The sequence below is a fragment of the Saccostrea echinata genome, unplaced genomic scaffold, assembly GCF_033153115.1.
Source record: "Saccostrea echinata isolate AGI-Se365-2 ecotype Australia unplaced genomic scaffold, CSIRO_AGI_Sech_v1 ptg000015l, whole genome shotgun sequence".
NCBI lineage: Eukaryota > Metazoa > Mollusca > Bivalvia > Ostreida > Ostreidae > Saccostrea > Saccostrea echinata.
In genome coordinates, this window is record NW_026889764.1 from 1603505 (window position 1) to 1736227 (window position 132723).

The window sequence follows — 132723 nt, forward strand, 5'->3', positions numbered from 1 at the left end:
TAAAGCTACTTCAGGTAGGTAAATAAAGCTATGTAGGTAATTTAAGCTACATAGCTAAATCTAGTGATTGTACCAGACCTGTTCAACCTTAATTTCATATGACATTTATTGTTGAACTTCGAAAATATGTATCGATAAACAACAGTTTGTTATTGAAGCCAGATACATAAATAAATGTTATTGATTAAAGCGTTAATAGATCTAGTATATTTTCTGCAAGGTTTGCAGTGTTTGCAACTATAACAAAAAATCACATACAGTGAAAAAGTTCAAATAGCAACTGGATTATATGTTTAATGAGTTTTTAATAGAATGCTAAATTTAGGAAAGATGAGGCAAAATAAACAACTGAATTTGTTAAATTTCTTTGTAAACAAAATAATTTACAAAAGGAGTAGGCTCTGCAGGTCTGTAGCACACTAGGTTTCTGTTCAGCTTGTAAGCTGACCGACTCCAAACCCCCATCCATCAACTCGTAACCAAAAGGCAAATTGCAATTTGTAACCAAGACGCTGGTTTCTAGTTGACTTTGCTCTTTGGTAAGTTGTCGTGTGGTTCGAGTTGACGTGGTTAAGAGTCAGTCAGATTGTGAGATGACTTGATACTGCCCACGTGTCTAAAAAACTGACCAGCAAGCTTGAGATCCAGCTATTGATAAATTGTATTTGTAATTGTGCACAAAATATGTGCAAGGTTTGTGAGATATCTTCATGATCTTTGTATTTTAAGCAACCATCTCAAAATGTTAGTGTGTGATCCTAACTTAAATAATTTAAATGTGCCAGGGAAAAATTTGCTTGCCAATAACATTTAGAGATGACAGCTTAAAAGTATGGAAGAATAACTTTTGAATTGTGCACATTTTTTGTGCACAAATATGTAGTTACTTTGCATAATACATAAATTTGTAGCTCTTGTCCAGTCAGTGAGCTACAGATCTGCAGCTTAGTGTTCATGTTCTAGATATTGTATGGTAAATTTAAAGTAAGTATAAAATTTGATTTAAGATTTTAAGTTTAATTTTAAATTTAAGATTTAATATTTAGCAATCATTTTATTTTAGTAGATTAACTGTACATGAATTTATTCTAAATTGATTTTAGCTAGATAGGAGGAAATAAATAATTCTGAAATTCTTTTTTTGCAGAACCGGATTTATTATGGGTTTGAGGAAAATAATGCTGAGGTAGACAAGTTCCACTATCACTCTTCATGGATTTTTTGGTTTGTTTGCCCTCTAGCTCTTGGTATTGCTGTTTTCAACTTTGCTTTAAATGATGCAGGGTAGGTACATGTAAAATGCTCACTTTCTGTATAATGCCCTCTCTATTTATCAACTTCATAAAATGAAATGGTTGCATGCCTAAATGAGAAGGATTTGTCATTGTTAAACACTTATTAAATTAAATTGTTATTATATGTATACATATTCAAACTTCTTAATATGAATTATCCTTGAGTAATTCATCAGAAGTCAAGTGATTGCTTGCTATATTTTCACTCAGACTGCACCGGAAATTCTGACAAAGCTGCCATGACTTTGTACTGGTTTAGGGTACTGTAAATGTATATACCGGTATATATATCTATTTATATCTTATAAATTTATATATATATATATATATATATATATATATATATATATATATATATATATATATATATATATATATATATATATATATATATATATATATTATGTAGATATTTATGTGTGAATCCCAAACAAAGTTATGTCTGGACACTAACACCTTTGGGTTAAAAGAAAAAAATTAAAAAATGTCTATCTGACCTTTTTAGCTCACCTCGACGAAGTCGAGATGAGCTTTTGCTATACCCCCGGCGTCGGTGTCGGCATTAGCGTCAGCGTCCCAGGTTAAAGTTTTAGGAGCAAGTCCTATTCCCAAGTAACTATAAGCCTTACCTGGACCAAACTTGCATGGATGATGCATCTAGGGATGGACACTACAAAACTTGCTTCGGATGCTGGAACAGACCTAGATTTTCCAGATGAGTGACCAGGTTAAAGTTTTAGGAGCAGGTCCATTCCCAAGTAACTATAAGCCCTACCTTGGCCAAACTTGCATGGATGAGGCATCTAGGGATGGACACTACAAAACTTGCTTTGGATGCTGGATCTGACCTAGATTTTCCAGATGAGTGACCAGGTTAAAGTTTTAGGAGCAGGTCCATTCCCAAGTAACTATAAGCCCTACCTTGACCAAACTTGCATGGATGAGGCATTTAGGGATGGACATGACCACACTTGCTTCGGATGCTGGATCTGACCTAGATTTTCCGGATGAGTGACTAGGTTAAAGTTTTAGGAGCAGGTCCATTCCCAAGTAACTATAAGCCCTACCTGGACCAAACTTGCATGGATGATGCATCCAGGGATGGACACTACCACACTTGCTTCGGATGCTGGATCTGACCTAGATTTTCCACATGTGAGACCAGGTTTAGATTTAGGAGTAGTCTCGTTCCCAAGTAACTATAAGCCCTACCTGGACCAAACTTTCATGGATGATTCATCTAAGGATGTACACTAATCAACCTGCTTCGAATGCTGGATCTGACCTAGATTTTCCACATGAGTGAATTTTAGCCATATTTTAACCAAATTAGCATGGATGTTGTATCTAAGGATGGACACTTCCAGACTTGCTTTGGATTCTGAATCTGACATACATTTTCCAGATGAGTGACCAGGGTAATTTTTTTTGAGTAGCTATATAATGTTATGGCCTTTTATGATTAAACTTGCATAGATGGTGCATCTAAGGATGAAAACTTCCAGACTTGCTTTGGATGTTGGAACTGACCAAAATTTTCTTGATTACTAAACAGGTCAAAAGTTTTTTGAGCAGGTCTATAATTAAATCAAACCTGCATGGATATTGATCTTGGGATGTACCCTAACTAGATAAAAAATATGATGTGAAATTTGCCTTACATGTAGATAACATTCATCGAGGTGAGCTTCGTAATCTTTGATTACCTATGTTTTTGATATATGTTTATTTTTTTAATATGTTTATTTATATTGTGGAATTATTTATGGCAAATTTAAAAATCAAAAGCATCTTCTCTGAACCCCCCCCCCCCCCCCAATAAAATTCATATAAAATAATTTAGGAGTTTATATATGAATCTTTCCATTAATAAATCATATTTCAAAGTAAATTTCTTAAAGATCCATTAAATAAAATTTTAGTGAAGCATTCCTCCTTACAAATTAAAAAAAATTATTTGAGGTGGGGTAGTATGGGATAGGGGTGGGTGGGGTATTTTGCAGAAACTTTCTTATTATTATCTTCAGTCCTTTACTTCTAAATCTCCATGTTTATGATTGTGTTGCAAGAAATATTAATGGAGAATGGGTGAACATTTGTAACAGTTACCAACAATAAGGCTTAAGTGATTTAAAATACACTCTGAACCCTTCATGAATCTCTTAAGAAGAAAAATTGTCTTGTATATGTTAAAGAGACAAAAAGCATAACAGCAGAGAGGGAAAAGTTTAATAATTATTTGTATATCACATAATTTAAAGATGGCCAAAATCCAGATTATACATTGTGGAAAAACTTTATATTGCATATACCAGGTGATTGTCAAGGTCAAAAAACTTCTTGTTAACAAAATATTTAGCAGTGTTATTCAGTCCATTTGACAACTTATTGAATGTTATTTGACACCTTCTACTTGCAGTTTACAGAGCTGGTATGTGAGGGAAGCTAGGTTGTTGATTGAGGAAAGGGAGAGTAAAGGATTACCTCATATTGACAAGAACTTTATTGATCCCAGTAAAATAGTCCTGCCATCAGAGGAGGAGATTGAGGCACTGGACATTGACATCGTGGTCTAAAAGCTGATCCTCCTCCAGGACTCAAAAAATAAAATTCATGTTTTGTTTTGTATAGATAAATTTATATGTATTTTTAAAAGTGTGAAGTACAAATCCCCTCACTGTATTTGAGATGTGTATTGTTACAAAATTTAAAAAATGATAACAAGAGTTTTTGTCATTCATGTTTACTTAAGGTTTTTTAAAGGTCTGGTACAATTTTTGCTATGATTAATTAGATGATTGCACTGTAAAATGTTTGTAAAAATGAATTTTTCATACTGATATTAGTGCTCCAAGGCATTAACTTTTCAGTCCAGTTTTTCCCATATGCAGTACTTATTCTCTTGAGGATGTACATGTATATATGAAGTTTGTAAATGATTAAAAGTCACCCAAGTCATTCCATTATATGACCATCTATGGGTTCTTACTCTTCCACCATATTTTATATGGTTTTGAATAAATTTTAAGATTGCTTAAACATTAAAGTTACATCATTTCCAAGCCATTTTAAACTCTCTGGAGTGAAGTGATCAGGTGAGCTTTTCTGATAGAAATTTGTCTGTTATCCGTCGTTAATATTTTATCGAACCACTGGACCAATTACAACCAAACTTGGCATAGATCGAGTAACCTTGGTTCAAGGGGATTCAAAGAAAGAGGGTGCAAAAGGCGAGGACAATACCCCACTCTGAGACAATATATTTCTTAATTTCCAAAGTTCCAGAAAAATATGTTGTCAGTAATGTCATCTTCAACATATTTGATTCATTTAATTTATTACATGACTTATTAATTAATAATTGTTTTTGAAGATGACAGTTATGCATATTTAGTGGAAAATGGGTTTATTGGTGCTATAAAAAATGATTTTTTAATATGAATGGGACAAGTCTCCATTCTACCGGTACATCAGTGTTTAAATGATGGAAAAGTAAATGTAAAATTTGCCTTACTTTTCAAAACGTATTGAAGTATTTTGAAGTATTGCAGGAAACTGAATATTTCATTCAATACAAAAATTGAACATTTCTGAAAAAAATATTTGTTTCCATAAATTCGTTTATTTAAAGCACACTGACACACATCAATGACAAGAAGACCTCGTAGCGTATTGGTTAACGCGTTCAGTTTAATGCTGAAATATGCATCTCTAAATATGAGCTTTTCCTGTGGGTTTTTTTTTTTCTTTTCACATACCTTAAACCATAAGTGAAAATAAAATTATTTATCAATGTTATTAAATAAAATAAAGAAAGCAAGTATGTAAAAGATGATACTGACAATACGATTTTTGAAAAAAATATCTTTTCATGGAAATCTTAGAATTGAAAAAATTTCCTTTCTCAGAGTGGGGGATTGCCCTCTCCTTGGATGCCTCCATTCTTTGTTCAAATGAGGGGCGAGGGCATTTTGAAAGGGAAGATAATCAAAGAAAGGCATAGATGGGGTAGGTGTCATAAAAATCTCAAGAACGACTGGGTCAAAAGGATTAAACTACATCTAGTGTGAAAGCTTCCTGACATAGCGTAAATTTAAGTACTTTCAAATGCCTGGCTTACTCTGGGAAACAAAAGGGGATCAAAGTTTCACATTGGAATATTTGGGAAATTTTTGATATGCAAGCCCCCTCAGGTAGAGCAAATTGAAGTTCAAATCATGGCCTTAGGGGTAGGTTGAGACCTCATAGGGGATCAATGTTTTATAGGGAATATAAGGGAATATGTTTTAAACTCTTCTCATTGGCAAGTTCAGCAGGACCATGATCAGTGATATATTAATATGCATATTAATATGCAAGCATCCTCAGGTAATGCAGATTCTAATTTATATAAAACACAGACCCTGGGGGATTGGATGGGATAAAAAGATGAAGGTCAAAATATGGGATCCAGGATGTTAGCCAGCCCTTAGAACTATGTACTCTTATAACTGTATTATACGGGTTTTTCCCAATTTTGACCGGGCTGGCTAAATAGCTTACCGCCCTTGTAACCTCAATTCCTTTTGACAATCAAGGGGTCCCTCCCAGACCCTTCTCCCGTAAAAAGATGAAGGTCAAAATATGGGATCCAGAATGTTAGCCAGCCTCTGACACAAGGTTAACCCATTAATTGTATTATATCCATTGTCATCATTTTGGTCAGGCTAGCTACACTGGTTTGGGGTCCTGTCTCTTCTTTTTTAAGTAAAGTCTTTGATTCGCTTCTTTAACGTGTATTATAATGAGTTATTCAAGTTTTTTTGAATAAAAATTATTAGGACACTTCTTGTATTTTGAATAGGGAACCGGCCACAGCATGCGGTTCGCCATTTGAATAGTTAATAGGGAATAGGGAATAACCTTCTTACTTCTGGTTGCCTCACAATAATCTATCAAAGATTTGCATGGGAATATATAAGAAAAAAATCATACAAAATGTTCCTTTTTTGGGACAGGTTTAGTGAAATTAAATTGCAAACATGATCATGGTCAGGACTTGTTCATAGGTACAAGGTTTTGACCCCTGGGGTTTGGATGAGGCCACAATAGAGAATTAAAGAAAATAAAATTTAAACAAAAAACTTCTTGTAAAGAATACCATGGTCATGATTTTTCATATTTATGTTCAAGCATTCTCAGAGTAGATTCAAGTTTGAATACCCTGGGGGTATGGTGGGGCCGATGTTCTAAAGAAAAGCAGGGCCTAGGTGACCCAGTTGAGCGTTGTTTGCGCATGGGCCTCTTGTTTTTCCGACTGGATAAAATTTGATTGTTTACTCTTTCGAAATTTAGGCAATTGCTGTCAAGCAGGCGACGGAGTCGAGTTTTTCCAGAGATTATCCGAGTGTGATCTCTAAACTAATTCCAAATATGTATTACATCATTACGTTATTGACAGCAAGCACCGAAAAATCACGAATAATGATGGATCCCTTTCTGAAGTTATCTTAAATCTCCATAGACTATAAATTTGCTGCTGTGTCTATATACTACATGTAGTTGATTATGAGGGCTCCTTCAAAATCAAAGTTAAAAAAAATATGATCTGTACTGATCGAACCTAGTTTGAAAGCCAAGATATTTAAGTATTTTGAAATATAATACAGAAAGTGATGACGTTGGTAAAGGACAGACTCTAGTGTTGTTGCCACTTCCTCATTGCAACTTTAGACCCTTCCTTGAATTTCTCGCAGTAAGAGTATATAAAGATTTATATCATTTTTTCTCTGAGAGGATAGTGCATTAGTGTTTTATGTGCATCATGATTATTTTGCCCCCGCCTTTAAATTTCTGGGCACATAGTATTACTCCTTTCTGTCATTCATTCCCAAATTCTGTAAATTCCAGACTTCTTTTTTTAAGCTCATCTGAACCAAATGTTCAAGTGAGATTTTCTGATCACCTTTCATCTATCCGTCTGTCCATCTGTTAGACTTGACATTTTCAACTTCTTCTCCATCCAGAACCACTGGACCAATCAACCAAGCCTATCAAAAAATATTTTCGAGAAAAGGGAATTCAAGTTCGTTCATATAAAGGGCCACAGCCTCTTTAAGGGGGGAATAATCAAGAAAAGTCAAATTGGATGGATCCCCTAGGAAATCTGTTCCAGAAAAGATAAAACATATATGTGAAGGTGTAGATTCAAATTTGTTTCTGTTAAAGAAGCATGCCTAAGTTATGGTTGATTCAGATTAAGGATTATTGTAACTTATACCGAAAATTAGGCACATTCTATTATTGCAAAGAAACCAAGAATAAACAATGAAAATTGTAAAGCTAACGAACAGTGATCAGATCTTGAGAAATCTTATATTAATTTTGAACGGGGCAAAAACAAAAACACTAGAGGTGGGATAATATGTGTAAGAGGAGTAATCCTCCCCTGTTGACCGGTGATTCCTCTGTATAGATCAGGTAAAAAGGAGTAATCCTCCCCTGTTGACCGGTGATCCCTCTGTATTGATCAGGTAAAAAGGAGTAATCCTCCCCTGTTGACCGGTGATCCCTCTGTATAGATCAGGTAAAAAGGAGTTATCCTCCCCTGTTGACTGGTGATCCCTCTGTATAGATCAGGTAAAAAGGAGTAATCCTCCCCTGTTGACTGGTGATCCCTCTGTATAGATCAGGTAAAAAGGAGTAATCCTCCCCTGTTGACCGGTGATCCCTCTGTATTGATCAGGTAAAAAGGAGAAATCCTCCCCTGTTGACCGGTGAGTCCTCTGTATAGATCAGGTAAAAAGGAGCAATCCTCCCCTGTTGACCGGTGATCCCTCTGTATAGATCAGGTAAAAAGGATTAATCCTCCCCTGTTGACCGGTGAGTCCTCTGTATAGATCAGGTAAAAAGGAGTTATCCTCCCCTGTTGACCGGTGATCCCTCTGCATAGATCAGGTAAAAAGGAGTAATCCTCCCCTGTTGACCGGTGATCCCTCTGTATAGATCAGGTAAAAAGGAGTTATCCTCCCCTGTTGACCGGTGATCCCTCTGTATAGATCAGGAAAAAAGTGCTGTGAACACGATGAAATCTTTAAAAAAATTGTTTATTTCTGCAGTTGAGCAGGGAAAAGAAATTCAGCACGCAGTCTTATGAAGTTGATTTTGGTACAATGTAATAAATACTAGTAGTATGATCTGTCTTTTTCCCTAGCATAATTCATAAACTACAAACAGTTTTGAAAATATTCATAAATTAAGCTTTGAATGTTAACTTAATTATGCCCTTGCAATATTGAATTTAATAGATGACGTCATGTTTAATTAAACCACGTGCATGCCACATCACGTGACTTGTCTAAATGAAATGTGAAGCTAATGAACATTGATCATGCTCAGAAGTCCACTTAAACAATACAAATTGTGAAAAGAGCCAATGCAGACCTCTGAAAACCAAGTGGGATCAGGTGCCATAGAGGAAAAAGCAAACCCTGTCGACTGGTCACACCCGGCGTACGGTCTGCTACGTAGTACATTCGAGCTTGTTTTTCCGCCACCTCAGCTGCATTGCATTAACTGTTAGATAGTAACCTGTCTCCGCTTAAAAATTGATTGTACTCAGAACATGCTCTTGCTTACAAAATCATTTGGGAGAAATGAACACCATATGTAGTTGACAGTGTAATCAGTTGGGAGACATGAAAACCATATGTAGCTGATAATGGAATATTATTGCATAAATAGATGAAGTTGATGATGGAAAAATTGAAGTCATCCCCTACATAGTTTAGTGAATAGTTGGCATTTAACCTCTAAAGTCATTAAATCATCCAAGTATAGAACAGATGTAGCAGATTCTTAATTTTGATGTTTTTTTATTTTTATGATATATCGATCCACTATGAATGGAAAAAAAGATAAAACGTCGTGTAGAATTGAAGGTCACTACGAGAGTTTTCATGGAGAAGGTTCGGCTAATACTAGTAAAGGAACACAATCAGTGCCAGTCAAAATTCCAACATCTCAAGATTGTTTGAAGACCTGGCTCCGGGGCCATAAAACTGAGACGAGCTTACTTTTGATCTCAGTCTCACTTTTCCACTATATATTCCTTTTGCAAAAGAGAATAAGATCAAAAGTAAGCGTCTCAGTTTTATGGCCCCGGAGCCTGGTCTCCCAAGACTAAATAGACACTGTAAATGAGGAATTCCAGCTTCTTTTTAATATCCACTTCAGAGTATTTATGTGCAGAATTAGGATTATTATTTAGCAAAGTAAGTTTGTAGATGAACAATTACAAGATCTGAAAAGTTTCGAGTTCCGTTTTTACTGAAGAAGCAGTTGTCTGATATCAAAAGTGCGGGTCATTCATTCATCGTGAAGAACGATGATATAAAGTGTAGAAAAGTCGTATGTCATGATTATATAAATTTTGGATACAAATGTGATTTTAAATATTTAAGTTCTTTAGGATTTTGAGAATCAAAATTTTGTTTAAATGCGGTCTTGAAAATGTTGTAGTCAATACGCTTGCAGTCTCTCCCTCATAGCAGTTGATATATTAGGGGCTTGGTAGAAATATTCCTAGATATTCTGTTTATCTTTGTAAGGGTTACTAAGAAATGATGGAATTCAGTATACGTATGGCAAATCTATGGCAAATCTAATTCACCTCTCTTTACTGGAATATTAGTATTTAAAAATGAAATGTGATATTGCAGAATCTAAATCTGTGGGTATAAGATGGATTACCAGATATGGAATTAAAGCTAAGATCTTCTAAAATACAATTGTAATAATGAGCATTACAAACGAAGACAACATTGTTACAAACTTTTTTCAGCTGGAATCATAATATACAGTATAGTATTTCCGATTCTTTAATCATTTCCAGTCTACTTAAAACGGTAGGATAGTTGGAGCATTTGCGTTTGCATTTGCCTTTTTTATTGTCTATTAATTCTTTAACTTACTTTAAAACTTTTCATCCATTATGACAAAGGGTCGAAGTATTACCCTTTATATTTAGAATATGAATTGATATATTACACTGATAATCTAAGTGTCTGTTACCCTTTTCACAAAAAATCTTACTACTAAGATGAAAATTTTTACCCAATCATGACAAGGAGCACAGGGCGGGTGTGACCGGTCGGCAGGGGATGCTCACTCCTCTATGGCACCTGATCCCACCTCTAAATGTTGAGGTCCGTGTCTGTTCTGCTCCAAAATTTGTATCGTTTCATTGGACTTTCGAGATTGAATACTGTTCGTTATCTTCATATTTCACTCAAGACAGAGGGCGCTTAAAGTTAGAATATTTATTCGAGCTTCATTTTTGTGAATCTTGAGTCTTATATACCGGTATATATATATATATAGATATAGATATAGATATATTAAACACAATGTTTGACTTCGTCTATCGCTGCACGGCAGGAATGGTTCCGACGTCGTTATGACGTTTCTTTTCAGCACTCATTTTTCAGTTTAATCGCTTATCTTTTTAACTTCTCACATGCTTTTTTTTAAAGTTTGAGATGCAGTACTAAAAGTATTTGAACTTTGTCCAAATATTTCGAAATTCATTCCTTCTTGCGTAAATCTTAAGAATCATCAGATTCAAAACGATATATATATATATATCTGTTTGTGTGTTGTATAAAGATTAACCAGCAGGACAAAGTTCTAAGGAAAGCAACATTTTTGAATTTAAAAAAGTAATGTACATGTAGATTAAAACAAAAGAAGTATACCAGTCTGCGAGTATATCTGTCACGTCAGCTGTTGTTAATTCTTTATCACGCAGCAAATGCTTTAACATCAAACATGACAAGAGGCTACCATACTGCAATGTATTCAGAAAATATATAAGCTTATTATGACAGGGCGTATAAATACGCATAGCTAATTAAGTATCCTGCCATGGATTTATTTTTGTATTGAATTAAGTACTGATTGGGTTTCTGATCTGATTACTATATGAGTGATTCATACTGAATATATACGCCTTTTCATTAGAAAACCCAAAAGTAATTATACTCAGTAGTCTCACTACTTTCCAAGAGGAAAAAATAAGTATTCTACCTTACTTTTTTTTTCTATAATCAAAGTATATGGTTTCATATTTTCAGGGAAAGGTGGGTGGGGTGGGTACTAAAAACATGAAAAAAGTGTCCAAGAAAAAGACATGCAGGCTTCCACATTATGAAAAATCTCGACCAGAGGGTTATTACGCATATGCCTCATCCACGATCTACACGACATAACGGGCTGTATTTGAGTGAAAAGAAAGGACAAATCTGAGCAAAAGTTAAATGTAATTAACAAGCATCCTGAAATTCATTATGAAATACAAATTAAGTACATTCACTTGATACCTAGTTAGAAAAAAAAATGTGTAAAAAAACTACCGAAAAAGTGGAGGATGTAAAATTCACAAAAACTCAAATAAAGTAGACATGCATTAATTTTATTTTGAGCTCTTTGAGATATTGAGTTTGCATTTCTATTTCTAATCATTCCTATCAGAAAAAAGAGGCTTAATTCGTACCATTATATCAAATCCGCATCAGAAACTGTCAAGTCTTCGTTGCAGATACCGAGGAATGCATGATAACTATGTCTCGAGGCGTGCTTTTTTAATGATCTGATTTTGAGATGAAGTATTTAAGTCCAAGATATCTAAGAGTCTTTTTCACGTCGTCTCTGACCCCGAAGCAAACATGTCGTCTTCAGGCGTTGATACAATGGTCGTTTCTCAGTTTGTTGAAAGCAAAGTCAGAAAATGGTTTCAACTAAATAACCTCAAGCGCAATGGATTCATAAGTAAACAGGACTATTCAGACATGACGGCTACATTCATCAAAGAGTTTGATTTAGACGAGAAAAAGGCACAAGCCATTCGAAACTGGTTAGAAAACGGTTGGGAAATTTTGATTAAGAAAGGAGAAGATATCACAGCGCAAGGTGGCTCGGGTGGAGTGTCACCAGAAAGTGCGCCCAAACTTCTAGAAGTAGGAAGGAAGATGCGAGAAAATGGCAACATTTCTGAAAACGAGTACATTGCAGCTTTTAAAGAACTTGTTGGCTTCAATAAGAATTTGTTTGTCGAAACCTTTGCAGGTATGGTAGGGAGCTTTTTTGACGCCTTCGATGTGAACAACACTGGTTATTTAATCAGCGAAAATTTTCAAAAGGGTATGAAGTGTTTTGGAATGACTAATTCAGAGGCAGTAGACACGATGTTTAAAGCCATGGATACAAAGAAGGAAGGAAAGATCGATAAAGAAACATACGTCGGTCACTGGATCGAATTCATGACGGGGGATAACAAGGAAGGGGTGATTGCACAGTTTTTATGCAGAATGTAAAAACTTTCATTCTACAAGTCCTACATGAACTCAAGTTTATCTTTGGCACTTAGAATCCTTGTCAGCTGAATGAATGATAAATGTTTAAACTGTATGTTGTGACCGTGTAAATTTATTCTCATTGAAAATGTAATGTTTTGTTACACTTTTCAAAACAGAATGCTAAGTATATATACCCTCAGTCATTGTATGTATTTTAGACTTTTAAATGGAGAAATATGATGTTAATTACATGTGGAAAAACGAACATTCTACTTTTTGACTCGTTATTTCTTTATTTTCCTGGGAGGGGGATACTGTAAAAATACAGGCAGCATTAGTACATATACAGGTATTTAAAAAATCGAGAACTGCGCCGTGAGATGAAACTCGTTCATACAAATCATAATCAAATCTCTCTCTCTCTCTCTCTCTTCTCTCTATTTATATACTGTAAAAGTGGAATATATTGCGATGGTTTTAATTTCACTATGTTCGCGATCAAAGATTTTCGTAAACATTGAGCCATCGTGAATATTATCGACATATCAAAGTAGTATTCATATATAAAATGAAAATACTTTCCATATACCTTAAAAACTATAATATTTTATACGAGTAAAAGAGTAAACCATTGATAATCATTTGAAACTTCCAGAGGTTGTAAGTTTCTTAAAATATAATATATACTCCACAACAACATTCTTTGCTTTAAAGGATTTTTTTTCTTTCAAAATTACAAATAGAGTTTATGAAGAAAAAATTAATATCCGCGAAATTAAACCACCGTGAAATGTACCAGTAAAGAAAACCGTGAAATATTGCACACGTGGAATTAAAGATGTTTACAGTATATAGCTAATGAAAGGCTGCGCAAAATAATTCATGCTCAACATTTATTCACCGAAACAAAATACAAATACCCTTTGTTTTAACCATTGCCTCCTGATCACACGGACAAATTATTTGGGATTCACTCTCATAGTACAGAAGGATGCTACAATTAATAAGTGAACTTCAAGCTGGAAGTCGTTCACGGTAGGAATGAATAGTGTATTGTAAATATTCTCGTGTTTAATGCTTTTTAACAAAGTTTTGAGAAGACGAGATATCAATTTACAGTCTTGATCTTCTTGCTTTTACTTTGACAATGAATGTCAATCTTGTATGTATTTCATAAGAAGAATTGTCTGTTTGCGAATTTTTTACACTTCATATCTTGAAATTAATTGTCTAAGCAAACTTACATATTCATATGCTCCATAATCGTGGGTTTACATTAATAATCATGGGTGTACATAAGTAATAGTGGGTGTACATTTATAAGTAATATTTTCATGTCATACCTTCGCAATTCCTTTGAATATTTACCATATTAAATAAAACACTTTTCTTTTTTTTATACGTTGTTTATTTCAGAACCATTCGAACGCTAATTTAAAAAAATATTCTTTTGACTGTGCTATACATACATGTATGATATCGACAGCAATATTATTCTACAATGAGATAACCTGGAATTTATATTTAAATGTACGTTTCATGTTCCTATATCAGGATGCTCAGAAGGTGCAGAATTTAACCCCCTCAATAAATAAATAAATCAAACAAAAAAAAAAAAAAAAAAAAAAAAAACTGAACAATAATAATAAATAAATAAAATGATTTTTGCATATTAGCGGATCGAAGAAACCATATTATTACACGAATATTTAATTGACGAATGTATAAAGCTTATAAAAGCAAAACACTTTAAGTAAATAATGTAGTAAAACCACATCTTTAGCACTAGAATACTACAATTGGGAACGGATTTACAGAAACATAATTTTACATTATATGCATATAGCCTTAAACAAATAAAACCAAAATGTAGGTATCTGGCGATGATTTAAATGAAAATATTCGTATGTGTTAATGTGGAAAATGTATGAAGGAAAAAAAATCATTGACTTTCCTTATCTAGTCTGGAGATTTTTGCACAGTATTGAAAAAATTCAAATCTCTTTTATCAATCAGTACTTATTGCGTATATTAATAGTTAAATTTTGCCAGGCTGTTTTGGAGAACAAAACTTTTGATGATATCTCATGATTTGTGACTTGTGTCTCCTTTGTAACACGTGATCGTTTTTAAGACACGTTGATTCTCTCAGGTGAATCAATTGATCAGGATTTCTTGCATAGATGGAAATAAATCGTTCTCTTGGGAATAATCCGGATAATTCCTTGTGCAGTTCTTCACAATACGAATTTTCCCACACGTTTCAAATCCCCACACGTTCTATCAATAGCTCTTTACATTCGATGCTTACATTAACGAATCTCAAATTTTATTACATGGATTTTTTAGAGAAAAAAAATTCAGATCAGTTAACAATAAAGCTTCTCTTCCTCTTTTATGGCTAAACATTGGTATCATCACCTTCCTCAATGTTAGATATGAAATACATGGGGTTCTCTTTTGTGACCCCAGAGTTCTGATCAAACGCTTCATCCATTGTCAGATATTCATCTTTAATGTTAGATTCCTTTATGTGACGAGCATTACTTCTCCTACAATAGGAACACAGACTCAATTAATAGATCGAGGGCTGTGAATAATTGCAGATTGCTCTTCTTCGAGAAAAGGCTTTATAATTCTTCCAGTATCTCCTTGAATCAAAAATGCAAGCAAATCTGCCAATAAGGAAATACTTATATATAGACAATTAAAAACGTTACAGATGACATGCCACATTTATTATGCCAAGTGTTGTAACATTTTATCTAAAAGGTTTTGAAGACAAACAATAGAATCATTTTATTACCTTGGGACCAATTTTCATGAATTGTTCAAACTTTATCAGTAAGAAGAGACGCAATTCAAGAGCAAAGATTTCGTTATGAAAGGTATTGCTTGTATGTTGACATTTGTCGGGGCTGGTGATGGTTATACATGAAATCCATGAAAATTAAAATCCTTCCGAAATATTTTGATTGTACGACATGTGTTCTTTCAGACCTGTATTATACTTACTTTAATTTTACCACGACAATAATGATGATGACGAGTAAGAGGAAGCCACCTCCTGCCCCGGCTAGTAGGGGAATATTCTGTTTTATCCAACTCTAAAAGTTTAAATATGTTAAAGGTATGAAAGCCTCTTTACTTCAAGAAATAATAGAAAACACCGGAGTAAAATTCTTAGTTGAAAACATTTATAAAATTATTCAGAAAACTGGGTTCTATCAGACAATTATGATATGAATTATAAGTAATTACTTTAGTTTTGCTCATATACATTCAATTTGATTGGCTGATACAGACAGAGACACGTTTTGTTTTTAATATAATATATATACTCAAGATATATTACTAAAGTCAGGTACTCTTCAAACAATAGCTCTGAAAAAATATAGTTCCATTCATAACCAAGAGATACAACATTCCATTCATAACCAAGACATACAACATTACAACAAATGTAAAGAATAATGATATGTATGTAACATGTGAAAGAAAACAAAATAAACGTTAAAAGTTTTTTCACCAGAAATGCAAATTAAAAGTGTTCATATTCCTACACTAGCTGCCTCTTCAGTCTTTTTCACGGAAATATATAGGTCAATCTTCGATTGATAATGATAAATCTTTTCACCAATTATATTACTTTCATGATTATTGTTTGTTAATTGTCGTACATTTACCTCTAAGAGAGAATGTAATGAAATAAATGGAGATAACGAACAGTATTCATGCTCAAAAGTCCATTAAACATTACAAAATAGGTGCATAGCAAACACGGACCTCCAAAACATCAGAGGTGGGATCACGTACCATGGAGGAGTGAGCATCCCCTGCCGGCCGGTCACACCCGCCGTGTGCTCCTTGTCATGATCGGGAAATAACGGAAAAATCCGTCGACAATTCAGTGTGTAAATAATGGCCTAACAATTAATACGAAGAACGTCAGTCAGCATTTGACTCAATGATAAATTGTATTTGCTGACAAGGTCATTGTATCGACCAAAGAACTTACGAAATGATGACTTTAAACGAGACAGTTGATATTCTTGTTTCATCAACTTGTTTGTCAATAATTTACCTCGTTTTAGAAATTGTACATACGTAGAACATGCTCTTGCGTATCGAATCAACTGAGAGATATAAACTCCGTAGGTGATGAAGGTATTTTGCTGCATAAGTAAGGGAAGTTGACGATCGAAAAGTTAAAGTCATCACGTTTATCATAAAGCTTGGTTGTTAGATTACCATTAACATCTTTTTCAAGTAAAATATCCAAATATGAAACAGATGTGTCAGACTCTCTGGTATCTTTTAAATCATTAATAATTGTATGTGGTTTTTTAACTTTTTTTTTTTTTTATTAAATAACGAAATTTTATTATACAACAATCGTAACTTCGCGGCAAAAAAAAGGGTGTTTTTCCGAGCTCGCCGGAAAGGTCTGCAAAGATGCGATTGACAATCTCATCGCACGTGTGTAGACCTAGGCTATTTGGTCTTGCAAGCACAGGTGTGTGCACTGTTTGCTAGTGGCGCTTAGATTGGCGACAGTATTTGCTACATGTATGGACATGAAGAACTATACAACAGTGCAGTTTCAGAAATCATCTGATCACAGTGAAAATTCGAGTAAATAAAAAGTCGAATATCTTGGATATGGGTTGTGGCGGTCAGACAGATTCTATCACCGGTGGTGTCAGATAGCTCAGTTGGTAGAGCACCTGACTGGAGATTCAGGGGGCCCGGGTTCGAATCCCGGTCTGGTCTGCTGCATTTTTCTCCCCTCCCGTTACAGGGGTAACCCATATCTATTCTTGTTTACAATAACTTGTACTTGTATATGGGGACACGAGCGCAAAAGTTTGTGCTAGTTTTTAAATGGTAATACACGTATTACCAACGTAGAATAAAGCACGTAAAGTAAAATTTAAGCCCCGTTTCTGGATGTCTCTTTAAACAATGTGACAGTTTACATGCAAATACGCCGGCATATTTCATGAAGCGCGTTAACGCTTCATGATAAATATGCCAGCCTGCAGCGTTTTAGTTCATGTACCTCATGAATTTTCAAAAATTAAATTCATTTCTTATATTTACATTATTTTTCTGATGATTTGCCACAAATAACGCCATTCAACTGTCATTTTTAAAGCAAAACAGTTTGTACTATAGTTTTGACGTCAAGTAAGGTATTATGACGTTACAATGGAGATATTGATGTCCATTCATGGAAGTTCATGAGAAAATTAACTGTATTCTATTTTGTAAAGAATCATGTGGGAAATTTATTGTAAATGTAAATATATATATATATACCTTTTTATTTGCATTATCTTTGGTTTTAAATCTTGCAAGCTCAAAAGGAAAAGCTGTTCTCAATTGCTCCGTTGACATCTCTTTCAATTTCATCTCTAGGCGGTCACGTGACAGGGGTTTTCCATCACAAATGACTGGAACTTGAAAGTCTGTATTTCCATTGCTAATTGAAAAGAAACATTTATAAAGTTTAAGGAATATGTGCATTCATCAAATTTAATGAAAGTTTATACAATTAAAACAAGGTCTTTCATAACGGTTATAAGTTAGCGTTTTCTGAATGTGTTAGACATAAATACTATATACCGGGTTATTTTCGCCCTTTCACACCGGCAATCAATTTGGCCCCATTTTGAATTCGCCAAAATTCAGATCTTTTAAGAGATAATGTTGTTTTCTTTGGATTCGTCCGTTTTAAATTCGCCAAATTGCGACGAGGGCGAAGGGGGCGAAATAAAACGTGGACGAAAATTTCCCAGTATACAGTATATATACTACATAAGCTATTTAGCCTTAGGCGCTAAATAGATTACATAGCTTATAGATTACATATTATATTACAAATGTTATATGTTTACAGCATTTTATTTTAATATTTAGAATAGCAATATTCTTCGAACAGAACAGTGTATAATCGACAATTTTTTTATTCATAATGATGCATATACACATGTATATTAAAAACAACAAATTACGAGAACGTATTGCTTTTTACGATCTTTTAAACATGGAGAATATGCTGCATACCAATATGCTGCATTATACCTGTATGATAAGGCATGATCTTTTGACAGTATGCTGACGTCATGACACAAAGAGGTACATATAATCCGTAAGGAGTTTTCTATTTTGTTAAGATCTTTATCTGAGATATGTCCAGTAAACTCCAGATTGACCTTCTCCACTCCGATTAATCCTAAAATAATAACAATATACATGTATCTACATATTATATTATAGTACTTTTGAATTTTTCAGTTTCAGTTATTTTTAAAGTTATATAATAATATATTGTCGGAGTTGTGTTATATTGGATATTACAGCGCTTTAGTAATTTTTTTTTTTCTGCAATGATAACAACTTCTAAACCCCGAATAACACAACAAAGAAAGATAGTTTATTGTTTATATTTATGAAACATGTTCTTTCTTCATATAAATATTTCCAAGAACGTTGTAGTATTTCTTTGCAAATGATTGATCCTCCCCCCCCCTTTTTTTTAACCCTACCCCGTTCTCGAATTGGAGGGGGATCGAATAATTTTGAAAGAACGTAGAAACATGACGACTTTTGTTACCGATTGAAAAGAAAATAAAGTTCAATATAAACTTTGAACTCTTTCTTATGCCTCCATCATTGTTCTTGGGGTCCATAATTTGAATAAACGTGATAGTGGCAAAAATATGAGGATGCCTGTGTATGTAATTTGTCCATATGAGCACATGGTATTCGAGCAGATCTGAAAGATTTCTTTCTGGATTATGGAACAGTTAAATTTTCACAACATTTAAGATATTTGCATTGAAAATTGAAACAAATGCGGCTTAGCATCTCTTAAGAAGATTTTGAATTTTCCTCCCTCTAATTGATTTCTCTAGATGAAACTTTGAACTCTCTTCTTAAACAATCCAGAAGAAGTTTAAGATATCATGTGTTACTTTTAAATGTTTGACAATTGTAGAAAGAAAAATATTTGACTAAATATTAGGAAGAAATTTTAAATATTGATTTTTTAGTGTAATAATTCACACGACCTGTTAATGCAACCTTCCATAATGCACTAACATTGGACAAGGTAAAGCAGCTTTCAAATATACCTATTCAACTTAACTTCGTAAACTATTGAATAAAAATAAATAGGATGCATGCCTACTGTGGGTTTTCCATTCAATATTTCACAAGTTCTGCCTGAATGTCCTTCCCGGCAATTACATGTAAATGACCCCTCAGTGTTGACGCATATTCCGAATCCGGAGCATTTTTGTTGTTCGCATTCATCTATATCCTCATCGCATTCAACGCTTTTCCATCCATCTAAACATTCACATTGGAATGATCCCTGCAAATTCCGACAGGATTTCATATGTTTACACCGGTTTTCCTCACATTCGTTTACGTCATCATTACATTGTCGTCCTCTCCATCCATGTAGACAGCTACAGTTATATCCACCAGCAAAATTACGACACGTCGATCCGTGGAAACAAACATCGTTGTTGCATTCATCAACGTCATTCTCACAACGTTTACCTGTCCAAGAGGAAGGACAATTACAGTGAGCACTACCACGGGTATCAATGCAAGTTCCACCATGTTCACAGGAGAGAATATTGTTTTCGCATTCCTTTATATCTTCTGTACACGCTGTGCCACCCCAACCTGGTTTGCAGTGGCAAGAATAACTACCATCAGTATTAGTGCAGTTATAACTATTTATTGTCGAACAAAAGCTAGAAAACTCACACTCGTTAAGGTCTCTATCGCATGCTTCACCAACCCAACCTTTCTGACAAGTGCAACTGAATGACCCTGGAGAGTTAATGCATTGAGAGGCATGTTTGCAGTCTCCTGTTGAGCATTCATTTACGTCTTCCTCACATGAAGGACCTGTCCAATATGGAGGACAGATACAATTATAGCTACCGATATTATCTACGCATGTTCCTCCATTACTACAGACTTCAATTTTACACTCATCAACATTTATGTCGCATTCCATACCAGTCCATCCAGGAAAACATTCACACTGAAATCCTCCAACAATATTTGTACAGTTTCCTTTATTATTGCATATATTTTGTAAACATTCATTCACATCATGTGCACATGTAGTACCTGTCCAGTTTGGGGGACATATACAGGAGAAGGAACCGAGAGTATTTTGACAAGTACCGCCATTGAGGCAGGCGTCATTGCGAAGGCATTCATTAACATCCGCCTGACACCGATCTCCTTGATACCCAGAATTACACACGCATTGGAAGCTTCCGGCCGAATTTGAACAGTTACCATTATCATTGCAAATGTTTGGCTTCAAACATTCATTGACATCTTCTTGACAGTTTTGACCAGTCCAGTTTGAAGCACAAAGACAAGTATAAGATCCCATGTTATTCTGACAAGACCCTCCATGTTGGCAGGGACTGTGCACTGTACATTCGTCTATATCTACGTTGCAGTTAGTACCGTTCCATCCAGTATAACAGGAGCATGAAAAAGCACCAGGGATATTTGAACAGTTTCCATGACCATTGCATGCATTCTGAAGGCATTCATTCACATCATCTGTGCAGTTTTTACCTTTCCAGTTTTTGGGACACGTACATTCATAACCGCCTTTGACATTATTACACGAACCTTTATTTTTGCAAGGCTGATAATCTGAGCATTCGTCAATATCTGCATCACAATTTTCACCGAACCATCCGCCTGCACAACTGCACTGGTACGTTCCATTAAGATTAGTGCACGTTCCATTGTTTTTGCAAACATTCAGAAGGCACTCGTTAACGTCTTCTTGGCATCGTTTCCCCTCCCACCCCCGAGTACAACTACAGTTGTATGCATTATCTGCCAAGTCCATACACGTGCCTCCGTGTTCACATGGTGCTTTCATGCATTCGGGAATCTTGCTTTCACATCCTTGTCCAGTATATCCTATGAAGTATTTTATGTATTATATCCGCATTTAAAATAAACAAAATTAATCTTAGACACTTTAAGGATCACATACCCTCTAACTAATTTAATTTTTATTTGTTCATATTTAAACTATGTAGCATATATTTTAACATCATCTACTTTTTCAATGTTTTAAATGAAAAAAAAATCACCGTTTTTACGTACCATCCTGACATTGTAAATATCCATCAATGGAACAGTTTCCATGGCTAGTATCAACACATTGTCTGGAACACTCATTGCCAAAGAAGTGGGTGTTACAGATTAATTGTCCATAATCATTACAAGTTCCATTGTTCTTGTCAATACAAAATATATTACATTTTGGCCCGAAATAGTGGTCATCACAGATCATTGTACCCGTCATATTACATCGTCCTTGGCTCCCGGAGACGTGGGATGAACACTTGCGGGAACAGTCTGCTCCATAGAATTCCACATCACACTGAACAGAAATAATCATGCTTACCCTGAAGATGGAAGGAACAACATTCCTATCTTAATTTAATTTCATCAACAATACATATGTACTTTAATATCATGCCTTTAGAAGGTTGAACCGGTTCGTGTAGTGAAAAGAATAATTGAAAATTTAACCATTTTAATCAGCGAGATTGTTTTCTGTAAGACTACGTTCCCTCTATCATGATTGAACGATTGAAATAATTAAAACCATTGCCTTATTTGTGCAATAATCATGATGATCCTACTAAATCTTTTCTGATCTTGAGGCCAGTCTTTCAAATCGTGTTGCATTAGAAAGTTTTTTGACATGTTAATTTTTTTTCCTATGATTAACACGATTATTTAATCGTGATTTTCGCATCAGATTGCATTTCATCGTAACAAAGAGAAACATGTCGTATCTACATGTAATCGTACTTTAAAATAATGATGATCGGCATCTATCTTAGACAATGCAAACACCATTTCTGTTCAGATATGTTGGATTATCCAAATTAACATAGAAATTGATGACCTACTATTTTTTGAAAACTTGGTTCCAAAGGAAAGAAAAGTTATCTTATTCAGATGAATTTTTTTTTCAAATATAATTAATTATTTTCATCTGCTTTAAAATTTCAGTTCAATTTTGTATTTTTGAATGACCTTTATTACAGTAAAAGAGTAGATCACTGATCTACTTATTTCTTCTTTGTTTTAATCACCACATTTGTTCAAGATTTTTTCCCCACATTGGTAAATTTTTTATTCTCATCGGTGGAAATAATGCAGTCCATGGTCAGTATGGATGCATATATACCCGTCGGAGTCCAATTTAACTCAAATCGTAATCACTCTCGATTCTGATCGTGAAAGAAATATTCTATCGCAACCTAGTTCATGGGTTCGTCATTAACATATTTTAAAGTAATATGCAAACGTATCTAAACGTGAAAATTTGGATACCGGGATCGTTTGATCGTGTCTAATCAAGATCCAATCGTGGTCTCAATCTGAACAATCCTATTGGGACCTATGTGATCATATCTGACAATCATGACGGTGTCACATCAAAGAGCAACAAACATAAGAGAACGTATCGACATCAGTTCGTACTCAAACCAGAAATTCTATGGAAGTTCTACGAGAAGTCACGAATGGTTAATCGTGAGGATCGTAACAGATTGCGAGACAGTGGGAACCGAGTATAAAGGAGCAATACATTGGTGAAACGATTGAAGATTATATATATATATATATATATATATATATATATATATATATATATATATATATATATATATATGTATATATATATATATATATATATATAGGTTTTATGCATTTGCATATATACTTAGCTTATACCTTGTAAGATAATTGTAGAGTACCGTGACATTCTGGTTCAAAACATTGGTGTATGCTATCTGGAAGAAATCCTGTATCATAATACGACTTTTGTTGCCCCCGTCATAGATTAAAAATTCCACAAATGTGTTATTCTGCAATAATAAAAGAAATCATAATTTTCAAATGTACATATGACAAACTCTTTAATTAACGAATCAGACTCCTCAAGCCTGCTCACATCATATCCTTGTACGTATATTGGCGTAGTTAATGTGAATTTGAATTCATTTTTTGTAAACAGCATTGAAAACGTCCATCAAAATTGAAGTCTGAAAAGATTAAATCGAGGCAAGATTTCAACATTTCTTCTGCCAAGGTCTTGAATTTAGGGGCATGATCTGGAATGAAAATTAAGGATCTTAATCCTGGTGTTACCTAGTAAATAAAGCCAGGACAAATTTGTGATCAGATTCAAATATTTCATACTGACGTTCTAGGAGGTTTGACATTTAGGCAAGCCCACGGCACACTTTTCGTCAAGATTACAACATATATTTGGTTTACGTAAAAAGAAAAACCATTTAACAAAGGGAGACAACCATAGCAAATTAATACATTCCCAATACTGTTTGTAAGACATATTTACCTAAGTGGATTCTATGTTGAATCTTAACCTCTTCAAGTACTTATTTACAATGATTTGTATACAATTACTTACATTCCATTTTGCGATCTCTACTTTCAGCGGGTTTTTCAGAGTACCAATCGTTGTCATATTTCTGAACTCGATATGTCCAGTTTTTCCAAGCATTCCGCTCATTAGCGTATTAAAGATTTGCCCATTTCTTCCAAGCCTGTAAATATTGCAACAAGAAGAGCGCCTACATGTATAAATCAAACAAGTAACCTTTTTTGATACATGTCGACTACTTTACAAGTTGCAAGTACTTTACAAGTTAGGATATCTACATTTACAAATGGATAAAGTACAGATCTAATACTTTAAGCAATCTTTAGAAACACACCAACTGAATATATTAGTAAACCGATGCCAAAAAGTTCATTTGGCGCAGAGTTTCTCAATTGTCATCTTCCAAGAATTTTGATACAAAAATTTAGAGAATGTTTAATCACTCTTATTACACTTTTATTTAATAAAACTGTTTAAATCGAATTGAATCATATTATAAACATTTTATAATCTAAATATAAAGTTGTGTGGATACTTAAAGTCAAAACCAAGAAAGCTTCTCTCAGCTGTTGTACAATATGTTGAAATGAATATTTTTGTCTATAAGTGTAAAGGTTGAGGATAACGATGTGATCAATCTCATTATTCTATTCAGAATACAAATCACGAACGGGGGAAAACACACGAATCCCTGGAAACACCCGGAGTGGGATTAGATGCCTAGAAGTAATCATTCTCTGTCGACTGGTCACACCCTTCATGACCCTATGTATTGATCAGGTAGACATAGTAATCCTTAGTCAAATTTAGTATAAAAACAATTACTAGTACATGTACCTACCACTTGGTATGAAACATGTCAAACATAAAAAACCCCAATGATAGGTTGTTTTTGCAAACAAAGTCATTATAACGACCATAGAATTTGCGAAATGCAGACGAGGTTGTTGAAATCCTTCTAACATCAACTTACATTTTAAGGTTTAAAAATTGATCGGACTCAGAGCACGCTCCTGGGTATCGAATCATTTTGGAGACAAAAAAGAAGCACAGTTAGTGTACATCGTAATTCCAACAGTTTGGCATGGTAGACATGGTATCCAAAGACTATACAGGTATTGTCAAATAGGAACTCTAACATGGTTTTATATCAACTTCAGAGCACTTGTGTGTAGAATCAGAATGATTTTAAACTATGTAATTTTGTAGATGAATTTTCAAATTTACCGCGTTTTCCTAGAGATTTTAAAATTGCACAGTTTTTGGCCGTACACTGTTATCAAAGGCTTGGAATTAATAAGCACAAAAACACATTATCTTTACGCATCATATTCATTTTGACAAATCACGAATTTTAACGATTTAGTATGCAGCAATATACTCTTATCACCTGCATATGGGGTGTATATCTTTCAGTTGATTCGATACGCAAGAGCATGCTCTACGCATGAACAATTTCTAAAACGAGGTAAGTTATTGACAAACAAGTTGATGAAACAAGAATATCAACAGTCTCGTTCAAACTCATCATTATGTAAGTTCTATGTTCAATATATACTGACTAACGTTTTCCATACCAATTGTTAGGCTATTATTTACACACTGAATTGTCTACGGTTTTTCCGTTATTTCCCGATCATGATAAGGAGCACACGGCGGGTGTGACCGGTCGAAAGGGGATGCCAACTCCTTCATGGCAACTGATCCCAACTCTGATGTTTTTGGAGGTCCGTGTTTGCTTTGCTCCCGATTTGTATTGTTTTAATGGACTTTGAGCTTTAATACTGTTCTTATCTCCATATTTCATTTCATACAAAAAAGGCACAAATATAATTTGAGAAAACTGACCTGACGTTGACTTCTATAGAGGGATTACAAGGATCAACACATTTCTGGTTACTAGCCAGCGTGTTTGTTCCACAGCAATAGTGTATTGTATCGTTGTCTTGGTACTCATATTGGTTTACGTTGTTTGAATAAGTCAGTAGATTTAGAGTGACTACTACATTTCCTTGTACCTGTAGTGTTATAAAGACTGTCAGAGGAAAGAAAAACAAGATACCATAAACATGATCTAAACGTAATCTCATTTAAGCTTTATTTGTTTGTTTCTTCGGCTTTTGTTCCTCTGTCTATGTGTGTTTGTGTGTGGATATGAAGTACACATGAGAAACAAGTTATATATTATTTCAATCATGTTCTGTGGAAGAATGCAGTTTTGTCCTATATACTCAATGTCAAGGCAAATGGCCAAAAGATATTATAGGAGAAAGATTGTCAAGGAATTAAAAAAAAAAATATAGAAATACTGGTGCATAGGAATTATCTGCGTGCAAATCTCGGCTTAACATAAAAATGTATCTTGGTTTGCTTTCTTAACTTCTTTGCTGTATTTAATAATAAGTGACAATATTGATATTCATCTGTTGCTTTCTATGATGTTGATCCTCTAAAATATTGAATGTCTTTAAAAATTTGAGATAATATTATACAAAATATTATTAGAGGCTGAGAGAGGAATCTCTTAATAAGTAAAGCACCCTTCAGGCAAAGGAACATACTATGCCTTTCCCTATCGCAATGTTTTTTGAATGCGAATTTGCATAATGTTTTGGCTTTGAAAAAATAAAGAACTGGAATTAAATGAACTGAATTAAAAATGTTGAAAGATATCTGTTCCTGATTCATAATTTTTCAATTATATCATGATCGAGCTGTGTAGCTAAAACATAGTGATTTCATTACCAACTTTTTTATTTAGTATATTTATCTTTCTGTTAAAGCTTTTTCAAGATTTATACGAAATACACGCAATAATTGTCTGTAGTTGATAATGAATTACGTCAATTTTCCTGATTATTTTGTATTTCAATAATTATATGCAGTTTATTAAATAACCAGGTAAATTATCGAAAACACACAACTTCCTGCAATGTGCATCGCATAATTAACAACATAAAACTAAGTGGGGTTTTCACAAGGGACCTGATATAGAAAAAGTACATATGTCATACTGCAAGAGAATTTTAAATGTTAGAAAAAGTACTTGTAATGATATGATTTATTGTGAAACTTGGAAGAGTCCCACTTGAAATCTATAGAAAAAAGAAAATGTTATATTACTGGTTAAAATTACAAAATAGTGACAATTGTATACTAAAGTCATGCTTACAGGTTAGGGTAGAAAATGGTGATATGTGGATTACAAACATAATAACAAGCATTCTGAGAGTATTGCATTAGCAATACTAGTCCCCTACCGGCAAGTGTAATCTGGTTCCCGTTAAGAATTAAAAATGCCATAATTCCGTCAGAAATTAATAAAGCGGGACGAAATGCAAACTTGATCTATAACTAATCAAGGTAAAGCTACATACCAAAAATCAGCTCAATATCTACAAGCGTTTAGAAGAAAATTGCGGAAAACCCTTAAAAATTGAAAAGGCCGTAATTCCGTCAAAAATCAATGAAGCGGAACGAAATGCAAACTTGATCTGTAGCTCATCAAGATACACTCACATACCAAAAATCAGCTCAATATCTGCAAGCGTTTAGGAAAAAAATGCGGAAAACCAAGTGGGACAGACTGACAGACAGACAGAGGGACAGACAGACAGACAGACAGACAGACGGACAGACAGACAGACAGACAGACGGACGGACAGATGGACGGACAGACTCAGAGGAAACCTATAGTCCCCTCCGGTTTCACCGGTAGGGGACTAAAAAAGGAAATCAATGTAAATGGTATATCAGATCTGTATAACAACAGTCATGTAGATTCACACTCTGTTAAGATATTGCATGAAAGAATTGGGGATATTTTCACACAAAAAACATTGTCAAAAAATATTCATGCCTCGTCCAAAGGATTTTTATACCGACATTTGGTGGATAATTTTACTTTACAATCGTACCTTTGTAAACCTGTACACACAAAATATAGAACATGTGTTTTCCGAACAAGATTATGTGCTCACGATTTAAAAATTGAAAGAGGAAGATACATGTATAATGATACACCGAGGAATTTTAGAAAATGTGATCTTTGTTCTACGGGTGATTTAGGAGATGAATTTCATTTTATACTTAAATGAAAATCTGAGTAAAAAGTACATCAAAAACTATTATGCCTGTCGCCCAAGTTTTTATAAGCTAATACAATTGTTGACCAGCTCAAATACAAAGGAAATGTGTAACCTTGGAAAATATATATGTTTTGCAAACAGATTAAGAAATGAACTGTTGGATTTATAAATGCTTTATTTATTTATACTTAATATTATACTTTATATCTTGCTCATATATGAAATGTTTAATGGTGTACTATATGTATAATTTATTTATACCTATGAGATGTATGCCTCTTGGTTTTAATAAAATCTGAAATCTGATATAAAAAAAAAATCCTCGAAATATTTTGAAAATATATTCCTTGTGTAACTAATAAGATAATGATGCTAAATTCCATGCTTTCGTGAAATGTTCAACAGATTGGACCTAAACGAAAAGTATCAGATATTACACTAATTTTAAGGGTTTTAGATTTTTTTGGTCTTTTATAATGTTCTCATTTGTAAACTAAATGCACATAGATTGCGGATAATTTATGTAGATATTTTGTAACTATGTTTCATAGCTTATTTATAAAAAAAAAATCTTTATAAGTAATATAAGAACTGGGTGGATTTTTTTTTTCACATACATGAAATACTTACAATTAACGTTTCCACCATAAAAAGTATGCCAACATATAAAAATTGTCTCGTGAATGCAGCCATGATAAATATGTTAATCAACAATTAGGACGACAGATGTTCGGGTATTTTCTGATTTAATTGTTAGAACAATAGATATTCGGATATTTTCTGATTTAATTGTTATCCACTTTCATCTTGATAACAAAACAATGGGCGAACGTTTACCTTTGTGTTGATAAAGTATTAACAATAACTTCATACGACAATAGGTGGTATAGAGTTAACTTGCATACAAACATTGCGTTATTATTATTTTTAAACATATACCAAGTTTACACAGTAAGCAAAAATCGTAAAGAAAAAACAACTGTTTTATGGTATGTATGCATTCCACACCAAATTTGACAACACGGTGAATCTTAAGAAATATATTCGAAAATACTGAAGTTTTTGTGATAACTGTTTCGATCTTAACAATATCAAACCTTCTACGAAATACAGTTACTTCTTTATATATGGTTTGATCAATTCAAAAAAAAAAAAAAAAAAAAAAAAAAAAAAAAAAAAAAGTTTAAAACATAATATTTTTCATATCATGCTTCTGACAATATATGTATGTGGCGTTTTCAAAAGTATTAATATTGTCAGTGAATTTATCATTATGAAAGGGAAATAAACCTAGCCATTTTATCAGTGAATAAATATCAAAATTCCCAAAGACATCTGGGGACAAACCCAACGCTGATTGACCTTCTTGTAAAAATGTCGGTTTGTAAATTTGAATTCAAACTTTAATTACTTTATTATACGACTAGCCAAGGACAGAGCAGGCTAAACCAAATAACGACAACATTTCATTGAACAGCCTTTTTTTCAAGTAAAACACGCATTTTCCACAAATAAAAGTATAGATTAAAATTTCGCGCGAAGAGATAATCAAATAGTATGTAAAGGCACAATAAGATAACAACCAGGAAACATGGGGGTTTATAAACTGCTAGTAAAAGGTGCAAGGCAAATTGTCACCATACGTAATGACAGCAATATTAGTGTGCTTCGAGGGAAGGAGATGGGGCATGTGGATGTTATAGAGGCAAATGACGGAGATGGAGCTTGTATTCTTGTGAACAGGTGAGAATTGTACGCTTATGTACACAGGTAACACAATGTCTACAGGACTGTCACCACGTATAACGTAAACACACAAACTTATCAATGCAGCTATATATAGGGCGATTGATAATGATTTATTTACAATAGAATATTGCTGGCAAATGCTAAAAGTACCCGTCGAAAAAAAAATATGCCTTCTCTCTTAAACTGTATAAAATTGCAATCACTATGCATAAATATTTTAAATGTCAACAATTAAACAATCCGTACATCCAGCTATGCCATGAATCGAGTACATTTTTCAGTTTGTATATAAAGTGTTGGGCGTTTTCTTATTTCCCTTTAGTGATGGAAGAGTAGAATTTATTGGTTTAGACTCAGAACGAGTATCAAGATATCCAACCAGTGATGAAGAAGTGGATCACGTGATTGAGGCTGACGGGAAATGTATCCTCCCTGGTCTTGTAGATGCTCACACACATCCGGTGTGGGTTGGAGACCGAGTCCATGAGTTTGCTATGAAGGTTCTTTGTTTTCATCTTACAAATTGCACATAAATGATAACTCAAAAGTATCATGCGTACACATGTATATGCTGCATACCAAAAATAATAATACTTAATAAAACATACATTACAAGAGGCCCAAGGGCCTTAACGGTCACCTGAGTATAATACAACAATTTAGAAGTTAAATACACTGATAGTTGAAGCTTTGATACCCTAAAGCAAGAGAAGTAGGAAGATCAGGATCAACAAAATAATTAGTCTAGTATTCAGTATCAACTCATAAATTAAGTTCTAATCTGTCCCCCACTTAACACTATGCAGACTATTAACAAACTATTAGTGCTTCTGTACTATTTTTAAACCCATATTAATACCTCTAGCATTGACCTCTCTTATGGTCTTTGAAGAACTTTTAATAATATAAGTTATTTTTGTCTCATTTTTATTCATCTATTACTTACAGGTCTACCTGTTTATTAAAACTAAGAAAGTACTTTTTAATTATACGATAAACATTCTTGCATAATCATCTTATTCTATTAACCTTTCAAATACATTATTTACAGTGATTAATTATCAAAGGTGAATGGAAAAGGGGAATAACTTCTCTCAGTAGAATACAAATTAATAGAGCCCTGCCCAGGACCAGAATGCTTAGACCAATGGTCCAGATGTTTAAAAATCTGGTAGAAATACGCTTACTCATATCATTTAAATTTTTACTCAGTTTGCTTCCAATATGCCCAGAAGCAGAGAAGAATTTCACAGGTACAATGCATTTTCACTACAGATTCAACAAAGCCTTACCCTAACACCAGAACCCAAGACCAAGGGTCAAGAAATTTACAAAATTGGAAGAGTTACCCTCATCATCATAACTATGGACTTCATAGAATTAACACTTTTCCACTATATTATCAAAAGCCCCCCCCCCCCCCCCCTCGTTATGCCAGAACCCCTGACCCTAGGACCACAAGATTTAAAAATTCTGTTCGAAGCTCCCATTTTCATCATAGCTAAGCAATTTATTTATCAGCTCAACACTAAGGAGCAGACAGGGTTAATTAATGATTAATAGAATTAATGCTTTTTCACTATATAATCAATAGAGCCCCCCCCCTCCTCAAGAACCCCAAAAACTGAGGCCATATATTTAAAAATTTTGGAAGAGGCATCCTTGTCTATCATAATCATGCACTTAGTTTGTTTATATAATCTCCAGTAGCAAAGAAGAAGATTTTCATAGAATCAATGCATTTTCACTATATAATCTATAGAGCCCCGCCCTAACACCAGAACCCCTGACCCTGGGGCCATGAAATTCACAATTTTTGAAAAGGCATCCTTATGCATCATAACCATGCACTTTGTTTGTTTAAATAATCTCAAGTAGCAGAGAAGAAGATTTTCAAAGAATCAATGCATTTTCACTATATAATCAATAGAGCCCCGCCCTAACACCAGAACCCCTGTCCCAGGGGCCATGGCTTTCACAATTCTTGAAGAGGCCCACCTCCTCATCATAACTATGTACTTAGTTTATCACCTTAATGCCCAGGAGCAGAGGAGAAGATTTTCGAAGAATTAATGCATTTTCACCATATAGTCGATAGAGCCCCGCCCTAACACCAGAACCCCTCACCCTGGGGCCATGAAATTCACAATTTTGGAAGAGGTACTCTTGCTCATCATAACTATGTACTTAGTTACTTTACTTAATATCCAGAAGCAGAGAAGAAGATTTTCAAAGAATTAATGCATTTTCACTATATAATCTATAGAGCCCCGCCCTAACACCAGAACCCCTGACCCTGGGGCCATGAAATTCACAATTTTTTTAAAGGCACTTTTGCTCATCATAACTATGTACTTAGTTACTTTATTTAATACCCAGGAGCAAAGAAGAAGATTTTCAAAGAATCAATGCTTTTTCACTATATAATCTATAGAGCCCCGCCCTAACACCAGAACCCCTGACCCTGGGGCCATGAATTTCACAATTTTGGAAGAGGCACTATTGCTCATCATAACTATGTACTTAGTTTCTTTATTTGATACCCCGGAGCAGAGAAGAAGATTTTCAAAGAAATAATGCATTTTCACTATAAAATCAATAGAGCCCCGCCCTAACACCAGAACCCCTGACCCTGGGGCCATGAATTTCACAATTTCGGAAGAGGCACTCTTGCTCATCATAACTATGTACTTAGTAATTTTATTTAATACCCAGGAGCAGAGAAGAAGATTTTCAAAGAAATAATGCACTTTCACTATATGATCTATATAGCCCCACCCTGGGGCCAGAACCCCTGACCCTGGGGCCATGAATTTCACAATTTTGGTAGAGGGCTCCATGCTTATTACAATGATGCCAAAAGTTTGACTGCTTGATGTCAGGAGTAAAGAAGAAGATTTTTAAAGATTGCATTATTTTTGGTGGTTTTAGCCCCACCCCTCAGGCCCCAGGGGGGCAGGGACCATGAAATTCACAAATTTTGTTCCCCTTCACCCATAGATGCTATATACCAAATTTGGTTGAAATTGTTTGAGCGGTTCTAGAGAAGAAGTTAAAAATGTTCAAAAGTTAACGCACGACGGACGACGCACGACGACGGACGAAAACAGATAGCAATAGGTCACCTGAGTGACTCAGGTGACCTAAAAATACAGAGAGTAACACTGTTCTATACTTTTATACGCCTTTTCAAAAAATGACATCATCAGCTGATCTTATACTATTGCAATTATTGCAAGAGCCACTAATGCCATTTACTTGTTTGATATTTCAGACAAAAAAATATTATACAGTGCATCCGTATTTTTGTAGCTAGCTGGTGCGTCGTACATGGAGGTCCATGAAGCAGGTGGAGGCATTCATTTCACCGTGGAAAAGACAAGAAATGCATCCCAAGATGAATTGTATGTCAGCTTTAGCAAACGCCTTTATGATATGTTATCTACCGGAACCACGTGCGTTGAGTGTAAGAGTGGATACGGACTCGATACAGAAAGTGAAATAAAAATGCTGGAAGTGATTGAAACTGCCAAACGAGAACATCCACTGACGATATCATCTACTTTCTGTGGCGCTCATGCTATTCCAAAGTATGGTTGTAACTCTATATCTTTCTTTTGTAAAGGGAATCTTAAAAAAGTAGATAATGCAAAGAAATTTTAAAAAGAATTTGGCTTTCTAATGCTCTCTAATTTATGTTTTTAAACAAGTTCAATATTCTAGAGGGTCCACTGCGGAAAAAGCAACAGATGACGTCATAAATAAACAACTTCCTGCCATAACCAATCTCATGAAAGATGGGAAACTTCATGTCGATAATATAGACGTCTTTTGTGAGAAGGGAGTGTTCGATTTAGAACAGTCGCGAGCTATATTGAAGGCAGGAAAAGAGGCGGGTTTGAACATCAATTTTCATGGTGATGAGTTACATCCACTAGGTGGTGCTGAGGTAATGATTTGGCTGTAAATAAGATACTTACAGATTAGTATTCCATAGTGATCTTCTTTAGTCCGGATTAATTAGGTACTAATTTTACCTTCCTTTTTCAATACGTGAACATTGAATTATTTATAAATAATAGAGTCTGATCACTATTACGCTTTGTAATAGGATCATTAGCCATATTTAGAATAGCACTTAATTAAAGATCTTTCTTACATGTTAAAACAGATGTTTTAAGGAATATGATGCTGTGTAATTTACTAGTATGCAATACCATAATGTTTACTCGTATGCAGTACCATAGTGGAGTGAAATAAACTGAGATCATATGTTTCAATATGCTATACATGAACTTTTAGATGGGGGCAGAACTAGGTGCCCTCGCAATCAGTCATTTGGAGGAGATATCGGACAAGGGGATCGCCACCATGGCCAAATCTGGGTCAGTGGGCGTGGTCCTCCCCACGACAGCCTATATCCTGAGACTGAAACCTCCACCTGTCATGAAAATGATCGAAGCCGGAATGGCGGTAGCGCTAGGTTCAGATTTCAACCCAAATGCTTTCTGTATGGCAATGGTAAAATTCTTTCAAAATTTTACTCTATAAAATGATAAACTTGCCCTGAAGGGAACAAAAGAAATATGTATGAAATTAAGAAAACAAATCAAGTGTACATGTTTTTTAGGGCAAGAATTATTTAACTACATGTACATGTAACTATTTTTTGGAATTTGATCTATACCGATGTTTAGAACTATCTTTGACTAAATACTCTACAAATGGGTGAGTGGGGGACATTATGTAAATTTGAATTGAATTTCTTTTAAGTACAGCTGTACATGCGTTAATATTACCGAATAATTAACGTCCATTCTAAATTTATAATTGGTACATTTTAACATTTACAATTAATTTCTGATAACTTAAAGTGAATACATACATCAATATCTTGTGCTAATTTGTTATTTTATGACCACATTAACTTGCGGACATTCTATACAGTGCTGAAAACGTGACGATCCTTTGATACGGAATGAAACTTAGCTCGCTTTTCTTTAGAACTTGGTAGATTAATTTGTCTTTCGCGTTCATTTTATTCTTCAGCCGACAGTAATGCATCTTGCTTGCGTGCTATTGCGGATGACGATGTCAGAAGCTTTAATTGCCGCCACCCTTAATGCAGCATCCGCTGTTGGCTTATCTAAAGATTATGGATCACTGTCACCAGGAAAATACGCTGATATGGTCATTATTGATGCGCAAAGGTTAGAAATATTATATTTATTAATCAATGGGAATACGAATGAAATTTACAGAAGCAGCTTTGCTATCATCAGAATCTGGGTTGATATGTTTTGCATTGTAAATGATTGTAACAAGACATTATAGCATACTTAAGATTGAATGTGAAGATAAAAACAAGCTCCGAAATCCAGTGAAACAATACAGATTTGGAGCAGAGCAAACACGGATCTCTGAAAACATCAGAGGTGGGATCAGGTGCCATAGAGGAGTAAACATCCCAACATCCCCTGTCAACCACTTATACCCGCCGTGTGCCCTTTGTCATGATCAGACAAACGAAGAAGTATGAAAATAATAAAAGACGTCAGTCAATACTCGACCTAACGGCAGATTGTATTTGCAAATAGTCATATTGTGTCGACCTTAGAATTTGCTAAATGTTGCCTTTAACATGAGAAGAAAACATTTCCTGTTCAATATATCGACGAGGTATTATCAATTAACAATTGTTACTTCCATCCACTTGTCGATTCAATATATATCCAAGTGAACTCGAAATGAAAGACACCACAGAGTCTGTCACATCTGTTTCATCATATTTTGATATTTTACTGATTATAGACGTTAAGGGCCAATTAACAACTAAACTGTATGACAAACGAGATGACTTCAGCTTTTTCATCGTCAACTTTCCATATTTATATCCAACATCATCTGCATATGGAGTTTATCTCTCCCAACTGATTCGATACTCAAAAGCATGCTCTAGGTATGATCAAATTTTAAACCGGTGCAGGTTTCTGACAGATAAGTTACAGGGATTTCAACAACCTTGTTTAAAGTCAGCATTTCGTAAATTCTATGGTCGTTATAATCACCGTGTAGCAAATATAACCTATCATGGAGTCGTATTTTGACTGACTGATATATTAGGTCTTAGTTTTTATATGAAACTTTGCTAAGGAATATTCAGACTACCAGATAAATACATAGGGCTCACGGCGGGTGTGACCGATCGGCAGGACCTAGGCACCTGATCTCACCTCTGGAACTTCTAGGTGTCCGTGTTTTATGCCCCGTTCACAGATTTGTATTGTTCGTAGCATTTTTTCTCTTTTAGGTCGATCACGGTTCGTTATCTTCATCATTTTCACTTGAAACAAGATTGGTTTTTTTTAGGTGGGAGCATTTGATCTACCAGTTTGGAAATCACGATAAAATCATAGAATACGTCATCAAGGAGGGAGACATCCTTCACACAAAATATGAATGTTGTGGATAGAGATGTATAGGATTCACCAATCATATCCACTGTCTCTTTCTACTGACAAGTTTGCAATTAATCATACTCCAATGCACGTAATAAACGCATTAAAAAAATTAGATGTCTACTTTTTTTTCATTATATATAATTATATATATATATATATATATATATATATATAGAGAGAGAGAGAGAGAGAGAGAGAGAGAGAGAGAGAGAGATTTACTATATATAAATACAATGTATATTCATGTATTGGGGATGGCAATCGAATACAGAATATTGCCAATCGGTTAACCGAAAGACGTTCCTACCGATTAATCTGCTAATCGTATCGAATTTTTTTGACATATTTCATCATTGTAAGCTCTATTCAAACAAACAGGATGACTATAAAAGTGTTATATTATGTTTAGATTTTATCAGAACACTGTATATATTTTATTTCAATATATTTACATTTCCAAGGTCTTTGTCCGAGATAAAATTTCAAATAGTAAAAATACTCTATTTCTACATAAATCTACTGGTTCATCGATAGGCATGGTGAAAAAAAATCACGTGCGGGGCGGGACAAATAGAGACAGAAGCGGGGCTTGTAGCACGTGAATTTGCAGAATCAAGAGCATATGAATATAGGGAATAACTGTCAGATTTTTTGGTTTCATGACAATGATCAATCGATTGGCTTGCGTGATAATTTTATGCATAAACGCCTTCGGCGTTTATGCAAATTATCACGCGAGCCAATCGATTGATCACATCATGAAACCAAAAAATTAGACAGTTATTCCTTAATTCAATAGGGAAATTTTTTTAGAAACCCTTGAAACAGGCCTGAAGTATCGGCTACATTAAAGAATTTTCAGACCAGATGTCACGCAAGTTCTTTCTGCATTGTCACCATAATCAGAGCTAACAAAATGTGAACTATCGCTTAATTTACAGTGTTTGATTTACATGTTTAATAATATAATTTGATAGATAACTGCAAAGGATAGAAGAGGTAAAAACATTATAACCAGTTAATGGTACTCAATGACCATTTAACAGAAATCATTAAAGAAACACAGGAGAGACTGAATTACGACAATTAATTGTTTAAACAGCAATTAACATCTTCAAAACTGACCAATTATCACTACGGTATCAATCAGTAGAGCATTAATCATCTCCAAATCAGCTCAAATAGATAGAAATTAAATACTAACATTTCAGAAATTTTTATTAGTTTTCTTTTGTTGAATTTTCGGGAAATTACGTTCAAATTTACATACGTTTTTATTTTTCCGACTATCCGACTACAGATTTTCTAACCAATTACCGTCATTTCAACCGAATAACAGGTTAAACAGTTACAAATTGAAATCCCTAATATATATGGAATTTAGCCTATTAATTGACTGATAGAATAAAAAAAATCCTCCCAAACATTGTCAGCAATGGTCAATAAAATTTAAATCAATAAATTAAATGACAAAAGCAGTCTAGCCTCAATTGTTTTCATAAATAAAACTCTAATTCCATAGATGATATTGTTTTATTGTTACATTGTATAAGTTGTCAGTGCTTTTGATTGATTCCAAAGCATGTTCAGTGATTGAATACCCTGACAATTTGTTCACGTTCTCATGAAATGCTGTCACCAATACGGCAAGGTAGAGATTTCTATCAAATCTGCATGACCAAGATAAAGTTTTCTCTTAGTATTGGAAGAAATAAGCTAGCTCTTCCTCCTCTCTAGATGCTTGATCCGCCCCATCATCCTCCCGTTTCTTGTGTCGCGGGGGCTCTGATCGGAACACAAGTTTTCGGCCCGTCTGTAAAGAATGGTCAATGTAAATTAATAAATATTTATGTAATTGATATTCACAGTATACCCTTTGTCCATATCATTTCAAGGCATGAAATCACTAAGTTTAAAAGGAACTCCGCCTAAAAATATTTATCCATTTCAGGCATACATGTATTTATCAACTACATTGGCCAACATCTAGGGCAGATTTAATCCAGTGTATTTAATCTTTCACGATCTAATAAAACATTCTGTTTAAGGTTTACAGACCTGTTTCTTTGGCTCTGCTTTTGCTCGTTCCAGTGCTTTGCGTACTCTCTCCTCCTGGTGTAACCTTTGCTGTTCTATCTTTTCCTCCCGGAGTTTTAACCTCCTCTCTTTATCTTTAGCCTTTATGTCAAAGATTCATATACAATCAAAATATAACTGCATGCATATTTTTTTTATTATCCGAACAGAAGATAAAGAAATATAATTAGACATCCTTCTACTTTAACACTTTCTTATCCAATGCTTCCATTTCTTGAATATCCATCCTCAAACACTCATTTTGATTTTAAAGATCAATAAAAGAAAAAAGAATATTTTCCTATAACAGGGAAGATCTCACTTTAGGAAAAACAAAAACGAGAAACACCGTTATTTTTGGCGTGATTTGACGTACCTTTTCGGCCGCTTCTACTTTATCTTGTGGCATTGTTTCTATCATTTCAAATAATTCTTCTAACCTGTTTTCTATATTAGTTAACATCTGTAATGTGCTACAATATATATTGAGAAAATAAATGCAGTCACTGTTGTACAGGCATCATATGTTGCAAAACTACATGCTCTGTATAGATCTGTAAAACAAATTACAAGTCTATAAAACTCCTTACAAAACTACGATGGAGGGACCTTGAAATTCACATCTTTTGTTTCTCTTTGCCTGATAGTTTTATACAGTGAACTAAAATTGGTTGAAATTGTTGCAGAAAATATTTACTATATTATCTACTTTTAATAAATAAAATTAAAGAACTGTAGGGTGACAGTTTTTCATCTTTACTTATAATTGTTTTATGACATTTTCCCTCCATATTCCAGTTTAAAGATATGAATAAATTGTTAGGTTTTTAATCACAATACATATTTCCCATTCACTAAAAAACTATATTAAAAAAAAACTTTTTATAGCCATTTATTGGTAGCAATACACTTTGTTTCATTCAGAAAAAATCGGCTACACCTGACTAGGAAATGTATATTCCACCTTTGTGTTAAATTCACCTTTTCAACCTTCACCATGCTAGCAAAAAAGTAGTATGAGGAAAATATTACGTGGTGATTTTTTCTCCCACCTTGATATATTTTTTTTAACCTGCACCGTGTTTTCAAAAATAAAGGAACTGTGTTACCTTCTCCCTTTGATTTAGAGTAAAATAATATGTGTCAAGAAAGCACAACACAGTAGGATACTGACGGTCTGTTTAGGCAACCTTCCCCAGATCTGAGATTATAGAGGCATACTGTCCAGATATGTAAGAGTTATCTCCCTTTTTCAAAATAAACTAGCGCTATTAATTTCAGCTATTAGTAAATTAAAGCACACATATCTAGTACATGTATTATAAGATGTTTTAGTTTATATGAGTAGACATCTACTATAAACACATGTTGATATATCAAATGAAAACATTTTTTTTCAGCAGTAATTAAACATCTGAAGAGAGATAACTCACTGTTACGCAAAAGCAGTAGCAGAGCTTATAGAAAAGTAAGCAAATGTATGACAATCATGTAATGAATAATTGACTACATTGTAATGTCTATAATTTTTAGTAAAACACAACATTGAGACATGGTTTTCTATTATGAATGATCTGATAGAAAATTTAATAAAAATGATAAGGGTTTCTCTCAGAGAAAAGTGCAAAGGCAACCGCTAGCACTAAAAAAATGTACATTGTATAAATGAATCAATATCTATGGATAGTGTATGAAGTTGATGATAAGAATGTATTTAGCAAAATTATAGATTTATTTAAAGAAATGAATCTGTCATAAAATGAATACGCCATTAGTCATACATTTACAAGTCTGGACAAAAGAAGCACCGAATGGCTCCAACACCCTGCCACTCAGAGACCTACACAGAAGGTTGCCATAGTTACAGACAGTGCACTAACCTAATGTTTGCCTCATTGTCACCAATGCATGACCGATACACTTCCTCCACCCGAGAGTTCAGAGAATCTAACATCTTCTGTTGGTCCTCTGCTTTGAATTCACCATAGGAAAATAATCTGGATAAAAAGAAAATGCAAGCTTAAGAACTAACAAATAAATTCATGGTAAATTAATTCTTTTACATTGTAATTGTGTTTTAACAAAAGTAAACATGAAGATGAAAGAAGGATAATGTTCATTTATTACTGATTTAAGTAGAAAACTTGTCAAAAAATTTCATACAGCAAGATTCATACATATAAGACCACATAGTACAATATTTGGATGTATATGTGGCCACTATTTCTCCTTTCTTGAGAGAGTGAGAGAGAGAGATGGAGATGGGGCAATTATATTTATCTACAAGAAACAACATATGGTATTGTACAGGTAAGGTTTATGGTGTATATTATGGTTTGATACTGGGTCCTTTGGCATATATGTGGCAATAAATGAATATACATGTATGTCAAGAGATCATGCTTGAAATTTACTATTGTGGTGCATATGAGGTTTTCCAAAGCATGCATTAATGCATGGAAGAACTGAGTACAAACCCCAATATCCCTACTGTCTTAAGCATTTCACTGAACAAAATAATATAATCAATTTATATACAGAAATTATGTTCACAGAAAAGCTTAGGGCAAATTAGAGCTGACATAGTTAACAAAAATACTGTACATCTTAATCTTTTTTTTTCAACAAAAGTGAAGAGAAAAATAAATGTCATTGTAAAGAAAAAATTCAAAGATGTTTCATGTATAACAATGTTGTATATGCAGTCTTCTTTGGACATAACAGTTAAAGAAGTGAATAACAATAATTTAAAGAATAACCATAGTTAGTTAATGCATGGAAAATTCTATACAATGATTACCTAGCTTTGATCTTTAAATCTGCTGCCTTGGACTCTTCTCGCGATATCTGTGAATTTAATTTGTCTATTTGTTCTTTTAATATTGAAGTTTCTTTTTCCCTGAAACAAATTGAGAAATACATTAACTAACATTTTAAGAGCAATGGTGAATAAAAAGGATTAGAAATGCCATTCTAAATTCACAGCACTTGATTTCAATTAACTGTAAAATATCTCTAGATCTAAATAAATCAACCCATTTGAAACCTGACAAGATTTTAAATATATGCCAGGAAAAATCTGCAATATGTGCCAATATATAGAATAATGCTAAATGTTGTTGCTCTTAATCTGCATAAATTGAATATTTTGATATAAGACAGACATACTCCAGCGATAAGGTTTTATTGCTATTGCCCCAAACCCAGTTTTTATGGTTTGTTTCATGGTGTTACATGTATCTTAACTTTTTGTATGTTTTAGGTTTGTTTCATGGTGTGACACATATTTTATTTTTTTTCTGTTTTAGGTTTGTTTCATGGTGTTACACACATTTTAACTTTTATCTGTTTTAGGTTTGTTTCATAGTGTTACACACATTTTAACTTTTGTCTGTTTTATGGTTTGTTTCATGGTGTTACACACATTTTAACTTTTTGCATGTTTTAGGTTTGTTTTATGGTGTTACAAACATTTTAACTTTTTGTCTGTTTTAGGTTTGTTTCATGGTGTCACACACATTTTAACTTTTATCTGTTTTAGGTTTGTTTCATGGTGTTACACACATTTTAACTTTTGTCTGTTTTTTGGTTTGTTTCATGGTGTTACACACATTTTAACTTTTTGGATGTTTTAGGCTTGTTTTATGGTGTTACAAACATTTTAACTTTTTGTCTGTTTTAGGTTTGTTTCATGGTGTCACACACATTTTAACTTTTATCTGTTTCAGGTTTGTTTCATGGTGTTACACACATTTTAACTTTTGTCTGTTTTAGGTTTGTTTCATGGTGTTGCACACATTTTAACTTTGTATGTTTTAGGTTTGTTTCATGGTGTTACACACATTTTAACTTTTTGTATGTTTTAAGTTTGTTTTATGGTGTTACATACATTTTAACTTTTTGTCTGTTTCATGGTTTGTTTCATGGTGTTACAAACATTTTAACTTTTGTATGCTTTAGGTTTGTTTCATGGTGTTCACACATTTTAACTTTTATCTGTTTTAGGTTTGTTTCATGGTGTTACACACATTTTAACTTTTGTCTGTTTTATGGTCTGTTTCATTTCTTCTAATGCCTCCTCAGTTTCTTGACTGTTCTGAATCAGCGATAAATTCTGTTCTTCCAAATCTGCGAAAATGTCTAGCAGTTCTTGTGGATGTGTGAAAAACAATTCCAAATCCTGAAATAGAATAATAAAAAATAAAACACATAACATAATTGGTGATTAGAAAGTAATAAGTAAATGATAATATGATACTTCAATGAACTGTTGAAAAAAGAGAAAATTTGATCCAGTTTATTCGTAATAACATTTCTTTTATTTTTTAGATAGAATGGAAACTCATCAATCATATATGATTATGGAAAGCCCCCCCTCCCCCCCCCCCACCCCCCCCCAAAAAAGTGGACACAGAGTAAAGTATCAAGAATTTAAAGTCTCTCTGCAATTATTTGATAATCCTCCTCCTATACAATTATTTGATAATTCTCCTATACAATTATTAGATAATTCTTCTCTTATACAATTATAAGATAATTCTCCTCCTATATAATTATAAGATAATTAGATCTCCTCCTATACAATGATTTGATAATCCTCCTCCTATACAATGATTTGATAATCCTCCTCCTATACAATGATTTGATAATCCTCCTCCTATACAATGATTTGATAATACCCCTCCTATACAATGATTTGATAATTCTCTCCTATACAGTTATTTGATAATTCTCCTCCTACACAATTTTAAGATAATTCTCCTCCTATACAATTATAAGATAATTCTCCTCCTATATAATTATAAGATAATTAGATCTCCTCCTATACAATGATTTGATAATCCTCCTCCTATACAATGATTTGATAATTCCCCTCCTATACAATGATTTGATAATTCTCTCCTATACAGTTATTTGATAATTCTCCTCCTACACAATTTTAAGATAATTCTCCTCCTATACAATTATTAGATAATTCTCCTCCTATATAATTATAAGATAATTAGATCTCCTCCTATACAATGATTTGATAATCCTCCTCCTATACAATGATTTGATAATTCTCTCCTATACAGTTATTTGATAATTCTCCTCCTACACAATTTTAAGATAATTCTCCTCCTATACAATTATAAGATAATTCTCCTCCTATATAATTATAAGATAATTAGATCTCCTCCTATACAATGATTTGATAATTCTCCTCCTATACAATGATTTGATAATTCTCTCCTATACAGTTATTTGATAATTCTCCTCCTACACAATTTTAAGATAATTCTCCTCCTATACAATTATTAGATAATTCTCCTCCTATACAATGATTTGATAATTCCCCTCCTATACAATGATTTGATAATCCTCCTCCAATACAATGATTTGATAATTCTCCTCCTATACAATGATTTGATACTTCTCCTCCAATACAATGATTTGATAATTCTCCTCCTACACAATTTTAAGATAATTCTCCTCCTATACAATGATTAGATAATCCTCCTCCAATACAATGATTTGATAATTCTCCTCCTATACAATGATTTGATAATCCTCCTCCTACACAATGATTAGATAATTCTCCTCCTATACAATGATTTGATAATCCTCCTCCTATACAATGATTTGATAATCCTCCTCCTATACAATGATTAGATAATCCTCCTCCTATACAATGATTTGATAATCCTCCTCCTATACAATGATTTGATAATCCTCCTCCTATACAATGATTTGATAATCCTCCTCCTATACAATGATTAGATAATTCTCCTCCTATACAATGATTTGATAATTCTCCTCCTATACAATGATTTGATAATCCTCCTCCTATACAATGATTAGATAATTCTCCTCCTATACAATGATTTGATAATTCTCCTCCTATACAATGATTTGATAATTCTCCTCCTATACAATTATTTGATAATTCTCCTCCTACACAATTTTAAGATAATTCTCCTCCTATACAATGATTAGATAATTCTCCTCCTATACAATGATTAGATAATTCTCCTCCTATACAATGATTTGATAATCCTCCTCCTATACAATAATTTGATAATCCTCCTCATATACAATGATTAGATAATTCTCCTCCTATGCAATTATTAGATAATTCTCCTCCTATACAATTATTAGATAATTCTTCTACTATACAATTATTAAATAATTCTTCTCATATACAATTATTAGATAATTCTCCTCCTATTCAATTATTAGATAATTCTCCTATACAATTATTAGATAATTCTCCTCCTATACAATTATTAGATAATTCTTCTCCTATACAATTATTAGATAATTCTCCCCTATACAATTATTAGATAATTCTCCTCCTATACAATGTATGTATTTACCTCATCACTTTCCTCGTCTTCTTCTTCATCTACCTCCTCTGGTCTAAATGAGAAAATATCAAAGATTCTTACAGCTCCATCTTTAAATATGTCTAATCCCTGCATGATAATTTTTTAAAGATGTTTGAACAGTATTTCATTCGATTAATTGATATCTGATTTCTTTGAATAACTTTTCTATTTTAATGCTTCATTGTAAATCACTGACATCAGATACTTTTTTCGGTTTTTAATAAAAATGACATTTAAGACATGCTACCCAATATGAAACTTGTTGAGGTTGTACTTACTTTTTGGCTGGGGGTTTTGAGACAGGTGGGGGAGGGGGTTTTGGCATCGCTTTCTTTTTGCCCTTGAAATCTTTTGGATCTGATTCTAGAAGACTCTTTTTGTAAGCAATCATCTCTTGTTCTTTTGCTTTCTTCCTCTCCTCTCGTCTCTTCTTTTTCTGCTTCTCTTTTTTGTCACGCCACTCCTGTTTTGATTTAAAGATTATGAAAATTTTCTTAGCGTGAACATGTATGTAAAAATTCTTACGTCTTTAAAATTTGAAGGGAAAAAAATTACAAAAATAATTATCACAGGAGTACATCTGCTTTATAGTATATAATAAAAAGGGAAAAAACATTCAAGAGGAGAAAAAAAAAACGATTTGTATGCGTATAAAACAAAACAAAACGAAATAAAATAAAATGCAGAGGAATAGTCCCCTATATACTGGTATTTCTCTCCCTGCAAGCAGAGTTTGTACAAAATAAGCTGTGCCACCATAGCCCACAAACCTGAGGTGTAAGATTGTCCAGGAATTTTCTGTACATTTGATATTCTTTTAATGTGTCTTCATATTTAGAAATCTCGGATTTGATGGCCATCATTGCTGCATTTACTTTCTTTATCTCTGCCACTTTTTCAAGTTTAGCTTTTGTTTCATTCTCAGCCCTGTTTTCATAAATCCAAAAAATTACTAATATGATTATAAAGGTTCCATTTTCATCATAGACAGTTGATTTTACAAAGTTGAAAGCAATCAGTAGATATGACATTTTTTTTCAAATTATTTCATTAATTAACAGATAACATACTAGTTAAAATTTATGCCATTTCAAATTATTTCCATAAGTTTTGAAACAAACTATAAAGGCTCCCTAAAATATCATCAATGCAGGCCCCTTCTAATGCTTGAAAATGTAGAAATAACAAGCTCAAATTTGAAAAACTTCCCATCTACTGAGTACATATATCTACAAGTAGGTTGTAACACTGGCAAATATTCAATATGTATGACCATTCCTTTGGTGTTACCTCCACCCATTGGACTTTAAAGTGCTTTTAATTAATTCTTTTACTCCCATGCTTGTAAAGCACACTTCAGAACACACTACACAAACCTTGGGAGTAAGTCTCTCTAAGAACTTTCTGTACATTTCATATTCTCTCAACATATCCTCAAATTTTGTAATTTCTGAGCGAACAGTCATGATCACACTAGAGATTTGTTTTATCTCTAATACTTTTTCCATTTTCTCCCTGCTCTCCTTCTCACAACTAAATTTTAAATGAATGTCAAAGTTTTTATTGTTTTTTTTTATTCTTTCTCTTGCATGAAAGGAGACAGAAAATCATTTTTGCTCAATAAAGTTAAGTATACAAAACTGATATTTAGATTCTATCATTGAAAGATGCACTTCTTTAGTTTATGCTTCATTTTCAGTTTGCTAATATCAAAACAGAGGTGTTTGATGTTCACTTTTTCAAAAATTTTCAAAAAAAATAGGTCATTTATCTTCCTGATTTACTACCTTATCCATGACTTAATTATTAGCCCCCTGTTCTACTTTCTTGTCCATGACTTAATTATAACTTACTCTCGGACAGCTTCATTTGACCCATGGTCATTCTCTTTGAGGAATTCGTCAAACATGGCAGCGTCCTCCTGTAGGTATAACTCGGCCAAGTCCAGCTTTTTCTCCTCTGCCTGTGAGATTTCCTCCAGTTTACTCATCTCATTTCTCTTCACTCCCAGAGAGTACTAAATAAAAAAAATGTTAACAGTTAACAGGAAACAAAAGAGGAGACTAAGAGAACTGATAGAATTAAACATAAGAGCTTTTACATACTTGGACTAGAAACATCTCCCTCTTTTTGGCTATGTATTCTGCTAGAGATTCCTTTTCTACATGTCGGTCTGATTGGCAATTGAAAATAACAAGCAGTTAGGCAAAGAATATGTAACTTAAATGCATATCTATGAAACGACTCTTTTACTTTGTTCTTAGTGTAAATTATAAAAGAAAAGTTATATATTGCTTTAAAAATTTTGAAATTGTCTGAACAAAAGTTTGTTTTAACAAGGGAAAGCACCAAAATAATAATGATAAAAAAAATAAAAATGTGATTCTATTATATAATGAAGCAATTTTGGCTAACTTTATTTAGTAATGAAGATTACAAGCATCACCTCTAGTGACAGCAATAGTGTGTTCTGGGTCATCTTTTACTGCAATGGCTTTATCTGAATCCTCCATTTCCTTTTCTTCATCTGAATCCACTGGTTTGATCATTGATGCTGTGCGAAAATTCACTTTTGATGCATACGTTGTTTTCTCATGAACTCTCAGTTTACGTTGTTTTTCCCTTTCCTTTCAAATTAATTTATTTTGATCAATGAAAAGAAGATTGTTGAATCATGTTCTTTTTGAAGAATTAACATTAATAATTGTGCCAATTATTATATCCACAAAGTTGTAAGTATATACAATTAAAAAAAAGAGAACCTTAATTGAAAAAAAATCAAAATATCAATCAATTAGAGAATCTTTATTGAATAAAAAATTCAAAATATTGATCAATTAATGAACTATTACCATCTTTTTCCTCTGTCTTTCTTTGTCTCTGAGAACAAAAATATCACTGTCTGCAGGCATTTTGAATGGATTTCCTTGAGGAACAAGTTCATCTATAAAATCCATATATTAAAATAAAAAAAAAAAAATAGCAAGTCAAATTTGTACTATATACATATACAAGTATTGTGATACAAATAACAAAGCACTAATCATCAAAGTAAAATAATAGACTAAGGATATATTTCTTAACACAAATAATGAGAAAAATATAATAAATACATTAAATTGTTAAAAAGAATGACAATTTTGACAAGTTCATATTAACTACAATTATACTCAATGGTCATGTAAATAATTACAAAGTAATATATTTCAATAAATAAAATGAACACCTGACAATATATTCAAATAAATAAAATGAACACCTGACAACACAGTAGATACAGATTTGGCCGAATTTGGGAATGTAACTCTTCCTGATTGCCTGGACCCATCTTGTCCTATAAATACAGTTTAAAAACATAATATATTGTTCAAATTAAAAATGGAAAAATGTATGATAGCATAACTTTGTAATTAAGAATCTCCTAAATATTTACATAAGTCATATTGCCATACATTTTTCGTATGAAAAAATGCCATAAAATAATGTTTCCTAGCATCTAAGCCTAAAACCGGGTTCATGGGACAATATTATTTTAACGATAGAATATCTATTAGGACTATCTTTATAATACTTTATATTATAAAAAAAAAAATCAAAACTTACTAGATTTTTTTCCAGAAACCTCTGAGTTAGGTGAAACTGCATTAGATCTGGTCGGTGAATCTGCCATTGTCTCTTGTATTATTGCTAGCTGGAATTACAAAATTCGAGGAAATTCGAATAGTAAATAAGATTTTGCACAGTACATACAATATTTTGCAGTTGGTAAATAAATAAAAGATTTTACAAGTAATAAAAAAAAGATCCGTGCAAAGGAGTATTTCTTTCTGAACTAAAAGATGACAACAAAATAAAATTAACGCATACATTTATAACCTGTCAACAATCTTCAAAGGCTACAAGTATCCCTCTCAGGCCTCTCTGTTTACAATATCCGTGGCAACAATCCACTCGGAACACCTCGCACCCTTTCAGTCTTTACTTCCGTTTGTGGATGAGTAGAAGTCGAGCCCGGAATCAAAGGAAAGGAAATGTCGTATGCTGACTTGAGTGTGCAGATTTGTGACAGGAAAATATTGCTGGAAAAGATTGGACTAGCAATAAAACGTAAATATATCTTTGTTTCTCTCTCCATTGCCATAAAAATTAAAATGTTACAGGAACGAAGTTGGCGGTGCTTTTTCCCACGTGTTTACAATTACAGTATCTTGATCCCGTTTGGAATATAATATTTTAAATTTGTATATTTTAGTTGGATATGAAGTTATTGCAGTAGATATTGTACACACACCCTCAAAAAATGTTATGAAGAAAAAGAAAAAGCAGAAAGACCAGGTATGTATTTTGATAAGAATCGTGTCTAATAAAATTTTTTAGAAGTGCTGATTCAGAATAGTCAGGACATGATCCACAGTTGGATGGAGTACATCCTAACTCTTGGCTTTGTGTTAGCATACCTCAATGATAATTTTATTGGTACTCTCTTAAGCATAGGAGTTTTGGTCTATTTTTTAGAGTGTCATTTTTATGCAATATTATAGGCTGGTGATGGAGTGATGAAAGCTTGTACATTAAAACTTACAGATGAAGAATTAAAAAGTCTCCAAGTAGGTATAAGCACATAGATCTACAGCATAATATGTCATACATGTACATTTCAACTATGATGTCAGATTTATTTTGCACTGGAAATGGAGCATAGCTTTTTTTTTTACAGGTTGACACCAAACGTGTTAAGATTCTGAGCCGAGTGACCTTGAACGTTTCTGACAGTGACCAGTTGCAGTATTTGGTAATAAACAATTGTGACATGAACTCAGATGTTACATACATTAAACATCATACATCATATTTATAAATTCAACAGAGCTTTAGCCATGTTTGTCTTTAATTTTAATTGTTTTTGTGGAAAATAACTTTTTTTCAAGTTCCAATTTATGTACTTAATATACTTGAAAGTACCCCCACAAAGAAGATTCTGTAATTCATTCTAAGTAAACCTTGTGATATACTGAGGCAGTTGGTCATTTAACTACTTTCTACACTACCAAACAGGCTCATAGGAAGCTCTTTCAGTTGGGGGGGGGGGGTAAACATTTTCAGGTTGGGGGGGGAGGGGGCACTACCAAAACAAGAACACCTTGATGAGCTGAAAAAAGGTCATCAGTCATAATTATTGAGGGAGTACATCTATATTAAAGTAACTTTGATTTCTATAGTATACTATATATCTGACCCGCCTTATGATATCCAGAGGGAATAAAACCAGGATTTTTACATGTTTTATTCAGAACACTTTATAGGTTGCTGAAACTTAGGGTCACAAAAACCTCCAAAATTTCTGAAGTACAGTATGTTAAGGTTTCAGCAACTGTCTGTGAATATTGTTAGCAATATAGCACAGTATACAATGTAAAACAACAGCAAAATTACTTAACGAACATGCTATATATGTAACCTGATTGGACTTATTGTTCTTTAGATGTCTCCAGAAGTTCAGGAATATGACATTGTTGCTGTTCGACCAACATCTTCTGAAATCTTTGCTGTAAGTCCATTTATCACAGACACAATATTGTTACATTTCACATTTGTGTATTACTGCAGTTTGGTTTATACACAGATAAGGTTAAATAAAAAGTGTTCCACCTAAAAACAAAATGGCATTGAGTGTGATGTAGTCCTTTAATTTTGCCAATTTTTAAATACTAAAATAAATAACTAGGATGATTCAAATAATTTTTTTCCAGAAAGCTGCAAAGTATGTCAACTTAGATATAATTCAACTAGAAATGGAGAAAAATACCAAAGTTATAACACCAGGAGGTCTTAGTGAGGTGAGTACTGTTGTTAGATATAGAGAAAATCAAAAAAGTTATAACACCAGGGCGTCTAAGTGAGGTTAGTACTGTTAGATATAGAGAAAACCAAAAAAGTTATAACGCAAGAAGTCTAAGTGAGGTTAGTACTGTTAGATATAGACCTGCCTTATGATATCCAGAGGGAATAAGACCAGGATTTTTACATGTTTTATGCAGAACAGTTTATAGGTTGCTGAAACTTAGGGTCACAAATTATCATAATTTATGACCATTAAGACACGAATGGATAACCTTGTCATTATGTCGTATGTTTTGGAGGTCTCTTTATTGGGATTCTGTTTGAGCAGGGCATACAGAAGGGAATCCATTTTGAGATCCAGTATGGTCCTGCCATCAGAGACAGCTCTGTAAAGAGGTATCTTATCTCCAACTCCCAGCTTCTGGCCAGCTTCAGCAAATCTAAGGTTTGAATATATAACACTAGCAAATATTGGACATGTTTGATAGAAAAGTAAGGTGCTGGTATTCACATCACCACTTAATTTATGGACTCATGAGTCCTCATGGGGATGGAGAGAATACGTATGAGGGATGCTCAAAAATAATGGGGACTTGTTGCACAAATAAGAAATTGATGACATAGACACAATCAGAAAGTTACACATACATTGTAATATAACAGAATCTTTATTTATATGCTGAGCTCCAGATAATTTTTTAGCTCAAAGTATAAGAACTACGCACGCTAACTCTCGATTCCCGCCTACATTTTACACCGATTTCATTCAATACCAATGGCAATTTGGCTGCAAATTCTTTGTTGAATGCAAAGGACAGTTCAATGGTAATTGACTGATAATTTTAATGCCAGTGTTAAATAGTTAATTACCCCTAATTGCAGCTCTTTAAATAAGGGGGGTAGATGATATTTTCCATTGAAATCGGGCTTTCAAGCATCAATACATTGTAAAATATTCTTGGATATGAATAAATGTTCCTTAAATCTTTTCTTAAGTTTTACGCATATAAAATTAAACATATTTTATTAATAAATTACAATGTTTTAGTTGTAAAACCCTTTGAAATTGGTGAAAAATAAGCATTTTTGTAGTTTTTTTGTCTGTAAAATTATGTTCCCCCCCCATGAAACACAAAAAGCTTTGGTATGAATTTGTGAAATAACAGTCTATATTACCTGTAAAAAGGAATTTTTGTTTCACGGGGGGGGGGGGGGGGGGGGGGGGGGGGGGGGGAAGATGTTTTAAAAATATTTTCCGTTTTCCGTTGATTTCTATAGTGAAAAACACAAGTTTTACCCAAATTATAGAGTTACCTCTTTTTATTTTCCCATTGAAGTAATGTTTTATGAAAATTCATATAAATATCTATATAAATATGAAAAATCATTCAAATATGTTAACTTTTGAAAATTGACTTGGAGGTAGGTGGGAGAACAATGCTATCGTTCGCAGTTCTTTACTGCCTGATTTTCAAATCAATGCAGATTTTGCTTTTCAGCAAAAATAATTAAAGAGTACTCTGAAATCTATTGGTCTTTTGACATATACATGTAATGTGATTTTTAGCTTGTTATCGAAATAAGTGTTTTGAAAGAGGAATGTAAAAAAAGGACAGTTTCTACATTTATCAATTAGGTTAATGAAATTTTAAAATTTTGTCAGCTTTTAGCTATACATGTAAGTGAGAAACATTTCGTTTCTTTCACCAGAAAGACCCTATGGTAGGCAAAGTTACTTGTACCACGGGCACACAGAACTCCATTTAAGATTAGGCCTATATCGATCGTAGCAAGAGTTACGGAGAAAAAAATCTTTCCTTCGGCCAGATTAAATAAATCTTTAGATTTTCATCCCCACCTGCCCCTCTCAAAATGTCTTGCCCCGTTGTTTTCCTTATTATTTTTTTTTTGTTATCAAAAATATATATAATGTTTTACTATATAAATTGTTGGTAAAAGTTTTAGAGTTACTCCCCGTTTGCATTTAATGTCAGGTGGTGCTATTTATAGCACAGGCACACATGGAAAGCAAAAAATTTGGAATTATTTTCATACAATTAATAAACGTCTAGGTTATTCCGTATACGCTTATAAATCAAAATTACCTTTTGATAAAAATTCAAACACTGAGCTGAATTTACTTCACATAATTAGCTAAATCATACTTGTATCATTCAATCCATCGTACGAAGTACTTTCGTAGTGTAATGCTTATTTATAATTGCTAATGCGCAATTGTACGCTCTGTTTTAATTTTTAATGCATATTTTGAAAAATTCAATGCATATTTCTGCAAATACGCACCTTACCTGGAGCTCTGTATATGGTAAGCAAAACTTTATATCATAATGTTGTAAACTGATATCAATTTGGGTGATTACTTAGGATATATCACAAAGTGCAGTTAATTCTTCAACATCATGGGATTCATAGAATTATTTTATTTTTAAGATTAATGGATTAGTTTCTCAACATTTTCCCTGAGTGTTTGTTACACAATTTGGGTTACCTTATCCACTCGGCATAAACATCCGTTTACCATTTCTGGACCACCTTGAAAATTATGAAACCAGTATAGCATGTTCTAGTTTGTTTTTAAACCACAAACTGTAGATATTTCTGAAATATTGTTTAACTTCGATCCCTGTCAATTACATTCTTAATAGTCCAGATCAACAATTCATCGATGATCTTCTGTCCCCTCCCAGATTATCTTTTACTGAGGTTCTATCATCCAAAATTCTCTTTTTGCTATTTGTGGAAAGGTGTTGGTAATGGTTTATTCCATGTTTCATCAGGAATGTTTTGAGTCTCTGTTGGCTTTTTCTGAGCATTACACATGATTTAATAAAAGTGCACTGCTCCATCAAATCACTTGATATTTGCAGTTGTTTTCAAAGGAATCACATCAGAGAAAAATCACAAGGTTTCAGATAGTACTTCAAATAATTACTTCAGAAATCTAAATAAATAATCATACAACAATAAAAGGAAACTTAGAAAATTGTTGAATTATATCGCAAAAAATGGAAATTTTTTGATTAAGTGGTTTTCAAAATTTTTGCTCAATCGGCTTTATTAAAAGGTAAATTTTTTTTAGGAGATATTGATTAATATAAAATAATTTTACCAAAAATTTAGTGGAACCTTTAAGAAACATATATTTCTGAAAATTCTTTACTATTTGACGTCTGTATGGGTATGTACATGTATAATAGCAGAGTCCACATAATTTTTGAACAGCCCTCGCACATGTAAACAAGTTACCACTTAACCCAGGACATGTTAGTAACTTGCTGGTTTTGTAACACTTTTTTTCTTAAAATATGTAAAAAGGGTGTTTTATTTCAGTTTTTTTTTTAAATTTGAAATTGTGTTAAAATGCAGTTACTTGAACATTACGTACTTTGACTAGATAAAATACAACCATCTTTAATTTCAGAATATCATAATTTCCAGTGGAGCAGAAAGGGTATGCATTTTTTAGAATTAAAATAAGGATCTGTATTATTCAAATTATGTACATGGATGTACATCAAAGTCATACATGTGATATGTACCGGCGGTAGGCAAAATGTACAGTTTTTTTCGAGCCCATTCATCGTGTACCGGCGGGACACCAAAATTCACGGAATATGAAAATTTGTACAGTTTTTTGAATTTCTCGCTAAATGCCGCCATTTTCCTCTCATTCTCATTCGCTCGACACTGGAAAACGTCACCTGTGTTTGACACTTGACCTTCTGATAATTGTGTAGTGTACACAAACTGTCGCGTGTGAAGGTGTGAATTTGTGAACTGCCAATTGGGATAATTATCTTGCTATAAATCCGTTGGGATAATTATCTTGCTATAAATCTGTATGCCCCTTTAGGTAGCTTTATTTTTAAAGGGGTACTTAATTATAACTGTTAATGTTTCGTAACTTGATTGAAAAAAATTAAGCCAACTTCTAAAGTTGATATACACGACTTAATATACTTGAATCTGACCCAGATCTCCGTAGGTATAAAATATACGATGTTTATTACCATGATTACCGCTGAAATAAAGGATATATAGTTTTAAGTTTTTATGTACTGAAATTTATGTATGATTTTATTTGCTGCTGTTATTTAGAATTGCTGATGTATATATCAGTAATATGAACAAGATGTAAATTGGAGACATTGACTCTCACGTTAATACTATATAAAGCTGGCAAACAAACTGTCATCTAAACTAGTTTAATTTATAGTCGATTCATAAGAACATTGTGATTATAAAACACGATATATGAAATTTTAAAGCATTCAAATCTCCATTACAACTTTTAAAATAAGACATTTGCAACAACATATATTTGTTGGTTTAGAAATAAGGTGCCTTATCAGAAGAATTTAAGCGATATTTTATACCGTTTTTTTTTACCGTTTTTTGATAGGCAGTGTACAGTTTTTTCACCCAAATTCCAGTTTTTTTTATGGCTCCTGTACAGTTTTGTGGTCTCTGACTTATCACATGTATGATCAAAGTTAAATTTCAGTTTGACATGTAATGAGATGTAGACTTCAGAATAATGATATGATCCTAAATTCGCTGTCAAGGAATTTTCGTTACATCTATCTAAATTGCCATTTATTTCTTTTTATTTCACAACTTTGATGAATAAACTTATTTAATAATTTTCTGATGCTCATATTTAATAACTAATGAGGTTTAATGATTGTCAAGCGAATAATCAAACTTGTAATGATTGTTTTTGATGCAATTCAGTGGACAATCTCTGTGACATTTTTTCATATGGTCCGAAGAAATGAAGGAATAGCAGCAGTAAATAACATCAATCCACCTAATTTTCTTGATTCGTTTATTATATACAAATTTATTTATTAAATTTACTGGGTTTGTTAAAAAAATATTAAATATTTTTAAAATTAAACAATGGTTAAATTTTATGCTTGGGGATGTAACATTTCGTGTCAATTTTGTTACGTCTCGCGCACAGCCGCTTTCAGAAACAATAGAAGGAAACTTCGATCGATATGTTCTATTTATAGCAATTAGAGACGTTGTAAAAGATTTACAAACTATGGCTGTGTTCAAATGTGAAAGTATTATTTCAAAAATAATCATCATAATTTTATCTTTATTTTCGTGTCAAAACGTTACGTCTGTATACACGTGTCATACATCAAATACTCGGGTGACCAGAGGACGACATCCTGTTTGTATGACATTTTCTGGTCTCTACTTTCATTTTTGTTGAGACCTGTGCACGTGTTGGATGAGTTCCAAGAAAAAGATGACAGGAGACGCGAGTAGTAGGTAGGTCATTTACATGTTGCGTCTCTCATTTTTGGGGGACCTCATCTTTTTCGGCGATTTAAGGATGTATTTTGAAACATATATAATGCCAGATTTGCGTGTTTGCCAAGAAATAAGAATTAATTTTCTAATAAACTGTAAATATTGAACTATGCTACATTAATATAAGAATTATACTTATTTATTTTCACACCATGGTTGAACTGATTGTGTCCACAGTTACATCACACCCCCAATCAAGTATTACCTAAATCTTTTAATTCAAAAATGTTCATTTACATGTGATTAAATTTCAACTGATTGAGCTTAATTTAATTGTATCAAGTAACAACCATTGTAAACTCTATTTTAGAAAATTTTAGAAAACATCTGAAAATTTAAAAAAGATGTAACTTTGACGTTATTAAGCTACAACAGAATGTGTCATTGTTACATCACTATTTATGAATGTGCATATTTTTTGTTGATTGGCTTCTAGCTGAAAAAAATACCTAATTGGTGTTTTAAGAAGTGCAAAACACACAATAAACTTGAGTGAAATAGTGTGTATTATACATTGTTCTGTCATTCTTTAACTTCATTACATGATGTAACATAGTACACCAGTTTTTGTGTCCAAGTTAAATTTGTGAAAATATCATGAGATCAGTGTTACATCACTATCAAAGTATGAGTATAGATCTTAAATGACTTAATATCCTTGTCAAACTACCTTTTCACCATTTTTTTCTTTTCTTTTCAGGTCACAGAATGGCCACGGATCACTTCTGTGACTCTTTAACTTGGAAAAGATCAAGATTGATCTCTTGACAGAAGATAAAATGACATTTGTGTAGAAAGGGGCATATACAATACAATGTATATTATTTAAATAAAACTGAAAATTTGTTCAATTGTTTACTTATTTATTAAGTTAAAATTTTCTTAAAGTTTCCTGTGATCTGATTCAAAGTAAAAACTTAACAATTAAGTAAATTAAAAAAAAAGTTTGTTGGAAGGCTTCAGTGTCCAGTGTTACATCTCTATATGTTTAAATGAGGCATATAATTTTCTTCCTTTGCCATATGATTATGCAAACTTGGCCAAAAAATGCCCAAATGTAAGTGCAAATCCTTTGATAAAAAATTTGTTCAATTAATTTTAATTTTGGAGGAAATTTTCTTTTCTGTGTGCTGAAGTTTGTGTCCTGTTACGTCTGAAACAGAAGGTGATCTTTTTATGTATTAGTCTTTAGATTTGAGTGTAAATGAGAACAATGGACAGAAATTTGGTATATAAAGGAACAAAAATGAGTGTCACAAGTAAAATATAATTCAGTTGTAATTAATTAATTTGAATTAAACTTGAAGTGTCTCCGTTACATCACTCATTATTAATGAATTAAATTTTAACTGTATTTTAATTGTTTCAAGTGCAACTATCTCGGCCTTCCTATGTGACTTGGTCCTGATACCAATCTTCAATTTGCAACAATTTTTAGAGTGATATCTTAAGTCTGAAATATTGGACACAAAGCTTTGAGTGATGTAACAAAAATTCCTTGACAGTGAATTTAAGATCATATATGACAATGTTTATAAAGTTTAAAGAAATCAATTTTTCTATTCAATAGCTGAAAAGATGGAATATTTAGAAATTCTAAATGTATTTGTTTTTTGATAGGCAATTGAGCTCCGTGGCCCACATGATGTAGCCAATTTGTATCCTTCAGAGATGAATGTCAGAACAAGCATAAAACATTTTTTTACCACTTACCTTTAGTCACATTCTGACAAGTAATTACACCAATGTGTAAATGCGATGCTTCATCGTCGTTTCAAATCCATATCATGTGTATAGTGATGATAACTCAGTAGTATGTGTTACCCGTCCAGTGCAATGGAATCAAACATTTTTTGGTTTGTTCCTCACACGGACTGTTAATATATATAATTATATTTTTTTAATGCAAACAATCAATTCTTTTTTCAGTTTAATTTTATGTACTGATTTATTTTAAAATGTATAAATTCTGGCTCTGTTGCACCAAAAGCAAAAGCAATTGTTCCAACCTACTGATACTTTAATATACAAATGTACTTGTAATTGTATTTGACTATACCCTTATTCTCTTATAGGTGTTTATTATTTATGTGAGGCATTACTATGTTATAGTAATTATTAAGTAATTATTAAAATAAGTGGACTTAAATATGACAATTTAACAACATATTTCAAACTAAATGTAACATTCTCCTATGTGCGTAACTTTGGAAAGTCTGTCCAGCTTTGGTCATCCGACCAAATCGTGGACATTTAAAGTATAAATGTTTTGTACAGATGGTTCCTGTATATCACACGCTAAGTATGCCCATCTTCTTAAAAGTAAACATAGGGAATATAAACTGCATTCCTGAACTCTTCTCAGAGGTTTACTGTTTGGACTCAATGAAGCCCAAGCCAAAAACTCGGTCTCCAGAAGCTGCAGAAGTGTGCTGCTCCACGCAGGTAAGAACAACTTTTATTGGTATGTGACCATATAAATGTAGGTATTATACTTATCCAAATTACTTGAATCTGATTTCTCAAGAAACATTTGTTAAAAAAATTTACTACCCTTGATGTAACTTTGCCCTCCAGCGTGATAGCTAGACCTTGCAACAGTCAATGTTGCTTCATGACTCGTGATATTCCAAATAATGTTGACTGCACAGATATACGTGCACTGTTCACTGTTATATGTCTTTGTGTAAAACAGTCAGTATAATATAATAAACATAGCAAATAGTTAGGATAACATTGAAAATTTTCACTCCAAGAAAACTATGGTCAACAGAGGCTGTAAAGAAAACCACTGTCGAAAGAGGTGCAGCCTCTGTTCTTGGGCTGAAAAGAATCTGGGGGGATAAGATGAGCCATGTGCCCATTCCCATTTTTCGGCTATGCAAGAACATTTATTGGAAAAAATCTCTCAATTGTTCGAATTTACTTAAGCATTTTAATGTTTACCGTAGTTTTCAAAATGATATTTATATTCTAAACAAGCTAAACAGTTGACTTTCAATTACTGTCACAAATGTCTAACATGGGTAAGGACTTCTATTAATTAATCTGCATATTGAGTGTTTACACTTATTGTGGAGATATTATAAAAATGTTAACATCGTACATGTATATAATGATAATGGTGATCTAGAAGCGCTTTTATTTAAAATAAATAAAAACGGGAATAAAAGTATTCAAATATCTATTACAATTTTTATCCGGCATTTTAAATAATTTACTGTAAATAAGTTCTTTACTACATTTACATATTTTATTTCCAGTGAAAAATATGTTATTCCTATAGACATTTCTTATAAAGTAAAACAAAATTAAAACCAAAAAAAAAATCAAAAGATCAGAGCATGATTCGAACACTTTCCTCAATAAGCGCCACTTTAAAGAGCTCCTCGCTAACCACTAGACCACGGAGCCGCACTTACATGTTTATTTAAATAGCATACAGTTCTCTATATTTAGCAAGCGTTTTCGGACTTAGAATTTTTTAATACCACAGTGAAAATTTAAGTAAGTTAACTTAATTTTTTATGTAGAGTGGGTCTTCATACCAAATTTTTGCAAGTGTAAAAAGCAACATCTTTCCATTGCATTTCATTAATCGTTCTCAAAAAAATGGAACGATGACCCACTCTATTTAAAAAATGTAGTTATATCATCCAATTTATGTCAGTTTCTGTGAAAATTGAGCGTGATGCCATTTTGTTGTGTTAATCAGAATCATTTTCGCTGTTACAGTATTCAGGTTTTGTCAAATTTATATGCAAATGGTAATAAGCATTACATTATTTCAACAAAAAGTGAAATTTTTGTAAAATGAATTTATTGATTTTTTATCGATCGTTATGTAGGCATATGGCTCGGCTTATCCCCCCAGTTTCTTTTCAATGTAACCCCAGCTACATACAATATTTATATAATGGTACTGCTATCAATATAGTATTTTCTGGGTATAAGGGTTATTTTTAGGTTTTTAACAGGTTTTTCAGGCAATCTAATTGCTGAATGTTTTTTGGTCCCTGTTTGCCATATGTTAACTTTCATTTTTAACTACTGAGTAAATTTCTCCTGCATTTATTATGAAAACTTTTTCTTTTTATTAAACAATTTACCCTTAACTATTTAGAACCTGTTTTTTTTAAGCCATTTGTTCAAAAGATCTTTATTAATAAGTGGGCTCTTCCATCTATTAAGATGCAGAGCAAAAAATACAACCTTTTGCTCATTTTCACCCACTTTAAACATATATAAATAAAGAAAATAAAATATCTTTTTTTTTGTTAAAATGGAGGTTAAAGGTTGCAATCATTCCTAACCATTAATCCCTGTATTAACAAAGAAAACTTTTTATTGTTTAACATAGCCCACTGAAAAGAGATTGTGTTCTTAAATGGGTTTCAAAGTTTTATACGAAATATGTAGGCTACAAATTGAAAAAAAAAATATATAGAAGCACCTTCATTTAGTGTAGACTCAAATTCATTCACACTTAAAGTTTTGCTTTAGGAGAAATGATTAAACCACAAAGAGGATCCAAAATTTACAAAGAAAGGTATAGGAAAATGTTTAAAAATCTACATAAGAAAAACCCATACATTTGCAAGCATATAAATGAGTTATAGATCAATTTTCTTCAAGAAACTTAACAAGAATGAAGTTATAAAGGAGTTATATAAGGAACATGAGGCTAGAAATTGTCCAAGCTGCTTTCATTTGTACAGATTCAAGTTTGTTCAGATCTTAGTACCCTTGATAGACATTGACCACTAAAAGGGCTAAAAGGTTTAAAGGAAATATATTTTAAATTCCAACAAAGCTACAGAATGTCTAATGTATATGTAGGTATTCTCTTTTATTATGGATTCAAATTTGTTCGTAACATGGCCCGGAGGGTGAGATGGAGCCTCAAAAGGAATTCAAATATGAAGAAAAAGATAGAAAAAATGTAAAAAATAAAAATTTTCTCCTGAATATAGGGCTAAAATTAGTCAAATGTATGCAGTCATCATTATGCATTGAAGAATCATAGTGTGAAGGGGGAGGGGGTGTTTCAAAAGGAAAAAAAATTCTAAAAATAGCTTCAGATTGTCGAATTATTAAGAAAATATCCACTTACAGTTTAACTAATCATTGCCCTTTGGACCAAGTGAAAATACAATAGTCCAAGGATTCTCAAACATGGGAGTAGATTAGAAAAAAGAATGCACAATGTGACTTAGGGGAAAAAAACTTGCATAGTGACAGGTTACAGGGCCTATGGGGCTCTTGTCACTATTACATGTATCAGCAAAGCTTTCTTTCTTTTGTAAAAGTCATTACATTTAATATGTAAAAAGCTTTGAAAATTTGCAATTTTTTTTTATTTGATCAGAGGAAAGACGGGCCTTAAAAGCTGCAGTAGCGCTGTCAATGGGTGACCTTCCAGAGGATCAAAAGTGGGTCAAGGACAAACTGCATGAAATTCACTCTCTAGAGACAACAGAGGAATCATCTCCAAAGAAGCGAAAGCTTGAATGATGTTCACAAGGGCATCTTTTGTATTGATGATCAAAAACAACAGAATGAACGATAGATTTGCAAATTTTTATTAAAATGAAGTAAGAACTCTACAATATATTGTAAATGACAGTGTATGGAGCAATGAAAAAGACGTCTTATTATGAATTTGACTATTGGTTACCTAATGTTGGACTTACAGTAATGGTTTGAATTACTGTGAACAGACAACACATGTAATTGGTTTATTATCAATGTACGGAGGACATTTCAAACTCCCACATTTGGCTAACACACTGTAAAACAGGTGACCATTATCATTTCTTGCACCCCCTCCTATAACCTGCTCAGCGTTCTCATCAACGCATGTATAAAATCCCCTTAATCTGTTGCTGGAATGACTTTCCGATGATAAATATCCATGATACTCTTCTGTCCAGCCTTTTAGACATTGATTTCGCCCTGGAATCATGAGAACGTGTGTGCGTGTTTTTAGTTGACAGACTGCGCAAGGGACATCTGTGTCATCAAAGTTTGGTCCCCAAAAGTTGGTTTCATACTCAGCACCATGTAAATTGGAAGATTCTGAGGCTTTTGTTCGGTTTCCCCACAACACATCAAATGTTAGACATAAAGGGTTGGCAGCCCCTCCCTTTGCATTGTGAATTGTTCCACCTGCTTGACCTATATTAATATAAGAACAATAATTAATAAATCAAATTATTACAACAACTGCCTCATGTAAGTGATTGGTGTAGAAGGAGAAACTGTACAGTTTTTCACTAATGGTCGAAAGGCAACGCATGCATTCATTTTTTTTTTTTTTTGCTTAGATTTTAATCATGGCAGTTTTTTTTACACACTATTTTAAACATTTTATAGGAATTTCATCATGGAGGAAAAATTTTAAGTCATTTATTTTAGCGAGGATATTTACAAGAGCTGTAGATACTATGTTGCAACAAAAAGGAAGTTAAAATAATAAATGCTAACAATTGACATAAAGTGTATTCATATGATCCGAATTCCCTAAAAATTTAATTATTTATAAAAACACCCTTGACTAATCAAGGTCTTTTTCTGCATAGATGTTATAAAAAAATAAATGCACACCTAGTACGTGATGCATAACAAAGTAATAAAATGAATTATTCAGTATGAACCCACATCAACTGAGTGACAGTTAAGAAAGTTTTTTAAGGTTCATTCATACTCTTATAAGAGAGATAACTCTTATTGATTACATAAATGTCTGTTATTTCTTTATAGATTTGACAAGTTGAAATGTTTTTTGTTTGTTTAATTTTGCCCCTCAAGCTATGATAGAATTGTTTGTATTTTACTCATAAAATACATTTCTTTAGGAAAATTTTTTGTTGGAGTGAGCAGAGGGTTTATGAACCTTAATGGTACACTTTTTTCAGGACAAAATTTTTTTGTAATGGTTCATACATCAGATACATTTTTCTTACCAGCATAAACTAAATTTGATCCACTGCTGCAGGTACTTCTACCCCATCTCACATAAGTCGGAGTTCCTTCTAAAATATTAATGATAAGTGCAGTACCGAACTTCAAACATGAATTTCTTTAAAAAAGAAAACGTGATTTTTGTATAAAAGTTGATTATTTTGAAGGAATTTTTTTAGATCACCAGAGTCTCTCATGTACGGAAGCCCATTTAGGACCCATCAAAAAATACTTTTGAATTCGATATAACGAATTGTCAAATTTGTTAAAACTAATTTAAGTCGTTATATTATTTATTTTTTTATAATTTAATCTCATAACAAATTTGTTGCATTTGTTATAACAAATTAAAAAAGAATTAACAGATTAAATTCATTAAATCGAAATCTATAATTTGTTATAACTAATTAATTTCGTTTGAATTTGTAATTTGTAACCGGTATATCGGATCATACAATTATATTGTGTACACTTACTTGATCTTGTATCGTCGTTACTTTTATTATCCTGGGTGATCGCTTTGTTTACACAATCATTTGTCTTCTTCCATTCCTCCACCTCTTTTTATTAAATCTTTTAATGTCTTCTCAAGTGACATTCTGATCAAAGTTTCTTGGTTTAGTAATTGTCTGACAGCATCGAGTTCTTGCTTCACATCAGAATACTTACAATCCACGGGTGTAGAGCTGTTTTGTACAGAAAGTTCCCCATTAATAACTGAACAGGAGCTCAAATAGAAGAGGATCGGAATTAAAATCAGCTCCATTGTAACCATCATTTACAAATTTTGTGGAAAAATTACTATACACATGTATATTTATACTTGTCACAGTATGACACTACTTTGCAGTAATTGAGACCAAAGCATTTTGTAAGATGCATTTAAGTATTTGTTTGAAACATTTTGTTGTAAAGTGGAAACCATGGATCGCATCGCTCACCTGAATAATATTTTCTTCATTGCATAATACACCCATATGGGTCAAGCAAGACAATCCATCATGATGAAAAAAGAGAATAATTAATGTATATATGCAATAGACGCAATTTAAGCAATTTACTCCTTAAAATATTACACCGATGTGGACCCTTTATTTCTTAATTCTAATGATTGTTTTATAAAAGTGCAAACAGCCGGTATAACTTAAAGTGTTAGACTAAGTTATATATTCAAGTTTCTGTATAGGTGATTTGAGATAGAATGATGAAGAATTATCTAACATGGTTTTTATAAGTATATTTCTAGCTTGTATATTCAAATTACATTGTAAAAAGAAATGAAATTCATCATCAACAGCATTACATGAAGCACATAATCTTTGTTGTCGAGGTATTTCTTAAATCTTTGTTGTCGAGGTATTTCTTATGTCTACCAGTTTCTATCAGTAGGTAGTGGTCACTTGTTCGAAATTTAGTTAGCAATTGTCTATTCTTGAAACTACATTGTATTTTCAAGCATAAGAAACTCTTCTATATTGAGGTTGTGTTTTATTTTACTGTACAAGTATAGTTTGGAGTTTTCTGTGAATTTAGACAATTTTTCCATAGTTTTGTCTTTATAAATAATTAATCTAGTACTATTTTCTTCACCTGCTTTTTACTGAATTTCGAATGTTGTCAAATTTTTCATCTTTTTAGCTCACCTGAGCCGAAGGCTCAAGTGAGCTTTTCTGATCGAAATTTGTCCGTTGTCTGTCGTCGTCGTTGTTGTCGTAAACTTTTCACATTTTTACCTACTGGACTAATTTCAATCAAACTTCGCACAAAGTATCCTTGGGTGAAGGGGATTCAAGTTTGTTCAAATGAAGGACCACGCCCTCCTCCAAGGGGAGATAATTATGGCAAAAAAATTATAGCAAAAAATTAATGGCATTATTGAAAAATCTTCTTCTCAAGATCCAATGGGCCAGGAAAGATGAAACTCCTGGACATCAAGCAGTCAAACTGCTGGCATGATTGTTATGGGCATTGAGTCCTCTACCGAAATTATGAAATTCATGGCCCCTGGGTTAGGGGTTTTGGTGCTAGGGTGGGGCTCTGTTGAACATATAGTGAAAATGCATTATTTCTTTAAAAAAATCATCTCCTCTGCTCCTTGCTATTAAGGAAACAAATTCAATAGATAGTTATGATGAGGAAGTGTGCTTCTTCCAAAATTGTGAATTTCATGGCCCCTGGGTCAGGGTTTCTGGTGCTAGGGCGGGGCTCTAATGGTTATATAGTGAAAATGCATTAATTCTTTGAAAATCATCTCCTCTGCTCCTGGGTACTAGTGAAACAAACAAAATGCATAGTTATGATGAGGAAGGGTAACTCTTCCAAAAATGTGAATTTCATGGCCCCTGGGTCAGGGGTTCTGGTGCTAGGGCGGGGCTCTAATGGTTATATAGTGAAAATGCATTAATTCTTCGAAAATCTTCTCTGCTCCTGGGTACTAGTGACACAAACTAAATGCATAGTTACGATGGGGACGGATGCCTTTTCCAAAATTGTGAATTTCATGGCCCCTAGGTCAGGGGTTCTGGTGCTAGGGCGGGGCTCTAATGGTTATATAGTGAAAATGCATTAATTCTTCGAAAATCTTCTCTGCTCCTGGGTACTAGTGACACAAACTAATGCATAGTTACGATGGGGACGGATGCCTTTTCCAAAATTGTGAATTTCATGGCCCCTAGGTCAGGGGTTCTGGTGTTAGGGCGGGGCTCTAATGGTTATATAGTTAAAAATGCATTAATTCTTTGAAAATCATCTCTGCTTCTAGGTGTTAACTAAAGTAACTATGTACATAGTTATGGTGAGGAAGAGTGCCTCTTCCAAATTTGTGAATTTCATGGCCCCTGGGTCAGGGGTTCTGGTGTTAGGGGCAAGGATAGTCAAATGTATTAATTCTTTGAAAATCTTCTCTCCTCATGGGTATTAAGGAAACAAACTAAATGCATAATCATGATGAGGAAGGATGCCTCTTCCAAAATTGTGAATGATGTGGCCCGTCGGTCAGGGGTTCTGTGAAGAAGGGGGGTATTTAATACATACTGAAAATAAAATGTTCTTTTCCTTCCGTGTATAAAGCAAACAAACTAAATGAATAGTTATGATGAGCAAGGTTGCCTCTTCCAAAATTGGGAATTTCATGGCCCCTCAGTCAGGGGTTCTGGTAATTGGACAGGGCTCTATTGCGTAAACAGCAGAAATGCTTCTCCAACAAGCAAACAGACTAAATGTAATAATATAGATGTAAATGTTTATATATAAATATAAGTTAATGTGCCTTTTCTCTGCTCCTGGGTATCTAGGAGGCAGAGTACAAAACTGTAATAAGTGAAGCAAATGAGAGTTACTTCCCTTTGCTAAATTTTGTTTAATCAAGAAATTCTTCTGTTTTATTTATTTATTATTTTATTTGATTGAATGAGAATACAAGAAAGAATTTTATATATATTGAAAAAAAATAAATGTTTGGTTTAAACAAGCAAAGCATGCTCAAAGTCAAATTCTTGCTTGGCAAGCAATATAAAAGACTGACATAAAGATTATTTATGTAGCAAAGGGCCAGTTGTACTAAGTACGTGTAGGGGTGGGTGTCCTGTTTGATGATAGAAAGAGTTATGGTCAGTTTAATTCATGGAGATCAGAGTTTAGATTGCTAGAGTCTTCTTGAAGTTGCGAGTGCTGGTAGCAAGTATTACTAAGTTTATTGTATAGCCAAGAGGAAAGTGTTGGTACCAAGTGTTACCAAGTGGCAAGCAGCTAAGTTATTTGTGTAGCCAAGAGGCATCACCTCAAGTAAATACACAGGCATTAGAGATTTTAATTGTAGCACTAGGCAAGTGACAAAAACAATATCTGTACATATTGAATACCTTATACACTAGGCAAGTGTCGATTATATTTATATATTTTGAATTCATTATCATCCATGTAAGACTTGGACAAACCAAGTACGATCCCAAGGAGATCACGCTGGTCTTACTTGTTACAATAAGTAAGGGTACTTTTACCAGATTTTTGAAATTTTTGGGCAAAATAGGTTCAATTATTAGTTAATTTTGTTTTATTCTTCTGTGGATCATTTACAGTATTGTATTTTACTCAGGTGACTGTTAAGGTCCTTAAGGCTGTTTTAAGTAATGGATCCGAGGCCCCGAGTCCCATTGCTTTTAAGGAATGGTGCGCTATGAGCATATTGACCCGCTTAAAATCCACTTTTGAATGCTTGTAATTATTGTTTGTCAATATAATAAAGATATAATTATAAGATACACTGTAAATATACATTTAACGTATTAGTAGTATTTAATTAAATATAAGAGAGAGAGAGAGAGAGAGAGAGAGAGAGAGAGAGAGTACGGTGTAGAAAATGTTATGTAGTTATTTAAATCCCCACCAACTTCGATAGCTTAAATTAGTAAGATGAAAGGAAAGGTACCGAGTTCGACTCTCAGACGTGCTACAATTTTTTGTAGCATGAAAATATAACTTTATTTAAAATTTTCTAAGTTCTTGCCCAAGCAGAGGCACTGATGGAGGACAGATTATTTATCTTCCTCAATGATAAATTAAAGTCTGACATAAAAGAAGGAAAATAACCAAACTCAAACAGAACAGATAGTGAACTCTTACACAAGAAAAATCTCTTGTGCTTTGGTGAGCTAAAAATTCTATCCATATTATATTGGTTTTAGTTTTTACAGAAGGAAACACTTCTCATAATACTTAGAGGTTATTAACTTTGAAGATGTTTACGTCTGGTACGGTGAGTAAGAAATTGAAGTAATCGACGCTGAAAAAGAATAGAAAATGCATACTTGATATAATTTGCACATTTTATTGCATACATATACATACAAAGGACAAGAAAGAAATAATGTAAAAAAAAAAAAAAAATCAGCTAAATCTATCAAATCATAGATTTATTAATTGTAGAAAATTTAAAGTATTTGATATCATAGGAGGAAATGAAAGTAAATGAGAGCTAAATAACCCTCTCAATACCTACTATAATACAACTATTCAACACTGCTTAGGAATAGTCAAGAATTTGTCTTATAAAAGTATGATACATTTCACTGAGATTATTTCTACTCGAAGTAAATTTAGTTTAAGCTTCTTTGGAAGGCACACACACTTAACAACTAAACCTTTTGATGACTTCAACATTTTTACCGTAAATTTCCCTCACTTATGTAGCAATACAGTTATCACATGCATACTGTGTTATTGTTTCCCAGCTGATTCGATACGCAAAGGCATATTCAAAGCCGTGACAGACTGAAGACAAATAATTTGATGGTTTCTATGCAAAGTGTTAGGCATTTATTTTTTCTACTGAATTGTCTGTGAATATTTTTGTTTACCTGATCATGCATGGCAAGGGGTCCATGGTGAGTATGACACGTCGACAGGGAAATCTCATTCTTCTTCGGCATCTGATTCCAACTCTCATTTTTTCAGGGACCGCATTTTTTGTGCTCTCAGTATGTAATGCTAAACTGGATTTTTTTTAGCATGATTACTGTCGGTATAGCTTCACATTTGATTGTTGCGTTTTCTTATGAACATCCCTAAAAATGCATTGAAATATTCTTCCAAAATATTTGCAACAGACACTTTAAAATTAAAACATAGCATCATGCTTTGACTTGACTCCTCTGGAGTTGATGATACACTGGGTACATATATCTGATAAGTATCAGAATATCATGAACATTATCACCTTTTCAAGACTAGAAAGGAGTCAAGATTATTGCTTTCAGAAAATGTTTTACTCCTGTTTTACAATTGTTTCAATTGGATAAAAAATGCACTACATTTTAAAGAAAAGATTTTAATTACTACTAATTAATATAGACAATAGACAATATAGACAATATTTATTTTCCAATCAAGGGCCCCCAGAGAGGCATGAAAGATACATTAGTAGACAAAGGCAGTACATTATCAATAAGGAGATAAATTTAAAAAAAAAATGTAAAAGTAAAATACATACATTGCAAGTTGTTGTGCTTTACAATGTCATATTAAACGATTAGAGAGGTAGTTTCCAAGTTGAAGTAAAACATTCATATTTTCACATGTAATGATCCAAAAATATTTTTGAGAACTATCTAAGCTATTAAAACTTTTATTATGTTTCTGTGCTTCATTTATAAGTTTGGTTCTTTTTTCTTTGTAAAAAGGACAATCTATGGTAAAATGTATTTCATTTTCCACTACATTCAAATGACATTTTTCACATATTCTTTTATCTCTTTCTAGTCCAATATATCTACCAGTTTCAATTTTTAGCCTGTGAGAAGATATTCGTAATCTGGTTATGCCCCTTCTAAAGTCAAAGTTATTCAGTAATGTTAAATATTCTTCACATTGGAAATTACTCATAAGATTTACATAAGAATCCAGTTTTCCAGAAGAACTTTTTTCTTTAGAATTGAACCAAGAGCAAATAAACTTTTTGCGGATTTGATGATTGATGACAATTTTGAATTTAGATAGACTCAAAGAGGAGGCATTTTTTGATATTTCTAAAATATTCAAAAATTCAAGTATACAAGAGAACCAGGAGTCTCTACTTGTACTAAGTGTTTTGGAATTGATATAAGCATTGTACAGAAGAGAATTGTTATCAGAATTTTCCAATCTATGCCAATATAATAACATTGATTTTATGATATCAATATAATACGGAAATCTTTTAAGTTCTGACATTACTGCAAATTTTGCACTTTTCTTATGAACACCCAGTATAAATTTACAAAACTTCAAATGTAGCTTGTCAGGTTCTGAAAAATTATATACATTGTCAATTGAGATACCATTTCTGAATCGTGATGAATGAGGGCTAAACACACCCCATATTTTGCTGCCATATAACAGTATTGGCTTAATTGTATGGTCAAAAATATGTAGACTAGTTTTAACAGGAGGATGAAAAGCTAAAATATCTTTACATAACTTAAAATAAAATTTCAAACCTTTTTTGTACAATGCATCTTTAGCCTGCGAAAAAGTACCTGATGCAGTGAAATAAACACCAAGATATTTATAATTAGTAACATTTTCGAGTATACTATTATTCAATAAAAGTTTATTCTTCAACAATTTACCAGATTTATTAAAAACTAAGACTTTTGTTTTATCAACATTTACACTTAAACACCATTTTTGACAAAATTCATCTAATGTGTTTAGCTTTTGTTGAAGACCATTGGCTGAGGCTGATAACAGAACAACATCATCAGCATACAATAGACAATGTATTCCTAAATTATTAAGTGTACCAGGGTCCGGTGTACTAGACAACATATTTGGTAGATCATTAATAAATATTTTAAATAGATTTGGGCTCAGATTGTCCCCTTGTCTTACACCCAGTTGCGTATAGAAAGGTTTTGTTAAATAATTTCCTATTTGGATATGCGACCTGCTTTTGGAATACATATTTTTTATTAAATTGTAAAAATTACTTCCGACTCCTATTTGTAGAAGTTTTAACTTTACACAATCATGTAAGACATTGTCAAAAGCTTTACGGAAATCAACAAAACATGCATATAGCTTTCCTCCTTGATGACAATATTTCTCAACAAGAGATTTCAGAATGAACATATGATCAGATGTTCTACATGCTTTAGAAAAACCAATTTGGTATCTGCTTATGATATTGTTTTCTTCTAAAAATTTGTCCAATCTCGAGTTTAAGATGGAGTTGAATAATTTACTTATGTTACTTGTTATTGTGATTCCTCTATAATTTGTAGGGTTACTTGGGTCACCTCCTTTGTGAAGAGATACCATATATCCATTGATCCAACAACTGGGGTATATACCATAAATAAGGCAGTTATTAAATAATTTTAAAAGACAATGATTAAAAACATGTTGACCATATTTTAGCATTTCATTACAAACAAGGTCCAGACCAACAGCTTTATTATTTTTCAGTTTTTTGATAGCTTTAGATAATTCCCCTTCTGTTATCTTCATGTCCAACTCATTAAAGCACCTAAATTTTTCTAGATCTGCAATTAACTTGCTTTTTGATAATTTGAATACGGTCAGTAAAAGTGTTGTCAATTTTGTTTAATGAATTAAAGTGATCTAGCCATGTATCTGGGGATATTAAGTCAGCAAGAACTTTAGCGTCTCTATCGTTTCTTAATTTTGATAGCATACCCCAATAAGCTTTTGGATTATTTTTATGAAGTTCACTTATTTTGTTCAACATATCTGATTTAAATTTCCTTTGTTTATATTTTACAGTTTTAGAGTACTCTTTCAGTAGTCTGTATTACCCCACCTCTGATGATTTTTCGATGAAATCCTGGCTTACGATTGGTTGAAGTCTGTCACGTGAAGGGGGTGTATTACTTATACCTAGTCGCTTGAAAATCAATACATGGTTGATGCGGAGTTATCGTTCTTTTGTAACACTTCGAGCAACTCAAATGCACGAGGTTCGCGGGTATCTGTTGATAAGTAAAAAGTTAATCAACGTAAGTAACGAGATATAACCTTTTTCTCGCTTTACTGAAAGTCTTCGAAACAGTACTGTCAGTACGTTATGAAACACTCGCAAAACAACATTACGTAACACAACGTGACGTCATAATAGGCATTGTATGAGAGATGAAACATATAGCAGAGAAAAACAATTTTACAAGCCACAGACAATACATAAATATTTCATCGGTGGGGTAAATTCGTTACATAGTTTTGTAACTATGTAACTAATAATACCTGCCACGTACCTGTGGGATTCTAGGGAAAAAACTGAAGACTGTACTAAAAGAAATATATGGAGATAACGAACAGTATTCAAGCTCAAAAGTCCATTAATCAATACAAAATAGGAGCAGAGCAAACACGGACCTCCAAACATCAGAGGTGGGACCAGGTGCCATGGAGGAGTGAGCATCCCCTGCCGACCGGTCACACCCGCCGTGTGCTCCTTGTCATGATCGGGAATTAAAGGACAAATCCGTCGACAATTCAGTGTGTAAATAATGGCCTAACAATTAGTATGAAAAACGTCAGTCAGCATTTGACTCAATGATAAATTGTATTTGCTGACAAGGTCATTGTATCGACCAAAGAACTTACGAAATGATGAATTTAAACGAGACAGCTGATATTCTTGTTTCATCAACTTATTTGTCAAAAATTTACCTCGTTTTAGAAATTGTACATACGTAGAGCATGCTCCTGCGTATCGAATCAACTGAGAGATATATACCCCGTATGCAGGTGATGAAGGTATATGGCTGCATAAGTAAGGGAAGTTGACGATCGAAAAGTTAAAGTCATCACGTTTATCATAAAGCTTGGTTGTTAGATTACCATTAACGTCTTTTTCAAGTAAAATATCCAAATATGAAACTGATGTGTCAGACTCTGTGGTATCTTTTATCTCAAGTTCACCAGGATATATCGTATCGACATAAGAATGAAAATAGCCATTGTTGATTGACAATACGTCGTCGATATATCTAAATGTCGAGTTGAAGGCCACAGCAAGTGTTTTCTTCTTTTCACGTACAAGATTTTGGACAAATTCTGCTTCATATGAATACAAAAAAAGGTCTGCTAATAACGGGGCGCAATTGGTACCCATAGGAATTCCAATAGATTGTTGGAAGACCTGGTCTCCAAAATCCACATAGATATTGTCAATCAGAAACTCAAGCATCTTTTTAATGTCAACTTCAGAGTACTTGTGTGTACAATCAGAATGTTTTTTAACAAAATAATTTTGCAAATGACAAATGACAAGGTAAGTAAATTTACGAGTTCCATTTTTATTGAAAAAGCAGCTGTCAATGATATCAAAAAGCCTGGACTTTAATTTATCGTGGGGAATGGTTGTGTATAAAGTTGAAAAGTCGTAAGTTTTTAAGCTGTTGATTTTGGTAAAATCTTGTGATTTCAAATTTTCCAAAAGTTCCTTGGAATTTTTAAGTATCCACATCTGATTTACACCACTTCTCGAATATATTGTTGCACAGTACTCTTGAAGTTTCTCCTTCACCACTGTTAGTATCTTAGTGAGGAGTAAAGATAGAGGCTTGGTTGAACATTTACTGGAACCCGCTATGTATCTTTGTTTGTAAGGATTTTTATGAAGTTTCGGAATCCAATATAAATATGGTAATTCGAATTCATTTTGGTTGTTTGGAATATTAAAAATATTCAAAACTGACATATGATTTTGAAGAATTTCTTCCTTAGAAAGGGAACTATGAGTATAAGTTGGATTACCACTTGATGCTGCATCTAGAAAAAGAGGGTGTTGCAGTTCTTTTGTTATTTTCCCTAAATGTATAGCAGATTAAAAGAAGAATTTTAAGTCACTGAAAACGATGTTATTTTTTTTTCAGATACAACGATATATACAGCAAAATGTAGAACAATATTTGGAAGCTGCATATTGACTTTCAATTTGCCATTAAATGAAGTGTAAATTAGTCACACAGCAAAATATATAAGATTTTCTGTTTTTTAAATAGGGAATCCACGTTATTCTGAAAAATTGCCTCCTTGAAACAATATAAATTTGATATATGCACAAAGAGACAGGAATTTTCTTCAAAACTGCCATTTCCGATTTTTGTTTCAAAGAGGCATATTTTTGAAAAACACAAAAATTGAATAAAAATGGGTTCGAATCCTGGAATGTGTCGTTTTTGTATTATTTTTTTCTTCACTTTTATCATGTATGGAAGTGCAATAAAATATCTATTTTAAGAGAGCGAGGGAAAGAGAGAGAGAGAGTGAGAGAGAGAGAATGTCAAATAAGTTAATGAGTAATATTTTAAACGCATGCAGATTTAAATTGTCTTCCTTGATACTGTGACCTAAAACTAAAGATATAATGCTGCTATTCAGTTGACAGGCGATATCTTGGAAAATAAAGTATTGTTTTAAATAATTTATTTTTTACATAGTTTACTCATTTTGATTCATTTTTTGTCTGTTATTTAGTGGCCAAGATTTGATTTGAAACAAATGGAATGTCTTGGATGTAGCGTAAACAGTGTGATTATGGGACACAGTTTTATTTATTTAAAAAATATTCACGGACGTTGTCTACCGTATATCTTTCAAAATGCTGTGCAGGGTGCACTTGCCATTGCATGTGCTTTTTATTGTTCAAACCTTTCTCGTACAAAACAGCAACAGTGATGCATGCATGTAAAAATAAATAAAATAAAAAATAAAAAGATTAACGTTCACTGAAAGGTCGGCGATCGGTTCCTATGTTAGGAAAATCTATGCATGAAATAAACGTAAAATGTGAAGTGTTTTGCTATATCAAGCTGGAAATATCCGCCGTACGCGTTTACAAACACAAAGTCATTTACGTAGATTTTTCTATATTTAGATATAACTCTTCATGCGTCGTGGGTATTTAAATGTCCTTCTCGATATAGGGAATAATCGCGAGTTTCTGCAACACCCTCTTTTATTTAAGTTATCAGCTGCTTTGTTAACATCCAAAATATTCAAAGAAATGAAGTCTTTAATTTTGTTTTGGAACTCTAGACCACTACTGATGTACTGTTGAAATCTACTCGCAGACTGTTCATTCCAAATAAATTTGCATGGTTTTTGTTCCAATGTTGTGGAGTTTTTGGATTTATCTGTAAGTTTGTTAAATTTTGCAAGTAAACTCCATGTAATTTTACAGTGACAATCACTTAAAGTTGCTAAAAATGGTGATACATGAAAATACAAAATTTTATCTATGATGCGTTCTGATACAAGAACATAATCAACTGTGCTACAGTCATTGCTTGTAAAACAGGTAAGTTACCTAAAAGGTCTCCTAAGACTCTACCATTTAGAACCCGTAATTGATTACCAATACAAATTTCAATCAGCTCTTTGCCTCTGTTATCTACGATATTGTCTTTACTTTGTCTACAGTATGAATCTAAATCTGACTAATAGTCATCACCAACTGGAAGATGATCTGTGGTATCATATTGTATAAAATCTAGAAGGTTTCCAATTCTACTATTAAAGTCTCCACAAAGAGTTACATCCCCTTTTGTACTGAATTGTGTAATGTCACTTTCTAAGGACTGTAAAATATCTACTGATAAATTTCTAGTATAAGAAGACTAGGATGGTGGATAGTATACTAAACACATGTACAAATCTCTGTCTAAATGAAAAAAAGATTTATCTAATTTAACCCACTGATAATCTTTGTTTGTGTTTGGTAATATAGAGACATATGGTTTTATTGTTGTTTTTATAAATATACCTAAACCTCCAAAATGTCTTCCATTTTTTGACAGTGGTCTACATACTGAAAAATATTTATAACCATTTAGTACAGCTTTGAAATCGTAACCAACATGTGTCTCTGCAAGAAATATTATGTCATATCCATACAATTCTGACAAGAAAAAATCATCCTCCAATTTGTTTTCCCCTCTGGTAATTAAACCCCCAATATTCCAGAAAAAAAATTTAACTTCACTAAAGAAATGCTTACTTAGCATGCATATATTGCAGACTAGCATTCTACAGTTAACACGAGTCATTCTCTACAATGCGACAGATGTTGTTATGTAGATTAAAAGAGGAACAACATTTTATTTGGTTGGACAGTTGCACACATATTTCAACCAAAATCACCACGAATAACGTATAAACAAACGTATTGATCCTCGGAGTAATTCAAAAAGTTTGTTTTAAAATATAATAATTATTTTAGAGGACCTGATTCAAAATTAAGGTTATTTTGAAATTTTCGAAAGAAATTTGAATAAATGTTGGTTTAAAATTTGGGGACTATACCTCAAGTCATTATGACATATTTAGAACCACTTGAACAGAAATAAGTTGACAAAACATGTGAATGTTTCAATAAAATATCAAATAGCCCTGGTCTGCAGAAGTTACAGAAATATGCTGCTTCATGCAGGTAAGATCGACATCTGTTTATCTACTGATATGTGACTACAGTATATAAATGGCTTTTTGTTAGTGATGATCACAATAATCAGCATAGAAATATCAGTTTTCAGTTGACATAATACTAAACCTTTTTTTGGACGTCATTTGCATCTTGTGTAAACTTCAATTATCAACTTTTTTCCAGTAAGAATGGCCATTTAAGAAAGATTGAAAATACGGTGGCGTCATATCTAATGCCCTGTTCACACGGAGAGTTTAATTCGCAGTAAATTAATGCGAAGTAAACTAATGCGAATGAAACTAATGCGAATTAAATTGCGTTCACACGACAGCTAATGTGAAGTAAACTAATGCGAATTAAATTTTTATTTCTACAATAAGGCTATTCAGTAAGGCTATTATGACGTCATTTTGCGAATCACGTCACATTGTGCCGAGCAGATACATTTGACCACTGATTTGACATAATGTCATAGTGTCTGTACACATTTTAATGATTATCATAATTTTCCTTTGTTTTCCACTCAAAAATAGCACAAGTACCTATATCTGACCATCGACATGTGGCCTGTGACTTAATGCTGCCCTTACGCATGCGTCAAAATTTAATTCGAATTAGCTTCGCTTAGCGTTCACACGGAGCTAATGCGAAGTAATTTAATGCGCAGTAAATTAATTCGAATTAAACTAATTCGCATTAAATTCTCCGTGTGAACGCGATTCAAATTTAATTCGCAGTAACTTACGTTTAATTCGAATTAAACTCTCCGTGTGAACAGGGCATAAATTTTTGAACCATCGAGACAGAATTGACCATGCGGAAGCTTCTTTTTTAGGGACTATTCAAGTTTGTTCAAACCATGACCCCTGGGGCAAGATAAGGTAACATTGGAAGTAAAATGTTTTACGTAGAAATGTAGTGATTTAATATATGATTAAATATTCTCGAGAAGTATAGAAACCAGGATCCAAATACTCAAACATAAATGTGAGCATTAAAATGTGCCGATAAATAGATTACTGTACAAAACATATATAACATATATAAACTTTTTTAAAGAACCACAAGGCTTCAAACTGTCAAATGCATATGCATGCACATGTATTCTCTTATGGTATAGAATCAAATCCGTTCAAACTTTGGTTATAGGGAGGGATGGAGGTACAAAATAAATCCCCATATTTGCAAAGATACATACACAGATACATGTATTGAACAAATCTATATAAAAAAATTTTTTACTTGAATTCAGGGTAACAAATGTCAGATTTTCATACAGGTATCAATATTAAGTATATGATACATTTTGCATTTAGGGAATTCAATTGTATTTTAGAGAATTTGAGAAAAATGTTCTAAAACAAACTTCAGCATATCAATTTGTAAGGGAAATGTCCTTATGCAGAATAAATCCAATATTATCAAAATCATTGACTTTTTGGCCAAGTGAAAATGCATAAAGGCTCTTACATTTTAAGGAGAAAATAAGAAAAAAAGGACACACAATGTAACTCAGAAAAAGGCATAGGGATACACAGGTAACATTAAGGGTCTATAAGCCTCTTGTCACTATTATCAGCAAAGTATTTTTGTTGTATAGCGGACTCACAAGATTCATTATGCAGATAGCAGATCGAATTCTTAAATTTCTGTTTATATCTTTTAGAGGAAAGAATTGCCTTAAAATCTGCAGTAGAACTGTCTTTGAGTGTCTTTCCAGATGATCAAAAGTGGGTCAAGGGCAAACTGAATGATGTTCAGACTCTGTAGACTGAAGAATCATCCCAAAAGAAAGTGAAAACTTGAATGACTTTCAGAAGTGTTTCTTTGGTACTGGAAAAACAAGAACATGAGAGATTTACCAGTATTTCACTCATAAGAAACGAGGACGTTTACAACGTTTTACAGTAAATGGGAGTGTATAGAGAAAAATAAAATATAAGGGAAGAAAGATATAATAAAAACTGCACAATTTATTTTATTTTTATGATATTTTGAATTATTGTGATCAGACAACACATGTGATTGGTTTGTTTTCAATATACGGTGGTCATTTCAAGCTTCCACATTTTGCCAGCACATCGTAGAACAGGTAGCCTTCATCATTTCTCTCACCACCTCCCATAATCTGTTCGGCGTTCTCGTAAACACATGTATAGAATCCCCTAGCTCTGTTTAATTAACGGGATACTAGTAAATATCCGTGATACTCTTCTGTCAAGCCCTTTAGACATTGATTTCGCCCTGGAATCATGAAAATGTGTGTGCGCGTTTTTAGCTGACAGACTGCGCAAGGGACATCTGTGTCATAAAAGTTTTGTCCCCAAAAGTTGGTTTCGTACTCAGCACCATGCAATTTAGAAGATTGTGAGGATCTTTTCCGGTTTCCCCACAACACATCAAATGTTAGACGTAAAGGGTTAGCAGCCCCTCCCTTTACGTTGTAAATTGTTCCACCTGCTTGACCTATGTTCATAGAAGAAAAGTAATCAATAAATCAAATTATTACTACAACTGTTCCGTGTAAGTGATTGGAATAGGAATAGAAAATTACAGTTTTTCATTATCGGTCAAAAGAAAGTCAGCACATGCATCCAATATTTGGCTTAGAAAACCATGACAATATATCACACGTTATATAACATATTTAATGAAAATAATTTCTGTTTATTACTAACACGGGTTGAGCAACACATTAATTAGAGCTGCGCTATTTTAAGCAGATCAAAAATATTCCAGAGGACATATATAACATACTCTGAAATCCTAAACGATTGTATTAACATATAAATATACAGGAATCTCATCATGAATAAGAAAGAAAATTATAATTTATTTTAAAGAGGATATTTTGTCTATCTTTCTGCAAGAGTTCTACATACTTTGTTAAGCAACCTAGTAGAAGTTAAAGTAATGAAAAATGGAGATAACGAACAGTAATTGAAACAATCCAAATCAGGAGCATCAGAGGTGGGATCAGTAATAAATTCTATCGATTAGCATAAAATGTATTCATTTGATTTGAATTCCTTAAAATTTATATGTTTGTTAAAACACCCTTGACTTATCTTTCATTTTTTCTACAAAAATATTAGGAAAATTGAATGTGCGCCTAGTACGTGAACCATGGCAAAGTAATAAAAAAAATTCAACTGAGTTAAGACAGTTCTTTAAAAATCCACTTTTTTAGAGCAAATTTTTAATTGTAATGATCCATTTTTACGTACAATTTTCTTACCAGCATAAACTAAATTTGATTTTTTAATATGTGGTGGTATTATATATATCTTATGATACTTACTATTTAATTATTCTTGGAAAATAATTGAATATTTCTCACTTTGATGGATATATAAAGATAATAATTTTGTATGCCAGTAGGCGTGATATAATTACACATAGATCTCGCAGATAAATGAAGTCTTTCAAAGTTTTAGCCTGCCTGATGAAAAAAAAATTATAATTGTGTACAGTCACTTACTTGATATTATATCATTGTTTATTTTATTATCCTGAGTGATCGCCTTGTTGACACAATCATTTTTCTTCTTCCATACCTCAAACTCTTTCGTTAAGTCTTTCAATGTCTTCTCAAGTGACATTCTGATCAAAATTTCCTGATTAAGTAACTGTCTGACAGTATCCAGTTCTTGTTTCACATCAGAATACTTACAATTCATGGATGTAACTTAGTGGAAACATAGATGAATAAGAGAATTTGGATTCTACAACTTTCCATTGTATCTCCGTTTAAATGAATTTCCCGATAGCTACATTTTCTTATATGTAGATTTTTTAGGGCATATACTACATGTATACTACAACTTTGCAGTGAAATTTTAAGCCCTTAGTCCTTCTTATATGATAAAAATCTGACTCACGTTGTTAGCAACAAGAACTAAACCGGAAGATAAGAACATCCGACTCAAGAAACTCCGAAGTATAATATTTAAAGATTGTAAAAAGCATTCCTAAATTCCCTGCATAAAACACTTGGAATTATGCCGGTTGAGTAGTCTGAACACATTTTACTTTGTTTTCATAGTACGAATGCGAAAGGGAAATTAACGTTAGAAAAGGGTGAACCTTCCTTCAAATCAATTTAGGTACCATAAGCACCCTATGGATTAGGGTTTTGGTTATAAGTTAATTTATTGTTGGGAATAATAGTAGTATATAAGTGGTGGATGATTGATAATTTCATTGAATAATGCATAAATGTTATAATACTGGGTATGACTATGGCTTAAAAAAGCAGGAGTTATTTTTCTTTTGTTCTAAGTAGAAAAGGAACTCATTCGCAGCTGCCGTGCCATATCCCTTACGGACATGACTGTTAACCATTTACGATTAATACATTTGTTTGAAATAGCTTCCATTCACCCACCCCCGGCTTTTGCATATCTTTTTTGTTACATAAAAAATAATAATAAGTATTATTCACTTTTCAATGAGAAATGCTGGTCTGGAGAGCTATCCCCCATCTTCTATATGAGATAGCCGTAATTTTTTGCTGTTTTTGGTGCCCATTTGACATATTGAGACCACTAATTTATATGTACTTTGCAACAATGAATTTCCTTGATAAATTTCAAGGAGTTATCAGGTACATGTAGATGATGGCCCCCCATAGCTGTTTTGAATAAAATTTATTACTTTTGAAAAAATTGGTATCTTCTGAAGGTATCCTTATTAACACGCATCGTGCCACTTTCTTGAAAACTTATTCGATAAGTAGTGTAAATCAGATGTAGATACTTAAAAATTTCATAATTTGATTCTGGTTAAAACGCGGTATTTAATTGCATAAGAAATTTACTTTATATCGTATAAATTGGGTCATAGGCGTCGGAACCGGGGACGGGGGGACGGGGGGGGGGGCTTAGCCCCCCCTTTTTTATACAAAGAACTGGTTCTGAAAGAAGTTCGATCTCCCCCCCCCCCTGCCCCCGCACGAAGTACAAGTTTTTTTCAGGTTTAAAAATTTTAGCCCCCTCCCCCCTTTCAATTTGCTTCCGATTCCTATGTGGGTTGCCTACGGCACAATGACTTGTGTCAAAAACGTATCGAACCGCATGATGTTACATTTAAAGTTTTTACAATTTGATGTCATTTTTTTTAAGGGCAGTCATCTATTTTTCTTACATAGAATGAATAAAAATTAAACGAGTTCCAATTGTAACTGAGACCGTTACAGATGTTCCTCAAAATGCTCCCCCTACTTTCTTTGGGGCCCCATTCCCTATATGCCTCAAAAATTATGCAAAACCGTTGTATTCTAGACTTTAAGAACTTATTTTCAATAGTATTTTTGAAGAAATAACAAGTGCAAATATAGCACAGTGAGGATATTAAGCAAATCAGATTTAAGTACAAGTACAAGCACATTATTTCGAAAAATACCATTAACATGTACAAAATTTGATGAAATGCCATAATAAAAAGCTCAATTTTAAATTTCAAAGAATTTCATTGAAAACATAGAAAGTTACAGCAACATGAATATTGAGCAATCATGTCCTTATATTCATTTCTGATGATTGAATAATGTAGGAACTTGTATTATCTATACCTACTCTGAGTTTCATCTTCTTTCGTTAACAATTAAGAATGTTATAAATACTAACAACCTTACCCAATCAGATTTTAGTACTCGTGCTGGCGCGTTTTTTCTAGATTTCTCACATATATATTCTTATAGTGCCTTATAACATATGCCAATGTCTTAAATTTCAAAGAATTATATTGAATAGTAAGAGAGATACAACTATAAAGTATTAGCCGATCAGATTTCAGCACACGTGCATGAATGTCCTTGCATTCAATTTTGACAGTAGCATAATGTAGGAACTCATAATACCTATCAATATTCTAATTAAATTTCATTCTGTTTTGTTGAAAACTTAAGAAATTATAGCTATTTAAAGTTTCAGCCAATCAAATTGCAGAACATGTGTTTTCAAGAACTTCTGTATATAACATACTGTAGAACCTTATTATATATACCTATATTTTAAATTCCAAAGGATTTTGTCTAAAGACAAGGAAGATATTGAGATATTTGTTTCAGCCAATCAGAGCGAAGTGCATGTGCTTGCGCGTGAGTTCATGCTAAATTGATCATGTCATCTTGTCTACAATACTAATATATCTTTATGTTCTGAGTTTCAAAGCATTGCATCAGAAAATATATAAGTTATGGCTATAGTAAGTTAATCAATCATTTCACTTATTGCACGCGCACGCACGTGCATGCATGTGCGCGCAAAATGACCTTCGTTCCGCACATCTACACAACATGCCTGTTAACCCTAAAAAAGTTTCATCTCAATATGATGAGTAGTTTCCGAGAACACTCGCGGTCAAAAAAGTACCGGAGAAGAAATTTTGAGAAAAGAAAGTAAAAACAATATGTTCCCAAACTTCGTTTGGGGAACATAATTATAAGGAATGAATTTAATAGCGACTGTGTTCGAACAATTTACAAAACCGCTTGGTGGTTTATAAAGCGTAATCTGCCTCATCCCAGTTTATCCCGTATAAAGATGGTAGCTATTAAATTCATTACTTAATTGGAACTATGAGAAAATTTGAATTCACAAAATTTTATCAAAATCAATAACATCAAAATGTACAACTTTTCAACACTTTATACAACCATTCACAACGATAATTTAAAGTCCAGGCTTTTTAGACATCATAGACAGCTGCTTGTTAAATAAAAAAGGAACTCGTATATTTACTTACCTTGTCATTGATCATCAGCAAAATTATTTTGTTTAAAACACCAATACTCCCAAGTTGTTACTGAAAGATGCTTGAATTTTTTATTGACATCATTCATGTAGTTTTTGAAGAAGATCAAGTCTTCCAACAATCTGTGAAAATTTCTTTTGTGTATTAATTACATACTTTTATTAGCAGCCTTATTTTTGTATTTATATGTACTGATTTAGCAGAATTCATTCAAAAACTTGACAAGAAGAAGTCTCTTGCCGTGGCCTTTAATTTGACAATTATCTATATCGACGACATTTTATCGATTAACAATATTCATTTTATTCCTGTGTTGATTTGGTATAATGATTCTTACGTTGATCCGATAAATCCCTTGCTGAAAATGGAAGAGGGTCTGGGGCCGCCCAGAGGTTCCTAGTTGGCAAAGCCTAAGAGTCTCCTGGATTCTGACGATTTAAACACTCATAAAATTGTAAAAGAAATTGGATAAAATATATATTTGGACACTATTTTTATCATCATAAGAACTAAACGTACAAAGCGTCACAAAGAATTGTATATTATTATACTATATAAAAATTCTTTTATCTTTTAAGTACAGGGGTATCGTAGTTTAGAAGCGTCTTTAAACTAAATTGTTTTAAAAATTGTCAAATGGAATTTCTTTTGCAAAAGTTAAGAAAGGTGACAAAAAGGAGTTTGGACATTTATGATCTTGACTCATAACATGGACAACTTTTTATTACATGTGTCATCAAAGGTAAAAATTAATATATAGAAACTCCTAGCGTAATCTCCGAAACTTACATTTGGGGGTGGGGGGTGGGGGGGGGGGTGGGGGGGTGTCATTATTTTTTTTCAAACGTCGTGATTCATTCAACCTTAGTATTCATTTAAAAAATAATTAGCGTTAAAAATAATCAGTTATCCTTGAGAGGATAACTGCCTCAAGAATGTTCGCACTCGTACATGAATATTTTTTTTTTATAGGAAATAATAAAATTGCTTCATAACGGAATTGCACATTAATGGATTAATTTGATAGTAGATGTTTTGAAGTCTCGTTTAAAGTCATCATTTAGAAAGTTCTATGGTCGATACAATGACCTTGTCAGCAAATCGATCTATCATTAAGGCAAATGCTGACTGACGTTTTTCATACTGATTGTTAGGCCATTATTTACACACAGAATTGTCGACGGATTTTTCCGTTATTTCCCGATCATGACAAGGAGCAATCGTCGGATGTGACCGGTCGGCAGGGGATGCTCACTCCTCCATGGCACCTGATCCCACCTCTGATGTTTTAGAGGTCCGTGTTTGCTTCGTTCCTGATTTGTATTGTTTAATGGACGTTTAAGCTTGAATGTTCGGTATCTCCATATATTTCATGTTATTAGATAAATACACTATTTAGAACAACATTGAATATTATTGATGTATATGGCACATAAACTTCATATGATAAAAGGTGTATATGATTAAGAAGGAAATAACTAATCGTGTACTGACAATTTTTAATTACTTAATGTAATATGAGAAGCTATTCTTTTCAAGTATGGGCATAAACAGGTCCATATTAAACAAAACATATTTTGAAAATATAAATTCAACTTTATACAGTACTTATACGTTCATTTGCTCATCGTTGATTTTAATTTTTTTTATCTTATTTTTTCATGATGTGAAAGCTCGAAGATACATGGTAGCTAAGCCACTGACTGAAGATTTTTGCAAAGAAGCTTAGATAATGCTTAATCCCTTAAACTAAAATAATATTAAAATTCTTTTAAGTGGTTCTGTCACACAAATCTCAAGCATACTTTTTTTTTTTTTTTTTTTTTTTTAGCAATTTCGCTATCGAATGAAAAAGTGGGAAATACCTTCAGTTGGGTAGTAAAAATATCAATTGATATTTGACCTGGATTTGTATGACTTCAAAGGTGAAGATAAAGAACAGTGACCAATCTCATAAATCCAGTAAACAAAATAAATTTTGAACAGGGTAAAACCCCTGGTAATACCAGAGGTGGGATCAGGTGCCTAGAAGGAGTAAGCATCCCCTGTTGACAGGTCATACATTAATTAAGAGTATAGTTATAATTTTAGCTTTAAATGCCTTTGAACTAATACGTTTTAGCAATTCTCGTAATATTTCTTAATAATAACTATACAAATTCCTGAAATATCACTATGGGAAGATCCATAGCATTATGTAAGCCTGTATTTTTACTTTCTCTAACTTACCAATAATTAACACGTTATACAAATAACTAAGATTACTCTAATGAGGCATATGCAAAAATTGATCTTGTAAGTTTTACTGAAATCGTGTGAAAAAAGAAGAGAACAATGGAGAAAGAAAAATGTTAACTTATTGCTTTTTTGGACCAAACTACCTTTAAAAAACTTAAAGTTAAAAATATGATTTAAATGAATTTCAATTTCTATCAAATTATATGATTCATTGTGCGTATAGTTATTCTCAGCATATAATCTACATAACAATGACGCATTTTCTTCGACATCATTTACATAAATCAGTATAAAATAAGTCCTAAACTGCACATTTAGGCACATGCACAAGCATTGAAACGCTAAAACTATTTATTAGTGAACTGAAATCATCATAGTACTTCAGGATATAGAAAGAAAAGGAGCAATGATAGATAGATAAATTAAAGATATTTAAAATAATTATGTAAAAACGTACTCTGCATTAATCTAGACACATCCTTTGTTTTCACTTTATGTTGTAAAAAGAATACTTATGTTTTTCAGTGTTTATTCGTCAGTGATAACCATTTCCCCCATTATATTTTAAGATTTTGCACAAATACTAGTCCCTCTAAGGACTCTGAGGTATTATTTTGTTGAAATCATTATAGAAGCCAACAATAAATAAAGTGGCAATACATATATTACACAAATGAATGACTAATTGTTGACCACGACCCAAATAGACCGTGAACAGCAATCAAATAGTCATTTTATTGCTTAATTAGAATTATATTGTCCAAAACAATTTAATGGAATATTGAATAAAATTAGGACGGTGTCAACAGGTAAATTGAAACTTCTATGATTAAGATTTAAACTATGACATTTAGCAAATAAATAACTCTCACTATAATTATCCAGATTAATGTGTGGGAAGTCTCAAAAAGAAGTTAATATTGAGTTAAACATAGTTCAAATTAGCAATTTTTTTTGCCCGTAATACATTTTTACCTTAAAAGTTTGAATTTTATAACCCCCTCGTACGAAAAAATTTCGAACGAATTGCATTTGCAAACACCCAAAATATTTGAATATTTTATGATATTTAGTAACTCTCGCTATAAGTAAATACGAATTATACCAGTACTTTGCAAAATTAGTCATAATTATCTCGGACAGGAGCAATGAAATTTACAAATTTGCACGGGATATATGGAGATCTATTGAGTGAGCATTGTAAAAATACAGATCTGTGTATTTGAAACAACTTAAACCAGAGAAATCTTGAATAGGTTTCGTTATTTTGGTATCACAGCATATTGTTATATGAAAATCCTTTTGGTTTAACTTCGTGCAGCAGCATTTGTGATCTAGCTTTCATGGAAACAAAAATCTTGAAAATAGTCAAGAAAAAATCTTGATACATAATTCTGTAAAATGTCAAACTAATAAAATATTTTTAAAAATTATGAAAAATACTTGATGTGATTGTAGTGATAAATGCATAAACGCAGAGAGGCTGGTTGTGAAGTAATAAAAGAAAAATGTATCTATATACTTTAAAGATGTTTCTCATGAATTTATAGACCGAAACAGAGAGTAAATGTACGAGGAAATCTATTAAATAATAAACATAAGTATACAGAAGCAGTTCCGCATATCCAATGCACCGAGTGAATCTATTAAAAGTAATAGGTACTTTCCATTTAAACCTGGTAGTAGGCGAAATGCTGGGAAAGGACTGTATACCTCTTTACAAAATGTGCAAATAGTTAGGAAAATTTGAAACACATTTATTCTTTTATTTTTTAATTAAAATACGAGATGGGGCATTTTTGAAAAAAAGGAATGACATAAAGCTGTATCATCTCATTATAATTCCAAAGAAATATTCTATTTGATATTTTCTTGATGAAAAATTACAATAAAAATCTTTTTAAAAAATCAAGCAACTTATTTAGTGATATAGATGTTCTTCTTGATTAATTCCGGGGTTTGGCAAAGGTTAAAGCTGTTTAAAGAAGCATGTGGTTTGTGTATTGTGTCTACAAATATCAATACGGTTTCAAATTACGTATATACTCATAACCCCCCCCCCCCCTTCCGAGATACTGTGAGCACCGAGCTCACAAAATGATACCCTCCGCTCCCATACGAGAATAGTAGCAAAGTCCATTTTTTGCTATGGGAAAGTCCATATATTTGTCCGATTTTTTAATTAACATAAAGTAGGAGGTGCACAATGGTAGTACGTAGTAATGATTCTTTGAAAGTATCGTTAAGTTTTATTAAGTGGTATAGGAGGAGTTGGGGATAAGAAATGGGCACCCCTGATATTATAGAAAGAATCAAAAAGTAAAATAGGAGGTGCACAATGGCACTTGGTAATAAAGACTCTGTGAAAATATCATTAAATTTTATTCACAGGTATTGGAGAAGTGCAAATAAGAGACGGGTACCCAAATTTCATAATAAAAATGACAGTGTCCATGTTTTGCTATGGGAAACCCAAAATATGTGTTCAATCAAAAAGTAAAACAGAAGATGCACAATGACACTATGTTAAGGATTATGTGAAAGTCTCATTAAATTTTATTTGGTGGTAAAGGATGAGTTGCCGATAAGATATGGGTACCTCCAATATAATAGAAAGAATGGCAGTGTCTATGTTTTGCTGTTTTGAAACCTATTTTGTTCAATCAAAAAGTAAAATACAAGGTACATAATAAAACAGATTCTGTGAAAGATTCAGTTGTATGAGAGGAGTTGCCGGTAAGAGATGGGTACCCCAAAGCGTCACGGACGGACGGACGGACAGACGAACGAATGGAACTCTCATCGCCATACACCCCAAGCTTTTCAAGTGGTGGTATAAAAACCAGTAAAATATCCTACAATAAAACAGAAAGCTTAGACTAAATAAAAAAAAAAGATATTAGGTTGAGATTTTCTTGATTTGAACCTTCTGTTTTCTTTGCATTTTAATTATTTATGTTCCTTCTGCAAGAACAAGGAATAGAGTGAGGACATCCCTTTCTAACTTTTATGTGGCAATCCATTTTACATGTGACCATTGATCATATGTTAATAGACAACATTTGTTATGTTGCAATCGCTCTGAAAACAGCACATACAGCGTTTCATAACTTATGTACCTGATAATTGCAGTGGAAATTTTCTTATTATCACAATATACATGTATTAAGAGAATTAACCGGACCAGTTATACTACATGTTTTTTTAATTCTAATTCCGAGAAGTAGTGCACACTTCTAGTTAATTTATTTTTATTATAGCAGGTGTAGGTACTTAGAATTTGAGCACAATTTGTAAGTATGTTAAATTGTGAGTATGTTAAAAGACAAGTTGCATGTTTGTAACTAACATTGAATTAAAAGCATTTACTGCAAGAATATAAATGATTTTGTTTATCGAGCAAATAATCTAAAAAGCGAATCGCGCACTTTATAAAGTATGTGATTTGTATTTTAGATTCATTTCTCAAAATAATCATAAAGTCAATTTTATATTGTATGATACTTTAAAAGATATTGATTATGATTTCTTGATTTATATGATTACAGTAAAACACGCTCATAACGAAGTGCCAGAGACGAACGATTTTGCTTCGTTATAAGCGTAGTTCATCCATTAAGGTTACAATATATTTCAAACTTACGAGAATAAACATCACTTCGCTGTAAGCGTCAAGTTGTTTTAAGCGTGTTCGCTATAAACGTGTTTTACTGTATAACATACAAGATTTTTTTGTAATAACTGAATCTAATGTATTATTGTTTTGAATCATTTCCCTACATTTGCAACTATAGTTTTCTGCAGGAGTAGCTCTCCTAGCATTTTTCAAACGACATTTGCAGGTTAGCAGACCTTTATGTAGATCTCATCTAGGATTTTTGATAGAAAAAAACATATTGATAAATTGCAATGAAAATTTTCCCAAGAATGATTAAAAATTATAAGAATAGGAGGCAATTCAATCTTACCTTTTTAATCGAATCTTACTACCAAATAGCTAAACGTCTACTGACTGTTAGGATAACAGTACGTTTATTGTTCCCCTCCCCAAAGGGCTATTTACCGATGAGAAAAAGGATGGTTATACACATAATTTTTCTTCTGTCACAGTTATAAATGTTAATTGTAATTAATTCAATTATAATTCAATACATTTTAGCTCACCTGAGCCAAAGGCTCAAGGAGCAAAAGGCTCAAGTGAGCTTTTCTGATCAAAATTTGTCCGTTGTCTGTCGTTGTCGTCGTCGTTGTCGTTGGCGTCGTCGTTGTTGTAAACTTTTCACATTTTCATCTTCTTCTCCAGAACTACTGGGTCAATTTCAACCAAACTTGCCACAAAGTATCCTTGGGTAAAGGGGATTCAAGTTTGTTCAAATGAAGGGCCACGCCTTCTTCCAAGGGGAGATAATTAAGAATTCGTGAAAAATTAATGGCATCATTAAAAAATCTTCTTCTCAAGAACCACTGTGCTTGAAAATATGAAACTTATGTGGAAGCATCCTCAGGTAGTGTAGATTCAAATTTGTTCAAATCATGACCCCCGGGGTCGGGTGGGGCCACAATGGGTGATCAAAGTTTTACATAGGAATATATAGGAAAAATCTTTAAAAAATCTTCTTCTCAAGAACAGCAAAGCCATGATTGGTCATATTTATATGGTAGCATCCTCAGATAGTATAGATTCAAGTTTGTTCAAATCATGACCCCCGGGGGTCGGGTGGGGCCACAATGGGCGATCAAAGTTTTACATAGGAATATATAGGAAAAATCTTTAAAAATCCTCTTCTCAAGAACAGCAAAGCCATGATTGGTCATATTTATATGGTAGCATCCTCAGATAGTGTAGATTCAAATTTGTTCAAATCATGACCCCTGGGGGTCGGGTAGGGCCACAATGGGCGATCAAAGTTTTACATAGGAATATATAGGAAAAATCTTTAAAAATCTTCTCAAGAACAGCAAAGCCATGATTGGTCATATTTACATGGAAGCATCCTCAGATAGTGTAGATTCAAGTTTGTTCAAATCATGACCTCCGGGGGTCGGGTGGGGCCACAATGGGTGATCAAAGTTTTACATAGGAATATATAGGAAAAATCTTTAAAAATCTTCTTCTCAAGAACAGCAAAGCCATGATTGGTCATACTTACATGGAAGCATCCTCAGGTAGTGTAGATTCAAGTTTGTTCAAATCATGACACCCCCTCCCCCCGAACCACTTTTTTATTCAAACTTTTCAACCTTTCAAGACTGAACTGATTTCTGCTTTTTCCTAGCCATAGTGCTCAGGTGAGCGATGTGGCCCCTGGGCCTCTTGTTTAAATCGTGAACATTTATATTAAATTAAGTTTCCATTATATACATATTTAACCATTGTCATATATTTATGGAATATGAAAAGATATTTGCAGAATGCTTTAGAATAAAAAAGAAAGTAAACTTTAAGTAATGGTCCAATACATACAAGAATGTACACATGCTAAGGCAGATATGCTAATAAATATACACTATTTTGATATTGTTTTATAACAATCACATCATAATGATGATTATAATAAAGATATGATATTTAGAGTGATGTCTACTACCAACCCCTCTACCTCATTTTATCAAGAAAGTTGTAATTGCAGTGTTTGTATGCATTGTGAAATGCATCCATTTCCATTTTTACATCAAAGTGTGGAGTGAACAGGTCAATATTTGTACTTTTTACTTTACAATTCAAATGTATACGTAATACTAAGATTATTATTTTATAAATATTAAAGATCAAAATTAACAGATAACGATAATTGTATATCTTAATCACCAGACATGAAGAGGAACATGAACTCTGTCAATATATGCGACATTACAGTAATTTCTTCAATATATGACATTTCCGGGGAACTTTTGCACGAATAGTTAATACAAGTATTCAGTCTTTTTTCCTTAGATAGACTCTGTAAACTATCTACGATTAGTACAATAATGGCAATAACCTGCCTTATTAAAATTAATTATTTATAACTTTCTTCTAAACTTATATATAAAGTAAATTCTAGATATGTTGCTGTCTAAAACCGTCTACAATTTTTTTTTCAAATCATCGAAGGATTTGTTTAAGAATTTTTTTAAACAACAGTATATAAAGAAAATCAACTCATGGTTCTTTTGGCCAATGAAGTGGGTTCAGCTGTTATTGTCAATGCCAGATTATTATAATATTTGTCACATTTTTGATCAATTTTGCGTACAAACCGAATACAGCTAATGTATTTCCGGTTAGTTAAATATTAATCGTTTATTTAATTGTGACACATGTAACTCCAATCACGTGAATCTATTCAAAAATTATTTTAAATGAAATAAAATTAAAAATGAAGTATTAGATCTATTATAAGAAACTGCTGATTTAATTTGATATTTTGGTTCGGCTTGTCCTATTTTCGTTAATCAAATAACCACATGTACTTAATAAAAGACAAGAAAAGTACAATATCACATTAAAAAGATAATATTCTTTTGATTTAACAAAATCGTTTATTTGTTTTGTTGAGATTAAGAATAATTTAAATGTCAGACCATTTGAAAAATAATATGATACCTGCCACGCGGTGATATCCTGAGGTTTTTGTTTTCATTAATATTAACAATTAAGCTTCATTTAACTTGTACTTATTTTTTTGACACAAAGGATGAAATTTATTCACATGCTTATCATATTTCTTGCATAGTGAAATTCTTAGGATTTCCACAATATCAAAATTTAGAATTTTTGTGAATCATGAAATTGGAAAAAAAAAAATTAAAATAAAACGCGCTTTTTCTAGGAGCGTTGATATTCGTCAAGGTTTTCTCAAGGTCATCTCGATTTTTTCACTAAAGAACAATTAACTATGGTAAACTTTAGTTTAATGTTTGTAATGTTAAAAATGATAGTGGTTTGAACATATTTTATTGTCTATAAACTTTACAACTGGGATTGGGCAAAAGTTCTTAAAACTTAATACGCCCTCTCCCTACATATGAATTATGCCAAAACATATTAACATATATGGGTTTCAGCTTAAAATGAATAAAACACAGAAAAGCATAATAATCAGAGAAACATTATACAATATACAAGCTGTATAGAATTTGCAAGAAGTAATTATTGCATCAACCAAAACGACCTGACTTTTTGATAAATGTTTGTACAATAGAAAATAAGTATTCATTTTCAACATTGTTTAACTTTTCATCTCCCCAGAGTAATGTATGAGTATCGACAGTATGTAATTTTCCCATTCGCAGAAATTTATCGAAAAATTCTTTTCTGGCTTCTGTATATTTTTTGCACGAGAAGAAATAATGATGGGTGTCCTCTACTCTTCCACAGGAACATAAGGGACTCAAGATTATATTACATCGAAAAAGATCGCTATTAAGTACACAGTTGTGTCGAAGCCTTGTATGTAATATATTTAAGCGTCGATTTCCGTTACTGAAGTAAGAGGGTGGCATAGTTTTATTATAAGAAATAGACTTTTTAAAAATAGATAATGAGGAAGAATTTCTTACAACAAGAGGTAATGAGTTCCATTCATCAATAACAAGGGGAATGAAAGTTGACTTGTAGGTTTGTAATCTGCATTTGGGTATGTTAAAAATGATAATTACTTGTATACTCAAAAATGTTCATATTAAGCAATCAATGATATGAAATGTAAAATAAAATCAACAGTGGTTCTGGAGTAAAGTTTCTTCAAAAATCAGTGTCCTCTTAAAGATGCAACGATTCCTACAAAATAAAAACATTTAAAGTAGCTAAGAAATAGTTAAGAAAGGTTCGTTAGGGTTAAGTAGTGTAGAAAAAAAATCAGGACTCCTTTGTTTTGTATAATTAAAGATATAAAGAACCATGTATTTAGTTTTAGGTTATGGGATTTTTTTTTAAATTATGATAAACAATGAATAAATATAATTTTATATGTTTTTGCTGAACAATGTTGATTTAATTACGCGCGCGTTCAATTTAATTCACTTTCAAATGTATTTTTCGAGGAAATGTCTAAAAATTGAACACAATGTAAAATTTTTGAGATTAATTGAGATTGATGTAAATTTCTTTCTTTAAAGTTATCATCACTTCCAAATATAGAAATTACTTTTGGATGACAAACAGAATGCTTAATTTATTGTTTAGGAAAGTGTTTTATTGTTAATCAAGGAGATTTAATTGACTTTTGTTGTCCACATAAAGGTAAGCTAATGGAAAATCAATGTCCATTTTTTTTTAAATATGGGAAATGGTAAACAACCAAGTTTACCTTTTGACCGAGAAATTAGAGTTTGAATAGAAAAAAAGGTTAAAGTTAATATCTCAGAACAAAAAGTGTGTCCTATTTTTTGTATTCATATAAAGCAGAATTTATTAAAAAACTTCTACATAAATAAAGAAGTATCTTGCTGTGGCCTTTAATTCAAAATTGTAAAATCACATATTTTCACGTTTTCGAGGTATGTGTATAATGACAAATATGAGTTTGTTCGGATTTGATTTCCTGGATGAATTCTTGCGTAGTTATATATAGGGAAAATTTTATTTGTTTTGGGCATTCGTAGGTCTCTTCATACCTCAAAAACAATGAAAATTACCCCACCCCCACCCCCAACGAAAATTAGTGATTTCACAGTATCTATATATATCGAAGACGTTTTAATAATTAACAATTTTCATTTTCGTTCCTATTTGGATTCTATAAATCCTTTTAACTCAAGATAAAAGACATAACAGAGTTAATAGACTGAACGACTTTTGAAATAAATAAGAGTTTTCTTTTAGTTTGGACAACCCATCCCTGATTTTGTTTGTCAAACATTTTTCAGTGAAGACAAAGCTAAAAAAAGCTCTTGTCATCCTACAAATAAATATATTCTGTCATGTGAAGACATGATCTGACTCGACAACTTTTTGACAGCCTCCCCACATTCTAGAATCAATCGGTTTTCCCCTTTTCCCTTGAAAAAATAATCTCTGTCTACTATTACTTTTACTTGTCTTTAAAATTATATGCTAAAAACTCATATAGATATGAATTTCAAACAACATGTATTTGGGAATTGAAATTATTTATCTTTTGGATCATACATTCACACATTAGGTTTGAAAACAGCTCAGGTGGATTGAAAATGAATTTCAAACTAGAATTTCAATCCAATGTTTTTTGGACGTCCATTGCGAATTGTACCCGCCTATTTCATTGTGTATCATTAGACATTTTTACAGTAAGAGATAGTAATGACATAAGCTGCATATTTCCAATTTTGACAGTTAATGTTTTGCGATCTTACGTCGTTAAACGAATGTTGATTGACGCTTTTCACACAAATTTTTAGGCCATTATTTTCACATTGATTTGTCCACTATTTTTTCCCCTTTGTTCGATCATGACAAGGGGCACACGGTGGCTGTGACGGGTCAACAGGGGATGCTTACTCATCCATGGCACCTGATCCTATCTTTGATGTTTTCTGAGGTCTTTTGGACTTCTAAGCTTGGTTAATGTTCATTATCTTCATATATCATTCCAACAGAAAATGCAAGTCCAATGCACCAATGATTTATTTAACAAAGTAGGAAAAATCAGGACATAAAATATTTAAGGAAAGGGATAATATTTAATCACAATATTTATTCCATACATTTTTTTTTTAAATGATGTATTATGAAGTGAATAAATTGCATACTCTATGTCAGTAGGAACATACAAAGTTTTTAGCTGTTTTTTAAGACTTTTTAATTTTTCTAACTTTTCCTTTCTTCACTTTTAATAGCGTTTATTTATTTTTTTATATTCTCATACATATAGATTTTTCCACTTTAATTCGCTTACTTATTTTGCTTATTTAAAAAAAAATAGTAAGGTCTTTAATAATTAATAAGCCGGAACCTTAATAGTTTTTAAGAAAGAAAACAGGAGATTGGTATTACAACAATTTGTATAAGAAAAAAAACTGATTTCTTTATGCAACATAACAATCATAGAATATACTATATCTAGTAAAATTTTTGGATACATTTTTTAGAGGTTTATCAATTATTGGATAAATGGTTAACAGCATCTTGTTAACTGCTTCGAAAAAAATTGAGGTATGAATTTTTATCAAAGAACATTTTGGCGAAAGAATTCATATAAATTTTTTTAATAAAGAATCGGAAAAAATGCTTTGCACAAATATTAACCAACCTCGCAATTTAGCAATGTAATTGCATGTATGAAGTATTTATTTTATATATTACTAACATCATTCAGGTGGGTTATATGGCTTCCTCGTGGTAATTGTCAGTTTCAATAATCAGAAATCCACCGCTAACTTCAGTATAAGACACGGGTACTTATTGTGATTTGCAGTATGTTTTTCACCGAAACTTGACTTTTAGTACATATTTGATAGGTTTTCCAGATTTGATCAAAAACGTGACTTCCACACATAACTCATTAATATATTTTATATGTAGCAAAATCAGATTGCATACCTAGGAAACTGATGAATCATTCTTTCAATGCCAACCCTATATCAATCTTCACAAAAACAGCTCTAATTTTTAGTTATAATTGTTTTGTATATACAATTGTAAATTCTTAACGTTAACCTTCATTAAAGACATACAATCGATCTTTTATGATAGTTACATATTAGGAGTATGATTTAAAGGTTTATTAAAAATTAAAATACCATGTGTAACAAGACAAATCTGGATCAATTTTGTGAAGTGACAACATTTTTATGTGGTCTTTTTTATCATACGGAGATACAATGAATCAGGCAAGAGAGAGAGAGAGAGAGAGAGAGAGAGAGAGAGAGAGAGAGAGATATTAATGATGAATGACATTTTTTTTTCATTTATGATTGAAAGGTTTCTGATTTGTTGAATGATATTTATAAATTTTGAAATTAAAAAAAAAATTCACATTGTATAACTGTACCTTACATAAGTTGGTATCCTTGTACAAAATACACAAAGAATTACGAAAAACATCATTCAATAAATTCAATCGATCTTACAAAATGTCAGTCTAATTGATCATAAAGGTTTAAATTACATACAGATTTATCATATCAGCACATTTTAACAACAAAATTAAATTCACAAAAATGCAGCTTACAATGTATATTGCTATAAAAGAATATCAAATATTCAACACTAACTAACGAGTAATCGTTTATTTGTCTTTAAATAGCTATTAACCTCATCAATGAAGTAAGGAAATTCTACTTCCCGCGGAGTGCAACCGCAGTATAAAGGAAAGTTAAGTGCCCATAAATGAATTGATTAAAGTTTGAAAAAAGAAATAACCTGAAAGAGAATCATATTTCGGAAAGCCTCCCCTCACACAGTTTTTAAAACCCTTTTCATATATTTTAGAAAGTATTGGAAGGATTTCATGAACAATTGAGAAAAGAAAGTCTTTGTGATCAAGGTGAATTGCAGATGACTGCCTCCTTTCATGTGTAGCAAGCTCAAATATTAAAACCGAGTCTTTCAGAATTTAGATCAGCCAGAATTGGATAATTATTTCTAGTGTTGTCAACGAGTACCCGGTTAACCGGTTAATCGTCGAACGATGCAAATATCGATTAGTAAAACTGCAATTCGGTTACTCGGATAAAAATACATTTTACATAGTACGTAGAGAATGAATGTTATGTTGTTTATAAATGTATACTAACACATTTCCCTAATTTTATTTACCGTTAGACTTGATCTAGTGGTTAACAAATAGGATCGATTTGTTTTGATTAGTATTCACAGTCTATATAATTGATAGCTTTGATTGCCAGTGGGTATACAAGTTTTGAAAACCTGAGTTATAATTACCTCATTTAGACCTGTGATAGTCAGAGGAACATAGTTAAACAATATGCCGCCGCAGACATATAAAGTTTGGAAGTATTTTTAAAAGAACAGCTGATTTAATTTGAAATCTGTAAAATGTAAATTATGTGATTTGGAGTTATTTTACGAGTGGGACTACAAGTTTGTTAATAAATAATTCATCTATAAGATTGACACATTATTCGGAAACCAGCGATTTACTGGACTCTCCACAAATCAAACGAGAAATTACGGGGTATGTTAATTCTACTTGATTCGCGACATATATCGGGGACTGAGAAGGAAAACATAACGAAACTATTGCAAAAATGGTGATTGACGACTATATACCTATTCGTCTTCTTGTATTTGGTATGTTGATAAAATTGTTTTCTCTAACAATTAGAAACAAACTGCCCGTTTTAAGTGACATATGAATCAAAATTCTTTGAAGATATCGTGGGTGTGTTTGAGTTTGTAATTGTAAATAAAGTTCATATACAATACATACATTAATTTGTGTTTCATCTCTACCGATAGATATAATGGATGAAATAAATAATAAATACTCGATCGGAAAAGGAAGCGAGTAACCGGTTACTAAAAATCGTCCGATTTGACAACACTAATTATTTCAGTTGTAAAAAGTAGGCCTTATGTACCCGCTATAAACGTCTGATTTTGACTTTTACACTAATTATAAAATCTGACATACCATTTTCTTTTTTTTTTTTTTGTAAGCTAGATCAATTTTATTTTCAGAAATATTTAACAATACCATTAGGTACACGTTCAGTAGTCTGTCAGCAGTATTTCTATTAGAAAAAAAAAGTTTGTGACTTTACATTATTGTACAATGATTTTTCTCTACGTAATAAGGAGTTGAAAAATTTCCACTTTAGAAGCGCATTTTCCCTAAAATGATATCATATGCATCTTATTTTCATAGCAGTTTTATTGCAAAATTCAACCCAACAATAGTCCATTGCCATTTTGAGCAAATTCCAGTATGATGAAACTATATATATAATTTTACAATGACGTGCGCCAAAGAATTTCAAGCTTGATGATCGTAAATATAAATGTCTTTATATACAGTTTGCTAAGCGTTACTCTTTAGTGGTTGGTACGAAAGAAAAAATTACTGACATTTATTTTTATCGTCAAACTTATCTGTCACCAGAAGCGTTTATGAGATTAAAAACTCTGTTCTTTTGGAGTTGAAATAGTACAGAGAAATGCTATAGGTTTCCATTTCCCTATATTATCGTCGGATTACTTATATTACTGTGCTTTGTTTTATCTGGGGGTAATCAACATGACAAAAGCACCTTTTATTCTTCATTTAATAAAATAAATAAGTTAAAAAAAAAAAAAAAGAATATATGAAATCGAAGTCTTTTTAATACGTTTAGACGTTTTTGTTATAGAGTTAAAACTTGCTTTGTATGAAATAATTAATCATTACTATCAAAATGACCATCTTATAATTATGAAAATTAACGTACACCGAGCACACTGTACATATATTATGTCTAATCAAACTTACAAAAGATGCATAAATGTACTTGTTAATTAAGAATAAATTTTCTATGTAATAGAATTTTAAGTCAATTATTTCAATGTTTATTGGGTAATAGTAGTAATTCAAACTTTTTGTGTTGACGTCTTTTTTGACCCATTAACTTACCAACTAAAGACAATTAATAATTTAAAGCTGTTTCATTTCATATTTGCTAATCAAGTGTCTGTAATTAACATGTATTAAGCTGAATTATGAAGTATTCGTACAATCTATAACGTCGCCTTAATGTCTACACGTCAATCCTCGTTTGTCACGTAATTTTTCCATCATTATACGTGTCTATTGAAACTTTATGTGAAATTCATATTTATGTATAATTGATAATTCCAAAATCAACTCCATGATTTGCCACTGATACAGTTCTGTGCTTGTCCATGAAAGGTCTACCTAGATGCTCTGAAATTCATGTCGTTCTTATAATACATATATCAAGACGGACCATTCATTCTTAAATGTGAAAAAATAAGGTTAATGTAACAATTTGTCAATGATGTGACTTTTATTATTGATGCACATAATCATTAGCAAGTAGTCCTTCAAAATATTAGAAATTATTTAATAAATATAATTATGTGCATTATTATGATTATTAATTTTTATGATTAAGCCTCGCTATGATTGTGGCAGATGACAAGTAGACTTTCATAGTTTTATTTGAATATCTAATGAGAAAAAAAGAAATTACATAAATTCTATTTATTTCTTTGAGTTTTCTTTAAAAAAAAAACTAGAAAAAATGTTCTCAAGAAACAGGCGTTTCTGTGAAATTAGGTTAAAACATTAACGAGTATCAGGTTATCTAAGTAAGCGAATCTGAATACTTGAGCAAAGCAAATGATTTACCATTATTAAGGAGTGTGTGCGCATGTGCAATTGATACAAAAAGGGGATATTAAATGATTTTTTTCATATTTTGAAAACGCTTACACATCTTTTATAACACAAGTTAGGCCCTGAAAAAAAAAAACTGAATTCGAAATGCATGTAATGGGATATTTCTGAAGTAATATTTTTATGCTTTATATTACTAAGTCAAAATAGACTAACTTAAGAACGTATGTTATAAAATGAATAAGACAACATGTTGCTATATTCATTTTAAGATTCTTCTGAGATAGATTGTCAGGTGTCAGAATTAGTATATGTGCTTAAGCTTTCTTATTTGAAAGACATTTTTTTCCCACTGATCTTCAGCAGAAAACTTTTTGAATGAAAAAGGTGAAGATAACGAACAGTGATTGATCTCGTAAATCCTTTAAATAATACACATTTTGAACAGACCAAAAATGCCAACCCCTGGAAGCACCAGAGGTGGGATCAGGTGCATAAGCATAGCAATCATCCCTGTCAACAGTCACGCCTGCTGTGATCCCTCTGTATTGATCAAGTAAAAGGAGTAATCCTTTGTCAAAATCAGCATAAAAAATGGCTTAACAATTGGTATGAAATACATGTACATGTATGTCAGTCATAAAAGATCAAACATTAGGCTCTTTTTGCAAACAAGACAATTTTAACGGTCATTTAATTTGCGAAATACTGACATTAAATAAGATTCTTGAAATCAATAGAACATCAACGTATTAGTCACTTCACTTTTCGTCATCTTCACCTTTTTCAGTAGCTTGAAAAAGTTGATCAAATTAGAGCATGCGCTGAATCTGTTTGATCAGCTGAAAGACATAAACATTATAGGCAGGTAAAAGTGGAAGTTTAGTAAATAATTTAAAAGTTGAAAATGGGATAAAAACTGAAGTTGTCTCCGTTTACCATATAATTTATTTGTTAGTTGACCAATAGCATCAAGAGTTTGTAAATGCTTTTATTTGTTAGTTGACCAATAGCATCAAGAGTTTGTAAATGCCCAAATAAAAATCCGGTGCAGTAATCCTCGATCTCTGTGATATCTTTTATTTCGAATTCACCGGGATGTACGTCGCCCGCGTGGCGCAGTGGTTAGAGCGTCTGCTCTAGAGTCGCGGTATAAGGAGTTGATCCTTATGTCGCGGGTTCGAATCCCACTGTGGGACGTAGAGACCGGTCCTTCGGATGAGACCGTATAAACCGAGGTCCCGTGTCGCAGTAGGTGCTGGCACGAAAAAGATCCCTCACTGCTCAATGGCCGTAAGTGCCGAGTATAGGACAAAATTTGCAGCTCTCCACCGGCAAGTGGTGGCGTCTCCATATGAGTGAAAAATTCTCGAGAGGGACGTTAAACAACAAACAAACAAACAAAAACACTGGGATATACTGAGTCGACGTACGACTGAAATTAAATATTGTTAATTGATTAAACGTCGTCGATATATGTCGAATTAATCGCCATCACATGAAAAGAATCAGTTTAAAAATCTTCAGTGTTGAAAAACATTCTTCTCATAAATAAGACATTGGATGATTTTATATTTTCTAATAATATTAAACTTCATGTAATTACTAAAGCATTCAAGAATCTAAATATGCTTTATGAAAATTTGTATGCACATTTGTGATTCATCGAATGTAAAGATAAAAATTTTCATTATTTCTTACACTTTATTTATGCTAAGTTTTCCCCCACATAACATCTTGAAAGGTTCGAAATCTTAAAATCTGAAACTTTTCTTAACTAGTTAATCATTCTTACGCCGTATTTGCAATTCTTAGAAATAAATTCACTTCTATGAAGATTTTGATAAAAAAAAAAAAAAAAAAAACATCCGTAAAATTTAAATATCTAGAGTTGAATAGGAAGCTATTCTAATGCAGAACAAATTGATAAAATTCTAAGACAGGTCTCTAAATTATCTTGAGAATAATAAACGACCCTTTATTTCTATAGAACATTCTATTTTCAAAAGGTAAATATAGCGTTCTAAGCATGTTCAGGAAATTTATTTTAAGCCCATCTCAGTCTTTCTACTACAGTGAAATCAAAACGTTTATTCATGTAGCTTTGAAATGATATACAGTACTAGCCAAATACTCTGTAGCTGTCACAATATTTCCTCTTCCAGAATCAAATTGCAGTTCAACAGTTGTATGTTTTATTAGGCATGGGACAGGTACATGAACTGTGACCAATTTCTTTGATTTGAATGGTTGATTGTATGTTGTTTTACACCCATAAAACCCATAAAGGGACGTCACCATATAACGGTGAAGGGCTTCAAATTTGGACATTCATTCGGCACTCAGGGCCATTGAGGGATCTTTATAGTGCAAATGCCTGCCATGACACGGGGCCTCGGATTTTAAGGTCAAATCCAAAAGACCTCAACTTTCACTTCAAACTGTCGAGTGTTTGGAGAAGGAACAATTGCTACCTATTTTTTTTTATCGACTTAGGTCATTCGACTTCGACTTCGGGATTTGAATCCACGATCTTCCGATCACCTCAAAGTAATATTTGTCAACCAAGTCTCAATTTTTCAGTGAAATACATTGTATTATTCATTTGGCCATTTTCTCAACAATATTAATATGAAAGTCAGATAGTACCTCAAAAATGTCATATTATTGCGACGTTATAAGTAATGTCAACAATTAAACCAATTGAAGTGATGACAGAATATTTACATTTTTGAGTTTGATGTAATGTTAGTCTGTCAAAAGAACTTTCTTAAAATATTTTAATAAAAATGCAGAGAGATGGAGGTTTCAGATTGGCATTGATCATTTTAAAATATGTACTTAAACTTCATGGTCAAGGAAATACGCGAAGACATAAAATGTATATTAAACCTAAAGCCAAAGAATCCTCACATATATCTTTATTGTCGCATTCAATGCTTGTAGAATGTCCCTATCAAAGAATAACCCACAAGAATCATTATACATGTATTTAATAATGATTATCATAATCAGAGTTGATGAAGTATGAATAATGAAATATCAGTGGCAAATTTCCTCTGCATTTTAATTAGTACCATTAATGACGATGACGTGGCTATAGATTCTAGAAGGAATGATAATAAATGATGCATGTACTTTCAATACTTATATGTACATGTATACAGAAGAACATGCTCATATATATATATATATATATATATATATATATATATATATATATATATATATATATATATATATATATATATATATATATATATATATATATATATATATATATATATATGTATATATATATATATATATACACACACAAACACACATATATATATATATATATATATATATATATATATATATATATATATATATATATATATATATATATATATATATATATATATATATATATATATATATATATATATTGAAATGGAAATAAGAATTTTGATAGAGTACAGTCATTTGATGCCGTCAGTTAAAATGCATACATTTTTCGAAGTTTTGAAAGTACCAAAATAGTTTTATGAAATTAGGTATCAAAAAAGATAGCAGATTAGACAATGAGTACACAATAGCGATTTCATCATGATTGAAATTTATTCTGGTATATAAAATGGTTACTCAACTTAATTTGATTATTGGTTTACCTTTGACACTCTTAAACATAAAAAGAAAACTATGTTTCTCTTTTGCTCAATTAAATATGCAAGAATATAATCAGCATTAATAAAATTAATTGAAAATGATTACAATTAACTCTTATAAAAGATTCAATCATGATTTCACAAAAAGCAAGCATAATGAAATAAAGCTTTTAAATCTCAAAAATAAGAAGGGATTCATCAGAGCTGATAACAATGAAGAGACTTTAGAAAAAAATTAAAAACTAATAAATTGCGAAAATATAATAATAAAAAACTCAAGCCAATTATATTCATGTATGAAAACCTAATGATGAGACAATTAATCACTAAATGTTATACCAGAATGGTATAATAAAATTAAAATTCCACAGACCGCAGTAGAGCTGACAGATTAATCTTTACATCGCTAAGGTCAAACAAATAATTACCTCATTTTTACATTAGTGAATATGTTTAATCTGACATATCATTTTTTGTTACCAGTATTTTTCCTTCTCAGAACAAAACCCCGATAAACTCAGAATAAAAAATCTCTAGAGTTCTAAAGGTTCTCTTCTGGTAAGATTTAATTGTATCCGAAAAAATATGCACATAGATAAATATACAATAATCAATGGAGCTGACTTAACATTAGAAATTGACGAGATACAGAAATGTCGAGTTATGTAGTGCCTGACTATTAACGCCACGCGTGGAAGACGATTGCAATCAATCAAGGTGACAATGGAATCCATTCCTTCAATTATCAATTTCCTTACGTAAAACTAATAATGGTAGCTCATTTACACAATTGCAGTTTGGGAAGTCATATGACAAGATAATTCTTTTGTTTTCTCTCGAAAATAATATCGCATTATATATCAACTATATTTTCACCTGATGACTTCTATAAATAACATATTTATGTTATTAAATGTTAAATTTAATTTATCAGTTTCAGTATATATACATACACATGTATTTATAGTGGATCTTTGACAAAATTGTGCTTTATTTTTAGAATCTAGACTTGTTCCAAACAATTAAAGTTCCTCAATGTCAGAGCCTTGTTGATGACATTGTCACTCTGGGAGTTATAAAGTAAATGTCCCTTTTAGGTAATAGTTGTACAACAGTGCTGACATGTAATAATGTTTCTGATAACACAAGTAACATATGTGTTCTGTATAAATGATAAAAGATAATGAGTCATGAGTTGATCTATACACAAACTTACATGCATGGTTACAAAAGAGAAGTAACATAAATTATAATTTGGATCGTTCTTCTAAATTAACTTCTTTGTCGTGTCAGGAAGTAGCTAAATTGAAGTTGGTTCATTACTAAGTAGCTACTGTCTCGACCAAGATATTGTATCAAGTTACCATATAAGCAGAAATTTTAGCGAGGATTCAATTGTGGCATTTTTTTTAGCGTATGCTTTGAGATAGCTAAAATTGAACATCGCTAATAATTCCTACAACACTAGAGGTTACCATTATATTTCTTTTTTCATTAAATAGCTAAAATTACTTAATAATTGATTTTTCAGGACAAATCGCTAAATTTGCATCTTGCTAAAAATTTCCACTTATACGGTATGTTATCTACTCCAAGCCTCGGATGCTGCAAGATTAATGCTTAAGATTACTTCCATTCCCAAGTGTTTATTAGCTCCAATGTTGAGTTAGTTTGCATAGATAATGCCGCCAAAGATTCGTAAAACAATCCATGGGTTAAAAATTGCATGTTTCCTGACAAAAATTACAATAGTTAGTTATATAACATGATATAGAACTATCTAGCTAACTATATTAAATACTTAACCTATGATACTTCGATGCTTCAATTTAAGACTATTATGTAATAACCTTTGATATTCTAGTTATTAAAGCACACTTTGATTTACTATGAAATGTTTTCTGGAATTATTTTTAGATTTAGAGTAATAATGTATCTAACTTTTTATGTCAATAATGATAATGAAAAAATAAAATAAAGAATAGTGAATAAATATGGAGATATCTAACAAGTATCAATCTCAAAAGTCTATTGCAACGATAAAAATCAGGAGCAGAGCAATCACGAACCTCTAAAAACATCAGAGGTGGGTCAGGTGCCATAGAGAAGTAAGAATCCCCTCTCGACCGATCACACCCGCCAGTGCAAGTCTTTGTCATGATCAGGTAATCGGGAAAATCCGTGGATAATTCATTGTGAAAATAATTGCCTAATAATTAGTATAAAAATCGTCAGTCAGTATTCAACTTAATGATATATTGTATTTGCAGAAAGGGTCAATTTATCGACCATAGAACTTGCGAAATATTGACTTCAAACTTGTTCGTCTATGGCTTGCCTCGATTTAAATATTGTTCGTAAAGAGGATGCCCTTTCAAATCGATTGGAAGACATAAACTCCATATGCAGGTGATAAGGGTTCGCGTATATTGCTACATAAATAAGAGACGTTGACGATAAAAAAGTTGAAGTCATCATGTTTATCATAAAGTATTGTTGTTAAGCTACCATTAACATCTTTTTCTAGTAAAAAATCAATCTCATCCTTTATATAATACAAATAGGGAAAAGAGTAAAACCAGGCCCCGAGATGTTTCAGATACCTAGGAGGAATAAGCATCCTCTGTCGGCTAGTCACATCCGTCTTGAGCCCTTTGTATTGATCAGGTAAACAGAATAGTCCGTAGTCAAAATTAATTTGAAAACAGCGGCCTTACAAATGGCATGAATTTCAATTTGAAGGTCAGACAAAATTAAACCCAATGATAGCTTGTATTTGCAAATAAACATAGAAATTTAAAAAAAAAATGACTTTAATTTGGACTGTTGAAACTCCTCTAATATCATTTTATTAGTAGGTAATAAGTAAGTACCGTGACCTGCATCATCATTACACAGAATATGCTCCCGTATGCTGAATCGGTTAAGAGACAAGGGCACTATATAAGACAATAATTGAAAATTGCTATATGAATAAGGAAAGCTCACAATAGAAAAGCTATATTCATCCAATTTGTCCGATATTATAAATGTTAGTTTCCCATTAATGTCTATATTTAGTAGAATATTTAAATATGAAGCAGAAGTGGCAAACTGTGTGATTCTTTTTCGAGTTCACTGTAAAATTAAACAAAGTAACACAAATAATACATTTGTCCTTGAAGTTTCTAATTCATGAATTAATTCCTAGAGATATCTTCCAAGCAGAACTGGTTATATCTTATATCTTAGATTTATACCTACATTGTGAATTGACGTTTTCACCTGTTTGTATGACTATGTTTTTTCAACTTTGAGTCATTTTATTTTATTTTTCGTTTAAAAAGATTCCATATTCAAAACAAAACATTGAATTGACGACATAGTTGAGCTGTTGAGATGTTATAGCTAAGCCATTGTGAGATCAAAAATGAGTAAATATGGATTTTTTTTTTACAGTTTTAGTCTCTGTTCGAGATGTTTCATTAGTGTTATCACAGTATTGACCAAGTGTAAATTCACTCTATTCTTATCATTTCAATAAAAAAATTCAATTGCCATAAAAGTTCAAATCCATATAAAAATGACAACATAAAATGAATTACGTGGTTCTCTCTATCGTTATGCCAGTCATAATTCTACTGATGTATCACTAAAGGTTTTAGCCGATCAAATTTCAGATTCTATTGACTAATTCCGCTAAATCTTCATAACACCTGATGGTGTGTTAAAGTGTGTACACTGTACGAAAGCTACAATTTAATAATACGGCATTCATTAGGGAAGTATTTAACTATGGAAATTCTTTTTATGGTTTATTTGCTTTGACAATGTAGATGGACCAATTGAATAACTAGAAAATTAGAATGACATCACCTAACAATCAATCTTGCCAGTAGTACAGCAATCTTGCCAGTAGTACAGTATTTAAGGTTTGATTTTACTGCTCAATGTGAAAGAACACGTCTTGTTAAATACAATAATTATATGTTATTTTTCTGCCGGAGAGTTCATGTCAACCTCGTTCAAGACGGTCAAACAACAAAAAACGGTTCAAAAAGTTAAATGATTACTAAAGGCTGAGTACTTAGAACGAATGGAAAGGTCATGTTGACTTATTACTCAGATATACATGCAGGAATGGTTTGATAAAACATTACACTGGAGTTATAAAGAGGCTTCATTCACTTCTAGAAAACATTTTTCCAAACTCAATGAAAAGAATGCACCATGTTCTTAGGTATAGTAAAGGTTGGCACATGTAGCAGATAGATTAAAGAGTCGCTAATTGAAACTTGTTTGATTCTGTTTGAAATGAATTTCAACATTTTAAAATAAGCATATTATGTGTCCATGACTCATGACTTTCAGAGTTAGAAATATACAATCTTGTCAAATTGGAAAAGACAAAGTCATTGGGTAAAAGTTGAGAAAAGATCTCATCAAAGCAATAACTTTAGTTCCTTGTATGTTATGGACCATTGTATCAGATTGTAATGATTGTGATTCAAGGGTACTATATTTTATCATGGTCTACCTGATGAGCTCAAGGTGGGTGTAACCGGTCAACAGGGGATGCTTACTCCTCCTTGACACCTGATCCCACCTCTGGATTATCCAGGGGTCCATGTTTTTTGCCCTTTTCACAGATTTGTATTGTTTATAGATTTTTTGAGATCGATCACTGTTCATTATTTTCACCTCTATTAAGGTAAAAAATAGATTTATGGATGAAGTTTGGGAATACGAAAACATCCTTCTCCTGTCATTTTCCAATTTTATTTGGTACAGCTTTAAATTTGTCTTGTATTAATTGCCCGTATTATGATAAGTCGTACGCTTATTGTTGCACTAATTACAGTATATATTTAATTGAAAACCTATAGATAGGCGTTCAGTGATACCTAATCTCATCTTACATCTTTTTTTAGTTATCATTTCCTACGCAGAACTCTCAGCTATGACATTTCCCCACAGAAAATACACCAGTCAAGTTGGTGTTGTCACGACTTTGAGGGGGCATATAAATGTATTAATTTTTTTTTTGATTTTTTTCTTGATGAAAATGAAATATATATGCATGAAAAACTTGTGGATTAGCAACTATAAGTAATTACATTTAACCATTGTGACTTGGTCGTTATGGTGTAAAGGTTATTTCGCAAAGCACGAAAAATGCTGAAGTTCCTTATCTGAGTCATTTCCTATGTAGATGTTATATAAACAAGAATAAAGACCCTGATGATTCTACATGCCTACTCAAAATACACTACTCTCATAAATAAAGAATAATGATAATTATCTGCTTCATGAATGTGAAGTAACCAATGCAGTTAGTATATAACGTCCATTCCTCTCCAAATTTGAAGAGCTATTTCCCTTAATTGTATTTAAACATCAATGGTTATTGTTACTGTTTAGAGTGACATCGGAATCATTCTTATCAATCTTTGTTAATGAAATAATCTTACTGAAATCTGTGCGTCCTTAGGATGGATTAAATATGCATTTATGAACGATTCATCAATATAATTTTAGATTATAGACTACCACGTTTTTACGTATTATTGATCAATTTTTTTAAAAAAATTGATCGTTATGGCCGACTGAATGTCTATTTATATTGGATATTGCATATATTTTACGGTTCAGTGACTATGATCTACACGAGTTTGGATCACATTCTCCATTTCCGATGTTAATTCTACCGAATTCGGACGTGTTTTTTTAAGGATTTTATTTTGTTAAATTATGCTAAGATATGGACATATGCCATTTGCCTGAGCTGCTCGGAGGCATTTTATGTGACCAATTAATTTAAAGGAATTACATTACTAAAGAATCATAATTAATCTTTTGGAATTAATTATCTTTTCACAGTTTCTGATGTTATCCAGCTTTCGCACAAAGGTGAGTTTTTTCCTACCTCCTTCAATAATTAACTATTGTTACCTTTTTTCTTTCTTTCTTAGTTTTGCTTTAAAACGATATAGATTCGATATCCTAGCAGATCAATGAAATTTTATGGAAATTAAATAATTTTTTAAAGTTACTGTTATTTTCATATACCTTTTTCCATAGACAGAAAGAAGATGGTACAAACTATCAAAACGAATGTAAGGAATTCAAGTCAAATCAATAAATCTCGATTGAAATGATTTCTTGATTTAAATACAGTAAAATACACTTTTTTTACATGAATATCTATTTTTAAACAAATATATAATTATGCTTTCCAGAAGGAAATTCGTAAGGGGATACATATTTTTTTATTAAAAAAATAATTTCGATTTCTTGAGTTATTATATGCAAGAACACGAAGTAAATGAAGGACATTGTTTACAATGTTCTTAGTGATAATTTGACGTTTTTATGTCAAACATTTAAAACAAAAACACGCGCATGAACTGTGCTGGAAGTACCGAAATATAGGATAAATAGATCCAAAAGCAGACACTTTAATAAATCTTACGTTTTTTGCGTTCTTGCTGTGAAAAAAAAAAACACAGGTAAAATCCTGTTTGAAAAAACATCCTATTATTACAGATACAATGGTCGTCCTTTCTGTTGATCAAATTAGTCAACATGTGTACATTGTAACCTTATTCTCATTAAACAATCTGATATTTAAAGAAGAAATCTGCAACATGCAAATACATACATTACCATCCTTTTTAGATTTTATATAACAGCATTTTATTTTGATACTTTAATGTAAAGGTGGATAAGGATAATAAGGACTTCAAACTCTTCAACTAATAAAAGTTCCGATATATTGTCCAAAAATAATTTTCTCAACAGGAAAAAAGTGAATGTTTTTTATGCTCTACGTCAGAATGAATACCTTTCATAGCTTACCGAGACATTAAATTAGCAATTAAATTAAATTATCTTGTATAATAAGTAGCAATATTTTGTCTATAAGTTTCAAATTTTCAATTTTTTGGGCATTTATTTCATCTAAAAAAAATTAATGGATATTCATGAGAAAATCATTGAAAATTCCTAAAGAAAGATAAGATTACATTTGAAGATCATACATATGATTATTCAGCATTTCTTGCTAAAGGCTCTCTTAAGGCATTTTTTTTGCAGAATCAATAATAAATTACTATGGCAAAAAGAATAAGATATGTCAAGAATAATGATAAAGAACACATTTAGTGGGAAACTTGAAATTTTAAATATATCTGAGAGAATTATTCGAAAACCAATGGTATGCAGCTATAATTTCTCACTTTGTCTCTTCAATCTGAATTTGTAGTTTGCTTCATTCAAGAGTTTCCTTTATCCTATAAGGCTCTATTTTTTAAATCTATTTTTTTTTAATTTCTAGCATGATCAGTAAACAGTGTTTTTTTTTTTAATTTATAGAAGGCTCTGCTGGGCAATGGGTTTCCCTGTTTTGTTCTAGATGACCTTTTTCATTTTTTGGTATATTTTTGTCGACTTTGATAACATCGACATAACTATGAATTTCATTTTGTATATTTCTAGATGGCTCTCCAGGCAGTTCTTTTCGTCCTCTCGCTCCTGTCCCGTGCTGAGTTCGTGCATACCGCTCATCCGGGAATCTTTACTGCCGATCAAAGCTCCGGTTCTTTAGGGTCTCTCAGCAGTCCCTCATTTGAAAGGAGAAACACACAAAAGGTTGCAGTTGTTGATAATGGCTTATTTAATCAACAGAAAACACTCAACTCCTTATCGTCGTTATCAAACTTTGACAATCATGTTCATAACATTCAGCAAACACCCGATCAAATACCATCGGAACTATATCCAAACGAGCCTATTCCTACCGTTGTGTACACAGAAGTGCCACGTAATCCTGAACAATCGCCATCACCACCAGACAACAGTATTATCGTTGAAAGTATTCAGATGCAGCCGGAGAAAATTTCTCCACCAAGAAAAAAATTTTTATCGGGTCAAATAGATGTTTCAAAGCAAGAAAGGGCCTTTACAGTTGATCAACCAACGATAAAGAAAGCTGTGAACAGACAAAAGATTGTAAAGGAACAAAATAGCAGTTTATCTCACAAGCAAAATGAACCCGCCACTGAAAAAATAGAAAAACAAAGACCTGCGAGACCACAACAAATTCGGTTTATGAGCGGCAATAATATATTTAAACCAGGACAGAAAAACATCTCATACCGATTTACAGGTAAATCTTTCACAAAATCTCCTACACCGATTAAAAGACCAACCCCAAAAGCAGAAATGATTTCGTCTGATACAAGAAATAACCAAATGAATCAGAAGCTTGACCATAAGAAAACAACACTGGATAGCTTTTTACTTCGAGAAATTGCGACTACTGAATCACCAGTAACTGTGTGGAAGCAAAGTATCCAACATGGCCTATATGACACCACAAAAAGCTTCAGTGTACCTATTACGTCTCATCTTCACACAGAAGCTCCGACCAAACCACCCCTCAATAAGTACTCAATGGTGAACCCAACCAATGGTGCTGTGGTTGGTGGCCATATCGTAACACAAGAGAAACCACCCTCTGATATCATTGTCAACCATCACGAGACTTCAGTTATAGAGCGAAATAGAAAGTTAAGCAGAGATCGGTACAGTAATGCACAATGGCAGCATCAACAGAAACATAACCAGCAAGTTCAAAGGCATCTGAAGAAACAAAGCTCTTCATTATCCAGTATGAACGCACCACAAAAATCAAATAATGAGCACTCTCATGTCGTGACAGATCCCGAAGCAATTGCAGATATCATAGTTAGTAGTAGTCAGCAAGGTGCTCCATCATTGAATAACTTTGCTACCAACGCAGGGCAATATATTGATAATCAAATGCGGCACACAAATATGGAACATATGCATGGAGCTAATAATCTACATGAATTTAATTATCAACATCCAGCTAAAAAACAATCGAATCAAATTAATGATTTCCAAAATAATGGACTAAGAATGGGTTCCCTTTCAAATCCGAATCCCGTAAATTTAAACAACCAACAAGGAGTGAATAGTAAAACATTACCAACTGAAGAGAAAAAGCATTTAGAAGTGGCCCACAGATTGCATAAAAACAAAGAGATGCTTCAACAGCATGGCCAATTTCCTAAACACGATGCCATCACAACACATGGCGAAAATAAGATATTGCAGGGTAAACGCCAACTCTCAGAGCTTTATTCATCAACAACTTTGCAAAAACAGAACATAAATAACCTTAAATCAAATGCTTTCGCAAACAACTTTGTAATATCCAATAATGTGAATGCGATGCAAAATAATCAAAAGTCTGCGGCTAATACACCTTACACTCAGAGGAAAAAGAATCAGCAACATCCCAGAGATATGAAAGCATCAGTCATAAATAAATTACAAGGTATGAATACACAGCAACATCATTCGAGATTGCACGATAAAACCCCTAGCACTCTTTTCCAGGGAGTTCACCAGCAGGAACATCAAACAAAACATCACGGACACAAACAAGGAACTGAGCAGCATAAAAAACAATCGCATAAAGCCCCGAGTCTATCCTCCAGTAGCTCACTGTCTAACCCCAGTTTCTTGAGTTCTCAAAGAAGAATGATGCAGTCACAACCTGGCTCTAAACAGCCTCAAGGCCACTCTATGGAACAAATAATGAACCAAGGGACCCCTCAGATGCAAATGCAATACGCTGGAGCAAATGAAGTGCAGTATAATATTGTAAAAATGCCACCATCCCGAGCCGAATATTTCCATAAGTCGATAGAACATATGCCAGAACCGGCAGACGTCAAAAGAGTTCAGATTCACTCTGCTAATTCCATATTAAAGAACCAACACACGCAAAAGACAGGGTCTCTACGAAATGAATATAACTTAAGAAATGATCAAATAGAAGCCAGACACTACAATCAAATGAATGGAATACCCTCTGCTGGACGGGTAAATCAAAAAGTAATTAATTCACTGAGTCAGACAAAAGCAATGGCCGATCCTAAACAACAATCAGCACAAAGTATTTACCAAATGGAGAATCCAAAATCACTGTATGCTTCAGAGATGCAACAAAATGGTCAATATAACATCATCAATGACGCAGCGAAAGTCAATCCCCAGGAAACTCAAGTAATAGACACCTCATTCAATATTCCCAAGGAAATAATTGCAAATCCAAATATACAAATGTTGAACATTGAAAATCCTGTACAAAGTGGATACTCATTGGCTGGTGTTAACATTCTGGACATCAAGCCTATTAAAGGACTGTCACCCGATATTGTTCAGATATCGAAGGTGACAAACACAATACCTATAATAGAAATTCCAATAAACTACAATTATTACGAAACAACAACTATTCCTCTTGCTGGTCATGAACAGAATTTGCATACAACATCCTCTTTAGCTGCCCAGCCTCCCGGTCTGCAGAGAACATTCACAAAAGCTCCAGAAGTTTTCCGAATGTCTACAGGACGAGGTAACATAAAAAAGTTGAGATATACAATCTTTCTTTTATTCTCATTTTGTACCTGTATTTTCAACGTTCAAAGCAAATCCAGAGTTTGAGTCGACAGTAATTAGCTTAGTAGCAGGAAACCGTTGATATAGATTAAAGGATTATTTTGATTTTCATTTCCTTTTTTTCGATCAGCTTGCTCATATGAAGTCAACCCATTCAACAGAAACGAGTATGCCATGAACCAGGCGGAAGCACAGGCAGGTCGTTTTACATCAGAATGCCCAGCAGGACTTCATTTTCGTGTCGACAGATGTCGCTGCGATTGGCCAGTGCCACAAACAAATTCAAACACAAACTGTAAGAAATGTAGCATAACGAAAATTCTCATTTTCAGAGATTCTTTATAAACTACGTTGTTTTAAATAGTGAAGGGGTGGAAATTGACAAAAGCGTGAAGTTATAATTATTAGACTACTTTTACAATTTTGGTGTCAATTTCGTTTTTTCGTAAAATAATAACTTTTAAAAGAATTAGCTGAGTACTTGGATATTATTTTTAAATTTCTGATTGAATAACAGCACTTACATCACAGTGTAAGTAATAGAAAAATTGAAATTCAAAACATCAGCAATGATTTTAATTACGGAAAACCTCATTGCCTTTTTAATCTTATTCCTTGAATAAAGTATTAGTGGCATCCTATGAATACAAATTTATTTGGAAATTTCAATTCTGATTGTTACCAGAAAGGTTAATGTTCGAACGTAGTAAATCACACGTTTGTGACTTCTGTACGAATCTTTTATTCTTGTCACGAAACAAGGTACATCAAAAGGTTACCAAGAATGTTATTGAAATTGAAAAACAACCAACCACAACCTTTCTGGCATTAGTTTATAATTTGTAAACGTTTTCAAGAGACAAATTTAGCAATTTGAACGTTTAAAGTTCATGTTTTGAATGTTCAATTTTAGATGTTGACCAAAAGGTTTATGTTGTTTATGTATCAATGTATTGCCACCATACTGGGGGGGGGGGGGGGGGGTCATACAGATTCTTTTCTGGAATTGTAATTTAAAGATTGTCAATCTATTAAATAATATGTTTTTCATAGTAAGTAATAGAAGCAAAGTAATACAACTGAAAATGATGAAAAAACGCAAAGTTCATAATTATTTGGCATTGTAAATGCAATTTTCACTTTCAAATTCAAGAAGGTTAGTGATGGTGTTATATATTTTCAGCTTGTCCCTATGTAGTAAATCCAGCCGATAAGAGGCAGTATGCTCACAGTATACAGGAAACACGGACAGGGAAACTACTGGACTGTCCGGCGAACCTACACTTTAATGAACAGAAATGTCGATGTGACTGGCCAAGCTTCTGAAAGGTATATTAATATTGTACAGATAGAAAATAGCTTTTAATACAGTAGCATATGTGTTTACCATCGCTTCTTTAACAACGAAATCAATTCACTACGAATATGTTTTCTCAATTTGACTCCAATGATTATTTGAAAAGTAATCGTATGAAAATTTCCTTGTATACATCGTGTTAGAATAAAACAAGGAAAGAAGTTAAATATAATAGAATATGTACGCTACATTGTATACATCGAATATAAAATTGTAAACTTCAGAATATTATTTATTGATAGAGATAGTAATATAGTCTTCTCAACTTTCAATATTTCTATGTATATAGATTAAAAAATCTTTTCAATATAAGAAAGTAAAATATTTACTTTCCCCGACGAAATAAATCTTTGTTAATTAAAAATATATTATGAGTCATTAAAGAAACGTGTAAAAGAAAAACGTGTTTTTGCTAAAAATGTAATTATCATGCATGCGTACCGCGCTTCGTATTCTTACTGGTATAATGTATTTACCATCAAGTTCATCTAAATACTTAGTGTTTTATGCTGTTTATAATTTCACATTGTTTGATTAAGCTGACGGAGCTTAGCTTGAAATGTTTATTTCTCTAAGTAATAAACAAATCCAAATGTAATTTAAAAAATATAAAAAGATATGCATCTCTCCTGCTTTTTGTCTTAATATTTATTTAAAAAAATAATTTAGAAGTATTATTTAAATATTTTGTAATTTAATGTCAGCAGAAAAATCTGCATTTTTGAATTTTAAAGAGAACTGTCATTTAAGTTTCCTATTCTTTCTGTCATTAAAAAAATCTCATTATTAGTTTGAATTAATTATGATGATACAAAGTCAGTAATATGTAAATGTGATTTCCCAAGATGCGAAGGTCTCACATTTATTTCTATAACTGACGAATATTAGTAGAAACAGAAATAGATTTTTTATTTCTCTTTCCGTGAGACATTTGACATACTAATTAACCTTTGCATCAAGGTTCGTCAATTTAGTTTTTGTGACAGGAATCTTAACTATGATTAATACCTCTAAACAATATTAATTACGGCTCTAATATACTGGACGCATTGTTGTAATAACGGTATATAAATATAGCGATTAAATTTGTCGGATTTTCATCTTGCATTCAAATTAAATTAGTTTCCTAACATGTGTGTAATAGATGGCGACATTCTGACTTGTTCTCTTTGCTTAATAATTTAATTATCTCTAAAACAAAACTTCTTTCTAAGCGTTCTTTCAAATAAAGATTTTGTGTTATTCATGAAAAAATAAAAATGTGAATGCATGTTTTGTTAAACGTATGTTCCGTTTATCTTTATCTGCTGTAAATTAACCGTATCTATTTTATTTTCAGGAACTGTTTCGACTTATCCGGTGAAATACCCAGTGTCTGAAAGGTAGAATGAGCTGGCCGGCCATGTATGAGGACAAGTCATACCAATGGCCGAGATATATAGGGAATAAACATTCAGTGAAATTGAAAGCTGTTGTGATATTTATTTAAATTGATGTACATATGTATATATTTTGATAGTTTATATAATTTTTAGCGTTGTTTTACGTAGATATTGTTTGCATCTGATTTTTGTCACTTATGAGAATTGTCACTATTTATATGATATCTTGCATAATCATAATTGTATTGTTCATAAACCATTAGAAAAGGTTTATTGATCTTATCCATTTTAAAATGTACATATATCATCGATAAGTTTTATTTTTTGTCTCTATCCCTAATCTGAAGGAAAGAAAATTGATTTAAAAAATTAAATTACAGGTTGTTCTACAGAACAATTTTTTAAAATAAATTGTCACCAATATTTATCCGTAAAAATAAATTGGAAACAAGTTTATGTGTTTACACTGGCTAAAGTTAATGAAGAGAACAGCGTAATACTAGAACAAGAATAAAATCCCAGGGTGCTTTATTTGAATGCATTTTCAGGGGATAATTTAGATTTATGAGATGATGTGTTTATCCCTTATCGTACAATTAAATGCCAAAAAATGAGTTCCTTTGAAAAGAATGCTTATTAAAATTTCAGTCAGGAATATACAAATGAATATACCGATGTTGTCTAATGTAAAACAGACATTAAAGGGCATTATGAAATTCCCTTCTGCAGAATAAAAGTAAAACCTTGCAATCGATTGTCCAAATTTTTCATCTGTGATTACATTATAAACCACTGTTCATATTTCCTTTATAAATGTAATTAAACAAATGAATTAGATTTCCCTCAGAATAATCGTGAGTCAAAAATAAAGAACTTTCTGATTTAAGCCTCGTGCAAATGATAGTGAAAAAATCGTCACTAGTTCTTGTATTATTTACTATACAAGACTGGCCAAATCAGGTGCCCAAAACAAGTCTCCAGATATAATAGCTTTGTTGAATGCTTAAGAAATGAACACGATTGGGGAAAGGGGGTGACGGTACATATTGTCCTTCTGTACATATTGTCGCCGACTGCACATATTGTCGTCCATCGGCTCATATTGCCGACGACAATATGTACCGAGACGAGCCTTTTTTTCCCTCCTGCATAATTGATGACAAAATGTACAGTCATGCATCGGTACATATTGTCGACGACAATATGTACAATGAACATATGCACATTTTGTCGATATATCACAGACAGAAGGATAGATAAAGTTCTTGGCAGATAGATTAGTATCCAAGTTGTATATATTTATTTAGCATTACTCGCAATACTGTAGGGGGAAACAATTTTGGTCAGAAAATTGTGTCCAGGACCTGTGAACACTACAAATGAACATGAACTATGATATTATGATATGCCAAGATACTAAAAATTCTTGATTTATCTGATAAATAAGTCAATTTTTTCGTTATACATGTATATTCATATACTTTACATTTTGTGTTCAGTACATGTAGTAATGATTGTCTGAAAATATTTTTGCGTTATTCTTATAAATGTACTGAAAAAATGGGGTGTGGGTATTGACATGTTTAGATCACCTGAGCTTTTTTGATCATGTTTTGTCTGTCATCCGTCTGTCCGTCCGTCTGTAAACTTTTCAAATTTTCAGCTTCTTCTCAAGAACTACTGGACCAAGGACATGAGCGAACATGGCGTGCATAATGCCTATAGCTTCAGGTATATAAAAATCATATTAGAATTGTGAATTTACAATTAAGTTTAAAGTTCTCATTATTGAAATTTATGAAATTATGACAATCAAAACTTTTCTGAGGGAAATTTTATCGGCAAAAATTATTTTTTTTATTATTAAAAATGTGGTATTTTGGGGGTTCGAAACCTTGGCAATAAAAATTTTGAGTATCATTTCACTTTAAGTCTTACGAGCTAGCCGCTACGCTAGACAACTCCTGACAAATGTTGGTTTGTCATAAAATCATGGTTTGTGATATGGGCCTTGACAAAATGGACGAATGTAGTACCAAAAAGGTGTATTTTTAAGTAAAGTGGGTCTTTGCTTCATGTTTTTATTAACCTAAGATGTATATTTTTTACGCAAACTTTGAGGATAAACTTCCAAAAGCATGGAGTGAAGACCTACTTATATGAAAAAATTGTGTTACAATACGAGAAAATGATCTTTATTGTCTTATAATGCTACTTCATAGACAAATAATTTCAATTCTTGTGAGATTTGTGCAAATTGTGGAGATTTTACATAAAATTATGTTTTAATTTTGGATGAAATCTCAAAGAAAATTTTGTTATTATTGAGATCAAATTTTTCACCTTCATATTTGTCGCACCATACGCATTTCGCTCACCTTCTTAGACCATCTTCTTTCAACCAAACTTGCCACAAAGCATTCATGAATAAATGAATTCAAATTTGTTCAAATGAAAGGCCAGGTCTTCTTTCAAGGGGAGATAAAAAAGAATTAGTGAAAATTTAGTGACATCCTTTAAAAATCTTTACCTCAAGAATCACTGTGCCAAAAAAGTTGGTACATATGTGAAATCTTCATTATAAATTGATTCAATTTTCTTCAAATTATGATCCCTTGGGAAAAGGTTGGGGCTACAATAGGTGATCAAAATTTTACATAGGAATATATTGGAGAAAAATCTTTCAAAATCTTCTTCTCAAGAACTACTGGGCAAGAGGAGTTGGTACTTATGTCAAAACTTCAATACATAGCGTACAGGTGTACATTCAGGTTTGTTTAATTCATGACCCCCACAATGGGCGATCAATGTTTTACATATTAACAATATATACAGAAAATCTTTAAAAAAATTCTTTTTAAGAACAGCAAGCCCATGATTAGTCATATCTACATCTAAACATCCTCAGGTATTGTAGATTCAAGTCTGTTCAAATCATGACCCCCAGGACTATGGTGGGCCCACAATGGGCGATCGAAGAGTTACATAGAAATATATGTAGGGCACTTCTTTAAAAATCTTCTTCTCAAGAAGAGCAAACAAAGCAATGATTTGTCATATTTATATGGAAAGATTGTCAGATATTGCCAAGCAACATGTACCGATGGGCGACAATATGTGCAGTGAGGTTAGGTTCACATTGTCGACGGCGGCAATATGAAGGGGACGACAATATGTAACGTCACAATCGCACTACATGAAATAACATACGAGACACGTCAGTGTGATTTACACACCAATTTCATTTATAAAACTACATTTTTTAGCAACAGTATCTTTATGGCGACAATATGTGCAGTGGGGTTAGGCACATAATGTCACCAACAACAATATGTATATGTGGACGACAAAATGTGCAGTGATGGTAGGTACATGTTGTCGCCGACAACAATATGTACAGAACGACAATGTGTACCGTCACCGGGGGCAGAGAAAACTAAATCATAGGCTCTGATACGGCATCGCAGTCGCACACGGGCACCTGTTTGGCAGGGCTTGCTATCTCTCTTGGTGAAGTATATCAACATTCCTGTATATGGCTATCAAAATTTCACGTTTCAAAGCAACATTCAAGATTGGATACAAATTAACACAAAAACAATTTGTAGACGAAATGTTGTACGTAGTTAATAAAATCATAATGCAAAAACAAATAATCTATCGCTATCGAAACTGAACTTTTTGTATCAACCTTAGGTACACGAGTGTAAAATCTGACAAATGCGAAAGTCGGCAATATCCTTGGGTAATAGCTTATATGCAGTGATATGGAAAAGAAAGTGGCATCTCAGTTCCACTTGTGTTTCTAAAGGAAATTATTTCATCTGTAATTAAGGTTAACAGAATCATTGATACGAAGGACATATGTAAAATATCAATAAAAGTATATGTAACAAAATCGATATGATTAATATTGAATGACAGTTAAAGGTGCTTGCGCTAAATCTTTTACGATGTGTTATGGAATACATCATTGCACCATATGTCGATAGTTTGGACTATATAGACTGAGAGAAACAACTCCATTATATTAGTTAAAATAAAGGAAAAAAGATCATTTCACTGAAAAAAAACAATACATTTGTAAACTCCATTTAATTCCATGCTATAATGTAACAATCTTAAAAGGTTTTTACTATTCTTAATAAAGTTTAAATGTTTATGAATTTCAGATTCAATATATTATATTTTATAATACATATTTTCCATTTCAAATTTTAATTAAATCAATGTAACATTTCTTGTATCATCATTGATGTTGACTTTTTGAGACAACAATCGCTGGTACACTCCAAAAGAGTTTAAGGGTAAAGTTTTGCAGAAAAACAGTGTCATGTCATCAGTGTAATTATAACACAATTACTCAATGTGTTTGGATTAAGAAGACTTTTGTAAGATTATAGTTTTATTATAAAGTCACAGCAAAGGCAAAACAATGGTACATAAAAAGTTGAATGGCTGCAGGTCTCGGAGCCAAGATGGTGAAAGCTCACATATTCAGTGTAGGAGCTAAGATGTTAAAAAGCTCTCGTAGTCAGTCTTAGAGCTAAGATGTTAAAAAGCTATTGATACTCAGTGCGCACATCTTTTGTGCAAGAAGCTGCATCATAGTGATCACGTATTTGGTAACAACAATTAGTTAGAGTGTCACTTCTTTAATATTGATATAGTCCGCCCCTCACTGAAGCTGTCCCATCTCCTTATAGAATACGGCAATGTCCTCTGTTTACATTAACACTGTGTATCTTGCGCACATTCTTCAGTTAATTAGATGGTTGCAGCTTTGCACAAAGTCTGATTGGAAGTGTCAATGTTAGAGAATAACACATCGTAAAAACTAATTGTCCGTCAAATGAAGACGTTCACTTATTGTATCCAATCTCCCAGAGTTTGTAAACAAGTTCATAATTAAGAGGTTATTGTCCGTCGCTCTACACACTGATAGTATCAATTATAATTCAAAACACAATATTTAAAATATTTATAAACGCAATGTACAGAATTAATATATCGATTAAAATTATAATTTGTATGCTCATTGTGTTACAGTAATCAAAGTTTAAAGCTTAAACTTTCTGAAAATATCAAAGCTTCGTACTTAATCAGAGTAAATTTACCTTAGCTGATTCTTCTGCAATTATCTGAAGAGAAACAAGATTAATATATAGCTACAGACTGGTGACAGAAGAATTCGAATAACATGGCAACAACATTATAAACTGGTGATATGTATATGAAAATTATGATAGATTTTACAATTATAATGCATGTATGTATATGATTGTGAATAAATTAAATACTACATCATTTAACTTAATAGTTTATGACATATCAAATATTCCCTTTACACCTGCAGTGCCCTTACAGGAATTGATGTATTTCAGCTTTTTGTCAAAACCTACAATAATTAATTTACATTTTTTTCTTATTTTCATGTCAATACTATCAAATATTTTACACCACAAGTCATGTACTTACTGTTGTTATTAGATCCATAGGCAATTGTGCTGGTCTTTTTTTTGTAGGAACGATATTGTAAGTTTGTAATTGGAAGAAAAGTCAGATCTATTAACAGAAGCATTATTTTCCATAAAAAGATCAACAAGCTGATTTTTCTAAAAAATAATATACTTAAGCAGCTGTGAGCTTGTATTAAAATTCACTTGGCAGAGTCTACTGAAGCCATATTATTTTATTTAACCCCAGATCTCTGCGCTTAAATCTCCTGTGCCGGTCTTGAATAGTAGACTTTCCAATCTAAAATCTTTTCCTCCGGAAAACTGGTTCTAGAGTAGGACCTCTTCCACGGAAAAAATTACTTAAGTGTAGGATTTCTCCTATTGAAATCAAACACAAGATTCAATTAACCTGCAAGAGCAGTGCTTTTGTATTGATATGCTTTTTTCGTTTTGTTTTTTTTTCCTTTTAAAAATCTATTCGAATCAAACTCTCACAAAATCGTATGTGGAATCTTTCAATAATATAAATTTCAGGATTTTCTCAAATACTTTTTATAAATGCACCAATCAATAGTTAAAGGCTGGGCCAGAAGAAAAAACAAATAAGTTAAATTTTTAAAGGCTGCTTGATATACATTTCAAAGTTCGTGAACAAACAAGCTACGTTGTGCCAAGAGAGGTGTCTGGATATCTCTTCTTACGATATTCTGCGTGACAAATTTTCCAACATTTCTATGAGCAAAAATATTGGGCTGAGACTCAATGCTTTGAACCACAATTTTAAGATTTAAAACTAAATTTGAGCAATTCTTGAGTCGAAAACACTCATATTTCCATTTAAAAATCAGTTGACTTTCATATAAACTTTCCTCCAAAATATTGTCTATATTATTTTAACATTGATAAAATAGGGAAAGTACTACTGTAGGAAAGAAAGAGGGGAAGATTTGGGTCTAGTTTAAGATTTCCCCTCGGGGAAAAGCTGACTATGGGGGAAATCCTACTCTACCACACCGGAAGTTGAAAACCCAAGAAACACCAATCCCCTCACATACATGCATTTAAGGATTATTTCATAAATAAGAATTATACCATATGTTGACTGAGCCTTTTAAACATTTTAATTGTGCCACTTAAAGAATATAGCTTTACAGAAAGAAAATAAATCCTACAAGTAAATTTCCAGCTCTGAAAATATTTTCCCTTATTAAACCAAAAGTGTAAAGAAAGTTTGAGTTGCTTAACTTTTTGCAAGGCGTCTTTACAGACATATTCACTGTATCAATTTTGAAACCGAGGATTGTTATACAAGTAACCCCGCCCCGATGTTTATAAATGTTTTTTTCAGTGATATTAAATGCGGCGGATACTGTTGGAAAGTATTCTTTAGTTAAAAACAATGGCCTGACTCATAAATTGGAGCATGTATGTAGTCATCTAGGTAGTGGGAAACTATTTGTTAGTCCCTTTGTATCCTCTGAACCCTTAATATGTTGACGGTGCGACCGTTGAGGCGAGCGCAGTTGTTCATTTAATTTTAAGATCCACCTCTTCAAACCGCACGAGACATTCGGAACGTCTAGACTGTGACATCACATGACGTCGTGTGTTAGCTGCATTTCCATAAAAGAAGTTTGAAAAGTGCTAAATTTTAACAAAGAACGTTTAATCTACTATCTGTATGCAATATTCATTAAATGAAGGTGAATTTATTTTTTGTGAATTTTTAGTTGTTACCACGAGAACGAAGTTAGCAGCGAGAATAACAAGAGTTGCATTGTAGATCTCGAGGTAACTGCGGAAAAAAAAATTCATTTGGATCAATGTGCAATGTCCGAATTCTCCTCTTTGCCCAGGCGTTGCTTTAAGAGCTCGCAGTGAGGAGTGGTACTTCGCGCCTCTAGCTGCGCTCGCTATCAATCTAGTTTTAGTCGTTGGTTTTGCATATTTAGTATATATGGTAACTTTTATTAATATAAGAAACCTTTTAAAAATAAATATATGGCAAACTTCCAAATTGTTGTGGAATGAAATAAAAGACGTCTTAATCGTATAGTGGTTTATTTGAGACTTGTTGTTATCTATAGAAGCATAACGTAAAGTATTATGACGTCACAACAAAGTTAACGTTACATAAATTCGCAGATAATCCATGACACAAATAATCCATGTGGAAGAAAACAAGCAAAATGCATTTTCAATATCAACCTTGGCTAAAAAATGCATTTCCATATTCGCTAGTCATCTGAGCGACCTTCCCTAAAGATATTTTGGTAACTTGTGTATAAATGGGGTCCAAAAAGACATTTGATTCTACTGATCGGGGTGGCGGTGTAGGTGTAATGGAAACGAATTATCATCCATCAACCGCTATCAGATTTTTTCATACACTACTTGAGATATATATGTAGATTTTGAATTTAGAATGGCTCTAAGACGTGGGAGTCGTTTTTATTGATTCTCAATGAATTCACCACCTGGATGATCAGCACACAGTAGGTTTGAACTTAATTTAGGGTAAGGTGTCCCAAATATTGTAACCTAACCTGAATTTAAGTTCCCATCTAAGATGCTTGCAGATTACTTGTCATGATACCGTTCTATTTACTTGGAAACAGCTCTCAGCCTAATTAGACACACAGCTACACTCAAAATATTTGTTGATGGCGAGGGTGTCTTGGAAAGGTTTATAGTTTTAAGTTTGTCGGTTTTACGTTTTGAAGGTCCTAAAAAGTTTTGTTGAATGTAGAGAGGTAGGCGTTAGAAATTAGTTATTTTAATTATGACTGAAAACGTTTATCAAAACGGAAGGATGCAAGTTGCTGCATTCTAGGCAATTTTACATACCCAAAATTCATTTTGGTGCAGTTTGCTTTGAAATTGCTTTTAAAGCATTTTAATAGATTGGGGATTAAAGATCAATGGTGCGTGTAAGTGATGTCTTATATACCATAGATGTTTATTTTTGACTTTTTCTATGTTTTTACAAATGTTTCAAGGTATTTGAAACGAAATTGCTATGTCTCACTCTTGTTTTTGGTTTCTATATGAACTTTACTTAAATATTTTTAGAACTGCAGTGTCCTTTGTTGATGTGCATATATTTAAAAACGTTACAAAATTAGAACTTCCTTTTTTTGGTATGTAGAAATTTGGCTGCTTTGGCTAAGCAGTGATTTGGCCCTGTGAATCAAGTGAAATGTTGATGGTACCTTAAGATTTGCAGGATCTCCTACTAAAAAGCCACTTAATTGATATTTTCGTTCTTAATGGTTTTGGCCTAATAGATTGGCTAACATTTTAAACTATGGACAAATGTTTGTAGTCGCAGCAAGGTTGAAGCATGTAGAAGGTATTGTAGAAATGGCGATATAGCAAAGGCTAGATAATGTGAACTAAAGTGTTGATTTGTCATGTTTGAAGTTGGAATGACTGATTCAGATTGGCCTGGTGTACTTACATTATCATTATTCATAATATCACCTTATTTATTACCTTATGGAAATAATACCTTCCAAAAGTATTTGTGGATGTTCTTAACTGCAATGATGTTAAATTTGGATCTTGAAATAGCGGTGAAAATACTTTAGATGAAGTAACATCATCCGGATGCAACTTGCCGCTCAAAGGGAATGTACTCTTAAGCCCTCTTTTCTGGTAGATACTCCCGTACCACGAGGTTGGATTCATGGCATCCGCCATGTCGTTGAATATTTAGGAATGTTTTCCACACAAAATGTCACAGCTTGTATAAGTATAAAGTTGAAAGCTGCTGGGTTCTATATTTGTATATTCTACATTTATGGAATAAAACATATAGAGGAAAAGGGTGACCTGAAACGTAATAACAGGTATTTAAGGAACATTTTCTCACCTCGCTCTCACTGTTACGTGGATCATTTAAATTTATAAATTTGGATATTGTAGAAAATACTTGATTTAAATAAAATGATCAAAAAGATATTGAATAATAATTGAATACTAAGACATAATTTAACAATTATTTTTTTTACAGTGAATCCTAGACTGAATATCACAATTATCGCAAGATAAATTTGTGTTGGGGAGAGAGAACGTTATTTTGTGCGCGAGAATTAGTATTGGCGCGAATGCACAAAGGAAAGAGAAAAAACCAGTTTGACTACACACACTCATACTCGTACTGACCCTCACCCGTTTAAATGAATGAATGAACAAGGCAGTGAATGAACATCGTAAATTGCGTAGTGATTACTGAATTCACTACTGGTTACTATAATAATATAAATAAATGCTTAAGAAAAATATATATATTATGAAAATGGTATGAATAATAATTAATAAAATTAACTAATTAATTATAATTAATTTTAATCAACAATATGACGTTTGTATGCATCAATAATTAAATAGATTTAAATAAAATTAAATAATTAAATAAATTTAAATCAAATTAAATTTGTAGGTATTTTAAGCTACCCAAGAGGTGGCTAGTATTTCTGAATCCTCAGCATGTACACAGGTCATTGCTTCATCATCTAAATGAATCATCTATTTGCAAGGATGGATCAATTTAATTTGCTCTCATGTAAAATAGACCAGGCTCATCTCTCTGTAGACACTTAGTTGAATTATATTCAAGATGAATAATCAGTCATACTTTTATATTGTACGTATAGCATCTCATTAGCATAATGATATAGATAGTACACACATGATAGGGTTTTTGTATATAACAACCTAAGAAAACATGGTTGATTCGTCAGAAACAAAAGTTTAGGTCGCCCAATGTGTTAGGAGATTTCTAACTAGGCTAATTAAATGATCTCACCGTCTTTATTTTCTTCTTTAGCTTTTTAAATGTTGCCGCTGTAATCTGTCGTAGCGTAGTACGCGCTTGATTAATTATAACCTTCTATCCCCTGTCACATGACTCAAACTATCCAATGAACATATGCCGTAAGAACTATCAATCAATCAACAGCTTGTACGGGAAGCTGAGTTCCCACACAGAACTACGTTTGCCACACAAGCTCCCGTACAATACCGTAACAAATAACACAATGTAAAATTAACAACTGGAAATAGAATACATAAAATAAAGTTGACTAGAATTAATTAAGGTATTCCATCCTCCTGTGATGTCATATGTTTTTGTAAAAAAACTTTTATATATTTAATTTCATACTTAATAGAAAAATATCTTTTGGAAGAATGCTTGTTAATTGGTGTAATGAATAATATTGTTAAGTAAAAGAATTGAAAAAAATGTATATAGAGGATATTCAATGTTTTGTAGATGAATACGTCTACAAAACATTGAATTTTCTGTTTATTACATTTTCTTTGATTTTCCTTTGCCTAGAGCTGTCTTTTCTTAACACAGTGTCATAGGCTGTGACGTCATAGCTGAGCGGTTGAGAAGTCATAGCTTAGCAGTTGTGAGATTGAAAACATTACATAGCATGAATTTTTGGGAAGAAATTTGCAGTTTTAGCTCTATCAAAATGTTTCGTTACTATCTCTATCGTATGACAGGTCAGAAATTAATTTTTTCTTACTTTGATATCCTTTCACACTGTGAGAGAATATCGCTTTGGTATCCTTTCACACTGTGAGAGAATATAACTTTTATTCAATACATAAATCACAGTATTTCACTGTTGAAATTGTAATAAATTTTCTCTATTTAATCTACTATTCAATCTGTAAAAAATGGTGCTAAGGGCAATAACTCTTTTTCGTGTATCTCTATTCAGGCATTTTCTTTATTGTACTTCTTATATAAAATGGTTTCCCAGATATTCACAATTCAAACATATTTATAAAGTAACAATTATTTTGGAACTTTCAGCATCAGAATTATTTATTCCATCCAGTTTTTACATAATTTTTTATAATACTGTATATATTTTTTTCAGTTATTAGTTGACTTAAACTATATTCAGTGAAAATAAATGCAGTTTTTCTACTTTGAATCATTAAAATTGCGAAGGTGGAAATACCTTAATACTTTCAATGTTTATAAAATGTCCCTATGCTGTACAATAGGTACGGAACAATGTAGCGTATGAATATCGTAACTACGAACGATAGCGTAAACAAATGTAAGCTGACAGATTATAAAGTTAATGCTAACAATTCGAACCCGCGACGTAAGGATCAACTCCTTACTCCGCGACTCTAGAGGAAAGGCTCTAACCACTGTGCCACGCAGGCGACTCTAACAAAAATGTCAAATAATGAAATTCAGAATGTATGAAAAACAGTTTATAATGAAATTATTGAAGTCGTATCGTATACGGCTTACAATTTATCAGACACTTTGTTCTAAATCCCTTCACTTTATTCACATCAGATTTTAGTAATTCTAGTATTTTTATAATGATCTAAAAAATCAAAGAAGTAACACTAATATCCCCAATATTAAGACGACATTATTTTTGAGATTGCTCCTATAGGAACATCAACATATGTATGGTAGACATATACAATAAAAGATGTCGGAATGGAAAATATTATTTATTGTAGGGTGGATTCATTCTCAGGAATTCAAACGTTTCTGATAATGGGAAAACATTTATAAAGTAAAAAGACGCCAGTGGATGATTGTTTTGATAATAAATGTTAGAGTGTAAATGTTGACAAAAATAAAAAAAAAACATATTGATTCATACGTTTATACTTATACAATTGAACTGACATGCATTAAACTTCCTTTTAATATAATTTTTATTGTCGCTTTTTGTGCCAAAGAGTATTATTATTCCATTGTAAAATATTTAAAGATTGTCACTCGTAAGCTTTTGAGAAAAGTTTGGTTAGAACTTGTCACTTCAAAATTATTTATTACAATTTAATTTTTATGACATATTTGATTTAAACAACGCAAATTATAGATATTTATTTAAGAACTGCTCACAAAATTGTAGAGAAACAAGATTTATGGAGAACCATTACTTTTGGTGGAAGGATATTTAGAACAAAGTTCTTCAAATCTACATACTTGTTTGAATTTATATATTGGAACTTTAATCCTACATATTTTTTACTCGGAGATTTCTTTTTTCGTTATTATATGCTAGAAATATTAGATATAGGTTTCGATTAATAGTTTTAAAAATTTTACACATTCCTTCAACAGACTTTGCTAATGGAAGATGTATTTAAGAAGTCAAGATAAAATTTACATTGTTTTTCGCTTGAAAATCTTATTGTTTCGACAATATCTCAAAATTTACATCACTTGCCCCAACTTTTTCTTGCCTGATATTAAATCAGATGATTCTTTCAACGGATAGCACTAAAGTAATAAAGAGCTCTATGCAAGAAGATAATTTATTACTTATTTATTTTTTATACCCCAAATATGACATTTTTAGTGCAAAAAGGTCACGCAATTATTAATGCGCATTAATTTGCAGGACTTTTTAAATTATAAATATTATTCAAACTATTTTGCATAAAACAAGATTATATTTATTACAATGATTACATTTGGTAAAATATGATAAAAGTTAAAGTAATAAACCTTAAAGTAACAATTTTAGTTCAAAAAGGTAAAATTAATTGAACCGTTGCTCAGTATCATGCACACTGACCCAAACTTTTCTTTGCGATTTTGAGTCATGCTATATGGGTAGTTATCTAAGATATACTTCTCAAAAAATCATTGATATAACTTATGTCACTAGTGACATACCTTAATGTAATTCATTGACTATATATTGCAATTTAAAATCAAATTTATTCTTGTATTTCTAAAATGTTTTTTTTTTTTGCAAAATAATTCAAAAAAGAATTATATCAGTCGTTAATTCCGGAAGAAGAAAAGGTTTGTATTTTCGCTTAATGACATATTTGCATGACAGTAAGTATCATTTAAATATCACATTTAAAGTTTGACACGCAAGATTTTGTGTAGCTCTTCCAAACAATCGTAGCTCGCAGCAGAGAATGGTTGGGTTGTTGATGTGCGTTTTGTGTTTTATTGTCCCTTTACAAGCAGATCCGTCTGGAATAAAACCGCAGCCCTTTGTAAAAGGTAGCTTTTATCTGATATATACATGAAATACATATAATTACTTTTTGTTTAGGCCAAATAAAAAAATATGTGTGGTTCCGGTTACCCGACCTTCCCTATTTTATACCCCCGACCCTAACCTTTTTTGGCAATTTTCATATTTTTTCCGGAATTTTCCCCAATTTCCATCAATGGCTCTGGTTTAAGTTTTAGTTTCAGCAATGACGGCCTCCTTGCAAAACATAGTGCAAGTGTTTAATAGTATTAAGTCCAAAGCAATCTAGCATGTAGGTGTCCCCTACCAATATTGACTAGTATATTATCACATCACATCTAAATGCCATTTGCAAAGCAGTGATAGGTATTATTTAGAAAAATTGAGAAAATCATTTGTTAAAAAAAAAAAAAAAAAAAAAAAATCCCTACCTACCTACCCTATTTTTTTTGAAAGTGTAACCGGAACCACACATATTTTTTTGTTTGGCCTTATCATCATTACATTTATACTTTTCTTTTTCTTTTTTTAAAAGTTTTTTTTTAATAGTTTATACATAGAAACAGCTCTTACAGGTTGAATTTTATCCTTGAAAATTCAAATTATCCGTGAAAATGTGGAAAATCAGTCATAAAAATTTGAACACTTTTACTTCTTTCACATCTTAATTTTTGATGGCAAGTATTTTTCTTCAGGTGAAGTTGGTTCTTTCCTGAAGCATGCTCCTTGGGAGCACACTGAAATGTCTGCATCTCTCAATGGACCAATGGTTTTGACCCTAAAATCTAAATACAGACTGGACGGAGGATTGGTCTTCTCCAAAAATTGTAAGGAAGATTTTTATTGATAAGGTAGATTAGTATATATTTTAATCTTGTATGAAATGCTGGCTGACATTTTTCATACTAATTGTAAGACCATTACTTACACACTGAAAGGTCTACGGATTTTTCCGTTTCTTTATCCGATCATGAAAAGGAGCACACGGCAGGTGTGACCAGTCTGCTGGGGATGCTCACTCCTCCATGGCCTCTGATCCCACTTCTGATGTTTTTGGATGCCCGTGTTTGCTCTGCTCCCGAATTGTATTGTTTTAATGGACTTTGATCTCGAATACTGTTCATTATACCCATATTTCATCTAATGTATCCTGTAAAGCATAACTTGATTTTATTTTTAACCTTCATTATATTTAATACATGTATTGGCAGTTAGAATGAAGTACAAAGATTGTGCTGATATTTTAAAAAAGAAACCACATCGTAAAAATAGAGATGGTGTGTACACAATCTATCCTGAAAAAGGCATGAAAAAGAAAGTGTTCTGTGATATGACAACAGACGGAGGGGGGTGGACGGTAGGTCATTTATGATAAAATAAATTTTGATTGGTTTAACCCCACCCCTCAGGCCCCATTGGGATATGGAACATGAAATTCACAAAGTTTGTTCCCCTTTACCCATAGATGCCATATGCTAAAATTGGCTCAAATTGGCTCAGCAGTTTGAGAGAAGAAGCTGAAAATGGTCAAATGTTAACACACGACGAATGACGGACGACGGACGAAAAAAGGTCACCTGGGTGAAGGAAAAGGCAGATGCAGTTCTTAATCTAAGACACATGATATTACGGAGACACCTCAGTTCAATAACTGTAACAAAAACATAGCTATTTATCAAGATTCCATCTATATTACATTTGTATAAACAAATGTACTTATTATCATTTCAATGGCAAACAAGTGAAATTTTTCGATCCTGGAATAGCTCCCTCTCCCATACCATTTTATTTTTGCAAACGGCCTTAAAGGCAGATGAAATTGATTGATTGGGACGTTAATTCTTCTTAAAGTTACAGATGCTTGTGGACAGAAACACACCCACTGACCTTAATATATACACAAATTGGCTCTTTTAATCTTTGTTTCATAAATGCTTCTAGCACATTAACAATGTATCAATATGAAAAAATAATAATAACGATAGAATATTAAACGTTTCATTAAAAGATCATACTCACAGGATCATTAAATATGATACCACAAATACCACAACTATATATGATTTTTAAAAAATAAACTTTATTTTTAGACTACCTTGTGGGCGTTTTAGTGTAAAGCAACGTAATAAATTTTCATTATTACAATGTTATGCATTGACATACTTTCTTTTAAATATAGTCAAACAAGTTGTGTAGTACAATTTGTAAAGTTACAAATTTACAATGTACAAATTAAGCTTTACATATTTTTTTTAATAAATTACAGAGATGAACCCTTTGGCTTTCCATAAATTACAATTAAGATTGACTCTCGCGCTATCTAGCGTTAATTCAGTCAATGATTGTTTTGCAACGGTGGTCATTCGTTTTGTAGCAGAGTCTCTTGTTTTTACAGTTGAATCTGTTGATTTTATTTTCAGCTGTTTGTTTTGTATCTCAGTGTGTTTTTGCAAATCGTTTGTTCGTTTTGTATAAACGCCATTTATACATGTTACCTTCTTCCGCCACCCATGCTTTTATATTTTATGTGCAGGTAAAATTCTTAAGTATCCAGCAGCAACAAAGCAAGTCATTCACGCACATTAACAATCACACCGAAGTGTGTTAAAAATTAGATTAAAAGAACAATTCTTTGTATATCAAGATCAACTGATTCACTATTTGAGTTTGAACAGCTTTTTGGTGCCAGAACCATTATTACGTCAAAATCAATTCAAACTCTCTTTTTATCCTACTTTACAGTTATCATTAAATATGTAGAAAATGAAGTATTTTCACAACATTTCATTTCAAATCATTTCAAATCATGTGAAACGTAATCCGGATACCCGTATTCAATCTAATATTACTGCACGTGTACATGAATTGATGTATTTAAAATTTAGCGCAATCACGGGGCATGGTTGTCATAATTTATAAATGATATGAAAATAACAGTATTTATGAATTAGCCCATCTTTCTCCACACCAAAGCCGCTAAAATATAAAGCCCGCTTTTTTTGAAGTACACATACAGTTTTTTAAAGAAGAAATCATGAACATACAAATTACCATCTTCTGAGAGACTGTAGACAATCTGGATACATTTGATTTGAGTGATATGAATAAAGAATCCAATATATATCTGATTTATTTTCATTTTTCATTAAAAGTAACAGTTTAAACTCATTCATTTATTGTGTTTACCGAAAAAATTATGTCTCGAAACAACTTATTT

The 132723-nt window shown here is 32.4% G+C and overlaps 8 protein-coding genes and 1 long non-coding RNA gene across 11 annotated transcripts in view; 6 read left to right on the forward strand and 3 right to left on the reverse strand.

Moving 5' to 3' along the window:
* The window catches only part of LOC133187700 (NADH dehydrogenase [ubiquinone] 1 beta subcomplex subunit 11, mitochondrial-like), a 4835-nt gene extending 814 nt beyond the window's left edge, over positions 1–4021 (forward strand). The window contains exons 2-3 of the mRNA XM_061323104.1: positions 1148–1284; positions 3715–4021. Of these exons, the coding sequence (XP_061179088.1) occupies positions 1148–1284; positions 3715–3871 (294 nt within the window). The 3' untranslated portion in view covers positions 3872–4021. The remainder of the gene's footprint in view (positions 1–1147; positions 1285–3714) is intronic.
* Positions 4022–11998: 7977 nt separating this feature from the next.
* On the forward strand, positions 11999–12819 carry LOC133187701 (uncharacterized). The gene has a single exon (XM_061323105.1). The coding sequence runs from the start codon at positions 11999–12001 to the stop codon at positions 12644–12646; it is 648 nt and encodes a 215-aa protein (XP_061179089.1). The 3' UTR covers positions 12647–12819.
* A 2210-nt stretch (positions 12820–15029) lies between these two features.
* LOC133187981 (neurogenic locus notch homolog protein 1-like) lies at positions 15030–24245 on the reverse strand. The gene is made up of 8 exons (XM_061323373.1): positions 24144–24245; positions 23444–23577; positions 21797–22101; positions 19820–21607; positions 18716–18866; positions 17951–18113; positions 15644–15735; positions 15030–15180 (listed from the first exon to the last, which is right to left on the reverse strand). The coding sequence occupies exons 1-8, from the start codon at positions 24243–24245 to the stop codon at positions 15030–15032; spliced, it is 2886 nt and encodes a 961-aa protein (XP_061179357.1).
* Positions 24246–29795: 5550 nt separating this feature from the next.
* LOC133187702 (probable imidazolonepropionase) lies at positions 29796–36526 on the forward strand. The gene is made up of 7 exons (XM_061323106.1): positions 29796–29947; positions 30276–30453; positions 33266–33543; positions 33677–33902; positions 34256–34474; positions 35003–35163; positions 36323–36526. The coding sequence occupies exons 1-7, from the start codon at positions 29796–29798 to the stop codon at positions 36423–36425; spliced, it is 1317 nt and encodes a 438-aa protein (XP_061179090.1). The 3' UTR covers positions 36426–36526.
* A 1402-nt stretch (positions 36527–37928) lies between these two features.
* LOC133187703 (cilia- and flagella-associated protein 100-like) lies at positions 37929–48555 on the reverse strand. Its single transcript, XM_061323107.1, has 15 exons — positions 48462–48555; positions 48118–48192; positions 47711–47802; positions 47305–47485; positions 46964–47031; positions 46712–46875; positions 45629–45785; positions 45137–45321; positions 44847–44889; positions 42519–42670; positions 41291–41389; positions 40371–40487; positions 38867–38963; positions 38473–38592; positions 37929–38227 (listed from the first exon to the last, which is right to left on the reverse strand). Exons 1-15 carry the CDS (start codon positions 48526–48528, stop codon positions 38111–38113), a joined length of 1734 nt encoding a protein of 577 aa, XP_061179091.1. The 5' UTR covers positions 48529–48555; the 3' UTR covers positions 37929–38110.
* A 334-nt stretch (positions 48556–48889) lies between these two features.
* LOC133187374 (ribonuclease P protein subunit p30-like) lies at positions 48890–61709 on the forward strand. The gene is made up of 11 exons (XM_061322722.1): positions 48890–48965; positions 49111–49193; positions 49400–49465; positions 49576–49650; positions 50341–50406; positions 50609–50695; positions 51028–51144; positions 54142–54171; positions 57669–57706; positions 58414–58493; positions 61417–61709. Exons 1-11 carry the CDS (start codon positions 48890–48892, stop codon positions 61560–61562), a joined length of 864 nt encoding a protein of 287 aa, XP_061178706.1. The 3' UTR covers positions 61563–61709.
* On the reverse strand, positions 61615–79619 carry LOC133187375 (short-chain collagen C4-like). Of its 3 annotated transcripts, none has more exons than XR_009721183.1 (3): positions 63488–63791; positions 63014–63082; positions 61615–62225 (listed from the first exon to the last, which is right to left on the reverse strand). XR_009721183.1 is itself a non-coding variant. In XM_061322723.1 (3 exons), the coding sequence occupies exons 1-3, from the start codon at positions 79614–79616 to the stop codon at positions 61756–61758; spliced, it is 738 nt and encodes a 245-aa protein (XP_061178707.1). In that variant the 5' UTR covers positions 79617–79619; the 3' UTR covers positions 61615–61755. The 3 variants fall into 3 exon arrangements, 1 of the variants encoding a protein (XP_061178707.1); XR_009721182.1 differs by having other exon boundaries at positions 63482–63791; XM_061322723.1 differs by lacking the exon at positions 63488–63791 and adding an exon at positions 79418–79619.
* A 28911-nt stretch (positions 79620–108530) lies between these two features.
* LOC133187377 (uncharacterized) lies at positions 108531–116391 on the forward strand. Its single transcript, XM_061322724.1, has 5 exons — positions 108531–108727; positions 110315–113267; positions 113442–113606; positions 114495–114640; positions 116008–116391. The coding sequence occupies exons 1-4, from the start codon at positions 108704–108706 to the stop codon at positions 114635–114637; spliced, it is 3285 nt and encodes a 1094-aa protein (XP_061178708.1). The 5' UTR covers positions 108531–108703; the 3' UTR covers positions 114638–114640; positions 116008–116391.
* A 13090-nt stretch (positions 116392–129481) lies between these two features.
* On the forward strand, positions 129482–130865 carry LOC133187704 (uncharacterized). Its single transcript, XR_009721232.1, has 3 exons — positions 129482–129532; positions 130202–130333; positions 130718–130865. It is a non-coding gene; the product is annotated as an uncharacterized LOC133187704 (long non-coding RNA).
* The last annotated feature ends 1858 nt before the right edge of the window (positions 130866–132723 follow it).

What these genes read in the sequence shown, in the direction of transcription:
- LOC133187702 (XM_061323106.1), top strand. Translation starts at nt 29,796, where the DNA reads ATGGGGGTTTATAAACTGCTAGTAAAAGGTGCAAGGCAAATTGTCACC. An exon ending in TCCATGAGTTTGCTATGAAG is followed by an intron (nt 30,454 to 33,265) that starts GTTCTTTGTTTT and finishes GTATTTTTGTAG; the next exon opens with CTAGCTGGTGCGTCGTACAT. An exon ending in GGCGCTCATGCTATTCCAAA is followed by an intron (nt 33,544 to 33,676) that starts GTATGGTTGTAA and finishes TCAATATTCTAG; the next exon opens with AGGGTCCACTGCGGAAAAAG.
- LOC133187377 (XM_061322724.1), top strand. Translation starts at nt 108,704, where the DNA reads ATGTTATCCAGCTTTCGCACAAAG. An exon ending in TATCCAGCTTTCGCACAAAG is followed by an intron (nt 108,728 to 110,314) that starts GTGAGTTTTTTC and finishes GTATATTTCTAG; the next exon opens with ATGGCTCTCCAGGCAGTTCT. An exon ending in AACAAATTCAAACACAAACT is followed by an intron (nt 113,607 to 114,494) that starts GTAAGAAATGTA and finishes ATATATTTTCAG; the next exon opens with CTTGTCCCTATGTAGTAAAT.
- LOC133187374 (XM_061322722.1), top strand. Translation starts at nt 48,890, where the DNA reads ATGTCGTATGCTGACTTGAGTGTGCAGATTTGTGACAGGAAAATATTG. An exon ending in CATCTTCTGAAATCTTTGCT is followed by an intron (nt 50,407 to 50,608) that starts GTAAGTCCATTT and finishes ATTTTTTTCCAG; the next exon opens with AAAGCTGCAAAGTATGTCAA. An exon ending in AAGTGTGCTGCTCCACGCAG is followed by an intron (nt 58,494 to 61,416) that starts GTAAGAACAACT and finishes TTATTTGATCAG; the next exon opens with AGGAAAGACGGGCCTTAAAA.
- LOC133187701 (XM_061323105.1), top strand. Translation starts at nt 11,999, where the DNA reads ATGTCGTCTTCAGGCGTTGATACAATGGTCGTTTCTCAGTTTGTTGAA.
- LOC133187703 (XM_061323107.1), bottom strand. Translation starts at nt 48,528, where the DNA reads ATGGCAGATTCACCGACCAGATCTAATGCAGTTTCACCTAACTCAGAG. An exon ending in AAACAGACAAAAGTTAAAAT is followed by an intron (nt 41,390 to 42,518) that starts GTGTGTAACACC and finishes AATTTGTTTCAG; the next exon opens with GGAAAAAGAAACTTCAATAT. An exon ending in GACAATGAGGCAAACATTAG is followed by an intron (nt 38,964 to 40,370) that starts GTTAGTGCACTG and finishes TATATATTGTAG; the next exon opens with CACATTACAGATGTTAACTA.
- LOC133187981 (XM_061323373.1), bottom strand. Translation starts at nt 24,245, where the DNA reads ATGAGCGGAATGCTTGGAAAAACTGGACATATCGAGTTCAGAAATATG. An exon ending in CTCTACAATTATCTTACAAG is followed by an intron (nt 22,102 to 23,443) that starts GTATAAGCTAAG and finishes TTCCATCTTCAG; the next exon opens with GGTAAGCATGATTATTTCTG. An exon ending in ATATTTACAATGTCAGGATG is followed by an intron (nt 21,608 to 21,796) that starts GTACGTAAAAAC and finishes AATACTTCATAG; the next exon opens with GATATACTGGACAAGGATGT.
- LOC133187375 (XM_061322723.1), bottom strand. Translation starts at nt 79,616, where the DNA reads ATGAATTGTAAGTATTCTGATGTGAAACAAGAACTGGATACTGTCAGA. An exon ending in AAACAATGATATAATATCAA is followed by an intron (nt 63,083 to 79,417) that starts GTAAGTGACTGT and finishes TTAATATTTTAG; the next exon opens with AAGGAACTCCGACTTATGTG. An exon ending in ATCAAATTTAGTTTATGCTG is followed by an intron (nt 62,226 to 63,013) that starts GTAAGAAAAATG and finishes ATATTAATATAG; the next exon opens with GTCAAGCAGGTGGAACAATT.